We start from the raw sequence: 144,179 nt of genomic DNA on the forward strand, positions 1-144,179 counted from the left end.
ATATTTGTTGTTCCTACTATGTTAACATGAATTTATCCTGTTTGTATATTCACAGTTAACATCGGAATGCTGCTGCTGTCAACAAGTGATGTGTGCATATTGCAAATATACCACAGGTACAGCTTGATGTTACATGCATGCACTATATATAATTATTATACAATTTTCTTAGTGCTAAATTGTATTTTATTGATCTTAAACAAATTGATGAGACTACACACAATTACTGAATGGCAACAAATTACTGTTTGGGTGATGGTCTGACCGCAGGAGCAAGCGCCCTCTGTTTACTACATTGTAGGGATAACAAACATCACAAGGACAACTTTGCTTTGACAATTCAAACCTTTGGTAAATACTTTAATTGGTAGAGATTTTTAGCGTTAAACTCTACCAATTAAAGTATTTACCGAAGACAAATATATAGCGACAAGAGGTTTGAACTGTCAAAGCAAAGTTCTCCTTGTGATGTTTGTTGTCCCTACTATGTTAACATGAATATATCTTGCTTGTATATTTACAGTTTACATCGGAATGTTGCTACTGTCAACAAGTGATGTGTGCATATTGCAAATATACTACAGGTACAGCTTACCAATTAAACTATTTACCAAAGACAAAAATAGAGTGACAAGAGGTTTGAATTGTCAAAGCAAAGTGGTCCTTGTGATGTTTGTTGTCCCTACTATGTTAACATGAATATATCTTGCTTGTATATTTACAGTTTACATCGGAATGTTGCTACTGTCAACAAGTGATGTGTGCATATTGCAAATATACTACAGGTACAGCTTACCAATTAAACTATTTACCAAAGACAAATATATAGTGACAAGAGGTTTGAACTGTCAAAGCAAAGTTGTTCTTGTGATGTTTGTTGTCCCTACTATGTTAACATAAATTTATCCTGTTTGTATAGTTACAGTTAACATCGTTAATGTTGCTACTGTCAACAAGTGATGTGTGCATATTACAAATATACTACAGGTACAGCTTACCAATTAAACTATTTACCAAAGACAAATATAGAGTGACAAGAGGTTTGAATTGTCAAAGCAAAGTTGTTCTTGTGATGTCTGTTGTCTCTACTATGTTAACATGAATTTATCCTGCTTGTATATTTACAGTTTACATCTGAATGTTGCTACTGCCAACAAGTGATGTGTGCATATTACAAATATACTACAGGTACAGCTTGATATAATGTGTATGCACTTTATATTATTAATATACCTTTTTCTTGTTGCTAAATTGTATTTTTTTTATCTTAAAACAGATTTATGAGACTACACACAAACTCTGCCTGGCAACAAATGCAATATGGTGAGTATTCTTTAAAATCTTGCATGTTCCTTTATGTTTTAACAAATTCCAGTGATTTTACGATTATTTTTCCTTTACACATTTTACTTTGTTAGTAGTAAATTTTGGTCAATGTATTTTTTGCTTTTTTTTATAAAAAAATATCAAATATTTTTCCAAAATGTTAAAAAAAATTTGCATTTTTTTTACTTAATATTCGAGATAGTCATATCAGACTAAGGTCATAACATTTCTAATACGTCTGTCTTGCATCAACACCATTTTTCAAATATTTTTTGGATTTTCTAGGCTGTTAGAAGGTTTCAAAATTTTGCAGCAATATTTAGGGATTTTTTTTTTATGGAAATGAGCCCCTTCACCCCCGAGCCTGGTTTTCACCTTCCTGACCTGACCATTTTTTTTGTCATTGCATGCTGACTGACAACTGATAACTTGTGTAGTCCTGTACATACGGTATGACAGGATATTTTGTCAACATAATTGTCACAGATGTGTCATGAGTGACAGACGGTCATGTGGTTTCTGGCAATAGAAGGTCACATTGTTTGGCTGCATAATTGTCATGGGTGTGTCATGAGTCACAGACGGTCATTTTGTTTCTGGCAATAGAAGGTCATAGTGTTTGGCTGCATAATTATCATGGGTGTGTCATGAGTGACAGACAGTCATGTGGTTTCTGGCAATAGAAGGTCACAGCGTTTGGCTGAGCAAAATGCTTCCTGACTTTCCATTGTTCCTGCTGTCAGTATTCATTGGTATAGGTAGCTTTCTTGTTGGATTCATCTCTCCCCTTTTGGACCCAGCAGCAGCACCTTCCACCCAGCTGCTGATCATCGGCATTCTCTTGGTGTTTAAATACCTCTTCCTTCCTGAAACTGATGCTGGTTATATTCTTCAGTTCATTCAAGACCTGAGTGCAAGCAGGTTGCATGTACTCCTCTGTGGTTTTGTTGCTGAAAACTTTGCTGAGCGTCTTCCGGTGTCATCTGTGGATAAGTAGTTAATGCATTTTCCCCTTGTGTGTCCTCCTTGAGTCCTCTTTAGTATGTAGTGAGGTTCATGAAGAGCTTATCCTATCTGTTGCCTATTTAGGGCCTAGCACTAAGGATACCTAGGGTCAGGTATCCGGCTCGGCGTATAGGTGTGGTACCTATCTAGGGTGATGAGGGAAGCAGGGCCCAACACTAGAGATACCTAGGGTAAGGTATCCGACTTGGCGCATAGGTGAGGAACCTATCTAGGGTGGTGAGAGACCCCAAGGACCAACAGTGGGATGACCATCTTCCCCTTCCATAGACAAAGGGTTTCCTTTCCTTTTCCATGTGTCACTCGCTTGGTACTTCCTCAAACCTAGCATGACATTAATATGTCAGATGTCTCCAGACAATAATGGGGAGTACCGGAACTAGGGCCTTTGAATAGCTCTGTCAAACCTCAGCACTTCTCCCGTGAATGGATTCTGTAAAATAGGTTGGAAGACAAATTATTGCAAATAGGGTCTTATCCAAGTGGGAGAAAGAAGTGAAAGTGCTGAGTAAGTCTTCCTTGACGGGTTGTGACAGTCGCCATAAAATTTTCTTGGCGTTAACTCTCATTGACGGCAGCGCATCATTAACCCTTCCACCATCATCCTGTGCCAATGTATTCTGACAACCTGTGCAGTCCTGTACATACTGTATGCCAGGACAGTATATAATGTTCATCTATATGTATCATTCAATGTGCAACTTGTGTTGAATTTTAAAATATCTAATCATTAAATTACATGTTGATATTTTTCAAATAAATCAGATCGCACTTCTTTATCTACATCTGATGGACGAGGCTGAGTTTGGTGAATGAAAGGGAAGGAATATTATCCGCCTGACTGCATTGTGGCTGCTGTACAGTTTGGTGGGGGAGGGATAATGCTATGGGCTGTTATATGGAGTCGGCCTCAGCCCCTTAGTCCCAGGGAGGGGAAATCTTAAAGAGGTTTTCCACTTCTACTGTGATTCCCTTTCCTTTATCCTAACTCTTCCTAACTAACACTTTCCTAATATTCTTCTGCTACCTACTATGCTCCTGTAAGCTTATCTCTAAGAGGCTAGTAAATATCTTTATTGTTGTTGTAGATTGGATCCTTGTGGCTGTAGACTACAATTGGAGCAACTGAGCAGGACAAAATAACTGGTAGAGGCTGAGAGGAGAGTGTGCCCAGACTGCTGTCACTCATAGGGAGGCAGTCTCACTTCCACCAGTGAAGCCCCCTGCTCAGTTGGTCCGATTCCGGTCTACAGTCGAAAGGATCAAAGCTCCAATAACAATAAAGTATTTACAAGCCTCTTAGTGAAAAGCTTACAGGAGCAAAGTAGATAGCAGAAGTATATTAAAGTATATTAGGGAAGTGTTAGTTAGGAAGAGTTAGGATAAAAGAAAGGGGATCATAATAGTAGTGGAAAACCTCTTTAATCCTTAAACACAGATTTTTGGGAGCAGCTTACGAAGACTCTTTCTATTCTCAATGTTTGTGCCCAGTGTACAAGGTCCACATGGACATGGAGGGGTGACTTTGGTTAAGAACATGAGCCTACAGACCCACAGAAATGGACCCCTGCCCTATCCAGGAACATTGAAATAAACTAGGAAGGAGAGTGTGAGCCCCACCTACCCAACATCAGAGTCAAAACTCCTAAATGTTCTTTTGAATGAAAGGACAAAAATTCACACAGACACATTCAAAATCTTGTAGAAAATAAAGTGGGGGCTGCTGATAAAGTCTTTGGCTTTGTAATCTTTTTTGTTTCTATGGTAACGAATGTTACATCACATGACAGCCTTATGTTTCTAATATATTTTTTTCAAAATTTTGTGTTTGTTGCTTATGGCAACACAGTTCTACGCACGCGGGAAAACAAAATGTCAGAGTTTAATGCAATATTCACAGCAACTGAGAGAAGAGGAGGGATAACATTCTTGTTTCTGCCAGGAAAGTCCGCAAAGGACATTCATGGTGAATTGGGGGATCAATGCCCTTCATATTCCACAGTTAAGAACTAGGTTACCAAATTTAAAACGGGCCACTTCTGCACCAATGATGAGAAACGTCCTGGATGACCGAGACTGGTTGTTGTTCCGGAGATTGTTGATGCTGTGCACAACCTCATACTGGAGAATCTACGAGTTTCAGCTAAAACAATAGCAGACATCATGAGAATTTCCCGTGAACGTGTTTGTGTCATTATTAGTGATGAGCGAGTACTAAAAAGCTCGGGTGCTCGAAGCTCGGGCCGAGCCTCCCAAGATACTCGTGTACTCGGCCCGAGCAACGAGCCCAATGTTATCCTATGGGAGACCCGAGTATTTTTGTGAAATGACCCCCCGGCAGCATGTAGAAACCCTAAAAATGTCACAAAAGTCTCAGAAGAGTGCTCAAATGACATGGCATCAGCATGGGGAAGACCCCTTGAAGCATTTATCACTCAAAAGTCACAGCTGTGAACAATTTTGTCCAAGTTTTACGCCATTTTTACGGACTCACCAGAAAACCTTCCAAAATGACACCAAAATGATTTTTCATGGCGGAAATGTTAAGGGCACATACCCAATAGTGAGATAGAGCTGGTGTATGTTACTTTTTGAGATTAATACATGAAAGATTTTACATGAAAACCTTGTGTGGCACTCCGATGTCCAAAACGCATGTTTTGTGCTTTTTACTAGCGATGTCGGTCATTTTTTTTTTTTTATTCTATCTCCCTCAGTCCGTCGGTCTGTCTCTCTCTGTCTTGTCTGTCCCCCTCTCACAGTCTGTCGGTCAGTTCCCCCCCCTCTCTCTTACTTACCGTTCCCCGATCACTGCCGCGGCGCTGCACAGCTGTTCAAACTCCGGTGGCTTTTCCTCTTTTGAAAAAGCCGGCCGCTCATTAATCAATCTCCTATTCCCTGCTTTCCTGCTTTTCGGCGCCTATGATTGGTTGCAGTGAGACACGCTCCCACACTGAGTGACAGCTGTCTCACTGCACCCAATCACAGCAGCCGGTGTGTGTATACTGTGCAGTGAAATAAATAATTAAATAATTAAAAAAAACGGCGTGCGGTCCCCTTAATTTTAATACCAGCCAGATAAAGCCATACGGCTGAAGGCTGGTATTCTCAGGATGGGGAGCTCCACGTTATGGGGAGCCCCCCACCCTAACAATATCAGTCAGCAGCCGCCCAGAATTGCCGCATACATTAGATGCAACAGTTCTGGGGCTGTACCCGGCTCTTCCCGATTTACCCTGGTGCGTTGGCAAATCGGGGTAATAAGGAGTTAATGGCAGCCCATAGCTGCCACTAAATCCTAGATTAATCATGTCAGGTGTCTCCCCGAGATTCCTTCCATGATTAATCTGTAAATTACAGTTAAAAAACACACACCCGAAAAATCCTTTATTAGAAATAAAAAACACTAACAAAGTCCCTCATTACCAATTTATTAACCCCGATAAACCCTCCATGTCCGGCGTACTCCACAGTCCTCCGGCGTCGCGTCCAGCTCTGCTGCATGGAAGTGACAGGAGCTGCAGAATACACCGCCACTCCGGTCACCTCCACGCAGCTAATGAGATGAGTATAGCGATCAGCTGAGCTGTCACTGAGGTTACCTGGATCCAGCGGTGGATGCAGCGGTGGCCGCGGGTAACCTCCGTGACAGCTCAGCTGATCGCGCTACTCACCGCCGCTCCAGTCAGCTCCATGCACCAACTGAGGTGAGTATAGCGATCAGCTGCTGTCACTGAGGTTAATCGCGGCCACCGCTGGATCCAGCGGTGGCCGGGAGTTACCTGACTGACAGCAGCTGATCGCGCTATTCCCTTCATTAGCTGCGTGGAGGTGACCGGAGCGGCGGTGTCTTCTGCAGCTCCTGTCACTTCCATGCAGCAGAGCTGGACGCGACGCCGGAGTCCGTGGAGTACGCCGGACATGGAGGGTTTGTCGGGGTTAATAAATTGGTAATGAGGGACTTTGTTAGTGTTTTTTATTTCTAATAAAGGATTTTTCGGGTGTGTGTGTTTTTTAACTGTAATTTACAGATTAATCATGGAAGGAATCTCGGGGAGACGCCTGACATGATTAATCTAGGATTTAGTGGCAGCTATGGGCTGCCATTAACTCCTTATTACCCCGATTTGCCAACGCACTAGGGTAAATCGGGAAGAGCCGGGTACAGCCCCAGAACTGTCGCATATAATGTATGCGGCAATTCTGGGAGGCTGCTGACTGATATTGTTAGGGTGGGGGGCTCCCCATAACGTGGAGCTCCCCATCCTGAGAATACCAGCCTTCAGCTGTATGGCTTTATCTGGCTGGTATTAAAATTGGGGGGACCGCACGCCGTTTTTTTTAATTATTTATTTATTTATTTTACTGCACAGTATAGACCCGCCCACCGGCTGCTGTGATTGGGTGCAGTGTGACACCTGTCACTCAGCGTGGGGGCGTGTCTCACTGCAACCAATCATAGGCGCCTGTGGGCGTGGAAAGCAGGGAATATGAGATGGCTGTGTACAGAGCACAGCGCGCCGGCCGGTATAAAGGCTCGGTCACGCTGTGCAGGCCGGCCAATCACTGCAATTCCACAACTAACAGGGCTGTGGCATTGCAGTGGTCTGCCAGCCAATCCCTGCATGAGGGCTGGCTCTCAAAAGAGCGCCAACATGCAGGGATGAAGACCACGAGTAAAGCACGAGTATTGCAAAATTACTCGGTACCCGCCGAGTAGCCCGAGTACAGTGATACTCGTGCGAGTACCGAGTAGTAACAAGCATACTCGCTCATCACTAGTCATTATCCATGAACATTTGGACATGAGGAAGCGATCTGCAAAGTGAATCCCCAAATGTCTGACAACAGATCAGAGAAGCAGCGAGTGAAAACTGCCTGGATTGACTGGTCACTATGGATGAGACCTGGATTTATTTGTATGACCCTGAAAACAAGGAGCAGTCAAAAGAGTGGAGACACAGTGGTTCTTCTCGTCCAAAGAAGTTCAGGGTGCAAAAATCAGCCACTAAGGTGATGGCGTCTGTGTTCTGGGATAAGGAGGGTGTGCTGCTAGTGGACTACCTTCAAAAGGGTTCCACCATCATTGCAAGGTAGTAGAGTGAATTTTGGGATCAAATGAAGACAGCTCTGAAGGCCAAAAGGCGCAGCAAGCTGTCCAAAGGAATTTTGTTCCTGCAAGACAATGCCTCCGCTGACACTGCACAAACGACCATGGCAAAACTGGCAGAGCTGGGCTTCCAGCTGGTTGATTACCCACATTATTCACCAGATCTAGCTCCCTCTGGCTATCATCTGTTTCCATACCTGAAGAAATACCTCAAGGGTACCAAATTTCACACCATTTCTGATGTCATGGCTGCTACAGATGCCTGGTTTCAGGCCCAATCGAAATCCTTCTTTTTGCTAGGCTTACAGAACTTGGAGTACTGATGTAAGAAGTGTGTTGTTGTCATCAGTGGAGAGTATGTGGAAGAAATGGAAAGATTTATCATCCTATATCGTTTCTTTCTGGATAAAGCCAAAGACTTGTCACCAGCCCCTCGTAACTTGAGATGAGTGAACCCATTGAAGTTCGGTTTGGCTGGTTCAGCCAGACTTTAGGTAAAGTTTGGTTTGAGACGAGGACTTGGCCTGAACCCCAATGGAAGTCACTAATTGGGCAGTTGGGGTCTGTGCCCACATGCAACTAGCCAAAAACAGAACTCTCGTGGGAGTAGGTGGATGTGGTTTTTCCATTTTTTTTGTTTTGGTGCACCCTACATCCGATCATGCTGCTGTTATGAGCAAGCGGCTCGCACTGAGGTGCACAGCAATGCTCACACAAGAGATCTGCATACGTAAATCCTCTGAACTTCGAACCCCAACTCTGTTTTTTTTAATACAGTCTGTGTTTGGTAAGAACACCGATCACCGAACCTCGGGTTCGCTCGTCTCTACTTATAGCTGCAGAGAATCCATCTCCATAACAATGTGTATGGATATAAGTTGGGAGGAACGCTCCTGCAGGGGGACATGGAGGGAGCACATACTCATCCTCACAGGGTTATATATTTATTTATCTTTTTTTCTGTTTTTTAAAATGATAAAAAGTTTCTTCTAGTTTAATTTTTCATGTTATTGTGTCTATGGTAATTAGCGGCTTCAGATTCGAAGCCTGATGTCCTTACTTTCAGGAATTCAGAGCTTGCTCATTAGTGAAAACCTCGGTAATGTGTGTTCTTTCTTTTTTAATGTTTCCTGTTTCTTCCTAATGATTTCTAGATCTTTAACCACTTATATTGTAGAGGAGACTTCACCAAGAGAAATGCCAGGTGCTACTGTGAGTCGGATAAGGACATGTCAAGGATGAGGCACTAAGAAAACCATCAATGACATAACTAGATCTCGTCACACATGCGCTAAATACACAACATGCACAGGTACATTATACACTGTACACACATCATAAACTATAAACCCAACATAAATATATACACTGTACACACAACATACGACGTATATACAACATACACATATCTGCTATACACACAACATACAATATATATATACAACATACACATATATGCTATACACACAATATATACAACATTCACTATATACACAACATAAACTGTATAACCAACATACACAGCAGCGCGCACCTCCATGCCGGCACTGTCACTATCAAAGTACTGGCAGGGTTCAGGACACGGTCCCGCACTTTAGGCAAGAGTGCTTCAGGTCACCAGAGGTCATACCGTGGGAACCCGGGTATGACCGCTGATGAACTGAGTGATGTCACTGCTGCCAGCCGGGTCCTTCTTGTGTGTCCCGGAGCCTGAAGAGATCGGACATGTTTGCGGTCTCTCCAGGCTTGGATGTAGCAGAGCCACGACCATCGTGGAACCTCGTGTGGATTACGTCGGACCTGGAGGGCTGTATGGGGGGTTAATAAAGTGGTGAAAGAGGGTGCTTTTTTGTATTTTATTAGAAAAAAAGGATTTTTCGGTGTCTGTGCTTATTTACTTTCACTTACAGATTAATGATGTGAGGTGTCTCATAAATGCCTACCATGATTAATCTAGGACTTAGTGGCAGCTATGGGCTGCCATTAACTCCTTACTACCCCAATTGCCACCGCACCAGGGAATTTGGGATGAGCAAAATAAAGTTCCGGGATTGTCGAATCTAATGGATGCGGCAATTCTGAGTGGCTGCTGGCTGATAATTTTAGGCTTGTGGGCTCCCAAAAATGCGGGTCTCCCCAGCCTGAGAATACCAGCCCTCAGCTATTTGGCTTAATCTTGACAGGGTATCAAAATTAGGGAAACCGCACGTTGGATTTTTAACTTATTTATTTATTTATTTATTTATTTTACTGTACATTATAGACCCGCCCACAGTCAGCTGTGATTGTTTGCAGTCAGACAGCTGTCACTCAGCTTGGGGCGTGTCTGACTGCAACCAATCACAGGTAGAAACAGTGAATATGTGATGAGGCTAATGAGCGGATGAGAAAGAAGAATGAGAGGCATTAGAGCAGTGTGACAGCTGCGTCGCACTGTAATCGGTGAGTAGGAAATGCTTGGAGAGAGAATCAGTGGCGTAATACTGTGACATCCTCATTCCCAGAAGCCATATGTGAGTCAGAAATGCATGCAGGCATATCCTCCAGGCTCTCCCCATTCACTTTCATCACTTTCCCATCCATTTCAGACCTCTCTATTGGGTCCAGGTCTCATTACCCGCATTTCCCATTGACTTGCATTGTACTCGCTAATCGGAATGAATACACGAGTATTACATAGTATTTGTTACAAGTATAGCGAATACGAATATTACGGTACTCGCTCATCTCTAGTGAATTATCATATTATGGGTGTCAGTTTCGAGCATTCCTACATGAACAGTTTCCTGGAAAGTGGATTGGTCATCGTGGACTAGTTGAATGGCCACCAAGGTCTCCCGATCTGACCCCCTTAGACCTTTATCTTTGCGGTCATCTGAAGCCAATCATCTATGCTGAGAAGATACAAAATGTGCAGAATCTGAAACAACGAATTCTGGAAGCCTATGGTACATTTCTTCTGCGGTGTTGCTATCAGTGTGTCAAGAGTAGAGTTGAATGCAGTTCACGGTTCGAGGTTCTCCAGTTCTAGGCTCGAGTGATTTTGGGGCCTGTTCTAGATCGAACTAGAACTCGAGCTTTTTGCAAAAGCTCGATAGTTCTAGATACGTTCGAGAACGGTTCTAGCAGCAAAAAAACAGCTAATTCCTAGCTGGCTTTCCGCTGTAATAGTGTAAGTCACTCTGTGACTCACACTATTATGACATTTCAGTGTATAGTGTGCGTGAACAGCGCCTTCAGATCACTGCTGTTTGTATAATGGCGATTGCCATTTTTTTTTTTTTTCCTTGTCTTCCTTCCCTAAACGCGCGCGTGTAGTGGGGAGGGCCAGCATGTCAGCCAATCCCAGACACACACACAGCTAAGTGGACTTTTAGCCAGAGAAGCAACGGCATGTGTGATAGGATGTCCATGTCACATGTCACTGCATTATAAAAACGAGTATCTGCCCGTCCGGACGCCATTATCTCTTCTGCGTCTTTGGTGTCAGACATCACTGGCGCAGCTCCGTCCTTTGTCCTATCGCCGATACTGCTGTATGCGCTCCATACACAGCGCTGGACAGCTTAGGGATAGCACTTTCTATCAGTCCTTTTAAGGGCTCAAACCGGCAGGGTCAGAGCCATAGGTGACAGGTCCTGAAAACAGAGACAGCGTCTGTGTAGCTAAGGTCAGGGATTTCCTCGCTGCATTTCCCCATTAGGAGGGAATAGAAAGGCAGGCTTCCATTCCTCTACCCAGAGCCCCACAATCCTGGCACTGTACCCTCCTGTCCTCTGCACACTCCAACTCATTATAACTAAGCCATTATACTAGCAAACACTCAGTGTACCTAGTGGCATCCTAAACGTGGCTGTTGGACTTTTGTCTAGTCCCACTAGTGCAAAGATATTTGCAGCACGTCTGCCTGCATTGCACACTCCAACTCATTATAACTAAGCCATTATACTAGCAAACACTGAGTGTACCTAGTGGCATCCTAAACGTGGCTATTGGACATCTGTATAGTCCCAGTAGTGCACAGATATTTGCAGCACCTCTGCCTGCATTGCACACTCAAACTGATAGTTACTAAGCCATTATACTAGCAATTTATGCTGCCAGTTTAAGGGCCGTAGTTGTCGCAATCAACATGAGTGGCAAAATGACAGATACTGGTGGAAAGGGGAAGAGGTGTGGTGGAAAAGGAAAAAAAGGGTTTGTCCGTGGGGAAGGTGGCAAAGCTCCATTATCATCTGCTGAAGATAGACCATCTACCAGCAAAAGTAAGATGTCTACTACTTACCGTGGACAATCCGATGTGCTCCCTTTTTTACGGACACGAACAACAGGAACAAAGGTAGATGATGGCCAAAAAAGGAAAATGCTTGAATGGATCTCAAGTGGTCCAACAAGTGCCCTCTCAGCCACTTCAAGTACCGCATCCAAAAAACAGCAGTCCTCTGAGTTGTCATCCCAATCAAACTTGCTTTCTCCCAGCTCTGAAGTCTCCATCAGCCCTGTACAGTATGGTGGAACTGAGATGGCTGAGTCTGCAGAGCTGTTCAGTCACACTATAGCCTGGGAATCAGAGGTCTGCTCCCAAGCTACAGTGAGTACAGACCAGGAAATGGTCTGCAGTGATGCCCAGAACCTTTGTGACTCTGATTCAGGCCGTGAGGACCAAGTTTCTGAGCATAATGTTGACCCTTTGTCACAAACTGTAACACCTGTGGTTATAGACAATGAGGAACATACTGATGAAGATGAGATGCAGATACCCGATTGGGATGACAACTTAAATATTCGGTCAGGGCAAGAAGAGGCTCGGTCTGAGGGGGAGGGGAGTGCAAACACAACAATTGATGATGAAGTTCTAGATCCCACCTACTGTCAACCCACAGTCAGGCACTCGAGGAGGTCAACAGAGGTGGTGGAGGAGGATGCAACTGATGACGAAGTTACCTTACGTCTTCCTAGACAGAGTCGGAGTACTGGTAGCATGTCCACAACTGCATCCTCAGCCACCACTCTACCTCTGAGCACTAGTCGGGGTGGATCAACAGGTCGCATGCCCTCTAAGCCTTGCCTAGCCTGGTCCTTTTTTGACATAGCAAAAGATCGCCCAAATTATGTGATCTGTAAAATTTGTCATGGTTCTATTAGTAGAGGTCAAAACCTCAGCAGTTTGACAACGTCTTCCATGAATCGTCACATGAATAAATATCATATGTCCCGGTGGGAAGCTCAGCGTGCTGCAATGCTGCCTAGCGGAGCGAACCGTCCACCGCCTGCCCCTTCCAGTGCCTCCGCACGCTCTTCATCTTCTAGGACTGTGGGGACAGCTGTCACACCTGTTTTTCCACGCACAACTTCCACCACTGTAACCGCAACAAGCAGTTTGCTTGGTAGGTCGTCAGTTGGTTTGGAAGGGGAAACAAGTGAGTGTGTACAGCTCTCTCAGACATCGATAGCACCAACGTTGGATGAAGGCAACATCATGTCTCCGCCTGCACTTTCCTGACAAACCTGCATTTTTCCAGGGACACCCTACTCAACACCGTCTACACACAGCAGCCAGATCTCTGTCCCTCAGATGTGGTCAAATAAAAGGCCACTTCCTGCGACCCATGACAAAGCTAAGAGGTTGACTCTATCCCTCTGTAAGCTCTTGGCTACTGAAATGCTGCCTTTCCGCCTAGTGGACACACAGGATTTTTGAGACCTTATGTCTGTTGCTGTGCCCCAGTACCAGATGCCTAGTCGCCACTACTTCTCTAAGAAAGGTGTGCCCGCGCTAGACCAGCATGTCGCACACAACATCACCGCTTCCTTGAGAAACTCTGTGTGTGAACGGGTGCATTTCACCACCGATACTTGGACCAGTAAGCATGGACAGGGACGTTACATGTCGCTGACTCGGCACTGGGTAACTATGGTGATAGATGGTGAAGGGTCTGCTGCACAAGTCTTGCCGTCCCCACGACTTGAGTGTCAATCCTCTGTCTGTCCAAGTTCCGCCACTGCTTCTGCCTCCTCCACCTCATCTGGGTCCTCCACCTCCGCCCCAAGCCTGCCTGGTCAGGCCACCAGAGTTCTCACTGCGCAGAAGGAATCACGCACCCCTCATTACTATGCTGGCAGCAGAGCGCAACGGCATCAGGCGGTCTTTAGCTTGACATGTCTTGGGAATAAGAGTCACACAGCTGAGGAGTTTGGTCAGCTCTGCGATCCGAGTTTAATAAATGGTTGTCTCCACTCAACCTGCAGCCTGGTAAGGCCGTGTGCGACAATGCTGCAAACCTGGGTGCGGCCCTTCGCCTGGGCAAGGTGACACACGTACCTTGTATGGCTCACGTGTTGAACCTTGTCGTCCAGCAATTTTTAACACACTATCCCGGCCCAGATGGCCTTCTGAACAGGGCACGAAAACTGTCTGCTCACTTCCGCCGTTCAAGCGCCGCAGCTGAGCGACTTGCATCGCTCCAGAAGTCTTTCGGCCTGCCGGTTCATCACCTGAAATGCGATGTGGCGACACGCTGGAATTCAACTCTCCACATGTTACAGCGACTGTGGCAGCACCGCCGAGCCCTGGTGCAATACGTCATGATGTATAGCCTGGGCCAACGAGATGCAGAGGTGGGGCAGATCACCCTGATGGAGTGGTCTCAGATCAAGGATCTATGCACCCTTCTGCACAGTTTCGACATGGCGACGAATATGTTTAGCGCTGAGAATGCCATTATCAGCATGACGATTCCAGTCATTTACATGCTGGAGCACACGCTAAACACTGTTCGGAGTCAGGGGGTGGGACAACAGGAAGGGGATGAACTACAGGAGGATTCATATGCGCAAGACACAACAACATCACCAAGGTCCAGACGTTCATCATCACCAACGTGGCAGGCATGGGACCATGGGGGACAGGGATCAACAAGGGCGCATGGTAGCAGGCGAGATGTTGAGGAAGGTGCAGGAGAACATGAAGAAATGGAGGACGAACTGTCCATGGACATGGAAGACTCAGCAGATGAGGGAGACCGTGGTCAAATTTCAGTTGAAAGAGGTTGGGGGGAGATGTCAGAGGAAGAAAGAACGGTTAGCACCTCTATGCCACAAACACAGTGTGGACTTGGTCCGCATGGCTGCGCAAGACACATGAGTGCCTTCTTGTTGCACTACCTCCAACATGACCCTCGTATTGTCAAAATTAGAAGTGATGATGACTACTGGATTGCCACACTATTAGATCCCCGGTACAAGTCCAAATTTTGTGACATAATTCCAGCCATAGAAAGGGACACACGTATGCAGGAGTATCAGCAGAAGCTGTTACTCGATCTTAGCTCGGCTTTTCCACCAAACAACCGTGCAGGTGCAGGGAGTGATTCTCCCAGTTGTAACTTGACAAACATGGGACGGTCTCGTCATCTTCAACAGTCTACCCGTACCAGTAGGACTGTATCTGGTGCTGGTAACAACAATTTTATGGAATCTTTTCATAATTTTTTTAGACCCTCTTTTGCAAGGCCACCAGAGACAACAAGTCTGACACATAGTCAACAGCTGGAGAGGATGATACAGGAGTATCTCCAAATGAACATCGATGCCATGACTTTGCAAATGGAGCCTTGCTCCTTTTGGGCTTCAAATCTAGAAAAATGGCCAGAGCTCTCCACTTACGCCTTGGAGATTTTGTCGTGTCCAGCTGCCAGCGTTGTCTCTGAACGTGTCTTCAGTGCTGCTGGGTGTGTGCTGACAGATAAGCGCACGCGTCTGTCCAGTGACAATGTGGACAGACTAACGTTCATCAGAATGAACAAGTCATGGATCCACAAGGAATTTACTACCCCTGTGTCATCCTGGGGAGAGTAAATGCTTGTGGATTTGGAATGTGCTTGATGCAAATCAAAACATCCTGTTTGCAACTAGGGCACAACTGCTGCCACTGAAGGGGTGGGTGTCTGTGTGGCCCAATTTTTGGAAAAAAGGGAGACTCCGCTTGGAGTAACCCTTGCTTGCTGTGTTTTTTAAAAGAATCCAAGATGAACAAGTCATGGTTCAGCAAAGACTTTGCTACCTACCCCGGTGTCATCCTGGGGACGGTTAAGAATAGCGTATTTTTGAATGTGCTTGATGCAAATGTAGCTGTGAATTGTACAACTGGGGCACAACTGCTGCCACTGAAGGGGTGGGTGTGTGTGGGGCCCAATTTTTGGAAAAAAGGGAGACTCCGCTTGGAGTAACCCTTGCTGTGTTTTTTATAAATGATCCAAGATGAACAGAGCTGGGATCAGGAAAGACTTTGCTACCTACCCCGGAGTCATCCTGGGGACAGTTAATTATGGCGTATTTTTGAATGTGCTTCATGCAAATCTAGCTGTGAAGTGTATAACTGGGGCACAAGTGCTGCCACTGAATGGGTGGGTGTGTGTGGGCCCCAATTTTTGGAAAAAAGGGAGACTCCGCTTGGAGTCACCTTGCGGTGTTTTACATGATTTTAGAAGGGCGTGCCATGCCTATATCTGTGTCTCGTCCTCTTTTTCCTCGTAACGCTGTTTTGTTTTCGCATGAGTATATGTCCTTGTCACTTTCCCATGTGTTTGTGTTGTGTTGTGAGTTGTTTGTCACCTTTTGGACACCTTTGAGGGTGTTTTCTAGGTGTTTTTATGTGTTTGTGAATGCCTGCTATTGTTTCCTATGCAGTTCGAGTTCGGTTCGTCGAACGTTCGACGAACCGAATTCGAACGGGACCTCCGTTTGGCGAACCGATCTCGAGCCGAACCGGGACTGGTTCGCTCATCTCTAGTCAAAAGTGGGAGAAGAGGATTGCATCCACAATCCACAGTGGGCAGCACTTTGAACACATTTTATAAGTGGTCATAAAATTGTAAATAACTAATGAACAAATAAAGTTATGTTAAAACCAAGCACACCATTGTTTTTCTTGTGAAATTCTCAATCAGTTTGATGTTTAACATGACCCTCTTCCCATTGGAAAAAAGAAAGTTGGATCAAAAATAGCCAACTTCAAAATGGCCGCCATTTTCACCACCCATCTTGAAAAGTTTCCCCCATATACTAATTTGCCACAAACAGGAAGTTGATATCACCAACCATTCCCATTTTAATTACGTGTTTCCATATAAATGGTCCACCCTGTGTATATATATATATATATATATATATATATATATATATATATATACACATACACACACATAAGTATGTAAATGCATATGAACAGATTAAACCCCGAGCACATACATGCACACGCATAAGAGTGTAAATGCATATAAGCAGATTAAAAACTGAGCACATACATGCACACACAACTGATTGTTGGGAGTTATAGAGGTTAACCCCTGAGTCTTTGTGATAAGACCCTCTAACTCACCTAACTTGAGTTCTTCGATCACCGAGATGCAATCATCAGTGGCGGATGAACATTTCTGTGCAGTTCCATTACAGGACTTTTCACTTTCTCCCACACATGTTACACACGAGATTGGCACATCTGAAACAGATGAAAGAGTCACATATTTAGGACAACTCAATGTAAAGAAAGTTTGTGAAGAAGGTGACTGCAAAAATTGGAAATTGACGAAGGCCTTTTTTGGCCTTCATGTGCGCCCTTCCATGTATTGCTACTGGAATGCATGTTTTTCCTGGGTTCGCTAAAATGAAATGTAAACAAATTATATGTTATGTTTGTGTCCAAAGTGTAAGTTAAACCAAAATGTAAAGCAGAATGTGTCATGGAATGTATTACAGATTCAATATCAATCACAAGAAGATGATGTAACCTCTGACAGTGACACTATCAGCATAAGCCAGTTCTGCTCAATCCACCTTTTCTGACACCATAACACATAGTATTGCACAATTAATTTACATTTTGTCAATGACATCTGTTTCTATTCTGTTCCATAGTCCTGTAGCCCACAGAATCCTAGCATTAGAGTGTTGGCCTTGGTGTTCAACAGCATAGGTGACATGAAGCTTAACAATCCTCTCTGGCAATATGAGCTTATTCAGCTGTCATCTCTGGAAAAGGTGATGGAGCATGTGCTTCTGGTGGAAAATGCTGAGCAGTAAAGATGAGCGAATCTGAGGTTCGGCTTTTGAACCAAACATCAAATTTAAAACTCAAAGATCGGGTTTGGAGTTCGGATACTTTACGTGCAACTCTGTGCTCAGGTACACTTGGTGCTCAGCCCACTTGCAGTGTTTGAACAGTTTGCAATAGGGGGAACAACAGCGTCCTCGGATGTAGTGTGCCACAAAAAAAGTTTGAAAATGTTCGCCCACCCCCCTGGAAATTATCTATGGCTGGTTGAGTGTGGGCGAAGACTCAAAGTTCCAATCAGAGGTTTCCAAACCTCATTGTACAAGGTTTGGACACGTAGAGGTTTGGTTCGCTTGTGGCCAGCGAACCAAACCTACAAAGGTTTGTTCATCTCTACTCAACAGAGCATGAAAGTCTGCGGAGTACTGGTCAGTTGTACGTGTAGGCATCTTGTCGGTATGATTTCTTTTACACATTGCTGCCAAATCATTTTTTGGCTTTGCAAGATGAAAATAATTTATGGACTACCAACTACCTGGTCATTTTGGCAAATAAAGCCCGGCACTAAACAGAGCAAGTCTCCGATTGTCCTCCCAATTCTTGACGCACTCATCTTTCTGTCAACCAGGCCGCACCCTCATTACCAACATCATTGCCATCCACTACGACTGCTTGACATACTCCGAGTACACCTTCTTCTCATTCCCACTGGCAAATATCCATCAATGATCATGTGTTAAGGAAACTAGTTTGAAAGATGGTTTCTTACCTAGTTAAGCAGCAGAAGGTATCATCAGGCCATAGAAACACATTACTTTCTGTAGTTCCCTCCATCCCTGCTCCTTTCTCTGATATTTTAAGGTTTCTATTTGATTGCTCCTCTCGCTGATCTTGTTTCATGTCTCCAGTCTACTACTGTATTGGAAACGTCTACCATTCTCTTGGTATTTGAGGTACAACTCTTGGCATTGACTCTGGCTACCGCTATGTTCTTGCCTTACAAAAAAATGCCACCATTTCTTTAAAATGATGGGGGGGGGGTGTTGCTGTCTGCAGCTTGATATATATGCTTTGTTCGTGGTATCCATCATTTGGAGGAGCATAGGTTGTGACTGCAGACTATACCAGTAGTAATAGAAAATCTGTGGGTGAACCAAATGTTGCGAGACAGTGGCTATAGCCTGGTACGGGGGCAATGGAACTACTGGTCCCGGTTTGGGATGTCTTGTTCTTTGGAAACTAAACCTGATATCTGTGTTGATGTTTCTGGTCCTACTTGGTTCTGACTTTGTTAATGACTAATGCCTAGACTCATTACATTCTTTCTGCTTTCCTGGTAATGGCCATTACTTTGCTCTGGCAGGGTTGCCAATTCAAGACTACTTTAAAGACTGTGATTACTTACAGCAAAGAGAGGGCAGCAGTTTTAACCTGCCCAGGCCAAGAAACTAATGCACTAGCAGGATGCAGCAAGACCCCCAATAAAGTGGAGGCATCACAGGTGCAAAAGAGGCAAATCACTCAAACACTTCCAATCATGGAGGGGATAATTGAATGTATGAAGTAATTGCACACAAATGGCTTGTATAGGGTGCTGTTCCCACATATAGGTGCACAGTAACTTTCTTGCACCTATTAGTCACGCCCATACTATTCGACCAGTACTATCCAAGTTCACAATACAGGGACGGGGATTCGAGTATGCAAGGCCTAATTTTAAGGGGCCTGGTTGTATACTGTGTCAAATGTTATGTGCAAAAACATATATAAAATATACAGTATATGAGGTATTGGTTGGTACTATGGCCAGAATACCATTACCATACGTGCCATTCCTTGACCTCTGTCCTTCCCGTATTGTCTGTACTCCCTGTCTCCCTGACCTGTTTTGTGACCCCGGCCCCACTCTCTAGTCTATACCTATGTGTCCTCTCGGCTTTGGACCCCAGTTTGTCCCCTGACCATGGCTATGCTCCCCTTCTTTACCTGAAGCTACTTCCTGGCTTACTGACCACCGGCTTGCACGTGATCTCGGCTTCTCTTGCTCCTCTGTACTGACGTGACCTCTTGGCTTCTGACACTCGGCTTGATCGACCACTCTGCAGACCGTCCCTGCCTTGGTACTGGTGACCCCCAGCGGGCAAGTGCCTCACTACACCTAGAATCTCTACAGCATTCCAGTGTACCTGCGCCCCCTGGTGGGGAGCGTTAAACCAAGCAGACAAGGGAGGAATATATACATAAGACCCGACTCACATAGTACTGCTCCGATACTCAATCCACTGCTAGTTGGCTCCCTGTAACATTTCACGTAAAATGTCCTCAGGCAGCGCAGGATAAAAATATCTTTGAACATAAAATTAAGTCCAATTTTAACATTGTATCCAAGTTAGATACCATTTAATTTTGAGAATTGCAAACATTTTTATACAGGTATTCTCATAATAACATGCCATAAATGTGTATTAGATGTAAGTTCTATCAATGTGACCTGCACCTATCCTGAGAATTTAGTTTCACCATCATCATTTTTGGGGGAAATTCTAAACGAGTTTTATTAGCTTGAAATCATTGCTAATCAGTGTTTTGAGTAAAGAGATATGTAAAAGAATCCAATGTTATATCTAATATATAAAGCTGAGTGTATGTGTGTATGTATGTATGTATGTATGTATGTGTGTATACGTCCGCTAAAGGAATCCGCACCGTTGCATTTACAATCACAAAATCACCAACGTTTGCACAGACGCCTCATGTGACTCAGGGAATGTCATAGACTATGTTTGGATGGGAAAATTTAACCCCACGCTTTACAGTTACTCTCCAAAAATCCTGCCTCCATTAAAGTGAATGGAGCTGAGAGCTATTAGTTCATTAATAGCAGCTGTTGCTATAGGAACAAAATAAATTATTAGTAAAAGAAGCTTATGTGTGTGGTAATTAGATGTCGGTGGGGAGACGGATAGAGACAGAGAGAGACAGACAAAGAGACAGACAGTCAAAGAGACAGACAGAGGAAGATAGACACAGACAGACAGGAAAAGACACAGGCAGACAGGGAAAGAGACAGACAGAGAGACAGACAGAGACAGACAGGGAAAGAGACAGAGACAAGGAAAGAGACAGGGAAAGAGAAATAGGCAAGGAAAGAGACAGAGACAAGGAAATAGACAACAAAAGAGACAGAGGGGGACAGAGACAGACAGGGAAAGAGACAGAGGGGGAAAGAGACAGACGGGGAAAGAGACAGACGGGGAAAGAGACAGACGGGGAAAGAGACAGACGGGGAAAGAGACAGACGGGGAAAGAGACAGACGGGGAAAGAGACAGACGGGGAACGAGACAGACGGGGAACGAGACAGACGGGGAACGAGACAGACGGGGAACGAGACAGACGGGGAACGAGACAGACGGGGAACGAGACAGACGGGGAACGAGACAGACGGGGAACGAGACAGACGGGGAATGAGACAGACGGGGAACGAGACAGACGGGGAACGAGACAGACTTGGAACGAGACAGACTTGGAACGAGGCAGACTTGGAACGAGGCAGACGGGGAAAGAGACAGATGGGAAAAGAGACAGACAGACTTGGAAAGAGACAGACTTGGAAAGAGACAGATCTGGATTGAGATACATGGGGAATGGAACAGATGGGGAACGAGACAGACAATGAACGAGACAGATGGGGAAAGAGACAAGCCTGGAAAGAGACCTGGAACAAGCAGAAAGGGAAAGAGAATGACAGACAGTGAGAGAGACAGACAGACAGACACAGAGATAGAGAGAGACAGACAGAGAGACTGATACAGACAGACAGAGACAGACAGAAACTCAAAGAGAGACAGACAGAGAGACAGTTACTATCCTGGGCAACGACGGATGCCACAGCTAGCAATATATAAAGGTCATAATATAAACTAATATAAAAAAGAATGTTAATCAGTTAAAACTTAAAATTAAATGTTTAATTTTAGAAACGTAACCATTTTTAATGTGTACTAAAACAGATAAAAATATAAAAATAACATTCATATGAAAATTACAATTGTTTGTACTATTATCATAACAATTTTACCAAAAGATTATTGAAGATTTTTACTATATTTACAAAACGAAAACAAATGATTCATCATAGCATTTTGCATTTTATCCACTAAGGTCACTTGGCTCCACCATCCCCCTGTCTAGGTACCGGTACCCACCTGTAGCTGAGATGCTCCATAAGATGCAGATGAGCAGGAGACATGAGCTTTTCATGACTCTGGAGTTCCCGGAGGAAGCTGCAAACAAGTAGTTTACTGTGAGGTCTGTGCTGGGCTTTACATTATACCGGGGTGTTGGCTTCTTAAGTTCATGCATTAAAATTGCTAAAGGGAGGGGACGAATAAAATGGAGACGGCGAAGAGCAGGACAGTAAAAGCCTCTGTATTACATCAGACGTGATTAATCTATCAGGAAATGGCGGTCAGGAGCTACATCCATATATTACATTATTTATCTTGTACTGATTGAAAGCTAGACCGTGTATTATACTCAACAGCTCCACTTAATATGCTGCTGGTGCAGTCACTGTGTACATATATTACATTACTGATCCTGAGTTACCTCCTGTATTATACTCCAGAGCTGCACTCACTATTCTGCTGGTGCAGTCACTGTGTACATATATTACATTACTGATCCTGAGTTACCTCCTGTATTATACTCCAGAGCTGCACTCACTATTCTGCTGGTACAGTCACTGTGTGCATATTTTACATTACTGATCCTGAGTTACCTCCTGTATTATAATTCAGAGCTGCACTCACTATTCTGCTGGTACAATCACTGTGTACATATTTTACATTACTGATCCTGAGTTACCTCCTGTATTATACTCCAGAGCTACACTCACTATTCTGCTGGTGCAGTCACTGTGTACATACATTACATTACTGATCCTGAGTTACCTCCTGTATTATAATTCAGAGCTGCACTCACTATTCTGCTGGTACAATCACTGTGTACATATTTTACATTACTGATCCTGAGTTACCTCCTGTATTATACTCCAGAGCTGCACTCACTATTCTGCTGGTGCAGTCACTGTGTACATATATTACATTACTGATCCTGAGTTACCTCCTGTATTATACTCCAGAGCTGCACTCACTATTCTGCTGGTGCAGTCACTGTGTACATATATTACATTACTGATCCTGAGTTACCTCCTGTATTATACTCCAGAGCTGCACTCACTATTCTGCTGGTGCAGTCACTGTGTACATATATTACATTACTGATCCTGAGTTACCTCCTGTATTATACTTCAGAGCTGCACTCACTATTCTGCTGGTGCAGTCACTGTGTATATACATTACATTACTGATCCTGAGTTACCTCATGTATTATACTTCAGAGCTGCACTCACTATTCTGCTGGTGCAGTCACTGTACATATATTACATTACTGATCCTGAGTTACCTCCTGTATTATACTCCAGAGCTGCACTCACTATTCTGCTGGTGCAGTCACTGTGTACATACATTACTGATCCTGAGTTACCTCCTGTATTATACTTCAGAGCTGCACTCACTATTCTGCTGGTGCAGTCACTGTGTACATACATTACATTACTAATCTTGTACTGATCCTGAGTTACAATTGCCAGACATAGCCAGTATCAGAGAGCAGCTAGTAAGGCATCTCTAAAAAGTAGCAGCTGTAGTGTGTGACCCACCTGTAGCGGCCGGCCGGAGACACCGCTTCACCCTCAGGGACACCACAGGGTCTCCATTTTGGGAATCTTCTCTGGCAACAGGTATGTCAGTTCTTTTACTTCTGGGTCGTGATGTCACTCTTGGTTTGCGGTCAGGGTGATAGGGACCGCCACTGCTGTTTAACGAGCGTCTGGGGCGGATGGTACTTGCAGTTAGATGGTGTGGCCTCCTGAGAGTGAGGCTGGCCCCAGGGGCTCTGGTGTAGGGGTGTGTAACCACAGGTTGCAGAATAACTCAGTCACAGTCAGCAGTGTCTTTCAAGATGTTTACTCACTTTCACTGGAGCAGTGGGGCAACCCGGGCGATACTGAGATAGACCAGGTGGAACCAGGTATCCTTCAGGCTGATATACGGATGACTGCTGACTCGCCTTCCTAGCACTTCTTGTTTCGGATAACCCCCGACTTCAAGTATATGGGATTCATCCAGGTAAGTCGCAACTGCCTTTTCTCCCCATTCTGGCCTGTTTGCTGGCAGCGTGTACCAAGTAAAGATGGCTTCTCGCCCTATCTCACTTATGGGCCCCCTCGTTGCTGCTGATGCTGTGGACTCTGTGTTGGTTGGTGAGACACCTGGAGTGCCCTCACTGGCAAGTTTTAGCAGACCACTAAATGGATGTCTGGCTCTAGGAACCTGTTTCCCGTGCGTGCCTGGCTTACCAGGAATCCCCGCACTCAATCACCCCGCTTCTTCCTGAGGTGTCTTTCAGGCTGACTGTGTGGTAGCTGAACTCCCCCGTGTTGTGAATATCAGTTATGCTTTTGCTGCTGTGAGGCTCCCTCTTGTGGCCAGGAATCGTTTGGACAGAGACCAGGTGTTCTGGAGCAATGGGTGTTTCCATTGCTAGCTCTCTACCTATTTAAATCTTGGTCTGCTAGCAGTCTGAGCCGGTTGTTATTTGTTCTTTGTTTACCAACCTTCTCATCTGGCTCCAGACCACACCTACCCCAGATAAGTGCTTGGTTCTTTCTTATGTTGTTTTGTTCTTTTTGCTCTTATCTGGGTTTGTCATTTACTGTGGTTATTGTCAGTTTATTTGCATGCAGGAATCTTCCCTCTCAGTTGCTTAGCTGGGAAGCTCCCTGCAGCTATGTTTGGAGTATTGCTCCTATAAATCCATGTGTTTGTTGCTTCTTGAATTTGTAATGGTTCCTGCTTTCTGTTCTTTGGTATGACAAGAGTGCCTGATATAGGATAGAGTGCAGATTGTGCGATCTGAGTGCTTTTTGTACTATCAGGCATTTGGATTTGTGTAGGGTTTTTCTCTGGCCACCATCAGCCTCTTTCCTATTCTTTCCTATTTTAGTCAATGGGGCCTCACCTTTGCTAATCCTATCATCTATCTATGTATTGTGTTTTCCTATATCACTGCAGTCTTTGAATGTGGGGGGCTTGCTATACCTTTGTGGTCTATTTCTGAGGCAGAGAGTTATTCATCTTTCCTTTCCTTAGGATAGCTAGTTCTCCGGCTGGGTCAGAGGAGTGCAGTTGACATCTAGATTTTGAAGGATTTTTTGTTCCAAATTGGGTGTTCAGCTGTCTTTCTCCTCGGCGTTTCATCCTCAGACCAACAGTCAGACTAAAAGGGCTAATCAGACCCCGGAGACCTATTTACGGTGTTTTATTTCTGCGGATCAGGATGATTGGGTTTCGTTTTTGCCTTTGGCTGAATTTGCCCTTAACAATAGGGCTAGCGCTACCACATTGGTGTCCCCATTTGCCTGCAATTTTGGGTATCACCCCAGGTTCCTCTCGGGGAGGCTTGAGGCGTCTGACTGTCCGGAGGTGGATTCTGTGGTAAACAGAATGCAGCAGATTTGGGGGCAGGAAGTGGATAAATTGTTTCAATCCCAAGAAACTGCCCAAAAGTTTGCCAACCGGCGTCAAATTGTTGGTCCCCAGTTTAAAGTGGGGGACATGGTGTGGTTGTCCTCTAAAAATATTCCTATGAGAGTTCCATCTCTTAAATTTAAACCCAGATTTATTGGACCTTATAAGATTTTGGAGATTATAAACCCTGTATCTTTCCGTTTAGCTCTGTCTGCGTCATTTAAGATTCACAATGTCTTCCATAAGTCCTTGTTGAAGAGACATGTGGAGCCAGCAGTTCCTGCAGCAGCGCCTCCTGACCCTATTTTGGTACAAGGGGATCTGGAGTATGAGGTTGAAAAAATTCTGGATTCCCGTCGCTGTAGGCAGAAGCTTCAGTACCTTGTGAAATGGAAGGGTTATGGGCAGGAGGATAACTCTTGTGTTGTGATTTTTGACATTCATGCGGACAGGTTGGTTCGCACCTTCCATCATGCTCATCTTGAGCGACCCGGTGGCATTTTTGAGGGTTCGGTGACCCCTCCTTAAGGAAGGGGGGTACTGTTGTAAATGTCAGTTATGCTTTTGCTGCTGTGAGGCTCCCTCTTGTGGCCAGGAATCGTTTGGACAGAGACCAGGTGTGCTGGAGCAATGGGCGTTTCCATTGCTAGCTCTCTGCCTATTTAAACCTTGGTCTGCTAGCAGTCTGAGCCGGATGTCATTTGTTCTTTAGTTTTCCAGCCTTCTCATCTTGCTCCAGACCACATCTACCCCAGATAAGTGCTTGGTTCTTTCTTATGTTGTTTTGTTCTTTTTGCTCTTATCTGGGTTTGTCATTTACTGTGGTTATTGTCAGTTTATTTGCATGCAGGAATCTTCCCTCTCAGTTGCTTAGCTGGGAAGCTCCCTGCAGCTATGTTTGGAGTATTGCTCCTATAAGTCCATGTGTTTGTTGCTTCTTGAATTTGTATGGTTCCTGCTTTCTGTTCATTGGTATGACAAGAGCGCCTGGTATAGGATGGAGTTCAGATCTAGCGATCTGAGGTCTTTTTGTACTATCTGGTATTTGGATTTTTGTAGGGTTTTTATCTGGCCACCATCAGCCCCTTTCCTATCCTTTCCTATTTTAGTCAATGGGCCCTCACCTTTGCTAATCCTATCATCTATCTGTGTATTGTGTTTTCCTATATCACCGCAATGTTTGAATGTGGGGGGCTTGCTACACCTTTGTGGTCTATTTCTGAGGCAGAAAGTTATTCATCTTTCCTTCCTTTAGGATAGCTAGTTCTCCGGCTGGGTTTGCGGTGTGTGACGCCCTGGACTAGCCACAGACATAACACCATACACACCCCCTCCCCTGGATAGTCACACCAGTCAAACAAAAACCCTTGTTGCCTCCCTCCAGGGTCTAATGTCCACACCAGGTGGGGTGGAGCCAGGCGGTTGGCCCCACCCACCGAGGAGTTCACAGGTCTGGAGACGGGAAAAGCAGTGAGTGTAGTTCAGTTAGGGGTCAGTTAAATTTGGACTTGAGAGCTGACAGCAGAAAAACTGCAAGTGTCTGGGTCGGAGCCCAGGCACTGACAGCAAGGTTGGCAGATGGTGGTGGCTGTCTGCAGGAATTAGTGGATCTCTGCGGAACCGTAGGACCGGGGTCGGGCGGTGGCCCGCCGGTACCGAACCGGGGAGTGGAGTGAAGCTAAGCACAAAGGCAGGGCCATCAGACCCCGACTAGGCTTGGAGCCGCCGACAACAGTCAAGTCCGAGTGTGACCGGAACCTCAGGGGTTTCCTAACAACCAAGACCCGACAGAAGGCAACAGTTCACACCATGAGGATACACAGCCACCTCCATAAACTAGAGATCCAAGGGCCAGAGCATGCGGGAAAAACGGGCTTCTCCGATACCTATATGCCGGGGAGCGGACTACCGGTGGGCAACCACAGGAATCAAAACATCCTAACGAGGTGCAGGGAAAGACAGCCACCATCACCCTGTCCGGGGAGAGCACAAACACTGCAGCCAGCTGCGGGACCTGTCCATCCAGCCGTTTGATTTACCAGAGACTCTGTCATTGACTACCTGAGTGAGTACACCAGTGCCATCCGGCACCGCGCTGCACTGCCCCTGCAACCCTGCACCCCAGCCATCCAGCCTCCCCATTACACCACCGGGCCCCGGGATCACCAACCCCTACCCACGGAGGGGACAACATCCTTGCTGCTCCCCACCATCGCTCCCGGGATCCTCGTCACCAGAAGTGGTGGTGCCCTTTATCACCACGACCCGTGGGTGGCGTCACGAACTATCTCCCAAAACAAATGATCCCCTTTTCACTCGTGGACGAGGAGCGCTGCTCGAATCCCTGGGTCCGGCCCACCGCTCGAGCCACTGAGCAGCAGCAGAAGCCCCGGACCCGAGCGTGGCGAGCGCGTCCCCTCCGCCCGCGACAGGTGCACAGGATATTAGTTCACCCCTTGGTTAGTAAGGGGATGGCGGCCAGATTAGTTGCCAATGATCTTGTCACCTTTTTTTGGCAATGATTTATGGTGATCTTCCATGGTTCCGGATCATAACACCCCGCAAACAGCCACTATACTTGCAGGGCCTGACTAGCGTGTCTGCGTGCCCGCTCTCCGCTTCAGACTGGCTTCCTCCAGCTCCTCTCTCTGACTCTCTGCCACTGCAACTCACTCCTTCTCGCTTCACCACAGCACCACTAGCTGAGATGTGGAGGCTACGCCCCCTCCTGGATATGCCCAGGGGTCCCCTCTTATGTGTGTGTGTCCTAGTTAAAGTGTGTCTGTGCATACACACCCTACTCAGCCTTTAGGATTACCTGTTTGTACTGACTCAGCATGGGTGCAGTACTCAGTGGTGCCTGACTAGGTCAGGGGCGCCACAGTAGCATCCAGTGTCATGTATTCCAAAATGTTTGTGTCAGAAGAGTTATATACAAAATGACAAAGAATATTCTTGGATTCGTTAGATGGTATCAACAGTGGAAATCCATGTCACATTGCTACATGAAGTGGATATTTTATTTATAAATTGGTACAAGACAAAAGAGAGTATGAAAAAAGTAAAGTGCCATTAGGAGGTTACCAGATGGCACTTAGTTAATGTGATGCATCACTTATATATATATATATATATATATATATATATATCCTTGGCTTTGTTTAGGAATATTTAGTTTGTGTAATTCTCAGCGATGTTGAGCTGAGCAAAAGTAGGATTGGGCTCCGTGGACCACAGGGGGAACCGGGGCTTACTCTGACATGGGAGGGGCTTGACTAAGCAACTGTGGTGCCTCTGAGGTTTCAGGTGGCACAGGGTACTGCACTCACCCAAGGTGCGGTGCTCATCTCGGATATAGAGGAGGTCGTCACCGGTAACCACCATCAAAATACTCATCCAACACATAACACAGGAGCTTTTCCACTGGGACGGGGATAGGTGCTGGGGTTGCATCATGAGGAATGGGACCTCTTGCCCACTAGTTCAGGAATCCGGGAGGCGAGGCTTCCACAGGGGCGTTAGGAGCCAACTCACACATACAAGTCAGTCCGAAGTGAGCTCCGGGTGCAGCAGCGTCTGGACGAACTCGGGAACTAGCAAGAAAGGACACGGATAGTTTGGGGCCCGTGGTCTGGAGCTGGGAGCTTGACCTGGGTTCTTAAGAAGGAAGAGTTCGCGGGGAGTGCATAACGCACCCATGTCCCGTTCCACGGCCCAGGAGCTGGGGTGGAGGGACACCATTAAAAGGAGACACGCAGAAGGAAACACCGGCCTCGACCTCCAAAGTATCTGGGATCGGCTGAGGCCCATCACAGCGGGACGTGGCACACCAAAGGCAGAGGGACTTCAGTGAGTAAAGAGAACTTCAACTGCACCCCCTGTGTTGTCCCGTAATTGCCGGTGCCCTCACCATCACGCCACTGTGCCATAGGCGAGTACTACTACCGACATCATCCTCCCTGAGGCCTAGCTCTATCTGTGGGGCGCTGAAACACCCAAGCTGTGTCACCATCCGCCCCAAAAGTGAGGAGCACCCGCAGCGGTGGCTCCTATTGGTCGAACACCACAGGTGGCATCACAAACAACTTTCCCCATCATCCCCTTTCACAAAAGCCTTTTATTGACACCGCATGGGGTCATGGAACCAAGTGAGGCCACTGCGGCGACCCAGGAGAAGAACTACAGCCCGGTGACGGGTAACTTCTGACTCCGTGGGCACGTCACAGCCAACGGGGTAGATGCCAGATGCCACTCCAAGGGTAGCGTCCGGGAATGTGGCAGCTGATTCCCAGGATAGGAAATGCAGGGACAGACACAGGTGCAGCGGGTACAGTCTCTAATGCAGGCGGGTGGGTGCACCTGGGATGGCAGAGGCAGACAGGTACAGTTGGCATAACAGGGTCATACAGGTATAGGAAGACAGACACAAGTATTGGTAACAGGACAGGAGTTCCAGACCTGAACAACTAGCTAGCAGATGGGTAATCTGACTAACTAAATGCATTGCACAGGCACCTTCCCTAGTGGGAGTAGGCCGTAAGTACCTAGTTCCTCTCAGCCAGCCCTTTAAAGCAGAATAAGCATGTGCACATGCCCTAAGCACATTCCCAGGAGACTTGTACACAAGCCCCAGGAGAAGGAGCCAGCAGAGGAGCACATGGATAACCTAGGGAGTGTGGAGGAGGACGCAGACCAACTGCAGTGGTGAGTGAGTCAGCATCCCTGTTGGGGAGAGGCAAGGGAGTGCAGGGATGCAGGTCCTACAGTTCGTAATGGGAGTGTGTCATCAGGCTCATGCTTTCCAATATGAAAGCTGCATAAATTAGGGGAAGAGACCCTGATTCTAATGTTGATTCACTTACTGGGCTTCTTCCTGAAGTTTTGATATAATCACTATTGTCTGCTACGTCTCTGCTTGTCCTTTCAATGATGAGCCCAGTCGGTGTCCTTGTTAATAAAGCATTTATGCAGTGGATCCTGGGTTCTTACTGAATCTCTTTAAAATGGAAATCAGATGAAGCCCCTGTGGTGCCCCTGACAGGTCAGGTGCCACAAGGTATTGCATCTAGTCACAGATGCGATGCTAATCTTGGGTTCCTGGAAGACCAATGTCGGTAAAGACCAAAACAAACACACACAGTCATGTCCTTTTCCTTCCAAACTGGGTGACAGGCTAGAGACAGACCTGATGGATAGCCACATATGTCAGAGACTGATCCAAACCCGCTAGTCAGAAACCAGGAAAGGAGGAGGGGCTATACAGAGTGCAGTAGGCAGTTGATGGTAGTCAAACATGGAGTGAGGAGGTCTGAAGTTGACATGCATACAGACGACAAGTGTGGAGTGACTGACAAAATGAAAAGGAGTACAGTCACTGGGAGAGTACGGGGAGAGTACTCACAGAACTGGGCACTGGCGGGGTGCAGAACCTTAGGTCAGACAGACGCTCCAAGCTCATCTGATAACTCTGCTCGGTGAGGGGATCTTCATGGTTCCTCACCAACTTGAGCACAGCAGCAGCAGAGGTCCAACCCAGACAAGGTTCGAGCTGCTTGCATACGGACCATGCCTCAAAGACCAGTAAGGGACCCTAAAATGCTTCAGGCTACAGAACCCATCAACCAGAGATGGGTGCAAGGAAGAAAAGCTCATCAAGTCACAGAACTGGCACTGGGACAAAGGGAACCCCGAGGCCCCATTTGGGACAGACCAGTACCAGTCGAACTGCTGCTCACCAAACCTGTGAGTAAAAGACAAGTTAAACCGAAGCCTGGTGTCCTCTGAGTTCTTCTCGCACCTGTTACACCTGTTATCAGGCTTACTTGCAGAGGGCCAGAACACCTATGCTGCCAAATACCACCAGCCCCAGTAGTGAGAGAATCTGCAACGCTGGCTTCCCTCACCTAGCCGCAACCTGCAAGTGGCATCACGAAAAACACTTTATTTTTATTTTTTCCCTTGAACAAAACCCCTTTTAAGTGATCACCAGTGTCACGGAACCGGGCATCGGCCAGTAACCATGACATCTCCCCTGAAACTCTGGGCCCCATAGCCCTGGGGTGGGACACCCCCATAGAACATAAACAGCAATGGACATCCAATGTGCCCTGTTTGTGTTTTTTTCATTGAGCCATGTCTACGGCTCCATTGGTGGTTCTGTTCTATATTCCATTTTTAGGACGTTTTGGTGGAACTCCTCGGATGCACTGCATAAAAACAGTGTGACCAGGCCTTAACCCTACATTCACAACTAATTCACAGCTCTCTGCTGGCACTGTAGATTGGTGTAAGGCTAAACCTTCAATGTCAGGGCAGTAAGCTATAGGAGCGAAACCTTTGGGAACTTCTGTGCTCTTTGCCTATTCCGCGGGTTTCGGCTGTTTTTGGAACTCCTCCCTCGCCTATGATTTAGTATTGGCAGGTTAGTGACGGGGATCAGTTTTCATGAAGCTCATAAATGCCATTAATAGATATATTACGAGAAAGTAGCAGAAAGCTCTGGCCAGATGGTTAATAATTACAATGAATTATTCAGGTCATTTGGAAATGCGGGCCAAATCCATCATCATCAATTAAATATACGCGATAACGATCATACAATGCACACAAGTAAATCAACTGGAGATGAAATCACAACTTTTTACTTAAGTGACGACTTTAGGCCAAAAAAACTCACCCCATTAACATACATTAAATGCAGATATATGGAACATTATCACATGTGGATGGAAAACTGCAATGTTCTCAGGTGCAACTAATAGTCCTTACATTGAATGAGAATCCTCAGACACATGGGGGGGGAGTTATTGCTACTTTTTCTCCAATTATTAGAAAAAAAAGTTACTTCTGCTCCTGCTTTTTATGGTAAATATCAAAATTAATAAATAATCTCAAAAGAATTTGGAATGTTTTCCTCCATATCCGACAGTTTTCCATTTTATTGGTAAAATTGGGCGTGGTTCTGGGTGTTTTTAGACAGATTTACAAATCACAAAAAAAAATGCCAAAGTTACTCCAGTAATAGAAAGTCCGGTAAAATGCAAAATAACAGTTGGACACAGAAATGTTTTGTTTAGTGAAAAACATTTAATATAGTCGAAAACCCCATAACTTTCAATTTAAAGTTTAATCCCCAAAAAAAGCTATCATTGACTTTCTTTTCTCTCATTTTATAACTAGATATAGTGATATTGTCATGGTTCTCATCCATGGTGCTCTGCTCCCCAGCAAAGCCCGTGTTCTGTTCTGTATTTTACGCCGATTGACGGGTGGTTCCTATCCTTGGTTCCTATCCTTGGTTCCTGTGCTGGTGTTGAAAGTGGCCTCTCTCCAGGCACCTCGTTCCGGGTTATTGCTCTGCATCATTAGGGAGCAACCTCATCTGGAATGCCTCCAGTCGAAGTTCCTGCCTGCAGTAAGTGCTCTGAATCCCGTTTGTGCTTTGAACTTGCCCTCCTACCCTGGACCTGTTATTACTTCTTTCCTCCCATGTCCTTGACTCTGACGTTGTTCCCTGGCTACTAACCTCTGGCTTGTACCCTGACTTCGGCTTTGCTTTTCCCCACTGTACCTTACATGACTTCCTGGTTTCTGACCTCCAGCTTGTACCCTGACCTCAGATCCGCTTCCCTCCAGTGTACCTTACGTGACTTCCTGGCTTCTGACCTCCGGCTTGTACCCTGACCTTGGCTTTGTTTCCCCCCTAGTGACTTCCTGGCTTCTGAACTCGGCATGTGCTCTCACCTCAACTTTGCTTCATCCCTGTGTTCCATATGTGATCTCCTGGCTCCTGATCTCTGGTTTGTTTGACTTCCCCATCACTAGTTGCTTCTGGTGACATCTAATAGTAGTTCGTCACAGACACTAGATGGATAGTAGCATGCTCGTTTTGGGAATATATTTGACTCAGATCTTTTCTTTACTCCCTACTTCCAATTATTCACTTGCTCATGTCACCTACACATCACAGAGTTCTCAAAAATGTGATGTTCTTCTCTTACTTTGGAAACTGAAAAACCTCTCACTGTTGCTCTTATTCAGTCTTGCTTGGATTACTACAAGTCTCTACTCATCGGACTCCCTCTTACTAAACTCTCCCTTCTCCATTCTATCCCAATTGTAGCATCTAGGGTTATATTTCTGTCCAGCTGCTACATAATTGCCTTTAGGCTGCGCCAGTCATTGCACTGGTTGCCCTCCAACTGCAGAGTACAATAAAAACGTATAACTCTTGCCCACTAATCCCCAGTTCTGCAAGGAAGGAAACACAAACCAGGAAAACAGCAACAAAAAAGGATTAAACCTGAATTCAGGTCAACTCCTCAGCAGATCCTTCCACCAAGGTAGCCAGAGAACAATGAGTTTGTATCTTCAGCAAGGATTACTGGGAAAAAAAACTACTTAAACCTGAAGGTGCGTGGCTACAAAGCAGCTGCATCTCAAATACTCAGCCGGGAACTGCTGGGCTACAAAACTGACATTAACTCATGACCTGTTGGACCTTATCGTCACACAAAGACATATATATATATATATATATATATATATATATATATATATGTACTAGCTGTACTACCCGGCTTCGCCCGGGTTAATAACTGTTGTTAACAAAATACAATGTATTAACATTCCCGGGATAGAATGTATAAATAGAATGTATTAACGCCCGGGATAGTAACTGTCTCTCTGTTTCTCTCCCATTCTCTGTCTGTCTCCCCCTCTGTATATATCTCTCTGTCTCTCTCTCTATCTCTTTGTCTGTCTGTCTCTTTCCCTGTCTGTCTCTGACTGTCTCTGTCTCTTTCTCCATCTGTCTCAATCTCTTTCCGTCTGTCTTTCTATCTCTTTCCCTGTATGTCTATCTATCTCTGTCACTTTCCTTGTCTGTCTTTTTCCCTGTCTGTCTCTTTCCGTCTCTTTCCCTCTTTCCCTCTGTCTCTTTCCCTTTCTTTCCCTGTCTGACTGTTTCCCTGTGTCTGTCTCTGTCTCTTTGTCTGTGTCTGTCTCTTTCCCTGTCAGTCTGTCTCTTTATCTGTGTCTGTCTCTTTGTGTCTGTCTCTTACCCTGTCTATGTCTGTTTCTTACCCTGTCTGTGTCTGCCTCTTTCCCTGTCTGTGTCTCTTTCCCTGGCTGCATTGTGACATGCCAACATTCCATATAAGGGCGTAGCTGCGCATTCTTCTGAAGTTCTGGCTGCATTGTGGCTCCCAGCTCCATTCGCTTTAATGGAGGCAGGTTTTTTGGCGAATAACTGTAAAGTGCGGGGTTAAAATTTCCCCTCAAAACATAGCCTATGACGCTCTTGGGGTCCAGACGTGTGAGTGTGCAAAATTTTGTGGCTGTAGCTGCGACAGTGCAGATGCCAATCCCGGACATACACACATACACACACACACACACATTCAGCTTTTTATACAGTTAGGTCCAGAAATATTTGGACAGTGACACAATTTTGGCGAGTTGGGCTCTGCATGCCACCACATTGGATTTGAAATGAAACCTCTACAACAGAATTCAAGTTCAGATTGTAACGTTTAATTTGAAGGTTTGAACAAAAATATCTGATAGAAATTGTAGGAATTGTCACATTTCTTTACAAACACTCCACATTTTAGGAGGTCAAAAGTAATTGGACAAATAAACCAAACCCAAACAAAATATTTTTATTTTCAATATTTTGTTGCAAATTCTTTGGAGGAAATCACTGCCTTAAGTCTGGAACCCATGGACATCACCAAACGCTGGGTTTCCTCCTTCTTAATGCTTTGCCAGGCCTTTACAGCCGCAGCCTTCAGGTCTTGCTTGTTTGTGGGTCTTTCCGTCTTAAGTCTGGATTTGAGCAAGTGAAATGCATGCTCAATTGGGTTAAGATCTGGTGATTGACTTGGCCATTGCAGAATGTTCCACTTTTTTGCACTCATGAACTCCTGGGTAGCTTTGGCTGTATGCTTGGGGTCATTGTCCATCTGTACTATGAAGCGCCGTCCGATCAACTTTGCGGCATTTGGCTGAATCTGGGCTGAAAGTATATCCCGGTACACTTCAGAATTCATCCGGCTACTCTTGTCTGCTGTTATGTCATCAATAAACACAAGTGACCCAGTGCCATTGAAAGCCATGCATGCCCATGCCGTCACGTTGCCTCCACCATGTTTTACAGAGGATGTGGTGTGCCTTGGATCATGTGCCGTTCCCTTTCTTCTCCAAACTTTTTTCTTCCCATCATTCTGGTACAGGTTGATCTTGTCTCATCTGTCCATAGAATACTTTTCCAGAACTGAGCTGGCTTCATGAGGTGTTTTTCAGCAAATTTAACTCTGGCCTGTCTATTTTTGGAATTGATGAATGGTTTGCATCTAGATGTGAACCCTTTGTATTTACTTTCATGGAGTCTTCTCTTTACTGTTGACTTAGAGACAGATACACCTACTTCACTGAGAGTGTTCTGGACTTCAGTTGATGTTGTGAATGGGTTCTTCTTCACCAAAGAAAGTATGCGGCGATCATCCACCACTGTTGTCATCCGTGGACGCCCAGGCCTTTTTGAGTTCCCAAGCTCACCAGTCAATTCCTTTTTTCTCAGAAATGTACCCGACTGTTGATTTTGCTACTCCAAGCATGTCTGCTATCGCTCTGATGGATTTTTTCTTTTTTTTCAGCCTAAGTATGTTCTGCTTCACCTCAATTGGGAGTTCCTTAGACCGCATGTTGTCTGGTCACAGCAACAGCTTCCAAATGCAAAACCACACACCTGTAATCAACCCCAGACCTTTTATCTACTTCATTGATTACATGTTAACGATGGAGACGCCTTCAGAGTTAATTGCAGCCCTTAGAGTCCCTTGTCCAATTACTTTTGGTCCCTTGAAAAAGAGGAGGCTATGCATTACAGAGCTATGATTCTTAAACCCTTTCTCCGATTTGGATGTGAAAACTCTCATATTACAGCTGGGAGTGTGCACTTTCAGCCCATATTATATATATAATTGTATTTCTGAACATGTTTTTGTAAACAGCTAAAATAACAAAACTTGTGTCACTGTCCAAATATTTCTGGACCTATATATATATGTATATATATATATATATATATATATTTATTTATATGGACCATTGTTGAATAAATAACAGAAAGTCACAAGGTTAATGTTTATTTGATATAGTTTTAGTTTAGTTGTTATACACAACAAATTAAGTCACTGTAGTTTATAGAAATAAGTGTTCGAACTTTTTGAAAAGAAGATCGAGTCTCCTCCTCTCCATAGAGCTCAAGAAGCAGCTGTAATCTAATCTCTCATCAGAAGAACTGGCTCATAAGTGGGGAAAGAAGCTTTTTTTGTATTTTTGTAATAAAATCCACAGTCTTTTTTACAAGCTTTGGATGGGAGTGGAGAAAAAAGCATTATTTTTGGGTATTATTCATAAATACTTTTGCAGTAATACTGGTCTTAATACTTTTAGGCGTCTGTAGTTTTGCACTGCTTTTCTTGATATAGGGATCTGCTATGGAAAAAGACATCAGTTGACTGTCGGAAGCTTGGAGAGCAGGGCAGCAGCAAGGACAGGCAACCATAAACTGCTGTGGATGCTATCACTTTCATCCGAGCATGAAAAATTGGATTCTATTGTGTTGTTACCTATACTGATCGATGCTGTGCTGTTTGTGACGTCACACATCTTGCTTGTGGTGCAGCCACGTATGGCACCTAAATGGTCATGAGGCTCTGTGGAGAAAGAATGGAAAAAATAACATTATATGCCCTTCTATGTCTCAAAATATTCACCTTACAACATTAAATGAAGGAAAACCTAATCTTAAAGGGGTTGTCCTGCTAGGACAACCCCTTCTGATTCCACATTTCCGCCAGGTAAAATGATAAGCCTATACTCACCTCCTGTACTGGCACCCTACCAGCCAATGACATCATGCGAACCCTGCATCCAAACAGTGCCAGCCTCTGTCTCCCTGCCTTCGGACCAAATATGAAATCAACAGGAAGTGACCGAAGCTTCGGTGCCCACTTCCTGTTGATTAACTCATTTGGTCCGAAGGCAGGGAGACAGAGGTTGGCACTAATTGGATGTGGGGCTCACATGATGTCACAAAATGTCACGGAGTTGGACATGTCCATATAGAATGCGTGACAAACGTGATCAGGCCAATGGGCATCTGATGCACTACAAAAAATACACAACAAAAAAGGGAGAAACACCGGGGTCACTATACATTGGAGGTTCTGCCGCTAGGGAGAGGGGTGAGGGGGCACCTCCTGTACTCACCGCACACTGACACCTGAGCTTCCTAGTATCTATATACAGGTTCTTTGGTTCTTTCAATCTGTCGGCGAGGAGTATACCTGCATCCCTCAGCTGGCCCTAAACTCACCCTGCTTAGTGAGTAGTCTGGTGAGTACACTAGACTCGCCACTAAACTAATAAACACAGAGGGAAAAGAAAGACAGTCAGGGGGAAAAGCAGAAGCATACAAAACATCAAACTTCACAGTAGAAGACGGACTCTAAAGTTGCAGACGGATGGACACAGGAGAAAACCTCAGCAGCTCCTTCCACCAGGCTTGCCAGAGTAGAAATAATTCTAACATCAGCAAGGACTACTGGGAAAGCTCCAGTATTTAACTTAAATGGGCGTGGACTCAAAGCAGCAACAGCTGATCTGCCCTACTCAAAGCTGCTGGCAACAAAGCCTGAAATTAACCCATGAGGCGCCAAAAGGAAGGAAACCTTGTTTAAATTAGGAGTCAAGATGGAGATGGAAGGCTCCAGTCCTAAGGCTGTCACTAGTCTCAAAACCGCAGGGAGACAACCATCACACTATTTCATGTGAGTGCCGTCATCAGGAGCCTAGAAGGGCACCGATACAGGAGGTGATTATAGGCTTTATTAGTTTACCTGTGCGAAACATGTAGAATCAGAAGAGGTTATCCGAGTTGTGGACAACCCCTTTAATAACCTATAAAAAAAAATCCTAATTCCCCATAATGGAGGATTTGCCTTGATTTGGTGACGAGCTGCAACGGAAGAACATTTTGGCAAAGTATCAAGGTTACATGTGGTAGAAAATATTATACATTTCTGTAGAACTTACCTGTAGCAGATATATACCGTGAAATACATGAGTCCTCCCCCTCGATGCATTCCATATAGATTTTACAATCACATTTTCGAACTTTGTAAGTATAACACGAATTACATATTTTCCCAGTTTTCTTGACATTTTTATATTTGATAGGTTCATCTCGTGGAACTTGTGGTGAAAGAAAAAAAAATCATGAAAAATAGGGGTTAAATGTTATCATTAGAGTTTTGCAATTTGCAGGTTGACCACTAGATGTCAGCATAGTTCATATTCCAAAGAGGAGTTTTGCTTTACAGCCTACAGTAAAACTTATTCTTATTGTCTCCTTATCACTAATTAGATAGATTAATGATTTCATTATATGACTCATACTACTACGTGCATGCTGGATTGCAGTAAGACACAAATATAGTACAGGTAGGTGGCGCCGTAGAGTCCCATCTGAATTGTATTCATTCTATAATTAATGTCACATTTTCTGGGTGTAGGAAGCATGGCGAGGTGCATTCAGACCTACATGTGTTTGATGCACAACAAAAAACACAAGAAAAGGGGGGCACTGGGGACACAAAAACAACAAGAGGCCCTGGAACCAATGATAGTTGTTGGCGGGCACCCCCTAATCTCACCTGCAGCTGTCCCTCCTCTCCTCACCAGTCTCCACAACTGTCGTTGAACAGTAACCTGAGACCCTCGGAAAATCCTATAGTAGTCTTGACTAGTGAGTGGCAGGTGGGGTTCACTAGACCTCACCACTTCACTAACAACACACCAGGGAAGTGACGACAAACAGCTGGAAAAAACAATCAAAAGGATAATGCCAGAGCACAGGGAACTACAACAGCAGAACCTTCCTCCAAGGCGGCCAGGACACAATGGACTTTGTATTTTCAGCAGGGATTGCTGGGATACACCACTATTTAACCCTTAAGGGCGGGACTACAAAGTAAGTGCAGATGAAAACACTCAGCAAGGAACTGCTTGGAAAAGCTGCAAGAGAAAAACTGACACTTAACCACTTCAGTGCCAAAAGAAACTAAATCCAGTTAAATGTACAGTGTTATGATTCAGTGAACGAGGAGGATCAGAAAAGGGACAACAAAACTAGGAAACCCATAATGTTACCAGAGTGTTTGGAATCTTAGCGATCTGCAGACCTAACACAAACACCCAACTAGAAGTAGAAGTGGGACGTGCCTACGATGACCTGGTCACTTCGACACAGCTGGAGAACTAATTATTCCTACAGAAAGAAATACTGGACAGGCTAATCTGCCTCGGAGCAGTCCCCCAAAGATATAGATAGCCCCCCCACATATAAAGATCACGGTGATGTAGGAAAACATAACATGCAGGTAGAGAACAGATGCAGCAAAGATGAGGCTCAAACTAGCTATATAAGAAAGGACAGAAAAGAGCACTGTCTGCAGCCATGAAAAAACCTAGAAAATACCAACACGCCTGATATGGAAAAATACTGAGTCCACACAGACTCTGCCCCCACTATATCAGTACTCTGGTGTTACTGGGATCCAAGCAAAACAGTAATATAGATGAGCGACAGAAATTAGTACCAAAATATTCAGAAGAACCCCGGCACACAGAATGGGAAAAGAGATATCCAGTCAATGGTTCTTTTTAATATGCTCGTGTTTTTTATTCAAGAAAATATTCATAACAGTCAGTGTGTAGCCAAAAGGACAGATATAGTCCGACGTTTCAGCTCATACAAGAGCTTTCACCAGGGACATGAAATACCGTAATGTATAGAGGAAGAGTCCTGTACACACAAGGAGAGCTGAAGATAGGGCAAAGATATAGGAGAATTATAAGGCTCCTGATAAAGACCGTAGTTCCGGATGAACAAGGGGGTAGAGAACAGTATAATAGCTGTGCTTATCTGATGTACTGGATAAAAAATTAAACAAGGGAGCGCATGTGAAGGTTCTGGGAGATAGCGGTGAGGAGGAGAAAAAGAAACTGCTCACCTGATGTGGTTGTGCAGCCCTCGCACAACCACGGTATAAGGCGGGAGTGCGGTGTCAGAGCTCTTCTAACCTGTTAGCCCACCATGTCCATCCAGGGAAACAATTTCCTGAAGAGCTGGTCACATGACAGATCACTGGGCGTCTCTGGTAATCTGACCTCCGTATCAAGCAGCTCTTGCCGTGAACCCACAGGGGGGAAGATCAGCAGTAAAGTGTAGAAGCACGGTCTGATGGAGCGCTAAGGAAGCCACAGTATTAAATTAATTTTTTTTAGAATTTATTGTTTTCTATCAGCCACAACGCGTTTCGATATACACAATATCTTCATCAGGTGGATATAAAAAACGGAATGTGGAGAGTACTATTTAATGGGACAGGTGCGATTCCATTGGTCAGCACCAAATTAATTGAAATGTTAACCCTTAATGTATCACAACCAACCCTTCAACAATAATATAAAAGCTAATAAAAGATATTTAAAAAGGATTTTTCAAAAAGACTCTTTGCCATAAAAACATTATTTAAAAACACATGTGATAATCTAATCATATAAATCATATATTAACTCCTAAAACTTAATACATAAAATCATGAGAACTTTTAAAAAAAATGATCTGAGTATGCCTGCACTACTAACATGTAATAATATTGTTATAGTGTATGTCAGTGTGGGTAGATCAAGAATTTAATTTTATAAATTAGGGAATGGATATTCTTATTTTTAAAATTGCGTTAAATGTCTATTTAATCTCAACCACTGGGTGCATATGCCAGCACAATAGGTGCTGTGAATCACTTTTCCAGCACAATAGGTGCTGTGAACTGCTTTTCCAGCACAATAGGTGCTGTGAACTGATTTTCCAGAACTGACAGAAATAGCTCTTGAATCTCAAACACTGGGTGCATATCCAGCACAATAGGTGCTGTGAATCATTTTTCCAGAATCCGAGCAGTAGAATCATGCATGTGCCAGCACAATGAAGGTTCCGATTGCATTGTTAAATGTCTATTGAATCTCAACCACTGGGTGCATATGCCAGCACAATAGGTGCTGTGAATCACTTTTCCAGCACAATAGGTGCTGTGAACAGCTTTTCCAGAACTGATAGGAAATGTCTATTTAATCTCAACCACTGGGTGCATATGCCAGCACAATAGGTGCTGTGAATCACTTTTCCAGCACAATAGGTGCTGTGAACTGCTTTTCCAGCACAATAGGTGCTGTGAACTGCTTTTCCAGAACTGACAGAAATAGCTATTGAATCTCAAACACTGGGTGCATATCCAGCACAATAGGTGCTGTGAATCATTTTTCCAGAATCCGAGCAGTAGAATCATGCATGTGCCAGCACAATGAAGGTTCCGATTGCATTGTTAAATGTCTATTGAATCTCAACCACTGGGTGCATATGCCAGCACAATAGGTGCTGTGAATCCCTTTTCCAGCACAATAGGTGCTGTGAACGGCTTTTCCAGAACTGACAGGAAATGTCTATTAAATCTCAACCACTGGGTGCATATGCCAGCACAATAGGTGCTGTGAATAATTTTTCCAGCACAATAGATGATGTGAATCACTTTTCCAGAATCCGAGCACTAGAATCATGCATATGCCAGCACAATAAAAGTTCCGATTCAATTGTTAAATGCTTATTGAGTCTCAACCCCTGGGTGCATATGCCAGCACAATGGGTGCTGTGAATCACTTTTCCAGCACAGTAGGTGCGATGAACCACTTTTCCAGAACTGACAGAAATATCTATTGAATCTCAACCACTGGGTGCATATGCCAGCACAATAGGTGCTGTGAATCATTTTTCCAGCACAATAGGTGCTGTGAATCCCTTTTTTCCAAACCCGAGCAACATAATTCATTAAATCAATTCAATGTTTGGCTACATTTTCAATAGTCATATTAAGACCCTCAGGGTGTAAGGTACCCAATCTGAATATCCAGTAACTCTCTCTTTTAATAAGTCTCTCGACCCGATCGGATCCGGAGTTATCTATGTGATCAATAATTAATAATCTCAATTGTTTGGGATCCTTCTGATGTGCAATTTGAAAATGTCGAGATAGACTGTGTTGTTGGAAGCCGTTTTTGATATTGGACCTATGTTTATTCAACCTGGCGTGCATCGTTTGTACTGTACGGCCCACATACTGTAGACCGCACGTGCACTCAAGCAGGTAAATAACATAGGTGCTCTGACAGTTTAGGTGAAATTGAATGGGGAAAAGAGCATTTGTGGTCCGGGATATGAAGCAAGTGATCTTATCACCAATAACCTCACAGCATTTAGACCTGGAGGTGTTGCAGCGATAGTTTCCGTTGTTACTGGAAACAATGGTGGTTTTAGAAGAATCTTTAAGATTAGGATTACTTGGCGCTACTAGATTCTTCAAGTTTATATTCCTCCGGTAGATGATGGAGGGCTTAGGGGGATCTGATCTCGAAGTAGCGGGTCACCCTGTAATATAAACCAGTATTTCTCTAGAAGTTTGTGAATTTGGATCCTGGATTTGCAAAAAGTGGTTACTAAACTCCATTTTCGTGGATTCAAATTATCTTCACTCTTTGTAATACTATGCTGTTTCTCTTGGATCTTTCGGATACAAAGGTCCTGAGTGAGTTGCTTGGTCTTACTAAAGGCATCCTCCAGAAGTTTGGATGGATAGCCTTTTTGTCTGAACCTTTTTCTCAGGAGATTGGATTCCTGCAGGAAATCACCATCACCGGTGCAGTTTTTTCTGACTCGCCAGTATTGCCCGTATGGAATATTGGTTATCCAACTAGGGAGGTGTCCACTGTCGAACCTCAAGTAGCTGTTGACATCTACTTGTTTGAAATGTGTCGAGGTGGACACCCCCCCATTTTCATCTAACCTCACCATCAGGTCCAAGAACTGGAGGGCACTGGAAGAAACCGCAGCGGTAAAGGTGAGACCCCAGGAATTGACATTGAGTTGAGAAATGAAGTGATTGGCTTGTAATAGAGATCCCCTCCAAACGAGGAGCAGGTCATCTATGAAGCACCGGTAATAAACCAAACGACCCGCTGTCAGAGTCCCGTGCGATGTGTGACGATTCAAACACCCCCACGAACAGATTAGCGTAACTAGGGGCGAATCTCGTCCCCATCGCACAGCCCCTCCTCTGCCTGTAGATATTGGTCTCAAAGGTGAAAATATTATTAGATAAATTGAAATCAATTGCCGTTACTTTTGAAAAGTTCTCATGATTTTATGTATTAAGTTTTAGGAGTTAATATATGATTTATATGATTATATTATCACATGTGTTTTTAAATAATGTTTTTATGTCAGAGTCTTTTTGAAAAATCCTTTTTAAATATCTTTTATTAGCTTTTATATTATTGTTAAAGGGTTGGTTGTGATACATTAAGGGTTAACATTTCAATTAATTTGGTGCTGACCAATGGAATGGCACCTGTCCCTTTAAATAGTACTCTCCACATTCCGTTTTTTATATCCACCTGATGAAGATATTGTGTATATCGAAACGCGTTGTGGCTGATAGAAAACAATAAAAAATTAAAAAATTAAATTAGATTAATTAGATTAGATTAAAAAAATTAATCTAATACTGTGGCCTCCTTAGCGCTCTATCAGACCGTGCTTCTATACTTTATCTGATGTACTGGGGCTCACATGTGGGAAATACAGATAATGCTGAGCTCAATATATGATGATACAATATATCATGTAAAGGAATCACATCAAAAAGGAGTCCGGGGATTACAATCTGTATACACAGACATTCCCAGCAGGGAATGATCCAACTCCACCCAGAACTCCAAACAGGGAAAATCAGGAAATAGGCCTTAACACATAAACAGAAAAAAAAGCAAAATAGTGGAAACCACAAGCAGGGGTACAAAGACCAAACTTATCTGAAAGGAGTTCTGGTAGACACAGAAGGAAGGGCTGGCTTCAGAATATCCGTCGCACACAGGAGACAACATTGAGTTCCGGCAAGGAATAAAGGAACACTACTCAGTTATATAGGCCCAATCAGAACCCCCTGATTGCCGATCATCCCCAGCTGTCTGGTCTCCATTCAACAAGCCAACTCGACTACCAGCACTGACCACAAGAGGGAGCCCCAAACTGGAATCCAAACCAAATGTATTCACAACAGTAGAGAACCAGATGAGAAGCTCCAGTCCAAAAGCTGCCACTGGTCTCTACATGCAGGGAGACGAACGTGATACTTAATTCATGCAAATCATGCAACCAACATAATAATATTCCATTTATCACTTACCGGTAGGGACAGAAGGATTGCAGTTGCTCGTATTGCAGCAGGTTGCATTGATCTTCAGGATGCCATTGTGAAACCGCACAAACCCCGTCTTTTGTTGCGAGCAGTCACCGCAAAATCTCATAAACAGAGAAGAAGTTTTCATATCTGTGCAAATTATTAAAGTAATTTGTGAAGTCAATGAAAGCAAGAGATTTAAGGAAATTGTCATGCATTACATGATATAGGACTTTTTGGCATGATTAGAGAGTAGCCGTGATTGCTCAGTGCCCTACGACAAGGGCGCTATTTTTTTCCTTATCCCTTGATCTGAAATCTACAACAGAAAAGCACATATTTTTTTCAATGAAGCCAACATTAAATTAAACAGAAATCCCCTCTATACATTGTTAATGTGATACATGACTATTCTCCAAACGTCTGGTTTTGAATGTAATATCTACATAGGTGTATAGAGGCCCATTTCCAACAACTACCACTCCAGCGGTCTAATGCTATACTGTGTTTGCTGTGTTAGAAGGCTAATGGATGTTTAAAAATCCCTTGAAAACCCTTGTGAAACTGTTAGCACAGCTGAAAACAGTTTTGCTGATTAGAGAAGCTATAAAACTGACCTTCCTTTGAGTTAGTTGAGAATCTGGTTCACTTGGTATATAATATCCAGTCCCTCACCCCCAATGAGGCCTTACTGCCCCTAGTGTATAACTTCTGGACCTTCGCCACACTTCCTTTCATAATGTGTGACGTAATAGCCAGTGGTGCAAAGCTCACTGATAGCAGCACATCCTGTAAAAGGAGCCACCCATGTAATAAATCCATTCATGACATTTCTTTCTCCTAAATATTTCCCCATCACCTGTGAGGGATAATATTGAGAAGTGAAAAGAAGTGCAGCAAGTTAGCCATGAATTGGAGACCCCATAATTTTAGAGAATAGAGGGCTGAGTGCTGAGGAGCAGAAGGCAGAAAAATCCCTACTGCTCTGCAGACCCCATAGCTTCAGAAATCAGACCTCCTCAGGTGACATCACCACAAACACTATGACTGGCGATGGTTTCACGACGGGGAACTGCAGCTGTACATCACCAAGCACAAGGCTGAGCCGTACATCACCAAGAACAATGCTGAGCCATACATCACCAAGCACAATGCTGAGCCGTACATCACCAAGCACAATGCCGAGCCATACATCACCAAGAACAATTCTGAGCCATACATCACCAAGCACAATGCCGAGCCGTACATCACCAAGCACAATGCCGAGCCGTACATCACCAAGCACAATGCGGAGCCATACATCACCAAGCACAATGCCGAGCCGTACATCACCAAGCACAATGCCGAGCCGTACATCACCAAGCACAATGCCGAGCCGTACATCACCAAGCACAATGCTGAGCCGTGCATCACCAAGCACAATGCCAAGCCATACATCACCAAGCACAATGCTGAGCCGTACATCACCAAGCACAATGCTGAGCCGTACATCACCAAGAACAATGCTGAGCCATACATCACCAAGCACAATGCCAAGCCATACATCACCAAGCACAATGCCGAGCCATACATCACAAAGCAAAATGCCGAGCCGTACATCACCAAGCACAATGCCAAGCCGTACATCACCAAGCACAATGCTGAGCCGTACATCACCAAGCACAATGCTGAGTCGTACATCACCAAGCACAATGCCTAGCCATACATCACCAAGCACAATGCTGAGCCCTACATCACCAAGCACAATGCCGTGCCGTACATCACCAAGCATAATACTGAGCCATACACATCACCAAGCACAATACCGAGCCATACATCACCAAGCACAATGCCGAGCCGTACATCACCAAGCACAATGCTGAGCCGTACATCACCAAGCACAATGCTGAGTCGTACATCACCAAGCACAATGCCGAGCCGTACATCACCAAGCACAATGCCGAGCCATACATCACAAAGCACAAGGCCGAGCCATATATCACCAAGCACAATGCTGAGCCATACATCACCAAGCACAATGCTGAGCCCTACATCACCAAGGACAATGCCATGCCATACATCACCAAGCACAATGCTGAGCCATACATCACCAAGCACAATGCCGAGCCATACATCCCCAAGCACAATGCTGAGCCGTACATCCCCAAGCACAATGCTGAGCCATACATCACCAAGCACAATGAAGAGCCGTACATCACCAAGCATAATGCCAAGCCATAAATCACCAAGCACAATGCTGAGCCATACATCACCAAGCACAATGCTGAGCCATACATCACCAAACACAATGCTGAGCCGTACATCACCAAGCACAATGCTGAGCCATATATCACCAAGCACAATACTGAGCCATACATCACCAAGCACAATGCCGAGCCGTACATCACCAAGCACAATGCTGAGCCGTACATCACCAAGCACAATGCCGAGTCATACATCACCAAGCACAATGCCGAGCCATACATCCCCAAGCACAATGCCGAGTCATACATCATCAAGCACAATGCTGAGCCACATATCACCAAGCACAATACTGAGCCATACATCACCAAGCAAAATACTGAGCCATACATCACCAAGCACAGTGCTGAGCTGTACATCACCAAGCACAGTGCTGAGCCGTACATCACCAAGCACAATGCCGAGCCATACATCACCAAGCACAATGCCGAGCCGTACATCACCAAGCACAATGCTGAGACATATATCATCAAGCACAATACTGAGCCATACATCACCAAGCACAATGCCGAGCCGTACATCACCAAGCACAATGCCGAGTCATACATCACCAAGCACAATGCCGAGCCATACATCCCCAAGCACAATGCCGAGTCATACATCATCAAGCACAATGCTGAGCCATACATCACCAAGCACAATGCTGAGCTGTACATCACCAAGCACAATAGTGAGTGTCTGATGGAGCGGTGTAAAGCCACCACCACTGGACCCTGGAGGAGACATGTTCTGTGCAATGACAGATTATGTGCCGCCCCGGTGCCAGCAGCCGACGCTGCTTGAGTCCGGACCTTCAGGGATGGTGGCTCGAGGGTCTCCAAACCCGGGGGTCTCGCGGACACAACGAATAAAAGGGGGACGTATATGTACGGGCTGGGCCGTATTAAGTTTGTGACGCCACCCACGGTGCGTGGTGAGTTGGGACTCCACCGCTGCAGCTATGGGGCACCCGAGGGAGATGTTGTGCAGTAAGTTGTTAATCCCTTCGTGGGCAGGGATGGTGGCCCCGGGACTCGGTGGCTCGATGCAGGGGATAGCGACCACAGGGGGTGCTGGTGTACTCACTCTTAGTAAAACACACAAGTCTCTGGTAAACCAAGGTGATGGTGGCTGGTGCCGCGGCCGGTTGCATTCAAGGTCCCCCACCCGGCTGGTTGTCTCTATTTCTATCCTATGCACTGTTTTAAGTAGAAAGGACTTCCCAGTTTGAAACGTAGGAGTCCACTCCTGGCAGGATGTGGTCTAAGGAGCCGTGCCCGCAGACGCTGGCCCGTGGGATGTATGGGCCCTGGCAGTGACCTCTTATCCCTAATCGGTGGGCTGTTGTCTTCTATGAGGGACTTTGGGTGGCACAGGACCTCTAGTCCTGGCCTCAATCGGTTAATTAACCAGTCCGCTTGGTTCCGGTTTCTGGCTTCAGGGTCCGAGTACCCCCCTTGTGCTACGGTTTCCGGGTCGGTTCCCCGTGTCAGCACCGGGGGGCTACAACCCTGTCCCGGTCCACCTCGGTTCCACTGAGCCGTCTTCTCGTCTCCTGCTGATGGAGACCACTGTCTGATACCTAGCCAGAGGCACCAGGGCTCCTACCCTGGTACCGTTCAATTTGGGTCTCTCCTACTGGAGCTACCCTAGCTCCAGCCCACACTTCTCTCCAACTTGAACTTCAGAGCTTAACTTAACTGGTTTTCCCGCCCCGGGTTGTCTAGACCCCTGGGTGAGCGTGCACCAACCGCCTGGTCACGCCCCTTTGTGTGTCTATCTTTCCCTAAGGGGGGGTGACTAGGGTTTCAGGTCGGCTGTATGTTGCCTAATGAGGGAAGGTGTTATGCAGGGGCCTAACTGTGAATACCTGGATTCTCCAGGATGTCACAATTACACTGCTCTATCTTATGGAGGAGTCTGGATTTGGTGCATCCCAAAACAACGTTATCCCCTGACTGCATTGTGCCAGCTGTACTGATGGTGGAGGAGGATAATACTCTGGGCTGTTATCAGGGGTCGACTTGGCTTCTTATTCCCTGTGAAGGAAAATCTTAATCTTCAGCACAAGACCATGTGGACAACTGTACCTTTCATTTGTGTTGGAATAGTTCTGGAAAGGCCCTATTCTGTTCCCATGACTATTCCTAGTGCACAAGTTCTATACAGACATGGAGGGAGAAGTTTGCTGGAAAAACATGACCGGCCACAAAGAGCTCCGACCTCAGCCCTATCCTAAAAAGAAGAATGTGAACCTGGCCTCTCCCCAACATCACGGTCTGACCTCACAAATTCTCTTCTGGATGAAGAAGCAAAAATTCCATCAGACGCCTCTAAAATCTTGGAGAAAGTTTTTTCAGAATAGGGGAGATGTTATATTTGTGGAGGAGAGGAAAAGTCCTGGAGGTGGCACAAGACTCTTTTCTTCACATTTTCTATATTATATGATTCATTTTCCATTTTTTTGTTTTCTTAAATTGAGATAAAAGTTCCTTTCTTTGTTTTCCATGTTATTGTGTCTGTTGTAATTAGCGACCTCAGATCCGCAGCCTGATGGTCTTACCTTCAGGAATTCAGAGCTTACTCATTAGTGAAAACCTCGGTAATGTGTGTTCTTTCTATTTTTTAATCTTTCCTGTTTCTTCTTAATAATTTAACCACTTAAATTGTAGAAGAGACTTTACCAAGGGAAATGAGAGAAATTCCAGGTGCATGTAAGATAATGAAGGACCCTAGGCCATCCTTGACTTCCAGAGTACCCCTGAAGGTGGAGACACCGGAGTCCTGTACCTGTCTATTCTCCTGACCAGATCTAATCTGTTATCTCCAGGGAAGGAAGCGACAGGAGTGGGATAAAACACAGATTAAGACAGAGAGGGGAAAACTAAAACACATATATATTGAAAATTCAGAGGAATAAATGGTGAGACAGGAGAAAAGCAAGAGCAGAAGGCAGCAACAAAAAAACTACAAGGGTTAACACCTCATCTGCTAACATACCTACACTATGTACATTTCACGATGTAGCTGCAGGATAAGCAGAGACAAGGGGCTCCTATACTGTCCCTCACACTAGGGAACTCTAGCCAATTCGTCACCTCCAGATTACCCTTGAAGGTGGAGACACCGGAGTCCTGTGCCTGGCTATTCTCTTGACCAGACCAGGAAAGGAAAGGGCAGGAGTGTCATGGAAATACAGATTAAGACAGGTGAAAATAAAAGCACATACACACTGAAAATTCAGAGGAATAAACGGTAAAAGACAAAGGAAAAAAGCAAGAACAGGAAGGCAGCAACAAAACGACTACAACATTTAACACAACAACTGCTAACAGCAATGATACACAACAACCACCCGTAAGTCTGGATCACAACACCTCACCAGACCAGTATAGAGAAGCTATAGCTGGCATTAATGAAATAGTTCAGCCAACATATATAGGAGGGGAGTGAATGTGACTGGTTCCCCAACAACATGTGACCAAAGAGAATAACAAGCAGCTCAGCAGAGATTAACTCTTGCTAGCCTGCCTAAGTCTGTGGGTCGACGCAGAGTACCAGAATCTGTAGTCTCCACAGATCCTGATGCCACCATGACAGTTGGCGATGCCTTGCAAAAATCTCCTTGTGGCAATACCCCAAATAATATTTGTGTGTGTGTATATACAGTATTTTTCTATGTGTTTTTGTACGTCAATATATTTTAGGTATTATGTGTTTATAAGTATGTGTATAAACAGGTTCAGACTGGACCACAGAGAAACAGGAGAATCCCCGGGTGGGCCTCTCACCCACTATATGAGCTGTATTTTGCACAATACACTTGATTTATTTTTTGTACAAATAAGTATCTTAGCATTTATTTAACAAACTACCCAGCTTATAGATATAGTGGTGTAAAAAAGTTTTTGCCCCTTCCTTATTTCTTATTTTTTTCACAAATGTTTCAAGTCACCAAACAAATTTAAATACTAGACAAAGATAACACAAGCAAACATAATTGCAGTTTATAAATAAAGGTCTTTATTATTAAGGGAAAAAGAAATACAAGCCTACAGGACCCTGTGTGAAAACGTGATTGCCCCACCCTGCCCCACCTTTAAATTTAAATTACCTGTGCTGTATCACATCTTTCCGAATCTATGTTCGTTTTCCCTAGCCACACCCAGGCCTGATTACTGTCACTCTTGTTGTCAATCAAAAAATCACTTAAATAGGACCTTCCTGACAAAGGGAATTAGACCAAAAGATCATCAAAAGCTAGATATCATGCAGCGATCCAAAACAATTCAGGAACATTTGAGAAACAATGTAATTGAGATCTATTAGTTTGGTAAAGGTTGAGAAGCCATCTCTAAACCTCTGAGACTTCAGTGAACCACAGTGAGAGCCATTATCCACAAATCGCGAAAATATAGAACAAAGGTGAACCTTCCCAGGAGTGGGCGGCCGACCAAATTTACCCCAAAAGCACAATGACACTCATCAAAAAGGTCACCACAGACCCCACAACAACCATCCAAAGAACTGAAGGTCTCACTTGCCTTAGTTAAGGTTAGTGTTCATGACTCCACCATAAGATAGAGACTGGGCAAAAATGGCATGACCGAGCTCTAAGATGAAAACAACTGCTGAGCAAAAAGAACATAAAGCTTATTTTCAGTTTTGCCAGAAAACATGTTGATTATCTCCAAGACCTTTGGGAGAATACTATGTGAACTGACGAGACAAAAGTTGAACTTTTTGGAAGGTGTATGTCTCATTACATCTGACGTAGAAGTAACACAGCATTTCAGAAAAGGTACATCGTACCAAAAGTAAAACATGGTGGTGGTAATGTGTGGTCTGGGGCTATTTTGCTCCCTCAGGATCTCGAAGACTTGTGGTAAATAGAACCATGAATTCTGCGGTCTACAAAAAAATTCAGAAGGAGAATGTCCGGACATCTGTTCTTGACCTCAAGTTGAAGCGCACCTGGGTTAGGCAGCAAAACAAGATCCAACACAGATCAGCAAGTCCACCTCCAAGTGGCCTAGTCATAGTCCTGATCTTAATCTGATTGAGATGCTATATCTTGACCTTAAAAAGTCAGTTCATCCTTGGAAACCCTCCAATGTGGCTGAATTAGAACAATTCTGCAAAGATGAGTGGCCAAAATTCCTCAAGAGCTTTGAAAAAGTGTCATTGCCAGTTATCGCAAGTACTTGATTGCAGTTGTTGCTGCTAAGGGTGGCCCAGCCAGTTATTAGGTTTAGAGGGCAATCACTTTTTCACACAGAGCCTGAAGGTTTGGATTTCTTTTTCCCTTAATAATAAAGACCTTCATTTATAAACTACATTTTTGGTTTACTTGTGTTATCTTTGTTCTCATTAGTAATCAGGCTTGCAGGGGTAGCCTGCTGGTTACCTCTTGGATCATATGTTGTTGAAGACCTATCACAGTCACTCGCCATTTTTATTAAGATGGTGGAGACGGTCTTTCCATGCCGACTATAGCTTTTGCTAAACCGCTCTGTGTGCTGTTGTATCCAAGCCCTGCTGGTGATTATATTATTTTGTTCATGAATTTGTTGTGGAATTCTCCCGTCTTGTTGCTTCCTCCCTGCTCTTATTTTCCTCCTAAGCTCTTTTTGTCTTATACCTCTGCATGGGTGTGCCGTGAAATCGAAATTTGTTTTCCCCTGTTGGCTTTATCACTCCTGCACTGGCCCTCCCCAGGGGTTGGGGAGGGTGTTATAAGACCAGGGCTGGTCAGGAGCAGGGCAAGGAAGGCGGCCCAGATATCCTAACCATCAGAGATAACTCTGGGATTAGGGATAGGTAGGGTCCCCTAGCCTGAGGGCAAGTCTAGGAGACCCTGTCCCCTGCTCTCCACCCACATTGTGACACATTTGCACTTAACTTACCTACTTTGGCTTCCTCAAACACTGAGATACACTGATCAGTCACTGATGAACATTCCTTTAGGTCTCCATGACAGGACTTTTCAGTTTCTCCCACACAGTGTACACATGAGATATTCACATCTAAAACAGATAGAAGATTCATGCAGATGAAACAACCCAATGTGGAGAAGGTCCATGCACAGTGTCAATCGGGTGACTGCGAAAATGTCAAACTAATTGAGAAACCATTCCATTTTGTATACAGATTCTTTTATCCATAGAGAAGGGCATTACAATAATGAGTAGAGATAACTGATCCAAAGTAGGGTGGACTTTAGTCCATATCTGAAGACTCAGAGAGGGGGGATTAATGATATAAGGTGTGGACCGCCGTCAATGCCTTGCAGCTGTCACATAACATGATCTACCCAAGCCAAACCTAGGGCTATCACAGCCAGTAGAAAAGATTGACTCCGGCCAAGGATTGCCATTTTAGACTTTTCCAGCATAGAGATGAAGGTCAAAGGGTGCAGCTCATTTTACATAAGCATAAAAAAGGCTAAACCTGATTGTTTAATGCTGAATCACATTGGAAATTGGAGTGGTAGTCTTAGGGGTACTTTGCACGTTGCGACATTGCACCTGCGATATCGTCGAGGTCACATCGAAAGTGACGCACATCCGGCACCGGTAACGATGTCGCAACATGTAAAGCCTAGGAGAGAAGATGAACGAGCGTGAAACAGTCCAAAATCGGTGATCTGTGTCACGTCGTTCATTTTCATAATGTCGGTGCGTCTGCAGGTACAATGTTGTTTGTCGTTCCTGCAGCTCCACACATCGCTGTGTGTGAATCCGCAGGAGCGACAAACATCTCCTACCTGCGTCCACCGGCAATGCGGAAGGGAGAAGGTGGGCGGGATGTTTACATCCCGCTCATCTCCGCCCCTCCGCTGCTATTGGCCGGCCGCTTAGTGACGTCGTTGTGACGCCGAACGCACCTCCCCCTTGAAGGAGGGATTGTTCGGCAGTCACAGCGACGTCACCGACCAGGTAAGTGCGTGTGAAGCTGCCATAGCGATAGTGTTCGCAACGGCAGCTCGCACTACATATCGCATGTGCGACGAGGGCTATTGCGCTCGGCATCGCTAGCATCGGCTAGCAATGTCGCAGAGTGCAAAGTACCCCTTAGTCCCTGAATAAATAATTCAAAAATGTTAATAGGAAGGTGCAGGACCTCCATAGTAAGTGTGTCAAAGAATTGATTGATAGACTTTTCCAGCATAGAGATAAAGGTCAGAGGGCACAGCTCATGTAACTGAGGCATATAAAAAGGCCAAATCAGATTGTGGTGTAGTGCTGAATCCCATTGGAAATGGGACTGGTAGTCTTAGGGGCCATTTACACGTTGCGACATCGCTAACGATATATCGTCGGGGTCATGGTGTTTGTGACGTACATCCGGCGTCATTAGCGACATCGCAGTGTGTGACAGGCTGAAGCGACCTTAAACGATTGCAAAAGAGGCAAAAATCGTTCGCCTCGGAGAGGTCGTTTATTTACCAAAAATTGTTATCTGGTCAGTAGTGATGTTGTTCGTCGTTCCTGCAGCACCACACATCGTTGTGTGTGACACCGCAGGACCGACGAACATCTCCTTACCTCTGTCCACCGGCAATATGGAAGGAAGGAGGTGGGCGGCATGTTCCAGCCGCTCATCTCCGCCCCTCCGCTTCTATTGGACGGCTGCCGTGTGACGCCGCACAAACCGCCCCCTTAGAAAGGAGGCGGTTCGCCAGCAACAGCGACGTCGCAGGGAAGGTAAGTCCGTGTGACGGGTGTTAGCGATGTTGTGCGCCGTGGGCAGCGATTTGCCCGTGATGCACAACCGACGGGGGCGGGTACGCTCGCTAGTGATATCGGTACCAATATCGCAGCGTGTAAAGTACCCTTTAGTCCCTGAATAAATCATCCAAAAATGTAAATAGTAGGAAGGTTCAGGACCTGCATAGTAAGTGTGATTGATCTGTGAAATTTTGCAGTAACAACACTTTAATAAAGAGAATTTAGTACTTTACACAATGCAAACGAGTAGATTTTAAAACCCCCTTGTCTAATTTTGATACTGAAAAAATACTGAGGAACAATCCCAAAACCGAGGATGAAAAATCCTGAAAGTGTTCTCCCTGGATCATGAGATGGACAAGTATATACCGTATATGACCTGTCTATCTCATGATCCAGGAAGAACACTTTCAGGATTCTTCAGCTTCGGTTTCAGGATTGTTCTTCAGTATTTCTTCAGTATCAAAATTAGACTAGAGGGGTTTTAAATCCTCTCCTTGTTTGCATTATGTAAAGTATTAAATATTCTATTTATTAAAATGTTGCTACTGCAGATTTTCACAGATCAATCACACTGACTATGCAGGTCCTGCACTTTCCTATTGCACGAACAGTTGTCTCCTTCTCACCCAGTGTCTTTGCACGCTGCGACATCTGTAACAATGTGTTACCGACGCTGCAGCGATAGTCCCTGCCCCCGTCGCAAGTGCGATATCTTGTGATTGCTGGCGTAGCGAATATTATTGCTACGCCAGCTTCACATGCACTCACCTGCCCTGCGGCGTTGCTCTGGCCGGCGACCCGCCTCCTTCCTAAGGGGGCGGGTCATGCGGCGTCAGAGCAATGTCACACGGCAAGTGGCCAATAGAAGCGGAGGGGCGGAGATGAGCAGGGCGTAAACATCTCACCCATCTCCTTCCTTCCGCATTGCAGCCGGGATGCAGGTAGTAGATGTTCCTCGCTCATGCGGCTTCACACACAACTATGTGTGCTGCCGCAGGAACGAGGAACAACATCGTACCTGTCGCTGCAGCGAATTTATGAAAATGACCGATGCTACACCGATCACCCGATTGTGATGTTTTTGCGATCGGTGTATCTAAGCTTTACACGCTGCAACATCGTTACCGGCGCCGGATGTGCATCACTTTCAATTTGACCCCAACGAGATCGCAGGTGCGATGTCGCAGCGTGCAAAGTGCCCCTAAGTTATGATTTTGCTGCCCATTCCAGCCTTGTGCAGGTCTATGATCTTGTCCCTGACATCCTTAGGGCGGCTTTGCACGTTGCAACATCGCACGTGCGATGTCGGTGGTGTCAAATCAAAAGTGACGCACATCCGGCGTCACTTTCGACATTGTAGTGTGTAAATCCTAGATGATACGATTAACGAGCGCAAAAGCGTCCTTTATCGTGTCATCGGTGTAAGCTCCGACTTTTTCATAATTACGCTGCCGCGACAGGTACGATGTTTTTTTTCATTCCTGCGGTACCACACATCGCTGTGTGAGATGCTGCAGGAGCGAGGAACATCACCTTACCTGCCGCCGGCGGCTATATGGAAAGAAGAAGGTGGGCGGGATGTTTACTGCTCATCTCCGCCCCTCCGCTTTCATTGGCCGCCTGCCGTGTGACGTCGCTGTGACGTTATACGACCCACCCCCTTAGAAAGGAGGCGGGACGTCGGCCACCGCGACGTTGCAGGATGGGTGAGTGCATGTGAAGCTGGCGTAGCGATAATGTTCGCTACGCCAGGAAACACAACATCTCGCTGCTGCGACGGGGGCGGGGACTATCGCGTGCGACATCGCAGCATCGGCTTGCGATGTTGCATCGTGCAAAGCCCGTCTAAGAAAGCTCTCCTCCATGTTGTAGAGGTCAGAGTCTGACTGATTAATAGAGTCTGTGGACAGGAGGCTTTTATACAGGGGACAATGTAAGAGCCATCTGTAATGCAGGTAATGAGGTTATTAGGAGCGTCAAAGGCGGGCTTTACACGTTGCGACATTTGTAGCGATATATCGTCAGGGTCACGTCGTTAGTGACGCACATCCGGCGCCATTACCGAAATCGCAGCGTGTAAACCCTTGGAGCGTCGATCACCGATCGCAAAATATCAAAAGCCGGTGATCGGTGACACGTCGCTTCATTCCATAATGTCGTTACTGCTGCCTGTACAATGTTGTTTGTCATTCCTGCAGCAGCACTCATCGCTGTGTGTGACACCGCAGGAACGACAAACATCTCCTTACCTGCATCCCGTCGCCAATGCGGAAGGAAGGAGGTGGGCGGGATGTTATGTCCCGCTCATCTCCGCCCCTCCGCTTCTATTGGCCGGCCGCTTAGTGACGTCGCAGTGATGTTCGGCAGTCACCGCGACGTCGCCGACAAGGTATGTGCGTGTGAAGCTGCTGTAGCGATAATGTTCACTACGGCAGCTATCAGCATATATCACATGTGCGATGGGGGCGGGTGCTATCGCACTCGAAATCGCTAGCCAATGCTAGTGATGGTGCAACGTGTAAAGCCCGCCTTATGCGGGCTTTACACGAGTTGACCAATTGTGCGATTTCACGAGCGATCGTACCCGCTCCCGTCATTTGTGCGTCACGGGCAAATCGCTGCCCGTGTCGCACAAAGTCATGAAACCCCCGTCACACTTACTTACCTGCTGAGCGACCTCGCTGTGGGCGGCGAACATCCTCTTCCTGAAGAGGGAGGGACGTTCGGCGTCACAGCGACGTCACACAGCCGCCAGCCAATAGAAGCGGAGGGGCGGAGATGAGCGGGACGTAAACATCCCGCCCACCTCCTTCCTTCCACATAGCCGGCGGGAGCTGCAGGACGCAGGTAAGCTGCTGTTCATCGTTCCCGGGGTGTCACACGGAGCGGCATGTGCTACCCCCGGGTACGATGAACAACCGGCGCCATTCTAATTAAACAATTTTTTAAAACTGAGCGACGAGTACACGACTCACGATTTGTGAGCGTTTCTGCATCGCTTTGAGGTGTCACACGAGATAACATCATGAACGACGATAACTCGTCTCGTGTAAAGCCCGCATAAGTGTCTGTAGGAATCAGAACGCTTAATGGCTGGTAGAGGATCAAATACTTATTTCTCTCTGCAAAAAGTAAATAAATTTATATAATTTATACAATGTGATTTTCTGGATTTTATTTTGGATATTCTCTCACTGTTAAAATTAACCGACCCTTAAAATTATAGACTGCTCAGGTCTTTGTCAGTCGGCAAACTTACAAAACAAGCAAAGGATCAAAAAATTATTTTCCCCACTATATATATAGAATTTTTAAAAACCCATAGTGCCCTTATCCACAGCAACTGTGGGAACTAGGGAAAACACTATCCTGTAACAATTTCACCCAGTTGATTTATTGTTCCAGATGAACAGTCGGCCTTTGTATTTGCATGATATGGGGCCGGTGGAGATGAATGCCGAGGAAGTGATGCCATTAGAGAAGGAGCATGTTGGCCTTAGTGAGACACAGTGACATGTGGCCAAAAGATCCTCTGGGTGAATATTTGCTTGTTCAGCAGTCAGCTCTGGTGTAGGTGATGCCACATGTGCTGCTAATGGAAGAAGCGCAACAGCACCTGAAAGGTCTGACAAGTGTGCAGGCCTCAGTGAGACACAGTGACATGTGACCAAAAGATCCTCTGGGTGAATATTTGCTTATTCAGCAGTCAGCTCTGGTACATATGATGCCACATGTGCTGCTAATGGAAGAAGGACAACAGCACCTGAAAGGTCTGACAAGTGTGCAGGCCTCAGTGAGACACAGTGACATGTGGCCAAAAGATCCTCTTGGTGAATATTTGCTTGTTGAGCAGTCAGCTCTGGTAATGGAAGAAGCACCACATCACCTGAAAGGTCCGACAAGCGAGCAGGCATATTTTGCACATTGCGTCCAGATGATTCTTTGGCATCATAAGAAGAAATTGAGTTGTGAACAACCTGGAACTTATCGACTAATAACCACAAATCTCCATCAGCACATGAAGCAACATCTTCCGCTTCTTTATTATAATATATAAAAGTACAACTCAATATATTCTATAAATGTATTGGCGTGTCACAATGCAGCCAGGGAAAAAGACAGTCAGAGACAGACAAAGAGACAGGGAAAGAGACAGAAAGACAGGGAAAGACACAGGGAAAGAGAAAGTCAGACAGAGACAGACAACGAGACAGGGAAACAGACAGAAAGACAGGGAAAGAGACAGGGAAAGAGACAGACAGGGTAAGAGACAGACAGGGTAAGAGACAGACAGGGTAAGAGACAGACACAAAGAGACAGACAGGGAAAGAGACAGACACAAAGAGACAGACACAGACAAAGAGACAGGGAAGGAGACAGACAGGGAAAGAGAGAGACAGACAGAGACAGACAGGGAAAGAGATGGAGAGACAGACAGGGAAATAGAGAGACAGACAGAGACAGACAGGGAAAGAGACAGACATGGAAAGAGATAGAGAGAGACAGAGAGAGGGGGAGACAAACAGAGACTGGGAGAGAGACAGTTACTATCCCGGGCAACGCCGGGTGCTACAGCTAGTATAATATAAAAGTAATAATAAAATCTAACATATGAAAAATTGCAAATTAAATAAATTAAAAAATAGTCACTATTAACTGTACGGTATTGGAAATGTAATCAATGTTTTATTTTTATTTACACTGTTTCATTATATTTAATAAATATAATTATTGGTAATATTAGGATTTTATATAAACGATTTGAACATTTTTTTGCTGGATTTACAATATAAATGCAAATAATGTAATAATGCAAAATATCTCTGGACCATTAATGTCCCTTCACTCCATCATACCCCTGTCTAGGTACCGGTACCCACCTGTAGCTGAGATGCTCCATAAGATGCAGATGAGCAGGAGACATGAGCTTTTCATGACTCTGGAGTTCCCGGAGGAAGCTGCAAACAAGTAGTTACTGTGAGGTCTGTGTCCGGTGTTGGCTTCATAAGTTCATGCATTAAGAGCACAGATAGGAGGGGATAAGTAAAATGGAGATGGCAAATAGCTGGACAGTAAAAGCCTCAGTATTACATCAGGCGTGGATGTGCTGTCTTATTGTAATGAATGCAAGCAGGAGAAATACCCTGCAAGAAGTTTTTATTTTAAATAAAACGCTATGTACTAAGTACCCTATATTATGTCCATGTACTATTACTACTTACTGCAAGGCATACCCTCATTTTATTTTTTCATAGGTTTTGTCTATTAATTGGCCACAGTGTGAACATACAGTATACCAAGCTATGCTCTGGTTGAATTCTTTTGTTTTGTCGCAGTTTCTTGTATTTTATACAGTCACATGGTCTTTTTTGACCTAAGCATTCCATCTACGGAGCTTCCCTTGGGCAGTTGTCGGGATTAGTCCATTCCCATCCTGGACTGCCCCCTTTATTTTGAGGTCAACTGCTACAAATTGAGATTTTAATACTAGATTGGGTACACCATGTCATCGTGTGATGTGTTTTACGCTGTCAAAACAGCATTAAGTACCCTACGTTATTTACTATTACTGTTTATTTAGTTACTTACTATAGAGTAATTTTATGCCTAAAGGTCCAGTCACACTAAACAACTTACCAGTGATCCCAACAACGATAGGGATCGCTGGTAAGTTGCTAGGAGGTTGCTGGTGAGATGTCACACTGCGACGCTACAGCAATCCCACTAGCAACCTGACCTGGCAGGGATCGCTGGAGCGTGGCTACACGAGTTGCTGGTGAGCTCACCAGCAACCAGTGAGCAGCCCCCAGCGCTGCGTAGAAGATGCTGCGCTTGGTAACTAAGGTAAATATCGGGTAACCAACCCGATATTTACCTTGGTTACCAGCGCACGCAGCTACACGTGCAGAGAGCAGGGAGCAGCGCACACTGAGCGCTGGCTCCCTGCTCTCCTAGTTACAGCACACATCGGGTTAATTACCCGATGTGTGCTGCAGCTAAATGTGCACAGAGCAGGGAGCAGCGCACACCGGGTGCAGCTGCACAGGGTACATATATAGGGTATAGAGTACAGGGTGCAGCTGCACAGAGCAGGGAGCAGCGCACACCGCTTAGCGCTGGCTCCTTGCTCTCCTAGTTACAACACACATCGGGTTAATTACCCGATGTGTACTGCAGCTAAATGTGCACAGAGCAGGGAGCCGCGCACAATGCTTAGCGCTGGCTCCTTGCTCTCCTAGCTACAGCACTCATCGGGTTAATTACCCCGATGTGTCCTGCAGCTATATGTGCACAGAGCAGGAGCCGGCACTGACAGTGAGAGCGGCGGAGGCTGGTAACAAAGGTAAATATCGGGTAACCAAGGACAGGGCTTCTTGGTTACCCGATGTTTACATTGGTTACCAGCCTCCGCAGAAGCCGGCTCCTGCTGCCTGCACATTTAGTTGTTGCTGTCTCGCTGTCACACACAGCGATCTGTGCTTCACAGCGGGACAGCAACAACTAAAAAATGGCCCAGGACATTCAGCAACAACCAACGACCTCACAGCAGGGGCCAGGTTGTTGCTGGATGTCACACACAGCGACATCACTAGCAACATCGCTGCTACGTCACAAAAGTTGTTCGTTAGCAGCGATGTTGCTAGCGATGTTGCTTAGTGTGACGGGGCCTTAAGATTTGATCCAGCAGCCTCCTGTGCTGTGGTCCATTTCTCTCTCCACTAAGCTACAATCAGGTTTTGTTGCTATCTTGGTTCTGAACACTTTGTTTGTGTGTTCATTGCCTTTCTGCCAACAAGTGTTTCCACTGCTTTAAAATAGTCTGCCCTATCACCCAGCAGGTTTAAAGGTACCGTCACACATAACGAGATCGCTAGCGAGATCGCAGCTGAGTCACGGTTTCTGTGACGCAGTAGCGATCCCGTTAGTGATCTCATTATGTGTGACACCTACCAGCGATCAGGCCCCTGCTGTGAGATCTCTAGTCGTTGCAGAATGGTCCAGGCCATTTTCTTCAAAGGAGATGTCCTGCTGGGCAGGAAACATCGCTGTGTTTGACACTGTGTGACAGGGTCACAGTGACTGCTGAGATCGTTATACAGGTCGCTACTGCGACCTGTATTGCTCCTGCATCACTGGTAAGATCTGACTGTGTGACATCTCACCTGCGACCTCCCAGCGACTTACCTGCGATCCCTATCAGGTCGCATCGTTTTCGGGATCGCTGGTAAGTCGTTCTTTGTGACTGGGCCTTAACTATTTCCCTCTCCGCTGAGCCACAGTAAGGTTTGATTGTTGTCCTGGTTCTGAACACTTTTTTTATGTGTTCATTGCCTTTCTGCCAACAAGTGTTTTCAATGCTTTAATTTAGTCTGCCCGATCACTCAGCAGGATTACCTACTTCCCTCTCCCCACTGAGCCAGTCAGGTTCATTGGTCTCCTAGTTCTGAATACTTTGTGTGTTCATTGCTTTTCTGCCAACAAGTGTTTCCAATGCTTTAATTTAGTCTGCCCTATTATCTGGCAGGTTTAAATATTTCCCTCTCCACTGAGCCACAGTCAGGTTCGATTCCTGTCCTGGTTCTGAACATTTTATTTGTGTGTTCATTGCCTTTCTGCCAACAAGTGTTTCCAATGATTTCATTTAGTCTCCCCTATCACCCAGCAGGATTACCTATTTCCCTCTCCACTGAGCCACAGTCAGATTCATTGGTGTCCTGGTTCTGAACACTTTGTTTATTTGTTCATTGCCTAGATGCTAAAAAGTATTTTGAATGCTTTAACCCTGGAACGCATACCTGGGGCCTCGCAGGCCTGCTAGGTCATTTGTTATGCTTGCGCGTTCTAGGGTTAATTTGGTATGCCCTATCACCCAGCAGATTTAACTATTTCCCTCTCCGCTGAGCCATAGTCAGGTTTGATTGCTGTCCTGGTTCTGAACACTTTGGTTATGTGTTTATTGCCTTTCTGCCAATAAGTGTTTCCAATGCTTTCTTTTAGTCTCCCCTATCACCTAGCAGGATTACCTACTTCCCTCTCCACTGAGCCACAGTTAGGTTCAGTTGGTCTCCTTGTTCTGAACACTTTGTTGATGTGTTCATTGTCTTTCTGCCAACAAGTGTTCCAATACTGTATTTCAGTCTGCCCTATTATCCAGTAGGTTTAACTATTTAAAGCCTCCCAGGGCTTCTATTTCCTGCTGGTGATATTTCTGAAGTGGACTCTGCTTGGAACTACAGCATGTCTGCCTAGTGTTCCTCCTGGCAGATTATAATTTTTGGTTTACCTTATTTTTACTCTGCAAGATACCCTGTGTTCTTAAGGAGGTACATGGAACCCTTGATGGACACTTTGGAAGTGAAGGTCCGAGGGATCATCTTAGTCATCCAGTTAGGGTTGTTTCAGTCTGCACAGGGGCCTTAAGGAACTATGCAGTTTAGACCTCTCATCTGTACAAAATCCGGGCAGGTCCTGTGTAGCAGTTTTAAGTTAGACCTTATTTAATATTATTTTCCACTTGTGTGTGTCAGTGCGCATAACAGGTATGTGCCCATCTTATTTATTCTAACTTTTTTTCTGTTAAATAGCCACAGTATGAATATGTTATAACACAGTGCATGTATACCAACTTATGCTCCGGCTCATTGCTTTGGTTTTGTAGGAGTTACATACTCACTCAGTGACCCAACGACAAAGAAAATCCTTTTACTTTTGGATGGTATCAACAATGAAAATCAATCAGTTACAGTGCAATATAAAGGTGAAATCTTGCTACTTTTTAATAAGTGCAAGATAAAAGACAACTAAAACAGTGTTAAAATATAATGTACCCATAGGACATCACCAGATGGCGCTTTGTTACTGTGATGCATCACCATCTAGAAACACTATAGATTACTGCCTTCTTATTGGCATATTTAGCTGGTAAACTTAATATGTAACGAGGCTTGTGCTTCCTAATTTGAGAGTTGTATAAATTAGGGCCACAATCTCTAATCCGGTGCTTGCTGAAGTTTTGATATAATTACTGTTATCTGCTATGGTCATGTTTGTCCTTTCAGTGATTAGCCCAATTTAAGCAGTGTGGCCTAGAAATGGAATTCAGATTAAATCCCTAATAGAACTGTCACTGTTTTGCCTCCCTATCCACATGGCTAGGGGGCTGAGCCTTCTCCCGGGCCTCACTTCCGGAGCTTGGATGCTTTAAATACTGTCATTTGGTTCACCACCGGCTATAAACTTAGCACTGCTTTGCCTGTGATTGCTGGTCCCTGTAAGTGTGATCCTGAAACATCCCCTCTTTGTGTCCTCAGTCTCTGTCTGTGTTCCTTCCCCTAGTTGTTCTGCCATTCCTCTGTCCCACCTCCTTCCTTCCCACAATAGGTGTTCCCACCTCTCTTGCCTCCTCACTCGGTTGCTTCCTCTGGTACTCACCTCGGCCTGACCTCCACCCCGCCTCTGCTCGTTCCTCCAGTCTTCCTTCTTCCCGTACTGTGTATGACCCGGCCTGCCCGACCATCCCCCGCTTCTGCTTTCCGGCTGATGTTGCGAGACTCTGCACCAGCACACACTGTGAGTTCCCCTCCTTGCTTATTCAGCTCTGTGTAGTGTCTTTCCCTGCAGGACTCTAGCTCCCCCTAGTGGCAGCCTGACAAGAACTACAGACAACAAGGCTACAAGTGGAGGTCAAATGTGCCCTGTTTGTGCTCTTTTTTCTACCATTGCTATCAATGACTTCATTGAAGGTTATCTTTGATATTTCTTTTTTAGGAGATTCAGGTGGAAACCATTGGATGCACAGCATAAAAGAAGTGTGATCGGGCTTAGCCTACATTCACAACTGATTCAAAGCATTCTACCGGCACTGTACATAGGTGTTAGGCCAAAGCTTCTTTTCGAGAGAGTGAGTTAGAGTCCATTTGCCAGATAACCATATAGCAGTGGAGGAGGGCTACAACAGAGGCCAGTTGACTTAAAGTCATCTAACTTCATGCCAATTAGATAATTCAATGTCAGGGCAATAAAGTAAAGTAACTAACTAAACCTCCGGGAACCTTTGTGCTCTTTGTCTTTTCTTAAGGTTTGGATGCTTTATTTTGGACTCCGATAATTTGGTATTGGGTGTATAGTGTTGGGAGCCAGATTTCTGAAGATCATACGAGAAAGTAAGAGAAAGCTCCAGCCAGATGGATAATTACACGCAATTAATTATTCAGGTCATTATGGACCGCGGGCCAAATCCATCTCCATCAATTAAATATTAGCAACAGCTATCATACAATGCAGACAAAGCAATCAGCCGGTAATAAATTCACAACTTCATAGTAAAAAGTAAAATGATCACTCAGCCTCATAACATAGAGTAACACCTTTATCGCATGTGGATGGAAAACTGCATAAATATAATAGTTTTCCAAAGAAACTCGACGATTAATAGTTCTTCCAGTGAATTAGAATTTGTAGACAAATGGGGAAGAGATTGAGGTATTTTTTTCTTTTTCTCCTATTTTCTAGTAATAAAATGTTTCTTAACTAATCAAACTAACTCTTACTATAGTCTCTCCTCTTGGGTCTAACCTGAATGCACTCACATTTTTGTCCAGCTATTACACCACTGCCTCCACTCTGTGCCAGTCATTGCACTGGTTACCTATCCACTACAGAGTACACCAGAGGGGGACATTTCATTAGTGCAACCTAGGCCCATGTCATGTGCTGTCCAGATCTGCACATGCAAATTACTTCTATGGCGTCTAACTCTGTTTACATTGCAATGTCCAACAGGCTATCTGGTCTCTCTTAAGTGCGCAACTCGACTGGGCTTCGGCTGAGTTGTTTCACGGCTTCCAGACGTGCAGGAGCAGTGTGCACTACTCTTAAGGCCACTTTAAACACAGAGATAAATCTGCGGCAGATCTGTGGTTTCAGTGAAATTGTGGACAATCAGTGCCAGGTTTGTGGCTTTGTACAAATGGAACAATATGTCCATGATTTCACTGCAACCACAGATCTGCCACAGATTTATCTCTGCGTGTAAAGTGGCATTGAGACCCAGATTGCCGATACCCTTCCTCAGCTCGTCTCCTCGTATTTAAGGCTAGGGAGTGTAGTAGGAGACCGCTGAAGATAGTTTCTGCTTGCAGTTACAATATCCCGGTGTCCGTGGTGATTCTCCATTTGGTGACCAGCGATTTGTTGTCAGTGCTGTATGATAGATCCCTGGTGGGACTTACTCCTTTTCCTTTGGTTTATTCCCTCCGGTGTCTTCTTGTCTCTCCTCTGTGGATATTTGTGGTGTGACTGAGTATCAGTTTTACCCCTTTGTCTTTGTCTTGTGGGATGTGTACTACTTCATGTCCTGCCCAGGCCTGGGTTGGGAGTGCATGGAATATTAGGTCAGGGCCCGACAGGAGACAGGACCATGCTGGAGGCTCGACCCTGACTACCTTCTAGTCTACCATCGAGATAAGGGACAGCACAGGGTCCCCAGTTTTAGGGACAGCCTAGGAGCCCCTTTAGTATCTGTACTTCCCCATGATAGCTCAAGAGTTAAGGGGGCCCTTTTCTGTCTATGTCCTTCTTTGGAGTACACCATAACCTTATCATTCTCACCCACAGTTATGCACTGCCCTACATGTCCTCCTCATCTGTGTCTACCAAACAACCCGTCCTCTCCACTGTTCTGCTCCTCCTTACACCCATCTCCTCCTTCATCTCTGTCTACTACTCTACCTGTACTCTCAATTCCACCAATGACCTATGACTAATATTCTCTATAATCTGAACCTCAAATTCCTGTCTTTCAGACTTTTCTTGTGCTGCAGTACTAGCCCACATTCACAGTAGCCATAGTTTTAAGCAGTCTCTAACAACACAAAGGGAGCTGCAAATGAAGCAAACTGGTAGGAATTGTCTTGCAAACAAATATGGATAGGAAATAAATATAAAAAAATTACTATTTTTAATAACTAGTCCAGATAAAGCGCACAATTTTGGGCAGGAACCCTCAGCTGCCAGCTTTACCTTGGTTGTTTTTCAAAAATAGAGGGGGTCCCAAGACGTTGTTTAATTATTTAAACAAATAATTTAAAAAAAAACGACATGGTTTCCATCATATTTTGGATAACCAGCCAAGATAAGCAGACAGCTGGGAGATAGTATTATTAAAGCTTTATGGAACACTGGCGCTCTAGATCGTATTATCAGGCTGGGAAGGTACATGGTAATTGGGATCTACCCAGCCTAAAAATAGCAGCCCGCAGCCACACCAGAAATGGTGCATCTGTGGTGCCCCTGACCTGGTCAGGCACCACTGAGTACTGCACCCATGCTGGGACAGTGCTTCCAGGTAACCCTAAAGGCCAGAATGAGGTGTGTACGCACAGTCACATAGCAACCAGGTCTCCCACACATTTAGATGGTACCCTTGGGCAGTCCTTGGAGGGGTCTGGCCTTCAATTCTTGTCAAGGGGTGTAATGGAGGGGCTGGGAGCAAAAGTGCAGAGGTTGTCAGGAAAGGAGTGGAGCAAGCCAGTCTGGTAGTGGTGAGCAGCGGTTGCTAGGAGACGCAGATGCACGCTCATACTAGTTAGACCCTGCACGTGGAGTAGCTGTTAGTGAGGGAGAACGGTTACCAGTTAGTCAGTCAGAAAGACAGAGAGATAGTCAGTCAAGTACGGGGACTGCCGGTGACTAGGCATGTACGGGGAACAGGTCCCTAGAGTAGACTCAAGTTTAACTATCTGCTAAACCTGCCGGTGAGGGGAACTACAAGTACCTCACCAACCATACAGAGTCCAAGCCTCAGCAGCAATGCAGGGACCCATAAGGAGACAGAGCCAGAAGCCATCTCACCTGGTCCACGCTGCCGGCAAACGATCCAAAAACGGAGAAAAGGCAGTAGCGACTCCCTGGATAGACCCCACGGTACTTCAGGTCAGGGGGTTATCTGAACACAGAAGTGCTAGGAAGGTGAGTTAATGATTACCCTCAGACTGGCTTGAAGGATACCTGGTTTCACCTGGTTTATTGAAGCATCGCCCGGGTCAGGTCACAGAAACATCAAAAAGTGAGTAAAAAGCAGTTGCAAGACTTTCTGGACTAAGCCTAAGTTATTTCTGGACCTGTTATCCTACTCACCTGAGCCCCTGGGGCCTGCCTCACTCACAGGAGGCCACACCATCTGACTGCAGACTCCATCAGCCCCAGACGCTCATAAAATCTGCAGTGGCGGTCATCCATATCCCTGACCACAAACCCACACATATATACAAAACCGACATACCTGTTGCCATATACAGAAGAAGACCCTGTAGCGTCCCTGAAGCTGGATCGATATCCCTTGGGCGACTCACATCCAATAGATGCTCCAATTATGGCAATTTACCCACCTCTTCCCGATTGCCCTTGTGCAGTGGCAATCAGCGTAATACTTTTGAGGTTGATGTCAGCTGTGAATTCACAGCTGGCATCAGGCCGAGGGATTAGAAGTGCAGAGAAGTCTGTCAGACACCCCCAGTGCTAACGTTGTAAGTATAGAGTTAAAAAACACACTCAAAGGAAAAAAAAGGTTTATTTGAATAAAAATTGCATAGCTTGCTTCTTCCCATGCCACCACTGGGTAAGATGTGATCCGTCTATTGCCGTATATGTGTGGAGCCAACTCTTGATCTCTTATTCAACAACCAAAATACAGGTTGTCACTTTCCTTATCATGGTTGTCAAGTTTTGCCTTTGTGACTTAATACTAGAAGTCCCAGAGAGGGGTCATTTAACATTTCTACCATTGGAACCCTACGGAGCTCGAAATTCCTGGGACTTCTAGTGTTAAAAGTGACTTCTCCACCCCACAGATTTAGCCAAAGCTATCTGATTTGCTACTGCAAGAACCTGGCACATCTGAAAAAACATAAAGAAACATGTCAATATGTTAAGTAACTACACTAAGAAATGCTAAAACGTTAAATCTTAGAGAGCATTTATAAATATAGGTGATGGGACAGTAATTAGGATGACGGCATCGGAGCTGAGTTGGCGTTCTTTGATTGGTCGCCCTAAGATGATAAAATACTGAAGGCTCAATAGACTAAATAGATGGTGCAATAGACTAGATACTAACAAACCAATAATGAGGATGAACTAATAAAGACGAAAATTTTCTATAAGCTTCCAAGAAAGATGTCATAAGTAGTTACACCCTTCTATCGATCTTGAAAGTTGGAGCCAATCAGCAAAATTAGGCATCATGCTTGTTTTTAGGGCCACAAAATTAGTTGAGTTCAATTGTTTTCGGTTCTGAACCAATTTGGCTGTAGAACAGTGATATCTGTGTCCGCACCCTCTGTGCATTCAGAAACACTTTGTATCTTGACATATACAGATACTGGCTGATGACGGCTCATGCAGCAATGTTTGTATTCCCCCATTTATTATATTGATGGTACACCATGCTTTGTTTGTAAATATACCCTCTGAATTATAAAGATATATGTGCGGTATAGAAATAAAATTATTTGTGTTATACAAACAAAAGAATACAGCAGCTTCTGTAACCGCTAAGGTATCTGCAAACATTTAATATATGATCTTTCTTTCTTTCTTTCTTTCTTTCTTTCTTTCTTTCTTTCTCTTTCCCTTCTTTCCTTTCCTTCCTACCTTCCTTTCCTTCCTACCTTCCTTTCCCTCTTTCCTGCCTTTCCTTTTTTCCTTACATTCATTCCTTTCTTTCCTTCTTTCCTTCCATTCCTTCCTTCTTTCCTTCCTTTCCTTCCTACCTTTCTTTACTTTTTTCCTTCCTTCATTTCCTTCTTTCCTTCCTTTCCTTCCTACGTTCCTAACATTCCTACTTTCCTTTCCTTCTTTCCTTACATTCCTTCCTTCCTTTTCTTCTTTTCTTACATTCCTTCCTTCCTTTCCTTCCTTCCTTTCGCCCCTACCTTCCTTTCCTTATTTCCTTACAATCCTTTCTTTCCTTCCTTTCGTCCCTACCTTCCTTTCCTTTTTTCCTTACATTCCTTCCTTCATTTCCTTCTTTCCTTACATTCCTTACATCCTTCCCTTCCTACCTTCCTTTCCTTCCTACGTTCCTTCCATTCCCTCCTTCCCTTCCTTCTTTCCTTCCTTTCCTTCCTACGTTCCTTCCATTCCTTCCTTTCCTTCCATTCCTTCCTTCCTTTCCTTACTACGTTCCTTACATTCCTTCCTTTTTTTTCATCTTTCCTTCCTTTCTTTCTTTCCTTCCATTCCTTCCTTTCTTTCTTTCTTTCCTTCCATTCCTTCTTTCATTTCCTTCTTTCCTTACATTCCTTCCTTTCCTTCTTTCCTTCCTTTCCTTCTTTCCTTACATTCCTTCCTTTCTTTCCTTCTTTCCTTCCAATCCTTCTTTAATTTCCTTCTTTCCTTACATTCCTTCCTTCCACTCCTTCCTTTCGTCCATACCTTCCTTTCCTTCTTTCCTTACATTCCTTCCTTCATTTCCTTCTTTCCTTACATTGCTTCTTTCCTTTCCTTCCTTCCTTTCATCCCCACCTTCCTTTCCTTCTTTCCTTACATTCCTTCATTTCCTTCTTTCCTTACATTCCTTCCTTTCCTTCCTTCCTTCCTTTCGTCCGTACCTTCCTTTCCTTCCATTCCTCCTTCCTTTCCTTCTTTCCTTACATTCCGTCCTTCATTTCCTTCTTTCCTTACATTCCTTCCATCCTTCCCTTCTTACCTTCCTTTCCTTCCTACGTTCTTTGCATTCCTTCCTTCCCTTCCTTCTTTCCTTCCTTTCCTTCCTACGTTCCTCACATTCCTTCCTTCCTACCTTCATTTCCTTCTTTCCTTACATTCCTTACTTCCTTTCCTTTTTTCCTTACATTCCTTACTTCCTTTTCTTCTTTCCTTACATTCCTTCCTTCATTGCCTTCTTTCCTTACATTCCTTCCATCCTTGCCACCTTCCTTTCTTTCCTTTCCTTCCTATAGTCCTTATATTCCTTCCTTCTTTCCTTCCTTTCCTATCTACGTTCCTTACATTCCTTCCTTCCTTTCCTTCTTTCATGAAATTACTACCTTCCTTTCCTTCTTTCCTTACATTCCTTCCTTCTTTTCCTTCCTTACATTCCTCCCTTCCTTTCCTTCCTACCTACCTTTCCTTCTTTCCTTACATTCCTTCCTTCCTTTCCTTCTTTCCTTACATTCCTTCCTTCCTTTCCTTCTTTCCTTACATTCCTTCCTTCCTTTCCTTCTTTCCTTACATTCCTTCCTTTCCTTCTTTCCTTACATTCCTTCCTTCCTTACATTCCTTCATTTCCTTCTTTCCTTACATTCCTTCCTTCCTTTCCTTCTTTCCTTACATTCCTTCCTTCCTTTCCTTCTTTCCTTACATTCCTTCATTTCCTTCTTTCCTTACATTCCTTCCTTCCTTTCCTTCCTTCCTTCCTTACATTCCTTCCTTCCTTTCCTTCTTTCCTTACATTCCTTCATTTCCTTCTTTCCTTACATTCCTTCATTTCCTTCTTTCCTTCCATTCCTTCCTTCCTTTCCTTCCTTCCTTACATTCCTTCTTTCCTTTCCTTCCTTACATTCCTTCCTTCCTTTCCTTCTTTCCTTCCCTTTCCTTTCTATCCATCCCTTATCTATCTATCCATCTATCTCTCTGTGGTGCCTGCAGTGCATCACATTTACGCTGCATCTTCTCTTCAGCTCTTGATGTTAGCTGTCACTCAAAATCTGAAGAAAAAAACATCTGAATAGTGTTCTCCCTTTCAGATCTGCATGAATCAAATGACATCTAGTGGTAAAATATGGGTACTACAATCACATTTTACTCTACCTCTTACTGTATCCTGTAGGTGGCGCTAAAGAAACCATTCTTTTACTTCTGAACCTCAATTTTTCTGAGAGAACTGCCTACTTTTGGAAAGTTACAGGCATATGCAAAAATAATGACACCCTGTAGAAAGTTTAATATTTCTTAACATAAGTGGACATGTTAACATTTAATCTTAATTCAACTATTATACAAAAACTATCATATCATTATACAATGTCTTTGAATTAATTTATTAAATAATGACAGGGATGTCATTTTTTTAAGTAAGTGCACCCTTGGCACTCATACACCCTATTCCCAGCAGGGTCAAACTTAGATGACCCCCTGTAGACTACACAGAACAAAGCAACATTCTAATTATATTTTATACTGGCAATATCTGTACTGAATTAACAAACTAATTTAATGGATGTTCATGCAAAAAAAAACAACAAAAAAACCCAAAAAACATTGCATTCTATAAATTACCAGCCAGGGGCACCGAGCTAACAGTCCTGCAGAAAATACCCTTTTAATGAACACTGTAAAAAGCTATGTTGACATAAGTAAGGGGTTAAAAAAAATCTGTCACTTGCTCAAAAATTTGAGATATACACCTTGCAAAACTCCCTCAGCTCTCCTGATTCTGACACTTTTTTCCGTTTTGTGCTGCGTCGCTCAATTCCAGAGATATTCGCATTTGTTTCTTCTGGAGCGCGGAATGGGAAATCTCTGCTTGTAGACCAACTGGGAGTTTCTGCAGAGTCTTCTCTCGAGTTGCGCACTTTCACCCCTCCCTTCCAGAAGCTTCCAATTACAGCTCAGCAGTTTGGTCATCAATGATGATGCTGAACTGTGATTGGCAGATGAAAACTCTGCAGAAACATACAGATTGACTAAAAGAAGAGATTTCACATATTGCGCTTCAAAAGGAACAAATGTGAATATCTCTGTAATGGAACGACGTAGAACAAAACGGAAAAGAGCGGCAGACTCAGGAGAACTTGAGGATTTTTACAAGGCATTTAACTCAATTTTTAGAGCAAGTGACTGGTCTTGTTAAAGAAGGGATGTCCTGCTGCTAATAAAAAATAGTATCATGGTTATAATACATGAAATGGTAAGAAAGTGTGGTGTGGATGTGGCTATGCAAATAAACAGTGTGGGTATGTAAATATTGACTATGATAAAACAGAAATACAAAGTTATAAAAATTAAGTTGTTGGATACAAACTGTTTAAAGAAGATTATAAAAAAACTTCAGTAAAAAAACTATAAAAAGTAATTTATGTTCCATCGGCTCCGAGCTTCAATTATTGCTGCCAATAGTAGTAGATTTTCTGGGAAACTTTTGCCAAAAGGGGGTTGAGTTTATGTAAACTCCACCCAAAAGTAGTTTTTTGGTGGTCAGTCATTCTTAGGAGGGCCAGAGGAGGATTGGGGCAGGGCTTTCATGCTCTTAGGGAAGTATAAGGGTATGAATACTTATAAGAGTACAAGGTATATATCTAGTAATAAATATTGCTGCCTGATAGAGAAGAGCGGATCAGTTGAAGGTCAGGTTCCCAGAATTTAGATGGAGATTAGTTCGGGACCAGGACTTGATCCCAGAGCCTGACTTCCATTGGAAGTCACTAATTGGGCAGTTTTTCTCTCTGCCCACATATCACCAACCATACATTAAGCATATTTGTGGGGGAAGAGGCAATCGAGCATGGTAGTGCCCACTCATCACTAGTTACGAGTACAGAGCCCCCGAGCATGGTAGTGCTCGCTCATTACTAGTTACGAGTACAGAGCCCCCGAGCATGGTAGTGCCCGCTCATCACTAGTTACCAGTACTGAGCCCCCGAGCATGGTAGTGCTCGCTCATCACTAGTTACCAGTACCCAGCACCCGAGCATGATAGTGCTCGCTCATCAATAGTTACAAGTACTGAGCACCTGAGCATGGTAGTGCCCGCTCATCACTAGTTACCAGTACTGAGCACCCGAGCATGGTAGTGTCCGCTCATCACTAGTTACCAGTACTGAGCACCCGAGCATGGTAGTGCCCGCTCATCACTAGTCACCAGTACTGAGCACCTGAGCATGGTAGTGCCCGCTCATCACTAGTTACCAGTACTGAGCACCTGAGCATGGTAGTGCCCGCTCATCACTAGTTACGAGTACTGAGCACCCGAGCATGGTAGTGACCGCTCATCACTAGTTACCAGTACTGAGCACCCGAGCATGGTAGTGCCCGCTCATCACTAGTTACCAGTACTGAGCACCCGAGCATGGTAGTGCCCGCTCATCACTAGTTACCAGTACTGAGCACCCGAGCATGGTAGTGCTCGCTCATCACTAGTTACCAGTACTGAGCACCCGAGCATGGTAGTGCCCGCTCATCACTAGTTACCAGTACTGAGCACCCGAGCATGGTAGTGCCCGCTCATCACTAGTCACCAGTACTGAGCACCTGAGCATGGTAGTGCACGCTCATCACTAGTTACCAGTACTGAGCACCCGAGCATGGTAGTGCACGCTCATCACTAGTTACTAGTACTGAGCACCCGAGCATGGTAGTGCCCACTCATCACTAGTTACTGGTACAGAGCACCCGAGCATGGTAGTGCCCGCTCATCACTAGTTACCAGTACTGAGCACTCGAGCATGGTAGTGCCCACTCATCACTAGTTACCAGTACTGAGCACCCGAGCATGGTAGTGCCCACTCATCACTAGTTACCAGTACTGAGCACCAGAGCATGGTAGTGCTCGCTTATCACTAGTTACCAGTACTGAGCACTCAAGCATGGTAGTGCCCGCTCATCCCTAGTTACCAGTACTGAGCACCCGAGCATGGTAGTGCCCGGTCATTACTAGTTACCAGTACTGAACACCCGAGCATGGTAGTGCCCGCTCATCACTAGTTACCAGTACTGAGCACCTGAGCATGGTAGTGCCCGCTCATCACTAGTTACCAGTACTGAGCACCCGAGCATGGTAGTGCTCGCTTATCACTAGTTACGAGTACTGAGCACTTGAGCATGGTAGTGCCCGCTCATCACTAGTTACCAGTATTGAGCACCTGAGCATGGTAGTGCCCGCTCATCACTAGTTACCAGTACAGAGCACCCGAGCATGGTAGTGCCCGCTCATCACTAGTTTCCAGTACAGAGCACCTGAGCATGGTAGTGCCCGCTCATCACTAGTTACCAGTACTGAGCGCTTGAGCATGGTAGTGCTCACTCATCACTAGTTACCAGTACTGAGCACCCGAGCACGGTAGTGCCCGCTCATCACTAGTTACGAGTACAGAGCACCCGAGCATGGTAGTGCTCACTCATCACTAGTTACCAGTACTGAGCACCTGAGCATGGTAGTGCTCGCTCATCACTAGTTACCAGTACCGAGCACCTGAGCATGGTAGTGCCCGCTCATCACTAGTTACGAGTATTGAGCACCCGAGCATGGTAGTGCCCGCTCATCACTAGTCACAAGTACTGAGCCCCCGAGCATGGTAGTGCCCACTCATCACTAGATACGAGTACTGAGCCCCCGAGCATGGTAGAGTCCGCTCATCACTAGTTACGAGTACAGAGCACCCGAGCATGGTAGTGCCCGCTCATCACTAGATACCAGTACTGAGTACCCGAGCATGGTAGTGCCCGCTCATCACTAGTTACGAGTACAGAGTACCCGAGCATGGTAGTGCCCGCTCATCACTAGTTACGAGTACAGAGTACCCGAGCATGGTAGTGCCCGCTCATCACTAGTTACCAGTACTGAGCACCCGAGCATGGTAGTGCCCGCTCATCACTAGTTACCAGTACTGAGCACCTGAGCATGGTAGTGCCCGCTCATCACTAGTTACGAGTACTGAGCACCTGAGCATGGTAGTGCCCGCTCATCACTAGTTACCAGTACTGAGCACCCGAGCATGGTAGTGCTCGCTTATCACTAGTTACGAGTACTGAGCACTTGAGCATGGTAGTGCCCGCTCATCACTAGTTACCAGTACTGAGCACCTGAGCATGGTAGTGCCCGCTCATCACTAGTTACCAGTACAGAGCACCCGAGCATGGTAGTGCCCGCTCATCACTAGTTTCCAGTACAGAGCACCTGAGCATGGTAGTGCCCGCTCATCACTAGTTACCAGTACTGAGCGCTTGAGCATGGTAGTGCTCACTCATCACTAGTTACCAGTACTGAGCACCCGAGCATGGTAGTGCCCGCTCATCACTAGTTACCAGTACTGAGCACCCGAGCATGGTAGTGCCCGCTCATCACTAGTTACCAGTACTGAGCACCCGAGCATGGTAGTGCCTGCTCATCACTAGTTACGAGTACTGAGCACCCGAGCACGGTAGTGCCCGCTCATCACTAGTTATGAGTACAGAGCACCCGAGCATGGTAGTGCTCACTCATCACTAGTTACCAGTACTGAGCACCTGAGCATGGTAGTGCTCGCTCATCACTAGTTACCAGTACCGAGCACCTGAGCATGGTAGTGCCCGCTCATCACTAGTTACGAGTATTGAGCACCCGAGCATGGTAGTGCCCGCTCATCACTAGTCACAAGTACTGAGCCCCCGAGCATGGTAGTGCCCACTCATCACTAGATACGAGTACTGAGCCCCCGAGCATGGTAGTGTCCGCTCATCACTAGTTACGAGTACAGAGCACCCGAGCATGGTAGTGCCCGCTCATCACTAGATACCAGTACTGAGTACCCGAGCATGGTAGTGCCCGCTCATCACTAGTTACGAGTACAGAGTACCCGAGCATGGTAGTGCCCGCTCATCACTAGTTACGAGTACAGAGTACCCGAGCATGGTAGTGCCCGCTCATCACTAGTTACCAGTACTGAGCACCCGAGCATGGTAGTGCCCGCTCATCACTAGTTACCAGTACTGAGCACCTGAGCATGGTAGTGCCCGCTCATCACTAGTTACCAGTACTGAGCACCTGAGCATGGTAGTGCCCGCTCATCACTAGTTACGAGTACTGAGCACCTGAGCATGGTAAAGCATATAAAACTTTCTTATATTTTTAACGTTAAAGGGAAATAGGGGCTGCACGTTTCTGCTTTGTACCGAGGCCTTCCCCAGGCAAACATATGTCATAAAAGCCATACAAAGGTGGACATAAGGCTATGTGCACACGCTGAGCATTTGTCTGAGAATCTTCACATTAACAATGAGTAGACAATGCAACAAATCCGGATAATCAAGGGGAAATCCTTTTATCCTACACGACTTTATGTAAATTATGTATTTTGACCATTTTATAAGGTAATGTCTGAGCATATAATATAATACTGTTACTCCCATCATTACACTTTGACCTTAAATTAACTTTTTTTTTATTGTCCCATTATTCTTTAGTGACAACAACAGTGTGATCACGACTAGAGATGAGCGGAAGATCGGGTTTGCTTGTCTCGGCCAGACTTTAAATAAAAGCTTGGTGTGGGACCTACACTTGATCCAAATTTGACCCCAGACCTCAAACCCCATATATGTCAATGGGGACCTTATCTTCTGTGCAGTAAAATGGTCATAGTTAGGGCTAGATTGCTGCAAAAGGAACCAAAATGGGGGCAATTGTTGTGCAAACAAATATGGTTGTGGAATAGATAAACAAAAAATGTTGACTCCCACCTTTTTTTGAGAACCAGTGAAGGTAAAGTAGACAACTGTGCGCTGCAGCCATCAACTGTCTGCTTTCCCTTAGCTGGTTATCAAAAACAGAGGGGATCCAAAGGTGTTTTTTTTTAATTATTTAAATAAATAATTTTTAAAAAGGCATTGGCTCTGCCCTAGTTTTCATAACCAGCCAAAGCAACACAGACAACTGAAGACTGGTATTTTAAGGGAGTGAAGATCCATGGTAACTTGGCCCTTCCCAGCCTAAACATTGCAGCACTCAACCACCCCAGAAGTAGCACATCCATTATCTTCATTGTACTTGGCTCTTCCTGATTGTACGGGTGAGTTAACAATTGGGGTAATATATTTTGTGTAATGTCAGCTGGCATGAAGCCGAGAGGTTAGTAATAGAAAGCAGTCTATCATACACCTCCATTACTAACCAGTAAGTATAAGTTTAAAAAAACATGCACACAAAGGAAAAAAAAAGTTTATTTGAATAAACACTCCCCAATACTCTCTCGTTCATCGATTTATTAATTAAAATTAAATCCTGGAAGTTTCGACATAATCTAAAGCAGTAATATCCCACAATTCCCATTGAATTCTATGGAACAATCAGGAAGAGCCAGACAAAACTCCAGAATTAGAGCATCCAATGGATGCACCACTTCTGGGGTGGCTGCGGGCTGCTATTTTTAGGCTGGAAAGGGCCAAATAACCATGGAATGTCTCAGCCTGATAATACCAGCCCCCAATTGCCTACTTTACCTTGGCTTGTTGTCAAAGATAAGGGGGAGCCACGCCAATTTTTAAAGCTTATTTAAATTAATAATTTAAAAAACGGTATTGGATCCCCCTTTATTTTTTATAACTAGCCAAGGTAAGCAGACAGCTGGGGGTTGCAGCCTGTAGCTGCAGATTTACCTATGCTGGTTATCAAACAAATGTTCTAGCCCACGTAATTTTTATTTTATTTTTTTATATCTTCATCCCCATGCAATAAAGCTTGTTGATTGGCTGCCCTGTAGCCTTTCAACAAATTTTATTAACATACAACTCAAACACAGACTTTTACTAAAAGTCTGTGTTTGATTCCGAGACCTGGACATCTGGTGTCCGGTACAAGCCACAAACTTTACCGTTCGGGTTCCTTCATCCATAATCGCACCCACATAGTGACACAATAAAGTATTAGCACCCCATCGGTAACATAAACAGAATGATAGAGCCCCTTTATGATACTGTAACTCTGCTTCCTTGTTGAAATAACTCTTTTCATGGATAAAAGTCATTTCAGGGTTATTGCACCTGTAAAAAGAGAAGAAGAAACCTGATATGAGCCGATGAGATTTGGCGCCATCGATACTTACCGTATGGTGTTCTAGATAATGATTTACACAAGGATGTCTATATAAAAGCTTCATCATTGTATGGAACCACCACGACGCCATGTACCCACTGATCCTCACTATGTGTGTCCTCCTCATACCACCAGGTAAGACGGGAGATCTGCAGAAACTTACAATATACATAATATCTATGACTGGACCGGCAGGGTCTGTTGTATTGTCTTATATCAGAGTAGAGATTGGATCTGATGACCACCGTAGATTTTCTGTATTTGGGTTCCAGTGTTCAGCTTCGCTCCTCGGAGGGGTGGACGGACCGGACAATATTATGAATCTGCACAAAGTGGCGTGTCCTGCGTGGGGGATGAAACTTGCTGCAAAGTGGAAACGAGACATCTGTCCGGTGAGCTCTGGGGTCTCCGCGCCATGGAATAGTCTTACGTAGGAAGAAAATGCAAACTCAAAGGTCTAGATCTGGAGTGGAATCTTTTCTACAGAAAATCCACAATGTGTAATAGATAGATCATAGGTGGATATATAGAAGGATAGATAGATGTATGAATGGGCGGATGATACGTAGATAGATAGATAGCTAAATATTGTCATGCAGTGTTCAGGTCTAGACTCATTAGGTGTCATGGTAGTGTCAGGCTCTGTTCACACTGCAGAGCCTGACAGGCAACATGATGCCTCCTAGCTGTTCAGCTAGAGCTGGACGTCGGCTGTTTCATGTGCTCTGTTCCTCAATCCTGCAGGTGTTAATTCCTGCTGACCTGGGAAACTCTGCTAGGAGCTCCCATTGCTACTGATCAATAACATCCGTTTCCTTCCTATATAAGATTCTGGTTCTTACTTCTCAGCGCCGGTTATAGCTTCAGCATAGGCTCCAGTGATTCTGGTCTTTGTAGTTGTGATGGTGTGATATGGTGGGTTATGTACCATTTTGTGTGGGTTCATGTTTTGGGTGTGAAGGTCTGTCTATTCGATGTATTGTTTATCCTTTGTGTAGGGTTATAACTCCTTGCAGTGCTTCTCTCCCTAAGTGTGGGGGAGGGGGCCTGGAGTCCACCCAAACTCTCTGTTTACCTGGGAGATTAGTCATTTTGGGTGAGACTTACAAGACAGAAGAATTGAACCTCAGAGGGAGAAGCTGACACCCCAGAGAGACTGTGAGAAACCCCTAATACCCTGAAGAAGGACTTCTGGAGGATTGTGACTAACCTCCCAGGACATTTATGCCATTACTGGACTAGTTTACCCTCTGTGTGGTGGACTATATTATGGATCTTCTGACTTGCTTGGAATAAATGTTTTTGGATTCTTCACCCATTTCTCTCTCTGTTGATCGTGTGATATCGGAGAAGGACCCTGTGACAGTGGTGATCCAGTTCATGGTGATCTGTAGTTGCGATTTTGAGAGGTGTGGAAGCTCCCCAGTTGAGTGTTAACTTCCTTCCTTTTTGTCTTTATTCCCCTGTACACGTATAGTCTCTGCTTTGTGTTTGAATGTAGTGTGTACGAGTTTTCATTCTCCCTTGTCCGTGTTGTTTCTGTGGAGTTTTCTTGATGTGTTTCCACCCCACCTCAAGGGTGGGGGAGAGGGAGAGGTAAATCAGGGCTTGGACAGGAGTCAGGATCAAGCTGGGGGCTCAGACCTGGCTACCATCAAGCGTACCTCTGAGATAAAAGACAATGCAGGTTCTCAAGTCTGAAGGCCAGCCTAGGAGCCCCTGTCATTTCATACCCCGTGACAGATATTGACTTGTGTCCATTACTTTTTTTCAGGGTCACGTGATTCTCTCTCCAGGACTCATTCCTGTGTTTACGCCATTTGAAAGAAATATCTGAATCCGAAGGAAAAACCAAAGTATAAAATGGAGGCTTTTTGTGGGAGTGGAATCAGTCGGACACTGGACCCCTCTGTCCTGAATGTGATGGTATTTGCTGTGTTTTTCCCCCATGTATTGGAACACTTTCTGTAGACTGTGCCTGGGACCCTACATTGACAAGGACTAAAGCACATTGCTTTAGCAGAGCACTGCCATCCAGAGGTACCAGGAAATCGAGAGTTGATGTAGAGGCTTCCATGATGATATCGGTTGAGTATATAGATGACATCAATTGTGTAATTTCCAATGCACCTCCAAACTTTGAGTCGAGTGTATAATACCTCCTCACTCTTGCTGTGGGATTGATGGATGCTCATGCCAGGTGATGAATGTGTCAGTCATGTTCATATTGGTTGGGTGAAGTTTGGAGGTCCTCATTTTCCCACCATTGCTCATGGTTTCCAAACCATTGCTGAAAAATTGTCAGGTGCTCTTTCTTCCATGTTGCAAAAACTTATTGATTTGGTACTTTTGTGAGAACTTTAGGGTAAAGAGATTGTATAGATTGGGTCTACCAGGCTCTATGGATGGCTCGTAGAGATGGTGATGAGTTCGGTACCCCCCATATGATATCCATATGACCTATATACCTCCATATGTTCTATATACCCTCTTGTATCCTATACATGTGTCCTATATTCTCTCTATATGTGGAGATGGTGATGAGTGCGATACCTTCCTATATGATATCCATATGTCCTAAATACTCCTATATGTCCTATATACCCTCCTGTATGATATCCATATGTCCTATATACCCCTATATGTTCTATATACCCTCTTGTATCTTATACATGTGTCCTATATTCTCTCTATATGTGGAGATGGTGATGACTGCAGTACACTCCTATATGATATTCATATGTACTATATACTCCTATATGGCCAATATACCCTCCTGTATGTTATCCATATCCATATATCCTATATACCCCTATATGTTCTATATACCCTCTTGTATGCTATACATGTGTCCTATATTCTCTCTATACATGGAGATGGTGATGAGTGTTGTACCCTCGTATATGACATCCATATGTCCTATATACCCCCAGATGTCTTATATTCTCCCTGACGAAGAAACTTCCGAAACGCGTGTCGGGGTGTGGACGATGTGCTCCATATCAAGGTAACTGTTGATATTGATGTGTATCTCTCCACAGCCATGTACTTACATTTATAGTCTTTATATATGCAGCTCCACTCCCGGTTTAATAACTAGGCTATAAGTGACTGTTATATGATCCATACAGTTCTGCTTATTAGCCATTGGTGTATCAGACAACATTGATCCTGCTTAGCTTTTGGACTCCATAGACAAAGGTGCAGCTGGAATGCAATTAGCACATACTCACTTTATTTGTATGGATATCATTTATTCATTGTCTTTCTATATTGGTTTATTGCACTTGCCCCTTACTTTTTAATATTGGACAATTAATATTTTTGGGGGCTATCACATATATTATCTTTATTCATTGATTACCCTTATAAATTGTTTCATTTTTTTTTTCTATGAATTTTTTCATTCCTGCACTTTATATTTATATCTAATCATTCCTCATCTGGATACTATACTAATTTCTATGTGACTATGATTTTTGTTACTATAATCGTTTGTATTTTTTATTTTTTGCAGTATATTAATGATTTATAACTTATATTGAGCACATTGCCTCCCGTTTTCATTATACATTTTCATCAATGGAGATTACATTATTTCTGAAAAAAGCAAGTGATCGTACAATGATCCTGGGGGACCTTAGTTTCCAACACGAAGAACCAAAAGGACTCTCGATTCAGGATCTTATGTCTCATATCACCTCCCCTGTTGTTTTTAAAAACTTTTTCAATCCCCAAAAAACTAAAACCAGACAGATCCTGTCAATGTTTATGGAGGAAATGTTTTGAAGCGGCAGACAATCCCACTGTATTATGTTTGTTGCTATTTGCTAAAGGGCGCCTTATCCTTTTCTTTAGAGTGCCATATTTACTCCAAGTATATTACATTGGCAGTGTAGCAATTAGCCCCTTCATAATTTAGGACATACCGGTATGTCCTAAATTTTGAAGTGGTGATCAACACCGGCTGCTGCAGTGAGCCAGCGGTGATTTCCACACATGTCTGCTGGTTTGAACAGCAGACATGTGTGCCTCGCAGGTGCAGGTGGATCCGCGATTCCCCCATGCCTGTAACTCCTTAAATCGCACTGTCTAAATGTGACAGCACAATTTGAAGCACCAAAGCGGAGAATGTGACTTTTCCATGCCGCCAACGGAGGCCCCTTGACTCGATCATGGGGAGCTGATTGTTGCTATGGCAGCACAGGGTCATGGGATGAGTCCTGTCGCTATCATGATGTAGTTCCCGTTACAGCCAGCAGAGCAGCTGCTGTAACAAGAATGCAGCATTTCAGCTGATTACAACTGTGCAGCTCTGATCAGGATAAATGAATCAGCTGATAAGGATAAGGATCGCTGATTCATTTCTCCAGATCAGAGCTGCACTGTTGTAATTAGCTGAAATGCTGCGTTCTTGTTACAGCTCTCGGAAGAAGGAGAGCGGAAAAAAAAATGGAACATTGCCTGGGAGTGAAAGGGGTTAATAAAAGAATTAATCTTAAGCCTATATAGTTGTAAATGTTATAAGATGTGACCATTGCTATTCCTTCCCCTAGCTCTTCTTTTTGGATCCTTTCTCGGAACATTCCGTACAATATTATCCGCACGCTCTAGGACCCCAGTTGAATGGCCCCTCTGTTTGAGTCTATTTTTTACTTGTTCTGATTCCATATCGGAATCATCTGGAACAATTTATTTTTCTACGTATAAGGTCTCCCATTGGTGGATTTTTTATAATGTGGGGCGGATGCCAAGAATGAGCGGACAACACAGAATACATTTTTTGATGACAATCGCCAAACAGCCAGATGTCCAAAAAGTTAATTTTCACTGGGTCAAACACTTTATATTGTAGAAGCTAGAATTGACATATTCCAAAAGCAAACCCCTCAACTTCATTGGAAGCCCCCTCCAAACCAACAATAAGTCGGGTCCTCAATGAAAGGTCCTCATGGTTTCCAAATCATTACTGAAAAATTGTCAGGTGCTCTTTCTTCGATGTTGCAAAAACACATTGATGTGGTACATTTGTGAGAAATTTTTTAGGGTAAAGGCATATTTGACGCCCCTGGACTAGTCAAAGCTTAGAGATCGGGGAAACTAGCACAATGGGGAGGATATCGCTTTCCAAGCAAAGCAGCCCACTGAAATCCCAAGCATAAGCTCCTGAGAGCAAGCTCCTCTTGCTACCCCCGGAAAGCTCCAAGCTGACAGGCCACCAAAGACACTCTAAAATACAGGGCCAGGAAGCAGGCCATGGACCACCAGGTAGTGCTGCAGGGAACGGGACCCGGACGAGCTCCCCAGGACAGCAGCAGCATTCAGAGACTTGGTTTACTACGTTGTCAGTGTCTGCTTTCTTCTGAGTGAGTACCTGATTAACCCCTGCAACAAGCGAGCCCGCGCTCCCCCTGCACCCCAAACCACCATCCAGAGACCTTTCCCTACCCATGGAGGGTAACATCATCTGGCTGACCCACTCCATCACCCCGGGTACTCCCAACGGCAGCGGCGGTACTCCCCATTACCGCACACCACAGGTGGCGTCACAAACTACCTAAATCCCCTGTAAATAACCCCCCGTCACGTACCGGCTTGGCCCCGAGCCCCCGGGTCCGGAGACCCTCAAGCCACACAAGCAACAACGTCCAGATCCGAGCGGTCCGACCGCTTCTGGGGCGGGACGCGTCCAGGACACATAGATTGGGTCTACCAGAACAACTCTATGGATGGCTCTTGGCTCCAGCTCAAAGAGATGGTTATATGTCCTATATAGCCCCAAAATATCCTATATAGTCCCTATATGTCCTATATACCCTTCTGTATGCTATGCATGTGTCCTGTATACCTCCTACAGTTAGGTCCAGAAATATTTGGACAGTGACACAAGTTTTGTTATTTTAGCTGTTTACAAAAACATGTTCAGAAATACAATTCTATATATAATATGGGCTGAAAGTGCACACTCCCAGCTGCAATATGAGAGTTTTCACATCCAAATCGGAGAAAGGGTTTAGGAACCATAGCTCTGTAATGCATAGCCTCCTCTTTTTCAAGGGACCAAAAGTAATTGGACAAGGGACTCTAAGGGCTGCAATTAACTCTGAAGGTGTCTCCCTCGTTAACCTGTAATCAATGAAGTAGTTAAAAGGTCTGGGGTTGATTACAGGTGTGTGGTTTTGCTTGCATTTGGAAGTTGTTGCTGTGACCAGACAACATGCGGTCTAAGGAACTCTCAATTGAGGTGAAGCAGAACATCCTGAGGCTGAAAAAAAAGAAAAAATCCATCAGAGAGATAGCAGACATGCTTGGAGTAGCAAAATCAACAGTCGGGTACATTCTGAGAAAAAAGGAATTGACTGGTGAGCTTGGGAACTCAAAAAGGCCTGGGCGTCCACGGATGACAACAGTGGTGGATGATCGCCGCATACTTTCTTTGGTGAAGAAGAACCCGTTCACAACATCAACTGAAGTCCAGAACACTCTCAGTGAAGTAGGTGTATCTGTCTCTAAGTCAACAGTAAAGAGAAGACTCCATGAAAGTAAATACAAAGGGTTCACATCTAGATGCAAACCATTCATCAATTCCAAAAATAGACAGGCCAGAGTTACATTTGCTGAAAAACACCTCATGAAGCCAGCTCAGTTCTGGAAAAGTATTCTATGGACAGATGAGACCAAGATCAACCTGTACCAGAATGATGGGAAGAAAAAAGTTTGGAGAAGAAAGGGAACGGCACATGATCCAAGGCACACCACATCCTCTGTAAAACATGGTGGAGGCAACGTGATGGCATGGGCATGCATGGCTTTCAATGGCACTGGGTCACTTGTGTTTATTGATGACATAACAGCAGACAAGAGTAGCCGGATGAATTCTGAAGTGTACCGGGATATACTTTCAGCCCAGATTCAGCCAAATGCCGCAAAGTTGATTGGACGGCGCTTCATAGTACAGATGGACAATGACCCCAAGCATACAACCAAAGCTACCCAGGAGTTCATGAGTGCAAAAAAGTGGAACATTCTGCAATGGCCAAGTCAATCACCAGATCTTAACCCAATTGAGCATGCATTTCACTTGCTCAAATCCAGACTTAAGACGGAAAGACCCACAAACAAGCAAGACCTGAAGGCTGCGGCTGTAAAGGCCTGGCAAAGCATTAAGGAGGAAACCCAGCGTTTGGTGATGTCCATGGGTTCCAGACTTAAGGCAGTGATTGCCTCCAAAGGATTCGCAACAAAATATTGAAAATAAAAATATTTAGTTTGGGTTTGGTTTATTTGTCCAATTACTTTTGACCTCCTAAAATGTGGAGTGTTTGTAAAGAAATGTGACAATTCCTACAATTTCTATCAGATATTTTTGTTCAAACCTTCAAATTAAACGTTACAATCTGCACTTGAATTCTGTTGTAGAGGTTTCATTTTAAATCCAATGTGGTGGCATGCAGAGCCCAACTCGCGAAAATTGTGTCACTGTCCAAATATTTCTGGACCTAACTGTATATGTTCTATATACCCTCTTGTATGCTTTACATGTGTCCTATATACCCCCTATATATTCAATATACCCCCTATTTATCCTATATACCATCATATATGATATCCATGCGTCCTATATACTGCCTATATGTCCTATATACCCTCCTGCATGATGTCCATATGTCCTATATACCCTTTATATATCCTATATATCCTACCCCCTATATGTCTTATAGACCCTCCTGTATGCTATACATGTGTCATATATACCCATGTATATATATATATATATATATATATATATATATATATATATATATATGTATATATACATATATACAGTGTTCAAATATTACTACATAGTGATAAAAAATACTACTACTATACAGTGCTCAATTACTACTGCAATATAGTGCTTAATTACTACTACAATACAGTGCACAAACACTACTACTATACAGTGCACAATTACTACTACTATACAGTGCACAAATACTACTACTATACAGTGCACAAATACTACTACTATACAGTGCACAAACACTACTACTGTACAGTGCACAAATACTACTACTATACAGTGCACAATTACTACTACTATACAGTGCACAAATACTACTACTATACAGTGCCCAAATACTACTACTATACAGTGCACAAATACTACTACTATACAGTGCACAATTACTACTACAATACAGTGCACAAACACTACTACTATACAGTGCACAAACACTACTACTATACAGTGCACAATTACTACTACTATACAGTGCACAAATACTACTACTATACAGTGCACCAATACTACTACTGTACAGTGCACAAATACTACTACTATAGAGTGCACAAATACTACTACAATACAGTGCAGAAATACTACTACTATACAGTGCACAAACACTACTACTATACTGTGCACAAATACTACTACTGTACAGTGCACAAATACTACTACAATACAGTGCACAAATACTACTACTATACAGTGCACAAACACTACTACTATACAGTGCACAAATACTACTACTATACAGTGCACAAATACTACTACTATACAGTGCACAAATACTACTACTATACAGTGCACAAATACTACTACTATAGAGTGCACAAATACTACTACTATAGAGTGCACAAATACTACTACTATACAGTGCACAATTACTACTACAATACAGTGCACAAACACTACTACTATACAGTGCACAAATACTACTACTATACAGTGCACAAATACTACTACTATACAGTGCACAAACACTACTACTATACAGTGCACAAACACTACTACTATACAGTGCACAAACACTACTACTATACAGTGCACAATTACTACTACTATACAGTGCACAAACACTACTACTATACAGTGCACAAATACTACTACTATACAGTGCACAAACACTACTACTATACAGTGCACAAACACTACTACTATACAGTGCACAAATACTACTACTATACAGTGCACAAATACTACTACTATACAGTGCACAAATACTACTACTATACAGTGCACAATTACTACTACTATAGAGTGCACAAATACTACTACTATACAGTGCACAATTACTACTACAATACAGTGCACAAACACTACTACTATACAGTGCACAAACACTACTACTATACAGTGCACAAATACTACTACTATACAGTGCAGAAACACTACTACTATACAGTGCACAAAATCCAAAAGTTTGGACACACCTGTTTGTGTTCTCCTCTGAAGGGAGTAGTACACACCGTTGTAGGAAATCTTCAGTTTCTTGGCAATTTCTCGCATGTAATATTCTTCATTTCTACCTCTTGAAGCTCATCATGAGAATGCCAAGAGTGTGCAAAGCAATAATCAAAGCAAAAGGCGGCTACTCTGAAGAACCCAGAATATAAGACATATTTTCAGCTGTTTCACACTTTTTTGTTAAGTATTTCATTCCACATGTGATAATTCATACTTTTGATGCCTTCAAGGTGAATCTACAATCTTCAGAGCCTTGAAAATAAAGAAAACTCTTTGAATTAGAAGGTGTGTCCAAACTTTTGGTCTGTATTGTACGTATCAGGCATCGGCATGAGCATCTGTCCAAATAAAAAAACATTTATCTCGTAGGATGAATTCCAAATCTGAGAAAACAAATAATTGTAATAAATAAATAAATAAAATAAAAATGAATCAGAAAGTCGTACAGACCATGAAGAACTAATGATAAAAACTGCAGCTCGTTCCACAAATAAAACAAGCCCTAATACGGCTATATTGACTGAACAAAGTGTATGAATCGTAAAATATAGAAATTCCGCACAATCCATTGTTATGAGGACTCTGCACTCTGGGGACAGATTCGTATGTAGGACAAATTATTTTAATTACGGTAATTATTTTATTTTTTTGGAATATCTTCTTGCTTTCTCTTCTTTATTTTTGGGGTTGTGTATTAGATGCCATCTCTGTATTAAGGCATCTTGCGGGTACTAAAATTTAAAGGGTTAATTGCACTGTTCTAGCCTGAAATTGGATCTGTCACCAAGCTTTTTTTACCTAATCTGAGAGCAAAAAACAAAAAAACTGCATCTCCAAATAAAACAGGAAATGTCAACAGGTACAAGCTGCTGAAACATAAAGAAAAGAATACAGCAGCACTCTGTACAAAAGGATACAGCAGTACTCTGTACAAAAGAATACAGCAGCACTCTGTACAAAAGGATACAGCAGTACTCTGTACAAAAGAATACAGCAGCACTCTGTACAAAATAATACAGCAGTACTCTGTACAAAAGAATACAGCAGCACTCTGCACAAAAGAATACAGCAGTACTCTGTACAAAAGAATACAGCAGTACTCTGTACAAAAGAATACAGCAGTACTCTGTACAAAAGAACACAGCAGTACTTTGTACAAAAGAATACAGCAGTACTCTGTACAAGAGAAGACAGCAGTACTCTGTACAAAAGAATACAGCAGCACTCTGTACAAAACGATACAGCAGCACTCTGTACAAAAGAATACAGCAGCACTCTGTACAGAAGAATACAGCATTACTCTGTACAAAAGGATACAGCAGCACTCTGTACAAAAGAATACAACAGTACTCTGTACAAAAGAATACAGCAGTACTCTGTACAAAATAATTCAGCAGTACTCTGTACAAAAGAATACAGCAGCACTCTGTACAAAAGAATACAGCAGTACTCTGTACAAAAGAATACAGCAGTACTCTGTACAAAAGAACACAGCAGTACTTTGTACAAAAGAATACAGCAGTACTCTGTACAAAAGAATACAGCAGTACTCTGTACAAAAGAATTCAGCAGTACTCTGTACAAAAGAATACAGCAGCACTCTGTACAAAAGAATACAGCAGTACTCTGTACAAAAGAATACAGCAGTACTCTGTACAAAAGAACACAGCAGTACTTTGTACAAAAGAATACAGCAGTACTCTGTACAAAAGTAGACAGCAGTACTCTGTACAAAAGAATACAGCAGCACTCTGTACAGAAGAATACAGCAGCACTCTGTACAGACGAATACAGCATTACTCTGTACAAAAGGATAGAGCAGTACTCTGTACAAAAGAATACAGCAGTACTCTGTACAAAAGAATACAACAGTACTCTGTACAAAAGAATACAACAGTACTCTGTACAAAAGAATACAACAGTACTCTGTACAAAAGAATACAGCAGTACTCTGTACAAAAGAATACAGCAGCACTCTGTACTAAAGAATACAGCAGTACTCTGTGCAAAAGAATACAGCAGCACTCTGTACTAAAGAATACAGCAGTACTCTGTGCAAAAGAATACAGCAGCACTCTGTACAAAAGAATACAGCAACACTCTGTGCAAAAGGATACAGCAGTACTCTGTACAAAATGATACAGCAGTACTCTGTACAAAAGAATACAGCAGTACTCTGTACAAAAGAGCACAGCAGCACTCTGTACAAAAGGATACAGCAGTACTCTGTACAAATGAATACAGCAGTACTCTGTACAAAAGGATATAGAAGCACTTTGTACAAAATGATACAGCAGTACTATGTACAAAAGAATACAGCAGTTCTCTGTACAAAAGAATACAGCAGTACTCTGTACAAAAGAATACAGCAGTACTCTGTACAAAAGAATACAGCAACACTCTGTACAAAAGGATACAGCAGTACTCTGTACATAAGGATACAGCAGTACTGGAACGCTCTACCTCAGCACATCAGACTCTCCCCTACCGTGGAAAGCTTCAAGAGGAACCTCAAGACCCACCTCTTCCAACAAGCCTACAACCTACAATAGCCCTCAGCCCAGTAGACCACTGCGCAACCAGCTCTGTCCTCACCTATTGTACCATCACCCATTCCCTGTAGACTGTGAACCCTCGCGGGCAGGGTCCTCTCTCCTCCTATACCAGTCTGTCTTGTACTGTTAATGATTGTTGTACGTATACCCTCTTTCACTTGTAAAGCGCCATGGAATAAATGGCGCTATAATAATAAATAATAATAATAATAATACTGTATACAAAAGAATACAGCAGCACTCTGTAGAAAATAATTGAGCAACACTCTGTAAGTGCCAAGACATATGGAGACATTAAATATATGACATTTAAATGCCTTAATGCTATATAGAATATACATAGAAAAATTAAGTGTTTTAGCGCAAAAATTGGCCAATTTTTGTTTACCCATCAACCACGACAAGAACCTTAATTTTTCTAAGTTTATTCTAAAGAGTTTAAATTCCATTTATTCTATGTTTGCATATGTCTTACATGTGCTTACAGAGTGTGGCTATATCCTTATTTTTGTGTTTCTTGTTATAGCAGCTGCCACCTGATCACACGTGCAGTATTTGGAGATGCAGTTTTTTGTATTTTTGCAGTATATATTGGAGGTGCAGACAGCCTCCTATTCTGACTCTGCTCTCTGCCAATCAACCCCAGTGTGGTTGATACTAGGATAGAATCCCTTCAAAGAAAGGTCACCTTGCCGTGGTTGATGGGCACAGATGAATTACCCAATTTTAGCACTAAGAATTGCTAATTTTCTAAGTATATTCTATGTATAGCATTAGGCAGTTTAAATTTCATATATTGTTTCCAAATGTCTTGGCACTTACAGAGTGCTGCTCTACCCTTTTGTTTGTGTTCGTGTAGTTATAGCAGCTGGCACTGTAAGATCACTGGAGCGTCCAATAATGTCTTTCTTCTTAATAGTCCGAAGGAGGCAGTGCAGTCAATTCTTCAAAGTAGGAGTTGGTATTTATTCAAGAATAAGAGCATAAACTCTGCGGCCCACTTAATCCACCTCTCACCTTGCTATTCCCCAGCCTTGCCACTCTGTCATTCCTTTACTGGCTTCCCATTGCCCAAAGACTCCAGTTCAAAACACTAACCATAACATTCAAAGCCATCCACAACCTGTCTCCTCCATACATCTGTGACCTAGTCTCCTGGTACCTACCTGCACGCAATCTCAGATCCTCACAAGATCTCCTTCTCTTCTCTCCCCTCTTATCTCTTCTTACCACAATCGCATACAAGATTTCTCTCGTGCCTCCCCCATATTCTGGAACGCTCTACCCCAGCATATCATACTCTCTCTTACTGTGGAAAGCTTCAAGAGGAACCTGAAGACCCACCTCTTCTGACAAGCCTATAACCTACAAAAACCCTCAGACCCTCGCGGGCAGGATCCTCTCTCCTCCTGTAGACTGTGAGCCCTTGAGGGCAGGGTCCTCTCTCCTTTTTTAGACTGTGATCCCTCACGGGCAAGGCCCTCTCTCCTCCTGTAGACTGTGATCCCTCGTGGGCAGGGTCCTCTCTCATCCTGTAGACTGTGAGCCCACGTGGGAAGGGTCATTTCTCCTCCTGTAGACTGTGATCCCTCACGGACAGGGTCCTATCTCTTCCTGTTGACTGTAATCCCTCGCGGGCAGGGTCCTCTCTTCTCCTGTAGACTGTGAGCCCTCATGGGCAGGGTCTTCTCTCTTTCTGTAGACTGTGATCCCTCGTGGACAGGGTCCTCTCTCCTCATGTAGACTGTGAGCCCTCATGGGTAGGGTCCTCTCTCCTCCTGTAGACTGTGAGCCCTTGCTGGCAGGGTACTCTCTCCTCCTGTAGACTGTGAGCCCTCGTGGACAGGGTCCTCTTTCATCCTGTAGACTGTGAGCACTCATGGGAAGGCTCCCCTCTCCTCCTGTAGACTGTGATCCCTCACGGACAGGGTCCTATCTCCTCCTGTAGACTGTAAGCCCTCGGGGGCAGGGTCCTCTCTCCTCCTGTAGACTGTGAGCCCTTGCGGGCAGGGTCCTCTCTCCTCCTGTAGACTGTGATCCCTCGCGGACAGGGTCCTCTTTCATCCTGTAGACTGTGAGCACTCGTGGGAAGGCTCCCCTCTCCTCCTGTAGACTGTGATCCCTCACGGACAGGGTCCTATCTCCTCCTGTAGACTGTAAGCCCTCGGGGGCAGGGTCCTCTCTCCTCCTGTAGACTGTGAGCCCTTGCGGGCAGGGTCTTCTCTCCTCCTGTAGACTGTGATCCCTCGCGGACAGGGTCCTATCTTCTCCAGTAGACTGTGAGCCCTCGCGGGCAGGGTCCTCTCTCATCCTGCAGACTGTGAGCCCTCGTGGGCAGGGTCCTCTCTCATCCTGTAGACTGTGAGCCCCCGTGGGAAGGGTCCTCTCTCCTCCTGTAGACTGTAAGCCCTCACGGGCAGGGTCTTCTCTCCTCCTGCTGTAGACTGTGAGCACTCGCGGGCAGGGTCCTCTCTCCTCCTGCTGTAGACTGTGAGCCCTCGCGGGCAGGGTCCTCTCTCCTCCTGCTGTAGACTGTGAGCAATCGCAGGCAGGGTCCTCTCTCCTCCTGCTGTAGACTGTGAGCCCTCGCGGGCAGGGTTCTCTCTCCTCCTGTACCAGTCTGTTTTGTATTGTTAATGATTGTTGTACTTGTTTTCATGTATACCCTTTTCACTTGTAAAGCGCCATGGAATAAATGGTGCTATAAAAATAAAGAAGAATAATAATAATAATACAGCAGAGCAGAGTTGAGAAGCAAACTCTAAGGCAGGCCGACACGCGTAGATGTCGAGATTGGGTAATTTGTGTTGGTATATGCAACAGATGAGGACTTCTTTGTATATACTTTGTTCTACACCTGGGAAGCTAGAAGCTGTGCAACAGTTTGACTATCTGGCCACAAACTATGGCGCTGAAGCCTTTTTATACCTGGTTTAGACAAGGGTCACATGTTGCAGAAAAAGGCGTAGATAAGTTACATCATACTGTGATAGAAGGCGGTTATAATATAACACAAAGAAGGCAATAGTTCAATATGTCAGTATATATACACATCAACACCTAATTTCATAAAAACCCATAAGTTTCCCTGTTCTTATCAACTCATGTCCCTAATCACATCACAGCTTTTAGTGTGCTCCCATTACCCTTCCATATTGACAGGCCTATGCTTCTGTTTTTTGTGTTCACTCACTATATTCCCTATTTTCTACCATATAATACCACATATTTAGTCTCAAGCCCTGAGGCTGTTTCAATTATAGCTTTTCTCTCTTTTTGCTAAATGACACTCAGGTCACTTTATCGTTCCATTCTGGAGAGAACTTTCATCAATGCATTTCATTCACTGCAAATCTAGTCTGCCTAGATTATACGAGGGTCTGCAGATAACATGACTCCTAGTGTTTGCTGAGCACAAGATGGCTGCTCGATGCAACAAGACTGACCATTTTCTCACAGCACCTGTTCACACTTGCTATATTTCGAGATGCAGTTATTGCTGCTTATATTAGAAGTGTAGACAGCATCCTATCTGACTGTGCTCTCAGCAAATCAGCTCCAAGGCGGTTGACAGTAGGATAGGGTCCGTTGAAAGAAAGGTCACCTTGACGTGGTTGATGGGCACTCATCAATTCTCCAATTTTTTGCACTGAGAACCTTAATTTTTCTAAGTATTTTCTATATACTATTAAGCTGTTTAATTTCCATATATTCTATGTTTGCATATGTCTTGGCACTTCCAGAGTGCTGCTGCATCCTTTTGTTTGTGTTTCTTGTTATACTAGCTGGCACCTGTTCACACTTCATATATTTGGGGATGCAGTTTTATGCAGTATATATTGGAGGGGTAGACAGCCTCCTATTGTGACTGTGCTCTCTGCAAATCAGCCCCAGAGTGGTTGACACTAGGATAGGATCCCATCAAAGAAAGGTCACCTTGTCACGGTAGATGGGCACTCATCAATTGGCCAATTTTTGTGCTAAGAACCTTAATTTTTCTAAGTATTTGCCATATAGTATTAAGCAGTTAAATTCCATATATTCTATGTTTGCATATGTTTTAGTGCTTTCAGAGTACTGACGTATCCTTATTTTTGTGTTTAATGTTATTGCAGCTGGCACCTGTTCACACTTGATATATTTTAAGATGCAGTTTTTTTGCAGTATATATTGGAGGTGTAGACAGCCTCCTATTCTGACTGTGCTCTCCACCAATCAACCCCAGCAAGGTTGACACTAGCATAGGATCCCATCAAAGATAGGTCACCTTGCCGCGGTAGTTGGGCTCACACGAATTGGCCAATTTTAGCGCTATGAATCTTTATTTTTCTAAGTATATTCTATATAGCATTAAACAGATAAATTCCATATATTCTATGTTTGCAGCTGGCACCTGTTCACACTTGATATATTTTGAGATGCAGTTTTAATGGAGGAGTAGACAGACTCCAATTCTGACTGTGCTCTCCAAACATCAGCCGCAAGGTGGTTGACGCTAGGATAGGGTCCCATCAAAAAAAGGTCACCTTGATGTGGTAAATGGGCTCACATGTCTTGGTACTTACAGAGTGCTGCTGTACCCTTTTGTTTGTGTTTGTGTACTTTTAGCAGCTGGCACCTGTTCATATTTGCTATATTTGGAGAAGCAGTTCCTTGCAGTATATATTGGAGGTGTAGACAGCCTCCTATTCTGACTGTGCTCTGCACCCACCAATCAGCCCCAGGGTGGTTTACACTAGCATAGAAAAGTCACCTTGACGCGGTTGATGGGCTCACATGAATTGGCCAATTTTTGCACTAAGAACCTTTATTTTCTTAGTATAGCATAAAGCTATTTAAATGCCATATATTTTATATTTGCATGTATCTTGATGCTTACAGAGTGCTGCTTTATCCTAATCTGAGAACAGCATGATGTAAGGGCAGAGACCCTGATTGCAGCGATGTGTCACTTACTGGGCTGCTTACTGTTTTATCACCAGGAGATTATCACTAGCAGTTGCCAGATACTCCAACCCCACCTTCACCATTGATTGGCAGCTTTTTGCCTATGCACAGTGTACATAGAAAGCTGCAAATCAGTTGTGTGATTGGGGTAATACAGAGCTCAGCAGTCGCAGAACTGCTGGATCTGCAGCAGATAAAACAATATTTAATCAAAACTGCAGCAACCAGTAACGTAAGTGACACATCACTGGAATCAGGGTATCTGCCTCTACATTATGCTGTTCTCAGATGGGGTAGAAAAAAACTTGTGACAGATTCCCTTGAAATCTCATAACTTTGGAAAGCCACAGGTTGCAGGCAGAGAATACTAAGAGCAATACCCTCCCCACATTAAAATCCTCCGCTTGTTCCTGGAGCAGCTGCACTGTCCTCTGCCCGGCTGTCAGTTTGCACACAGACCTCGTCACATGATACAATGCATGGGGTTTATTTTAGGAAATGACCATAGTTCTCAGGGGACTGCACCCGATCTGTGCCCACTGCCATCTTCCTGATAATTCACACGCATTGTGTATATATACAGTATATAAATATTATTATAACACCCCCCCCCCCCCCATGCCAGTGTAATCGTATCTCCCTGCTGAGCCCCTGACCATTATGGGACATTTCTGGGCTCTGGATCCTCTCTGAGCTCTCGTCTTCTCCATTGGTGAGTGTTATGTGTTGATTGTAAATTTTCCATAAATACTGAATATTCTGAATCTATTGTAACATTGTAATAGAAGGTTTAGAGTTCTCAGAGTTTAGTTTGCATTCTGCTGTCATTTTCTTCTATAGATACATTAAAATCATCAGCAACATAAATCTGGCGAAAGAGCTGTGCACCATCCACAGCGGCAATCAGCTGGATCAAAGAGCTGACACTCTACTGCAGTGGCCACAATTTGAGATGACTCCCTTCCTATCCAATCCTTTACATGTTGGTAGTCAGTAGTATGTGCAGTTTCTACGCAATTGGCCAATGGTGATACTAGAGTCCCACGGCCCCGATGCACAATTTGGACCAGGCCCACCCTCTCCCTGCATGTTGGGTCAGATGTATGAGCTAAATCCAAAAATGACATATGAGGTGCCAACCTTCTCTCTTCATTATGTAGTAGTATCCCTCATCATGGGCATCATCCTGGTAAATATATCCCCCATCCTTGTTATATGTCCCCATGCTGGTATATATGTCACCATCCTTGTATACATGTTCCTATCCTGGTATATATGTCCTCATCCTGGGCTTATCCTTGTATATATGTCCCCGTTCTGGTAAATATGTTCCCCATCTTGGTATATATGGTCCCCATCTTGATATATATGGTCCCCATCCTGGTACATATGTCCCCATTCTGGTAGAAATGATCAACATCCTGGTGTATATGTCCCTCATTCTGGTATATATGTCCCTCATCCTGGGCAAATCCTGGTATATTTGTCTCCCACCCTGATATATATGTCCCTCATTCTGGTATATATGTTCCCCATCCTGGTATATATGGTCCCCATTCTGGTATATATGGTCCCCATCCTGGTATATATGATCCCGATGCTGATATATATGTCCCCATTCTGGTTGAAATGATCCCCATTCTGGTATATATGTCCCTTATCCTGGACAAATCCTGGTATATTTGTCTCCAACCCTGGTATATATGACCCTCATTCTGGTATATATGTTCCCCATCCTGATATATATGGTCCCCATCCTGGTATATATGGTCCCCATCCTGGTATAAGTGTCCCCTATTCTGGTATATATGTCCTCATCCTGGGCTTATCCTGGTGTATATGTCCCCATTCTGGTAAATATGTTCCCCATCTTGGTATATATGTCCCCATTCTGGTACAAATGATTAACATCCTGGTATATATGTCCCTCATTCTGGTATATATGTCCCTCATCCTGGGCAAATCCTGGTATATTTGTCTCCCATCCTGGTATATATGTTCCTCATTCTGGTATATATGTTCCCTATCTTGGTATATATGGTTCCCATCCTGGTATATATGGTCCCCATCCTGGTATATATGTCACCATTCTGGTAGAAAGGATCCCCATCCTGATATATATGTCCCCCATTCTGTTATATATTTCCCTCATGCTGGACAAATCCTGGTATATTTGTCTCCCATCCTGGTATATATGTTCCTCATTCTGGTCTATATGTTCCCCATCCTGCTATATATGTCCCCCTTCCCAGTGTATATATCCCCCATCCTGGTATATATGTTCCCCAACCTGGTATATGTCCCCATCCTTGTATATATATCCCCATCCTGGTATATATGTCCTCATCCTGGGCCAAACCTGTTATATATGTCTCCATCCTAGTATACAGTATATGTCACCCATCCTGGTATATATTTCTTCCTTCCTGGTAAATACATCCCCATCATGGTATATATAGTCCCTGTTCTAGCTCATAAAAAACATTCTTCTCACCTTCTTCATTGAGCGGCACCCTCTCCTTTAGCCAGCAGAAGATGTCAGCCGATGTCAGCGGCCGGCCTCTGTTTGGCCTGTGGCGTGTATTGCAGTGGTGGACCTGATGGGTCTCTGTGCGGCAATGCCTTCCTTGGACACACATACAGCTGAATCATGCGCTGGAGTTGGCAGGTCCTTGTACCCCCAGACCTGGTTGTAGTCGCAACCTCTGCGACCACGATCGCTATAACCCAGAAATGAGGGTCATTCCGTCACCCCTTGTGCATCTAAAGAAAGTTCTAAGGTCTGTCACAAAATAGACAAAAAGGAGAATGAATTAGGCACAGAGTGAGAAAGAAAGACGCAGAGATACACGTAGACCATGCTGCTGCTTTCTACTGTTTATATGACCCCAGTGCTGGATTCACAGTCACACTGCTCAGTACTGTTCTATAATGTGCTGAATGTTGCTGCTTTCTAATAAATGTTGTTTATTTTCATCACAGAGCTGTATTCACAGCTACACTGCTCAATATTTCTGTGTAATGTCTTTCATACTGCTGTGGCTCCTGAACATGTCCTACATAGAGACAGTAGAACACGAATCCTTCATGCCCTAGTGTGCTGTGTATGGGAGACATCAAAGCAGTTAATATCTACCCAATAGCTCAGAGACAATGGATAAATTCATGTTCCAGATACTTTGGTCATGTGATGATGAGAACCCAAGTGTAATAAGACACCAAACCACTAGGTGGCGGGTTAATGCACTAGGTATCACTAGGCACACCTAGTGAGGGGAAGTCTAACCAGCCAGGGGTCAAAAAGCCAGAGAACATAAATGATAAAAGGAATGAGCAGAGACAGAGTCAGGGGACGAGTCGGGGTCGGTAAACAGAGAGGTCACATAAGTACAAGGGAGTGAGCAGAGCCGGAGTCAGGGAACAAGCCGAGGTCAGGGAGTCAGGGAATCAAGTCAGTAGGAAAGGAGGAGAACAGCGGAACTAAGTAGCGGGACAAGATCAGGTCAGAAACTTATTGGAATCAGAGACGAGCACTGCAAAACAGGAACTATCACTGGCGCGTTCTGGGAGAAACAGCTTCCTGTTAAAGTGGAGCTGTCACCCGGAACGAGGCTTCAAAGAACAAATTCCTCTTACACCCCACAGGACTTGACCAGAAAATAGGGAAAAATATGAGGCCCAGCATATAATCTGCAGGAGACCAGAGCACTGCTGCAGAATCATGACAGGTCATTTATTGAGCACTAGAGCGAGTTTTGAGCCAAACCTTCTCTAGTATCCATCAAGCCTTTTCTAGAAACTATTTAAAAAAATATTAATGTCACATAGTGACCACCCGGGTTTTGACAGATACAAAGGAACGCCCCAGTGTTCGACGCAAAACACAGAGTACACCTGGGACACGATGCAATGTTGGGCCCTGGCGATACCAAGAGAGGAGTGAGGTCATTGAGGCTGATTCTTGCACTCCCTAACACCCCTATATGGGTCCATTCCCCCGTCGTCGATCACGTGCCAAGGCCCTTGCTTGCAATGAACTCACCCTGGCTAGTATGAGTCCCAGGAGATCAGAAGACAACAGCACAATCCATTCGATATCCAAAACATGGCTAGTGAGAAGGCAGATGAGAGCACTAGTCTCACCACTATAATAATACAACAAAAGGGAAGGGACACAGACAGGGAAAATATAGACACAATAAGGAAAACACTTCAAACTCCTGCAGTGCAGGGAAGCCCCAGCTTCTTCCAAAGTAGACAGCTTAGAAAGTATTCTATCACCATAATAAGATGGTAAGGCAACAGACTATTTATATCGAAGGAAAGTGTGCACCTGAGATCAAGGCTTCAAAGGATAGCCAGATAGGAAAGAGTCCTTAATCCTTACAGCACCAAAAGAAAGCAATAACATTGCAGCAGACATGGTGCATAATAAGGCATTGTAACGTCCTGGCCCCAGACTCGCCAGAGGCTTTTTTCAGCAGGGGCAGCGAAGCTGGTTAAAGGTGATGTGAAGATGGATGGAGCTAAATACAGCGCAATCCTTGAGGAAAACCTGTTAGCAGTTGCAGAAAACTTGAGACCGGGGAGTAGGTTAACTCGCCAGCAGAAGAACGACCCTACACATCCTGCCAGAGCTACAATGGAGGATTCAGATCAGAATGTATTCCTGTGTGTGAGCAGCTGAGTTACAGTCCAGACCCCAATCCCATTTTGAAAATTGCTCTTTACAGAAGATCTGTATCCAATCTTACTGAGAAAAAGCAAGTATGCAAAGAAGAAGCCAAAATATCACCTCTAGATGTGCAAAGCTGGAGAGACAGAACCAAAAACAGAGAATGTGGTGATTGATATATATATATAGTACAGACCAAAAGTTTGGACACACCTTCTTTTCTTATTCAAAGACTTTTCTTTATTTTCATGACTGAAAATTGTAGATTCACATTGAAGGCATCAAAACTGTGAATTAACACATGTGACACATGTGGAATGAAATACTTAACAAAAAAGTGTGAAACAACTTAAAATATGTCTTATTTTCTAGGTTCTTCAAAGTAGCCACCTTTTGCTTTGATTACTGCTTTGCACACTCTTGGCATTCTCTTGCTGAGCTTCAAGAGGTAGTCACCGGAAATGGTCTTCACTGCACAGGTGTGCCCGGTCAGTTTAATAAGTGGGATTTCTTGCTTTATAAATGGGGTTGGGACCATCAGTTGTGTTGTGCAGACGTCTGGTGGATACACACCTGATAGTCCTGCTAAATAGACTGTTGGAATTTGTATTATGGCAAGAAAAAAGCAGCTAAGTAAAGAAAAACGAGTGGCCATCATTACTTCAAGAAATGAAGGTCAGTCAGTCCGAAAAATTGGGAAAACTTTGAAAGTGCCCCCAAGTGCAGTGGCAAAAAAATCAAACGCTACAAAGAAACTGGCACACATGAGGACCGCCACAGGCAAGGAAGACTAAGAGTCACCTCTGCTGCAGAGGATAAGTTTATCCGAGTCACCAGCCTCAGAAATCGCAGGTTAACAGCAGCTCAGATTAGAGACCAGGTCAATGCCACACAGAGTTCTAGCAGCAGACACATTTCTAGAACAACTGTTAAGAGGAGACTTTGTGCAGCAGCCTTCATGGTAAAATAGCTGCCAGGAAACCACTGCTAAGGACAGAGAACAAGCAGAAGAGACTTGTTTGGGCTAACGAACATAAGGAATGGACATTAGACCAGTGGAAATCTGTGCTTTGGTCTGATGAGTCCAAATGTGAGATCTTTGGATCCAACCACAGTGTCTTTGTAGAAAAAGTGAACAGATGGACTCTACATGGCTGGTTCCCACCATGAAGCATGGAGGAGGAGGTGTGATGGTGTGGGGGTGCTTTGCTGGTGACACTGTTGGGGATTTATTCAAAATTCAAGGCATACAGAACCAGCATGGCTACCACAGCATCTTGCAGCAGCGTGCTATTCCATCCGGTTTGTGTTTAGTTGGACCATCATTTATTTTTCAACAGGACAATGACCTCAAACACACCTCCAGGCTGTGTAAGAGCTATTTGATCAAGAAGGAGAGTGATGGGGTGCTACGCCAGATGACCTGGCCTCCACAGTCACCAGACCTGAACCCAATCGAGATGGTTTGGGGTGAGCTGGACCGCAGAGTGAAGGCAAAAGGGCCAACAAGTGCTAAGCATCTCTGGGAACTCCTTCAAGAGTGTTGGAAAACCATTTCTGGTGACTGTCTCTTGAAGCTCATCAAGAGAATGCCAAGAGTGTGCAAAGCAGTAATCAAAGCAAAAGGTGACTACTTTGAAGAACCTAGAATATAAGACATATTTTCAGTTGTTTCACACTTTTTTGTTAAGTATTTCATTCCCCATGTGTCAATTCATAGTTTTGATGCCTTCAATGTGAATCTACAATTTTCAGAGTCATGAAAATAAAGAAAACTCTTTGAATGAGAAGGTGTGTCCAAACGTTTGGCCTGTACTGTGTATGTATATATATATATATATATATATATATATATATATATATATGAGCCAAAAAAGACCAGCCGCACACTGTGAAAAAAACAAAATAAATTCTACCTTATAACATAAATGGAGGTGTTTAGAATATTATAATGGCCATTTCAATACCAGCCCAGCGCCCCTTCACAGCGCCCTCCTTTGTGGGTCCTACACTACACTGCATCTTTTCTGGGTTTTAAAAACCTGCAAGATCAGCTGGTGAACAAAATGGAGGTTAATGAAGTAGCCAGGGGCTGGGGTGCAAATCCAGCAAACAGAGCACCACTCCCTGTTATATGCATTATACAATAGAAAAAAACAGAATGAAACAGGGGTTCCCTTGCTGGTTTCCCACGCTGGTACTAGCCTGAGTTCAAACCGTACTGGCAGCACCTTTACAATGTGGACAGGTGCGTATCTGGATGGTATTACAATGTCCATTATAATATTCCAAATACCTTCATTTATGTTATAAGGTAGAATTTATTTTGGTTTTTTTCCCAGTGTGCGACTGGTCTGTTTTGTCTCATATTAATATTAATAGCGCTATATAAATGAATAAATATTATTATTATTATTATATTTATACACCATCCAGATACGCACCTGTCCACATTGTAAAGGTGCTGCCAGCACGGTTTGAAGTCTGGTTAATACCAGCATGGGAACCCCTGTGTCATTCAGTATTTTTTATATATATATATATATATATATATATATATATATGCGTGTGTGTATAAATATATATACTCGTGTATATATATATATATATATATATATGTGTGTATAAATATATTCGTATATATATACACATATATATATATATATATATATATATATATATATATATGCGTGTGTATAAATATATTCGTATATATATATATATATATATATATATATATATACAGTCAGGGCCAGAAATATTTGGACAGTGACACAAGTTTTGTTATTTTAGCTGTTTACAAAAAACATGTTCAGAAATACAATTCTATATATAATATGGGCTGAAAGTGCACACTCCCAGCTGCAATATGAGAGTTTTCACATCCAAATCGGAGAAAGGGTTTAGGAATCATAGCTCTGTAATGCATAGCCTCCTCTTTTTCAAGGGACCAAAAGTAATTGGACAAGGGACTCTAAGGGCTGCAATTAACTCTGAAGGCGTCTCCCTCGTTAACCTGTAATCAATAAAGTAGTTAAAAGGTCTGGGGTTGATTACAGGTGCGTGGTTTTGCATTTGGAAGCTGTAGCTGTGACCAGACAACATGCGGTCTAAGGAACTCTCAATTGAGGTGAAGCAGAACATCCTGAGGCTGAAAAAAAAGAGAAAATCCATCAGAGAGATAGCAGACATGCTTGGAGTTGCAAAATCAACAGTCGGGTACATTCTGAGAAAAAAGGAATTGACTGGTGAGCTTGGGAACTCAAAAAGGCCTGGGCGTCCACGGATGACAACAGTGGTGGATGATCGCCGCATACTTTCTTTGGTGAAGAAGAACCCGTTCACAACATCAACTGAAGTCCAGAACACTCTCAGTGAAGTAGGTGTATCTGTCTCTAAGTCACCAGTAAAGAGAAGACTCCATGAAAGTAAATACAAAGGGTTCACATCTAGATGCAAACCATTCATCAATTCCAAAAATAGACAGGCCAGAGTTACATTTGCTGAAAAACACCTCATGAAGCCAGCTCAGTTCTGGAAAAGTATTCTATGGACAGATGAGACAAAGATCAACCTGTACCAGAATGATGGGAAGAAAAAAGTTTGGAGAAGAAAGGGAACGGCACATGATCCAAGGCACACCACATACTCTGTAAAACATGGTGGAGGCAACGTGATGGCATGGGCATGCATGGCTTTCAATGGCACTGGGTCACTTGTGTTTATTGATGACATAACACAAGAGTAGCCGGATGAATTCTGAAGTGTACCGGGATATACTTTCAGCCCAGATTCAGCCAAATGCCGCAAAGTTGATCGGACGGCGCTTCATAGTACAGATGGACAATGACCCCAAGCATACAGCCAAAGCTACCCAGGAGTTCATGAGGGCAAAAAAGTGGAACATTCTGCAATGGCCAAGTCAATCACCAGATCTTAACCCAATTGAGCATGCATTTCACTTGCTCAAATCCAGACTTAAGACGGAAAGACCCACAAACAAGCAAGACCTGAAGGCTGCGGCTGTAAAGGCCTGGCAAAGCATTAAGAAGGAGGGAACCCAGCGTTTGGTGATGTCCATGGGTTCCAGACTTAAGGCAGTGATTGCCTCCAAAGGATTCGCAACAAAATATTGAAAATAAAAATATTTTGTTTGGGTTTGGTTTATTTGTCCAATTACTTTTGACCTCCTAAAATGTGGAGTGTTTGTAAAGAAATGTGACAATTCCTACAATTTCTATCAGATATTTTTGTTCAAACCTTCAAATTAAACGTTACAATCTGCACTTGAATTCTGTTGTAGAGGTTTCATTTCAAATCCAATGTGGTGGCATGCAGAGCCCAACTCGCCAAAATTGTGTCACTGTCCAAATATTTCTGGACCTAACTGTATATATATATATATATATTTACGTATATATATATTCGTGTATATATATACATATCTACATATATATATATATATATATATATATATATATATATATATATATATATATGCGGGTGTGTGTGTATATGTATATATATACATATATATATATATATATATATATATATATATATATATATATATATAGTAATATACAGTTTTCTATGGCTAACATACTGTATGTTCTTAGCTAGGCAGAATTCACTGTGTATATGTCATTCAGATTCCTGGAAATGCTGGATGATACTTGCTGTAGGTGTGGCTGTAGCAGCCATATTGATTGTCACCCAGCTTTTCCAGAAACAGAAATAACTAAGAATCAGCAGTTTTATTTGACAATAAATGAAAATTATAAGAATTAATCCACATTTTTTTTTCTGGAGTGGCTTTTTACATTTTGAACATTCTATCCTAGGGTCCCTTTAAGTGAATGGATTGCTTCCTTGGGTTGGGCATGTTTTGGCTTCATGGTCTTTAAACTGCTTGCATCTTTATGCATCGGATTGTTCTAGGGTCCTCCCTCCCCTCAGACATCAGTCAGCCCTCCTCCTCCTTCTTCTGCCCCACAGGCTGCACAGCACCGCAGTCTGCAAAGCCCCAAGATGGGATCCCTGATCTTAACGACCTGCATCCTCTCCAGCCTGGTGTCTATGGGTAAGATTTTTAGCTTAATAGCTTAATATAATATAATGTATAATATATATAATAGCTTAATATAATGTCTATTTTTATATATATATATATATATATATATATATATATATATATATATATATATATATATATATATATATATATCTAAGTCCTTTTATTATCACCACTGATATCATCATCATCACCACGATCTCATTGTGATTGATGTTTTGTAAATATTTACACTTGTTTATCCAACATTCCATCGCTCTGACCATCGGTTACATATCTGTGTATTGTCTCTTCACACCCCTCATGTGGATTTTTTCCTCTCCTTTGTATGGATTGCTCCTATTTCCCTGATTATATAGTATCTCCCATAATCTGCTATATTTTTAGCTTTTGCTGTGTGCTCGGATTTGCTGCTGTCCTCCTGCAGATGCTCAGTGGTAGGGAGCAGCCAGCCCAGATCTGCAGCATCCTGCAAAGCACAGACTGCACCATGCAGAACTTGCAGGGGTGTGAGCGGATTATGCCATTTTTATTGCCTGTGATGAGTTAATTTCACTAATTTGTCTGGGATTTAATATTGCACCGACAATTGTAATCTGCTGTAGAGGAGCAAACTGCTGATGTAGCAGAACTGGATACAATGTAGTAGAGGATACACTGTATATGGGGTTGTGTCTGATACTGCAGATACACAGTGGAAGTGTAAACAACAGCCTCAGCTCTGCTACATCTGAGGGATTAAAGGTATAAAGGGATACTTATAATGTTGTATGGTTAACCTCTTATTGAAAATTAGAAATAAATCAATGATTTTCTGATATTCAGCTCTCTATGACTTAGCCTGGCCGCACCTTTTATATAATTTATGACCTGCATCATTGTAGCGAACACTGCTATCAATTATTATTATTTATTATTATAGCGCCATCAATTCCATGGCGCTTTACATGTGAAAGGGGTATACATAATAGGGACAAGTACAATAATGATAAACAATGCAAGGCACAGACTGGCACAGAAGGATAGAGGTCCCTGCCCGCGAGGGCTCACAGTCTACAGGAGGATAGAGGTCCGTGCCCGCGATGGTTCACAGTCTACAAGGGATAGGTGAGGATACAGTAGGTGAGGGTAGAGCTGGTATCAGACTGAGGGTTGCGTTAGGTTGTAGGCTTGTCGGAAGAGGTGGGTCTTCAGGTTCCTTTTGAAGCTTGTCAAGGTAGGCGAGAGTCTGATATGTTGTGGTAGAGCATTCCAGAGTATGGGGGAGGCACAGGAGAAATCTTGGATGTGATGGTGGGAAGAGGAGATGACAGGGGAGTAGAGAAGGAGATCTTGGGAGGATCGAAGGTTACGTGTAGGTAAGTACCGGGAGACTAGGTCAGAGATGTATGGAGGAGACAGGTTGTGGATGGCTTTGTAGGCCATGGTTAGGGTTTTGAACTGGAGTCGTTGGGCAATGGGAAGCCAGTGAGGGGATTGGCAGAGTGGAGAGGTCGGGGAGTAGCGGGGGCACAGGTGGATTAGCCAGGAAGCATAGTTTAGAATAGATTGTAGGGGTGCAAGACTGATAGAAGGGAGGCCACAGAGCAGGAGGTTGCAATAATCCAGGCGGTAGATAATAAGGGCATGTACTAGGGTTTTTGCAGCTTCTTGGGAAAGGAATGTACGGATCCGGGAAATATTTTTGAGTTGGAGGCGGCAGGAGGTGAAGAGGGCTTGGATGTGTGGCTTAAAAGAGAGATCAGAGTCTAGATGTACTCCCAGGCAGCGAGCGCGTGGCACTGGGGAAAGTGAGCAGCCATTGACATTGATGGATATGTCAGGTGGGGGGGTTGAGTGATGAGGAGGAAAGACAATGAATTCTGTTTTGTCCATGTTCAGTTTTAAGAATCGAGCCATGAAAAAGGATGAAATAGCGGACAGACATTGTGGGATTCTGATTAGTAGGGAGATAATGTCAGGTCCAGAGAGGTAGATCTACTGTAAGTATCATCAGCATAGAGATGATATTGAAAGCTGTGGGACTCTATGAGCTATGTCAGGCCGAACGTGTAAATGGAGAACAGCAGGGGTCCAAGAACTGAACCTTGGGGGACCCCGACAGATAGGGGGCGTGATGAGGAAGTGGTGTGAGAGTGGGAGACGCTGAAAGTTCGGTCGGTTAAAGGTCCAGTCACACTAAGCAACTTACCAGCGATCCCAACAACGATAGGGATCGCTGGTAAGTTGCTAGGAGGTTGCTGGTGAGATGTCACACTGCGACGCTCCAGCGATCCCACCAGCAACCTGACCTGGCAGGGATCGCTGGAGCGTGGCTACACGAGTTGCTGATGAGCTCACCAGCAACCAGTGACCAGCCCCCAGCGCCGCATGGAAGATGCTGCGCTTGGTAACTAAGGTAAATATCGGGTAACCAACCCGATATTTACCTTGGTTACCACTGCACGGAGCTACACGTGCAGAGAGCAGGGAGCAGCGCACACTGAGCGCTGGCTCCCTGCTCTCCTAGTTACAGCACACATCGGGTTAATTACCCGATGTGTGCTGCAGCTACATGTGCACAGAGCAGGGAGCAGCGCACACTGCTTAGCGCTGGCTCCCTGCTCTCCTAGCTACAGCACACATCGGGTTAATTAACCCGATGTGTCCTGCAGCTGCATGTGCACAGAGCAGGAGCCGGCACTGACAGTGAGAGCGGCGGAGGCTGGTATCGAAGGTAAATATCGGGTAACCAAGGACAGGGCTTCTTGGTTACCCGATGTTTACTGTGGATACCAGCCTCCGCAGAAGCCGGCTCCTGCTGCCTGCACATTTAGTTGTTGCTGTCTCGCTGTCACACACAGCGATCTATGCTTCACAGCGGGAGAGCAACAACTAAAAAATGGCCCATGACATTCAGCAACAACCAACGACCTCACAGCAGGGGCCAGGTTGTTGCTGGATGTCACACACAGCAACATCGCTAGCAACGTCACAAAAGTTGTTCGTTACCAGCGATGTTGCTAGCGATGTTGCTTAGTGTGACGGGGCCTTAAGTATAAGGAGATCCAAGATAGCACCAAGTCTGTAATGCCCAGAGATGAGAAAATTTGTAGTAGAATGGAATAGTCTACTGTGTCGAAGGCAGAGGACAGGTCTAGGAGGAGGACGATAGAGTAGTGTCGCTTGGCTTTGGCGGTTAGTAGATCATTGGTGACTTTGGTTAGGGTAGTTTCAGTAGAGTGATGTGGTCGGAAGCCAGATTGTAACTGGTCAAAGAAGGAGCAGGAGGAAAGGTATGAGGATAGTTCAAGATGGACATGCTGTTCCAGTAGTTTTCAGGCATAGGGGAGAAGAGATATGGGCTGATAGTTTGACACAGAGGTTGGGTCAAGGGAGGGCTTTTTGAGGATGGGTGTAATGGAGGCATGTTTAAAGCATGAATGGAATACACCAGTTGTTAATGAGAGGTTGAAGAGATGGGTAAGAGTCGGGAGGAAGACTGTGGTGAGATTGGGGATGAGGTGTGATGGGAGTGGATCAAGCAGGCAGGTTGTGAGTTGTGATTTTGAGAGTACAGTGGAGAGATGATCTTCTGTCATGGTGGAGAAGCTGGATTTGGAGGAAGAAGGCTGAGTAGTTGTGAGGAGTGGCTGTGGGGATTGTGGGCTAAAGCTTGCTCTAATGTTGTCAATCTTCTGCTTGAAGAAAGAGGCAAAGTCTTCAGCTGAGATGAGAGGAGAGGGAGGTGGTGCCGGGGGTTGGAGGAGAGAGTTTTTAAAGTGTTGAATAGCTGTTTAGGGTTGTGGGATAGAGAGGATATGAGGGATGAGAAGTAGGTTTGTTTTGCAGCAGTGAGTGCAGACTTGAAAGTGGTGAGAGCTTGTTTGTATGTAACGAAGTGCTCAGTGGAGTGAGACCTCTTCCATCTGCGCTCAGCAATTCTGGAAGCCCGTCTCAATTCTTTAGTCTGACTCGTGTGCCAGGGTTGCCTGTTGATTGTGTGGGTTATGGTGTGTGTGAGGGGGGCAGCTGATTCGAGAGCTGCAGAGATTGTAGTGTTGTATAAAATGGCAGCAGCATCTGCATCGCGTGAAGAAGCAATGTCTACAAGAGGGAAAAGAGACTGAGAAAGTGAGTGTAAGTGCAAGGTGATTGAGATTTCTGTAAGGGTGTGAAAGTTTGTGGAGGGGGGGTTGTGTACTTAGAGAAGAGAGGGAAGAGAATGTGAGTAGGTTGTGGTCAGACGGGGGAGAGGCGAGTTAGAGAGCCTAGATAGGGAACAGAGGCGAGACAAGATGAGGTCCAGTTTGTGGCAATCTTTGTGAGTAGCTGCAGAAGACCAGGGTGAGGCCGAAAGAGGAAGTGAGGGTTAGAAGTTTGGAGACAGATGAGTGGGAAGTGTCAATGGGGATATTGAAATCACCCATGATGATGGTGGGGATGTCGGTGGAAAGGAAGTGTAGTAGCCAGGTGGTGAAGTGGTCAAAAAAGGCAGTGGCTGGCCCTGGAGGGCGGTAAATGACAGCCAGTTGAAGGTTGGAGGGGGCGTAGATGCATACGGAGTGCACCTCAAAAGATGGGTGAGTAACCGAGGGTGGTAGTGGAATTGGCGTAAAGGAGCATTGGTCGGACAGGAGCAAACCAACTTCTCCACCATGCTTGTTGCTGGGGCGGGGGGTGTGAGAGAGTTGGAGACCGCCATAAGAAAGTGCAGCAGGAGAGGCAGTGTCAGAGGGGGTGAGCCGGGAGAGGCAGTGTCAGAGGGGGTGAGCCAGGAGAGGCAGTGTCAGAGGGGGTGAGGCAGGAGAGGTAGTGTCAGAGGGGGTGAGCCAGGAGAGGCAGCGTCAGAGGGGGTGAGCCGGGAGAGGCAGTGTCAGAGGGGGTGAGCCAGGAGAGGCAGTGTCAGAGGGGGTGAGCCAGGAGAGGCAGTGTCAGAGGGGGAGAGCCAGGAGAGGTAGTGTCAGAGGGGGTGAGCCAGGAGAGGCAGCGTCAGAGGGGGTGAGCCGGGAGAGGCAGTGTCAGAGGGGGTGAGCCAGGAGAGGCAGTGTCAGAGGGGGTGAGCCAGGAGAGGCAGTGTCAGAGGGGGAGAGCCAGGAGAGGTAGTGTCAGAGGGGGTGAGCCAGGAGAGGCAGTGTCAGAGGGGGTGAGCCAGGAGAGGCAGTGTCAGAGGGGGTGAGCCAGGAGAGGCAGTGTCAGAGGGGGTGAGCCAGGAGAGGCAGCGTCAGAGGGGGTGAGCCGGGAGAGGCAGTGTCAGAGGGGGTGAGCCAGGAGAGGCAGTGTCAGAGGGGGTGAGCCAGGAGAGGCAGTGTCAGAGGGGGAGAGCCAGGAGAGGTAGTGTCAGAGGGGGTGAGCCAGGAGAGGCAGTGTCAGAGGGGGTGAGCCAGGAGAGGCAGTGTCAGAGGGGGTGAGCCAGGAGAGGCAGTGTCAGAGGGGGTGAGCCAGGTTTCTGTGATGGCAAGAATGGAAAGTTTATTAGTGATGAAAAGATCATGGATGTAGGGAAGTTTATTGCAGACAGAGCGAGCGTTCCATAGAGCTCCTGTTATTGGGACTGGGGGAGCGGGGGCCAGGTGGTTGGGTATAAGGTTAGAGAGGTTGCGGATATTTGTGTTAGGTTGTGGATGGCAGTTAGATGTGACAATAGGGATGTGGTGAGGAGGGCCAGGATTAGGAGAGATATCCCCAGCAGTGAGGAGAAGATGAGAGAGTGTTAGTAGGTGGGAGCAGGAGAGGCCATGAGGTGGCCGTGTGTGTCTGGAGACACTGGGTGAAATGTGGAGGAACAAATCTGAGGAGAAGGTGAGATGGGTGGGGAGGATGGAGGGAGAGATGAATAGTTCATTACTGGGTGTAGGGATCAGAGGGGGCAGTAGAAAGTGAAGTATTATAGGGGTGAAAGTAAAAAGACATACTAACTTTGTTTACTTTGACTATGTATCCAGTTACCTTCCGGTCACTTCCGGGAAAATTCAGGCTAATTCATTTTCTGCACACTTATAGATCCACACTTAAGGTCCAGTCACACTAAGCAACTTACCAGCGATCCCAACAACGATAGGGATCGCTGGTAAGTTGCTAAAAGGTTGCTGGTGAGATGTCACACTGCGACGCTCCAGCGATCCCACCAGCAACCTGACCTGGCAGGGATCGCTGGAGCGTCGCTACACAAGTTGCTGGTGAGCTCACCAGCAACCAGTGACAAGCCCCCAGCGCAGCGTGGAAGATGCTGCGCTTGGTAACTAAGGTAAATATCGGGTAACCAACCCGACATTTACCTTGGTTACCACCGCACGCAGCTACACGTGCAGAGAACAGGGAGCCGCGCACACTGAGCGCTGGCTCCCTGCTCTCCTAGTTACAGCACACATCGGGTTAATTAACCCGATGTGTGCTGCAGCTAAATGTGCACAGAGCAGCGAGCAGCGCACACTGCTTAGCGCTGGCTCCTTGCTCTCCTAGTTACAGCACACATCGGGTTAATTAACCCGATGTGTGCTGCAGCTAAATGTGCACAGAGCAGGGAGCAGCGCACAATGCTTAGCGCTGGCTCCCTGCTCTCCTAGTTACAGCACACATCGGGTTAATTAGCCCGATGTGTGCTGCAGCTACATGTGCACAGAGCAGGAGTCGGCACTGACAGTGAGAGCGGAGGAGGCTGGTATCAAAGGTAAATATCGGGTAACCAAGGACAGGGCTTCTTGGTTACCCGATGTTTACATTGGTTACCAGCCTCCGCAGAAGCCGGCTCCTGCTGCCTGCACATTTAGTTGTTGCTGTCTCGCTGTCACACACAGCAATCTGTGCTTCACAGCAGGACAGCAACAACTAAAAAATGGCCCAGGACATTCAGCAACAACCAAAGACCTCACAGCAGGGGCCAGGTTGTTGCTGGATGTCACACACAGCAACATCGCTAGCAACATCACAAAAGTTGTTCGTTAGCAGCGATGTTGCTAGCGATGTTGCTTAGTGTGACGGGGCCTTTAAAGGATCCACATGCCGACAATGTCTAAGCCGACAGTGTGAACCAGCACTCAGGTGGATCACAGAAGAGAGGGGCAGGTACTCATCCTGATTACTTAAATCACAGCTGACAGGAGAACATAGGCACATATAACAGGGAGGTCATAAAGAAAGGGGAGAATGGGGGGTTCATGGAGTGGTCAATTAGACACATACCAGATGCAGAGAAGGCAGGATGATACACAAAGAAAGGCAGGTCATAGGAAAGATGGGTGGTTGTCAATTATATACAATATATATACACGAGGGGCTGCTGATAAGTCTTTGGCTTTACCGAGAAAGAAACGCGATAGGATGATGAAACTTTCCATTTATTCCACATACTCTCCACTGATGACATCACACTGCTTACATCGGTATTCCAAGTTCTGGAACCCCAGCAAAAAGAAGGGATTCCGTTGTGCCTCAAACCAGGCATCCGTAGCAGCTATGGCATCTGAAATGGTGTGAAATTTGGGGCCCTTGAGGTGTTTATTCAGGTTTGGAAACAGATGATAGTCGGAGGGAGCTAGATCTGGTGAATATGGTGGGTGGTCACCAGCTGAAAGCCCAGTTTTGCCGTGGTTGCTTGTGCAATGTGAGCGGAGGCGTTGTCTTGCAGGAACAAGACTCCTTTGGACAGCTTGCCGCATCTTTTGGCCTTCAGAGCTGCCTTCAATTGATCCAAAAGTTCAATGTAATACCTGCATTGATGGTGGAACCCTTTTGAAGGTAGTCCACTAGCAGCATGCCCTTCTTATCACAGAACACAGATGCCATCATCTTAGTGGCTTATTTTTGCACCCTGAACTTCTTTGGACGAGAAGAACCACTGTGCCTCAACTCTTCTGACTACTTCTTGTTTTCAGGGTCATACAAATAAATCCAGGTCTCCTCCATAGTGACCGGTCGCTCCAGGAAGTTCTTATCAGTCCGGAAACGCTGACAAATGGACCGGGAAGTTTTCACTCGCTGCTTCTCTGATCTGTGGTCAAACATTTGGGGACCCACTTTGCAAATTGCTTCTTCGTGTCCAAATGTTCATGGATAATGACACAAACACGTTCACAGGAAATCCCCATAATGTCTGCTATTGCTTTAGATGAAATTCGTGGATTCTGCAGTATGAGGTTGTGCACAGCATCTACGATCTCCAGGAACAACCACCACTTCCGGAGGATCCAACAGCAACAGTCAATGATTTACTGATTTCAATGAACACTAATGTGTAACGCTTCACCTGTCCTGTGGTGGCGCTGTAGGCAAATTGAGCATCGGCTAAAATAAACACTGACATCACCTGATTTTAAAGGACTCTTCTATTTTTCACGGTGGGGAAACTCTTTAATTATCAGTATGGATACATTGTATGTCTGTATGCAGGTATTACAAATATGATGTTTCATGTGATTTGTGTATACTATAGAGGAGCAGAGAGATTCAAAATTAATATTTGCTTCAAATTTTCACCCTCCCAAATTTTTTTAATTAATTTTTTAATCAGAATTTTTTTTTTTAAATTTCCTTTTTAGACCTCTGCTTTTAATTGGTTCTGTTTAGAGCCAGGAAGGGGTTAAAAATTGATAAATATATAAATAATAATGTATAGTATTATCATAAATATAATCACCCTCCCTGGCGTTGCAGCTCTTTGACTGATCTTTAGCTGCTTAGTTTCCTCCCACCTGGCTTTAGTCTTCTCTGTTTTCAACCTTTGGCGCCTCCGAGGAAGAAATGAGCCAACGGAGGATCGGTCAGTGAGCTAAGTTGCCACATCATACGAGTGATGACATGACTTGTCCAGACTGGTGAAGAGCAAACTACATCTGGAAGGATGAAATAAGCCAATGGAGGATTGGTCAGCAAGCTACACTACCATTTCAGATGAGTGATGACATGACTTGTCCACACTGGTAAAGAGCAAACTACATCTGGAAGGATGAAATAAGCCAATGGAGGATCGGTCAGCAAGCTACTTCGCCACATCAGATGAGTGATCACAAGACTTGTCTGCCCCGGTAAGGATCAATCTGCAACTGGAAGGATGAAATGAGACAACAGAGGATCGGTCAGCAAGCTACACTACCATTTCAGATGAGCGATGGCATGACTAGTCCACACTGGTAAAGAGCAAACTGTAGCTGGAAGGATGAAATGAGCCAATGGAGGATCAGTCAGTGAGCTACATTGCCATATCAGACAAGTGATGACATGACTACTCCAAACCGGTAAAAAGCAAACTGCAAATAGAAGGATGAAATGAGCCAACGGAGGATCAGTCAGCGAGCTACATTGCCATATCAGACAAGTGATGACATGACTAGTCCACATCAGAAAAAAGCAAACTGCATCTAGAAGGATAAAATGAGCCAACTTTGGATCGGTCAGCGAGCTGCGTCACCACATCAGACAAGTGATGACATGACTAGTCTGCCCAGTATGCAGCAAACTGCAACTGGAAAGATGGAATGAGCTAACGAAGGATTGGTCAGCGAGCTACGTCGCCACATCAGACGAGAGATGACATGACTAGTCTGCGCCGGTAAGGAGCAAACTGCAGCTGGAAGGATGAAATAAGCCAACAGAGGATCGGTCAGCGAGCTCTATTGCCATATCAGACGAGTGATGACATGACTAGTCCACACTGGTAAAGAGCAAACTGCAGCTGTAGGGATGAAGTGAGCCAACGGGGGATCGGTCAGCGACGTTGCCATATAAGACGAGTGATGACATGACTAGTCCACACCGGTAAAGAGTAGAGATGAGCGAACCGGTCCCGGTTCGGCTCGAGGTCGGTTCGCCGAACGGAGGTCCCGTTCGAGTTCGGCTCGTCGAACGTTCGACGAACCGAACTCGAACTGCATAGGAAACAATGGCAGGCAATCACAAACACAGAAAAACACCTAGAAAACACCCTCAAAGGTGTCCAAAAGGTGACAAACAACTCACAACACAACACAACCACATGGGAAAGTGACAAGGACATATACTCATGCGAAAACAAAACAGCTGGACAAGGAAAAAGAGGAGAACACACAGATATAGGCATGGCACGCCCTTCTAAAATCATGTAAAACACCGCAAGGTGACTCCAAGCGGAGTCTCCCTTTTTTCCAAAAATTGGTCCCCACACACACCCACCCCTTCAGTGGCAGCAGTTGTGCCCCAGTTGTACACTTCACAGCTAGATTTGCATCAAGCACATTCAAAAATACGCCATTCTTATCCGTCCCCAGGATGACACCGGGGTAGGTAGATAAAGTCTTTCCTGATCCCAGCTCTGTTCATCTTGGCTTCTTTTAAAAACACAGCAAGCAAGGGTTACTCCAAGCGGAGTCTCCCTTTTTTCCAAAAATTGGGCCCCACACACACCCACCCCTTCAGTGGCAGCACTTGGGCCCTAGTTGCAAACAGGATGTTTTGATTTGCATCAAGCACATTCCAAATCCACAAGCATTTACTCTCCCCAGGATGACACAGGGGTAGTAAATTCCTTGTGGATCCATGACTTGTCTATTTTGATGAACGTTAGTCTGTCCACATTGTCACTGGACAGACGCGTGCGCTTATCTGTCAGCACACACCCAGCAGCACTGAAGACACGTTCAGAGACAACGCTGGCAGCTGGACACGACAAAATCTCCAAGGCGTAACTGGAGAGCTCTGGCCATTTTTCTAGGTTTGAAGCCCAAAAGGAGCAAGGCTCCAGTTGCACAGTCATGGCATCGATGTTCATTTGGAGATACTCCTGTATCATCCTCTCCAGCCGTTGACTATGTGTCAGACTTGTTGTCTCTGGCGGCCTTGCAAAAGAGGGTCTAAAAAAATTATGAAAAGATTCCATAAAATTGCTGTTACCGGCACCAGATACGGTGCTACTGGTACGGGTAGACTGTTGAAGATGACGAGACCGTCCCATGTTTGTCAAGTTACAACTGGGAGATTCACTCCGTGCACCTGCACGGTTGTTTGGTGGAAAAGCCGAGCTAAGATCTAGTAACAGCTTCTGCTGATACTCCTGCATACGTGCGTCCCTTTCTATGGCTGGAATTATGTCACAAAATTTGGACTTGTACCGGGGATCTAATAGTGTGGCAAGCCAGTAGTCATCATCACTTCTAATTTTGACAATACGACTGTCATGTTGGAGGTAGTGCAACAAAAAGGCACTCATGTGTCTTGCGCAGCCATGCGGACCAAGTCCACGCTGAGTTTGTGGCATAGAGGTGCTACCCGTTCTTTCTTCCTCTGACATCTCCCCCCAACCTCTTTCAACTGAAATTTGACCAAGGTCTCCCTCATCCGCTGAGTCTTCCATGTCCATGGACAGTTCGTCCTCCATTTCTTCATGTTCTCCTGCACCTTGCTCAACATTTCGCCTGCTACTATGCGCCCTTGTTGATCCCTGTCCCCCATGGTCCCATGCCTGCTGCGTTGGTGATGATGAACGTCTGGACCTTGGTGATGTTGTTGTCTCTTGCGCATATGAATCCTCCTGTAGTTCCTCCCCTTCCTGTTGTCCCACCCCCTGACTCCGAATAGTGTTTAGCGTGTGCTCCAGCATGTAAATGACTGGAATCGTCATGCTGATAATGGCATTGTCAGCGCTAAACATATTCGTCGCCATGTCAAAACTGTGCAGAAGGGTGCATAGGTCCTTGATCTGAGACCACTCCATCAGGGTGATCTGCCCCACCTCTGCATCTCGTTGGCCCAGGCTATACGTCATGACGTATTGCACTAGGGCACGGCGGTGCTGCCACAGTCGCTGTAACATGTGGAGAGTTGAATTCCAGCGTGTCGCCACATCGCATTTCAGGCGATGAACCGGCAGGCCGAAAGACTTCTGGAGCGATGCAAGTCGCTCTGCTGCGGCGCTTGAACGGCGGAAGTGAGCAGACAGTTTTCGTGCCCTGTTCAGAAGGCCATCTAGGCCGGGATAGTGTGTTAAAAATTGCTGGGCGACAAGGTTTAACACGTGAGCCATACAAGGTACGTGTGTCACCTTGCCCAGGCGAAGGGCCGCACCCAGGTTTGCAGCATTGTCGCACACGGCCTTACCAGGCTGCAGGTTGAGTGGAGACAACCATTTATTAAACTCGGACCGCAGAGCTGACCACAACTCCTCAGCTGTGTGACTCTTATTCCCAAGACATGTCAAGCTAAAGACCGCCTGATGCCGTTGCGCTCTGCTGCCAGCATAGTAATGAGGGGTGCGTGATTCCTTCTGCGCAGTGAGAACGCTGGTGGCCTGACCAGGCAGGCTTGGGGTGGAGGTGGAGGACCCAGATGAGTTGGAGGAGGCAGAAGCAGTGGCGGAACTTGGACAGACAGAGGATTGACACACAAGTCGTGGGGACGGCAAGACTTGTGCAGCAGACCCTTCACCATCTATCACCATAGTTACCCAGTGCCCAGTCAGCGACATGTAACGTCCCTGTCCATGCTTACTGGTCCAATTATCGGTGGTGAAATGCACCCGTTCACACACAGAGTTTCTCAAGGAAGCGGTGATGTTATGTGCGACATGCTGGTGTAGCGCGGGCACACCTTTCTTAGAGAAGTAGTGGCGACTAGGCATCTGGTACTGGGGCACAGCGACAGACATAAGGTCTCTAAAATCCTGTGTGTCCACTAGGCGGAAAGGCAGCATTTCGGTAGCCAACAGCTTACAGAGGGATAGAGTCAACCTCTTAGCTTTGTCATGGGTCGGAGGAAGTGGCCTTTTATTTGACCACATCTGAGGGACAGAGATCTGGCTGCTGTGTGTAGACGGTGTTGAGTAGGGTGTCCCTGGAAAAATGCAGGTTTGTGAGGAAAGTGCAGGCGGAGACATGATGTTGCCTTCATCCAACGTTGGTGCTATCGATGTCTGAGAGAGCTGTACACACTCACTTGTTTCCCCTTCCAAACCAACTGACGACCTACCAAGCAAACTGCCTGTTGCGGTTACAGTGGTGGAAGTTTTGCGTGGAAAAACAGGTGTGACAGCTGTCCCCACAGTCCTAGAAGATGAAGAGAGCGCGGATGCACTGGAAGGGGCAGGCGGTGGATGGTTCGCTCCGCTAGGCCGCATTGCAGCACAGTGAGCTTCCCACCGGGACCTATGATATTTATTCATGTGACGATTCATGGAAGAAGTTGTCATACTGCTGAGGTTTTGACCTCTACTAAGAGAATCATGACAAAGTTTACAGATCACATAATTTGGGCGATCTTTTGCTATGTCAAAAAAGGACCAGGCTAGGCAAGGCTTAGAGGCCATGCGACCTGTTGATCCACCCCGAATAATGCTCATAGGCAGAGTGGTGGCTGAGGATGCAGTTGTAGACGTGCTACCAGTGCTCCGACTCTGTCCAGGAAGGCGCAAGGTAACTTCGTCGTCGGTTGCATCCTCCTCCACCGCCTCTGTTGACCTCCTCGAGTGCCTGACTGGGGGTTGACAGTAGGTGGGATCTAGAACTTCATCATCAATTGTTGTGTTTGCACTCCCCTCCCCCTCAGACCGAGCCTCTTCTTGCCCTGACCGAATATTTAAGTTGTCATCCCAATCGGGTATCTGCGTCTCATCTTCATCAGTATGTTCCTCATTGTCTATAACCACAGGTGTTACAGTTTGTGACAAAGGGTCAACATTATGCTCAGAAACTTGGTCCTCACGGCCTGAATCAGAGTCACAAAGGTTCTGGGCATCACTGCAGACCATTTCCTGTTCTGTACTCACTGTAGCTTGGGAGCAGACCTCTGATTCCCAGGCTATAGTGTGACTGAACAGCTCTGCAGACTCAGCCATCTCAGTTCCACCATACTGTGCAGGGCTGACAGGCAGGACTTCAGAGCTGGGAGAAATCAAGTGTGATTGGGATGACAACTCAGAGGACTGGTGTTTTTTGGATGCGGTACTTGAAGTGGCTGAGAGGGCACTAGTTGGACCACTTGAGATCCATTCAAGCATTTTCCTTTTTTGCCCATCATCTACCTTTCTTCCTGTTGTTCGTGTCCGTAAAAAAGGGAGCACATCGGATTGTCCACGGTAAGTAGTAGACATCTTACTTTTGCTGGTAGATGGTCTATCTTCAGCAGATGATAATGGAGCTTTGCCACCTTCCCCACAGACAAAACCTTTTTTGCCTTTTCCACCACGCCTCTTCCCCTTTCCACCAGCAGCTGTCATTTTGCCACTCATGTTGATTGCGACAAGATTGTGGACTGAAAATGTGGTAGTAAAAATTGAGAGGTGGTGAAGATTGCAGTGGTGGTCTAGCTTTATTAACAGCAGAATAATAAAGAATAAATATCCCTGACAATGCAACTACGGCCCTTAAACTGGCAGCAAAAATTGCTAGTATAATAGCTTAGTTATAATGAGTTGGAGTGTGCAACGCAGGCAGACGTGCTGCAAATGTCTTTGCACTAGTGGGACTATAGCAAAGTCCAATAGCCACGTATAGGATGCCACTAGGTACACTGAGTGTTTGCTAGTATAATGGCTTCGTTATAATTAGTTGGAGTGTGCAACGCAGGCAGATGCGCTCTGCAAATGTCTTTGCACTAGTGGGACTATAGCAAAGTCCAATAGCCACAGATAGGATGCCACTAGGTACACTGAGTGTTTGCTAGTATAATGGCTTAGTTATCAGTTGGAGTGTGCAGAGGACAGGAGGGTACAGTGGCAGGATTGTGGTGCTCTGGGTAGAGGAATGGAAGCCTGCCTTTCTATTCCCTCCTAATGGTGAAATGCAGCAACGAAATCCCTGACCTTAGCTACACAGACGCTGGCGCTGTTTTCAGGACCTGTCACCTTAACTCTGACCCTGCCGGTTTGAGCCCTTAAAAGGACTTATAGAAAGTGCTCTCCCTAAGCTGTCCAGTGCTGTGTATGGAGCGCATACAGCAGTATCGGTGATAGGACAAAGGACGGAGCTGCGACAGTGATGTCTGACACCAAGGACGCAGAAGAGATAATGGCGTCCTGGAGGAAAATGTCCGTTTTTATAATGCAGGGACATGTGACATGGACATCCTATCACACATGCCGTTGCTTCTCTGGCTAAAAGTCCACTTAGGTGTGTGTGTGTCTGTGATTGGCTGACATGCTGGCCCGCCCCACAAGACGCGCGCGCTTAAGGAAGGAAGACAAGGAAAAAAAAAAAAAAATGGCGATCGCCATTATAGAAACAGGAGTGATCTGAATGCGCTGTTCCCGCACACTATGCACTGAAATGTCATAATAGTGTGATTCACAGAGTGACTTACACTATTACAGCGGAAAGCCAGCTAGGATTTAGCTGGTTTTTTGCTGCTAGAACCGTTCTCGAACGTTTCTAGAACTATCGAGCTTTTGCAAAAAGCTCGAGTTCTAGTTCGATCTAGAACAGGCCCCAAAATCACTCGAGCCTAGAACTGGAGAACCACGAACCACGAACCGCGCTCAACTCTAGTAAAGAGCAAACTGCAGCTGTAGGGATGAAGTGAGCCAACGGGGGATCGGTCAGCGACGTTGCCATATAAGACGAGTGATGACATGACTAGTCCACACCGGTAAGGAGCAGACTGCAGCTGTAGGGATGAAATGAGCAAACGGAGGATAGGTCAGCGAGCTACGTTGTCACATCAGACGAGTGATGACATGACTAGTCCACACCGGTAAAGAGCAAACTGCAGCTGTAAGGATGAAATGAGCCAACGGAGGATTGGTCAGCGAGCTGCGTTGCCAGGTCATGCGAATGATGACATGAGCATAATAGTATTTTTTTATTTTGATCTCATTATTATTATTATTATTATTATTATTATTATTATTATTATCTTATTTTTGGGGTCTGAATTGACACTAAGAGAATAAATAACTTTCACCAGTAAAGGAATATGGCGTAAATTGAATTTTCTGGCCAAATCTTGTGAATCATACTAGCTCAGATTGGCTGATATACAGTATATAGCAGTCAGTATTACGGTATTATATATTTTCCATGTCCCATGTGACGGTAGATCTTCAGTTAGGGGCACAATGGATTCTCGCCATCTGCATAATAATCCCCCCCATTGTCTTCCCAAGACACTGCCCTCTTCTTCTTCCCTCTTCTGATATGACATCTGATTTAATTTTGCGGGAATTAATTAATTGCACACTATTGTTCTAATCTCCGCTCCGCAGATGTACAGCCAGGCTAATGAATATACAAACCGCACCATGCTAATGTACGCAGATGGAGCAGAGCTTATTGCATCATTTAACTCATTGGGATTCTGCACGTTTTGAGCATTGAGGAGTCTCAGGCCACATTAGACACTTTCTGTTCGGGTAGATCTTCTTTATGGAGGTCCGCAGGTCCGGACTGGCAAATACCTGGTGCGCTGCAGCTGCTATTTATACCATGGACCGGCCGAAAAGAAGTACAAATGTATCAAAAAACATGTCACAATGTCTTATAACGTGCCATCTTGTCTTTTCCTGTAGGTTATTCCATCACTTGCTTTGTCTGTAGAGCGGAAGGAGAATTTTCGTGCACTGGAGAAGAAAGGAGTTGTCCTAAGGAATATGTGTGTGCCGCCACCAGCACCATCACTATTATGGGTACGGTAGTGCGGATTTAATAGCTTCGTATTCATTCTCTTAATAGCTGAATATTATTATTATTATATTATTAAGTATTTATAATATAGTATAATATATATAATTATCTATTATTATTATTATTATTATTATTATTATTATTTATAGAGGACCATTGATTCCATGGTGCTGTACATGAGAAGGGGGTTACATACAGAATACATATACAAGTTACAGTAGACAGACTGGTACAGAGGGAAGAGGATCCTGCCCTTGCGGGCTTACATTCTATAGGATTATGGGGAGGAGACAGTAGGTGGGTGTAGATTGGGCGGCAGCTCCGCACGGTGGTGGGGTGGCAGCTCTGCATGGTGGTGGGGCGGCAGCTCTGCACGGTGGTGGGGCGGCAGCTCTGCACGGTGGTCGGACGGCAGTGAGTTCATTGTAGATTATAGGCATTTCTGAACAGATGGGTTTTCAGGTTCCGTTTGAAGTTTGCAAGGGTAGGAGATAGTCTGACGTGTTGAGGCAGCGAGTTCCAGAAGACTGGGGATGCTCGGGAGAAGTCTTGGAGTCGGTTGCGTGAGGAGCGAATGAGAGAGGAGGAGAGGAGGAGATCTTGGGAGGACCGGAGGTGACGTGTTGGAGTGTAGTGGGAGATTAGTTCGGAGATATACGGAGGAGACAGATTATGGATAGCTTTGTAGGTCAGTGTTAGTAATTTGAATTGGATACGGTGGAAGATTGGGAGCCAATGGAGGGACTTGCAGAGAGGAAAAGCGGGGTGGTATTGAGGAGAGAGGTGGATCATTTGGGCAGCAGAATTAAGGATGGACTGGAGAGAGGTGAGGGTGTTAGCAGGGAGACCACAGAGGAGGATGTTGCAGTAGTCGAGGCGGGAGATTATGAGGGCATGCACTAGCATTTTTGCAGATTGCAAATTGAGGAAAGGACGGATTCTGGAAATATTTTTGAGTTGAAGACGACAGGAGGTGGTGAGGGATTGGATGTATGGTATGAAGGACAAGGCAGAGTCAAAGGTCACTCCGAGGCAGCAAACTTTGGGTACTGGCGAGACCATGGTGTTGTTTATTGTAATAGATCAGGGGTGGGGAACCTCCGGCCCGCGGGCCGCATGCGGCCCGCCATGACTTTTTATGTGGCCCCCGGGCACATTCCCAGGGGAGGCAGTGCTCGTGCTGTCACCGCGGTCTTGCTGCCGCCGGCCCTTTAAAGCCACACATTGCTGTTTGTGCTGCAATGTGTTCTCCCGTCGGCCAGTGCCAATTGTGGGCGGGTCCACAGCAGCCTCACAGCTTCCAGCATTGTGTGTCCGCCCCCTGGTCTCCAGAGATCAGTGCCCGCCTTCTCCTTCTGATGCAGTGTGTCCGGCTCCTGCTGCACTCCGGTGATGTGAATGCAATGCTGCTGTGAGTCCAGCGCCGACCCTCTGCTGCTATGTGCCTTGCCCAATGCTTTGTGCCTCCCCACCCCAGTTCTTTAAACCTTCTCCCCTAGAGTTGCATGAAACTCTCAGCGCAGTGTGCCCCCCAATGTCCTGTGTGCACCCCTCCCCCATTCCTGTGTGCAGCCCCCCAATGTCCTGTGTGCACCCCCACACAATCCTATGTGCAGCTCCCCCAGTCCTATGTGCAGCCCATCACCCAGTCCTGTGTGCACCCCCCCAATCCTGTGTGCACCCCTCCCCCAGTCCTGTGTGCACCCCTCCCACAGTCCTGTGTGCAGCCCATCCCCCAGTCCTGTGTGCAGCCCATCCCCCAGTCCTGTGTGCAGCCCATCCCCCAGTCCTGTGTGCAGCCCATCCCCCAGTCCTGTGTGCAGCCCATCCCCCAGTCCTGTGTGCAGCCCATTCCCCAGTACTGTGTGCAGCCCATCCCCCAGTACTGTGTGCAGCCCATCCCCCAGTACTGTGTGCAGCCCATCCCCCAGTCCTGTGTGCAGCCCATCCCCCAGTTCTGTGAGCATCCTCCCCGTGATGTCTGTGCCTCCCCCCAGTGATGTCTGTGCCTCCCCCCCAGTGATGTCTGTGCTCCCTCCAGTGGTGTCTGTGCCCCCAGCCCCTCGTGTGGTGTCTGTGCCCCCAGCCCGTGTGGTGTCTGTGCCCCCAGCCCCTCGTGTGGTGTCTGTGCCCCCAGCCCCTCGTGTGGTGTCTGTGCCCCCAGCCCCTCGTGTGGTGTCTGTGCCCCCAGCCCCGCTTGTGGTGTCTGTGCCCCCAGAACCGCTTGTGGTGTCTGTGGCCCCAGAACCGCTTGTGGTGTCTGTACCCCCAGAACCGCTTGTGGTGTCTGTGCCCCCAAAACCGCTTATGGCGTCTGTGCCCCCAGCCCCATGCCCCCAGTTAATTAATTGCTTCACCCAATATAGCAGGGTCATTTAAACATTGATAATTTTGTGCGGCCCCCGAAGGTTGGTAGAAATTTCCAAATGGCCCCCGACAGAAAAAAGGTTCCCCACCCCTGTAATAGATAGATCAGGTGGAGAGTGTAGGTGAGACGGAGGACAGATGATTAGTTCAGTTTTGGCCACATTGAGCTTTAGGAAGTGAGAGGAGAAGGAGGATATGGCAGATAGACACTCCGGGATTCTGGAGAGCGGAGAAGTGACATCTGGGCCAGAGAGGTAGATCTGAGTGTCATCGGCATATAGGTGGTACTGGAAGCCATGGGACTTTATGAGTTGTCCCAGGCCAAATATGTAGATCGAAAAAAGTAAGGGTCCCAGGACAGAGCCTTGAGGGACGCCAACAATAGCTGATGTGAGTGTGGCATTGTAAAAACTGGTAGCACTGTTTGTGTCGTGAAGGGACGATATGAAGGACAGTGGAAGGATAGAGTGAGGCGTGCAAGGTTTCTGCGGGGATGTGCTAGGTGCTGGACAGGGGGGGCAGGTGAGGAGGACAGGGCTAAAAAGTTGAGAAGATGGTGGTTAGATAGGGGGAGGGGGGAAGTTGTGAGGTCGGAAAGGGAACAGAGGCGGGTGAAGATAAGGTCTAGTGTGTGTCCATCTTTATGGGTGGCAGAGGTGGACCACTGAGTTAGACCAAAAGACGAAGCGAGGGAGAGGAGTTTGGAGGCTGCTGACTGGCGGGTGTCGGTGGGGATGTTGAAGTCACCCATGATGATAGTGGGAATGTCAGCAGAGAGAAAGTGGAGAAGCCAGGCAGAGAAGTGGTCGAGGAAGGCAATGGTAGCGCCCGGGGGTCTGTATATGACGGCCACTTGGAGGTTGGAGGGAGAATAGATGCGGACAGAGTGCACTTCAAAGGAAGGCAGGACAAGGGAGGGTAGAGGTGGGATTGGGTTAAAGCTGCAGTTGTTAGAAAGAAGGAGGCCCACTCCTCCACCCTGTCTATTGCCAGGGCGAGGAGTGTGGGAGAAGTGAAGGCCACTGTAGCATAGTGCAGCAGGGGAGGCAGTGTTGGAGGGTGTCAGCCATGTTTCGGTGAGGCCCAGAAAGGATAGATTGCTGGAGGTAAAGAGATTATGAATGATGTGCAGTTTATTACAGAGAGAACCTGTCATTCCAGAGCACTCCAGAGAAGGGGAGCGGTGCAGTGGGTGAGAGGGGAATGGATTTTATATTGGAGAGATTGCGTTAGTTACTAGTATGTGGGGAGTGATAAATTGGTGATAAAGAGGGGTGTACCATCTGTGGGGGGCCAGGGTTGGGGGATATGTCACCAGCAGTGAGAAGAGTAGAGAAAGAAAGACCAGGTGGGAAAAGGAGAGTGGGCGGCATGGTCTGCGTGTTATTAGGAGCGAATTGAGGTTTAGGAGTAGGTCAGCAGATGAGGACATGTGAGGAGGTAAGACGGAAGGGGAGAAGAATATTTGTTTAGAGAGTGCAGGGGTGTGGGGATACCGAAAGAGAGTAAGTGTACAGCCCTAAGAGGGGCTCGGCCGCTCCCTTTCGCCGGGCAGAGCCGCTCGAGGTCCGGGCTTGGGTTGTCGGTGGCTCGAGCGCCTCCGGACCGGGGTCCACGTAGCTCTGTTAAGGGGAGGCAGTGGGGTGGTGGTGTGGGATGAGGTGCGCAGTTGGGGGCCGCATTGTCGTCGGACGGGTTGTGACGCCACCCACGGGTCGTGGTGACGGGATGCACCGCCGCAGTGGCTGGAGTGAAGGGGGCTCCCGGGAGCGGTGTTGTGGCCGCAGCCTAGATGTTAGCCCCTCCGTGGGTAGGGGCGGTGTGTCCCGGGGCCCAGTGGGGACTGGCGACGGTGTTGTTGTCGGGGTGCAGGGTGCCGTGCTGCAGTGCAGTGTCGTGCCCAGATGGCATTGGTGTACTCACGATTAATTGACACTCAGAGTCACTGGTAAACCAAAGTTCGGGTATGGTCGGGTCCCGCAGCCGGCTGCTTGTGTCCCTTGTGAGGTTGATGGTGGCCCCTTTCCCTTGCACCTCTGTTGTGGTTTTCCGCTCCCCTGCCTGGACAGTGGTAGCCCGCTCCCCGGCATTTAGCTGCCGGAGGAGCCCTCGGTTGCCCGCAGGCGCTGGCCCGTCGGATGTTTGGCCCTTGGCAGTGGCTCTCACCCAGTATCGGTGGGCTTTTGCCTTATTTCGGGACTTTGGATGAGGATGAACCCGTGAGGTCCAGACTGCAATCAGTTAATTTGCCTAAACTCAGTGGCTTCTAAGCTAGGACGGGGTCTGAGTACCCAGTTTCTGGTGCTCTGGTAAACGGTTGGCTCCCCGGTTCAGGGCCGGCGGGCTCCAACCCTCGCCCGGTCCCTACGGTTCCATCGGTTGCTGTACTGGTACTCCTGCAGGCGGCCACCACCGTCTGCCTGCCTGACTTTTTCGGGAATCCCAGGCTCCAACCCGGGTCCCCGACAGCTCTACTCCTCTACACCTCCTGTCAACTCTCCGACTAAAACTTAACTGTTTGTATTTCCTGCCTCAGGACAGTAGTCTCCTCGGTGGGCGTGCCTTTCTGCCTGACTCCGCCCACCTGGTGTGCCCTACTGGCCCTGAGGGAGGCATCAGGTCTCCCTTTCGGGTAACAGGTATGTCCTCACAAGGGATGGGGGTGTGTGTGTGTGACGCCCTGGACCCCAGGGGTCACAGGTAATAACACCTCCCATATACACACATACCCCCCACCCCCTGTGAGGTCACACACACGTCACCCGAGAGGGAGACCTGATGCCTCCCTCAGGGCCAGTAGGGCACACCAGGTGGGCGGAGTCAGGTGGAAAGGCACGCCCACCGAGGAGACTACTGGCCTGAGGCAGGAAATACAAAGAGACAAGGGAAGTTAAGTGGTAGAGGGAGAGTGAAGTGGTAGAGGAGCAGAGCTGTTAGGGACCCGGGTAGGAGCCTGGGCCCCTTGAAACGTCAGGCAGCTTAGAAGCCACTGAATGTAGGCAAATTGACTGATTGCTGGCTGGACCTCACGGGTTCATCCACACCCAAAGTCCCGAAAGAAGGCAAAATCCCACCGAGACCGGGTGAGCGCCACCGCCAAGGGCCAAACACCCGATGGGCCAGCGCCTGCGGGCAACCGAGGGTTCCTCCGGCAGCTCAACGCCGGGGAGCGGGCTACCACTGCTCAGGCAGGGGAGCCGAAACACAACAACCAGAGGTGCACGGGAAAGAGGCCACCATCAACCCCACAGGGGACATCAGCAGCCGGCCGCGGGAACCGACCATATCCGAACTTTGGTTTACCAGTGACTCTGAGTGTGAATTAATCGTGAGTACACCAGTGCCATCTGGGCACGACACTACACCGCGGCACAGCACCCTGCACCCCAACAACATCATCAGCGCTTACAGATCCCCAAATCGGGCCCCGGGACGCACCTCCCCTACCCACGGAGGGGCTAACATCTCGGCTGCGGCTGCAACACCGATCCCGGACGAGCCCGCCATCACTTCAGCCGCAGCGGTGGTGCATCCCGTCACCACGACCCGTGGGTGGCGTCACGACCCGTGAGACAACAGCGCGGCCCTCCCCGGCTGCGCGCCTCGTCCCATCACCACCACCACCCCACCGCCTCTCCCCTTAACAGAGCGACGTGGCCCCCGGTCCGGAGGCACTCGCGTCACCGACAACCCGAGCCCGGACCTCGAGTGGCTCGGCCCGAGGAAGCGGAAGAAGCAGCCGGGCTCTTCTCAGGGCGGTACATGTGTGTGTGGTAGGTGTTGTTACCTGTGACCCCTGGGGTCCAGGGCGTCACACAGTCACTGTGTACATACATTACATTACTGATCCTGAGTTACCTCCTGTATTATACTCCAGAGCTGCACTCACTATTCTGCTGGTGCAGTCACTGTGTACATACATTACACAGCTCCTCTTGTTATTTATTGTCTATGACTTCTTTGTTTTGCAGATGGGATGCAAGCAAAAATATTCACCCGATCCTGTGAAAGAAGGAATGCGTGCGGAGTGTCGGGGACTATTGGGTACCAGAGAGGACAAGTGAAGACCGCGACCTCCTGCTGCTACACTGACTCCTGCTATCCCTCCACCCCGGCGTGTAAGATGGGTTCTATCACTGAATACATTGTATCATGTCTGTTCTGTTTCCAGATCTGTAGAGTATTAATTGATTGATTCATTCCAAGGGTTTAGTGCTGATCCCCCCCCCATTTGTTCTGCAGGGGCATGAGAACTTGTGCAAGGCCCAAATCTTTCTATCCAGAAACATAGCAGGGGCCCCTTTTGGTAGTTGGTTTTGACCCTTCTTCTCATCTCTGAATGCCACTGTTACATACAGCAAATACCAGTCCCTAAGGAGAAACCTAATATTACTGCGCCCCATGTGGTCATTCCCTAAAAAGTCAGTACTTTGCAGGACCCCCTGTCTCTGTCTTTTGGGGTCTCTCCTGCTTTGCACATCTAGAGGTGACATTCTCCTCTTCTTCTCCTTCTCTCGCTCAGAGAGATTGGATGGAGGCGTCTGTGGTTGAGCCATGAGTTCACCCCCTCCCCCTTCATTGCCTAGTACTGACCCCTATCCTGTGCTAATGTCCCCCATCCTGGGCCACATCCTGGAAAATATGTCCCCCATCCTCGTGTATGACCTTACCATGTCTATATTCTGGAATATATGGCCCCATCCTGGTATATATGCCCCCATCATGGCCCATCCTTCTATATATGGCCTCATCCTGGTATATGTGTCTCCATCTGGGCCACATCCTGGTAAATATGTCCCCCATCCTGGTGTATGACCTCAATATGGCTATATTCTGTAATATATGGCCCCATCCTGGTATATATGTCCCCATCATGGCACCTCCTTTTATATATGACCTCATCCTCATATATGTGCCTATCATGGCCCTATCCTGGTATATGTCCCCATCATGACCACATCCTGGTGCATGAGCACATCATGGCTATATCCTGGTATATGTTCACATCCTGGCCCCATTCTGGTATATGCCCACATCCTTTCTCCATCCTGGTATATATGTCCCCATCCTGGTATATATGTCCCCTAGTTGGCCCCATCCTTGTATATATGTCCCCATCATGGGTCATCCTTTTATATAGGGCCTCATCCTGGTATATGTGTCTCCATCATGGCCCCATCCTGGTATATGTCCCTATCATGACCACATCCTGGTGCATGACCACATCGTGGATATATCCTGGTTTGTATGTCCTCATCATGGCCTATCCTGATATATGTTCACATCCTGGCCCCATCCTGTTATACAGTATATCCACATCTATCTCCATCCTGGTATATATGTCCCCATCAGCGCCCTCATCCTGGTTTAGATGTCCCCATAATGGCCCCATCCTGGTATACATGTTCCCATAATGGCCCCATCCTTGTATACATGTCCTCATAATGGCCCCAGCCGGTTTTATGTCCCCATCTTGGCCGCATCCTGGTAAATATTACACCCCCGGGCATCGCACACAGTTAACAAAATAAATGCTTATACTCACCTTCTCCCAACTCCACCAGTGTCCTCGTCCGATGATGGCATATCGCAACATCACTGTCATGCATGGCGTGCCCACTTACAGCACAGTCAGCTGCCAGGTGCAGGCATATTTCCTGCTCCCCGTGCCCTTATGGGCATGGGGATCAGTAAATATTCATAGCCTTAATCAGTGGCTGGCACATCACAGTGCAGGGACCTGATGGATCTCCGTGCTGTGATGTATTTCAGCTGGATGCACACCCTTGGATGCACATCATGCTGAAATAAGCGTTGCGGCTGGTAGCCCCCTGTGCCTCCATTGTAGCTTTCGTAGGATGTTGACGGTCGTTGTCCTGCTGGAAGTTGAACCTATGCCCCGGTTTCAAGTCTTTTGCAGCCTCCAACAGGTTTATCTCCAGGATTTCCTTGTATTTAGCTTCATCTTTCTTCCCATTAACTCTGAAAAGCTTCCCTGCCCCTGCTGAAGAAAAGTCTCCTCACAGCATAATGCTGCCACCACCATGTGTGACAGTGGGGAGGGTGTTTTCAGGGGGATGTGCATTGTTAGTATTCAGCACAAAAAGGTTTACTTTGGCTTTATCTGATCAGAGTTCCTTCTTCTACATGCGATGTAATGGACCCAGCGAGCAGGTGGAAGAAGGTGGTGGATTTTCTTCAGAACCATGAATTTGCGCCTCACTGACATAGCTGTGTGCCTTTTCCAGTGCCTCCTGATGAAGGTCGTCGGAACGGACTGACTTGTTCTAGCTGCACGGCCCACGATTCGGACTGGTGTCTCACCAAAGAAAAAATTGATTGCACCGGACAAGAAAACAAGTGTATCTTCATGAGTCACGTATATACAGGTACTTTATGAGCAAAAGTCATGGGCTTTTATCTGTTCGGTCATCCATAGACCAAAAAGTTGTACATTTTATGTCCATTTTAAGCCTTAAGACACGATTATACGACTCCGCCTACAAACTGATAGAACGTTTAATTTAGAAAACTCCCATAAAGCTCATATTACAGGGTACTCGAATCCTCAACGGGGCATTTCAGGGCCTCTAAAATAGACAGGTCCATTGATCCTCTATGTGACTGCTGAACTCTGCACTTAGCTTTTTCAATTGTTGATAATTTTCATGTTTTTCAGGAGCCAAATACAGCAAAAATGCTTTCCGTGGATGTGGAACTAAAGCAATATGCGATCTTGGAAGCCAAAGCCATAACTATGGGGGGGTCAAACTCCAAACAGAAATCAGATGCTCAAACCTTGGCTCCACCATTCATTCCGGTGTCTTCATTATGCTGGTAGCTGTTGCAATCTCAAAAGTTCTATTCTAGCTGGCTCCTCGTGGGCGGGGCTCTACACTTCTACAATGTGCCGCTGTGTTAACTGAGCGCATTCAAATTTTACCAGGTTTGAACAGCGGGCGCACAACATTTCCTGGAATTATTATTTATGTCTTTATCAGTTTATTTTTTAATCTTAAGCACTTTATTGTGTGCATTGATATGAATATGCTGTGCATGAGACAAGACTTCACTGCAGGATACCATATACATGTCTGCTATGGCGCCAGCCTCCAGTTAGTGTTAATACCATGACTGAAGAAAAAAAATATTGGCCTATGAGCATGCAATTTAAAGATACCGCACACTAACACTGCAACGTAATCACAATATTTACAAAAACTATTAACATTTTCTGTTACCAATAATCCTATACCCAAATCTTTGCACTGAAAAGGATGCCGCAGCTACTCTTAAAGGGCATAGAGTTAGGGTTACTCTTAAACCCAACCCTAAAAATGAGAGATGAGCGAATCATTTTGTTACAAATCAAAACTTCCAAAAAATCCAAATGATTTTACAATTTGATTTATGCAAAAATTTTGCTACATCTTGGTCTTGGGTACCAGGGAGGGTTTACAAAAAAAGTCTTATACACACCTCTATTTGGCCCTCCTCATACTTGTCTTGCTACTGCCATTCTTCCATTCTTTTTTCTTCTATTTCGAGGTATATGCCACTGCCGTTCTTCTCTAGCCCCACACTGTCACGTGGGTTGCAACTCACGTTAAGCACAAGCATTGAGCCATTCTTGGTCATATAGAATGTAATGCACATTGTTGATGCTAAAGACGTGTTTTACGCCCTGTTTCTAGTGACAAGCAGCAGCGCAGTAGGCCTGAAACAGAAGAGAATAGGAAATATAAGAGAAAAGAAAAGGCCTATGGTACTGTCGTTCTTCTCTAGCCCCACACCGTCACGTGGGTTGCAACTTGTGTTAAGGACAAGCATTGAGCCATTCTTGGTCATATAGAATGTAATGCACATTGTTGATGCTAAAGACGTGTTTTACGCCCTGTTTCTAGTGACAAGCAGCAGTGCAGTAGGCCTGAAACAGAAGAGAATAGGAAATTTAAGAGAAAAGAAAAGGCCTATGGTACTGTCATTCTTCTCTAGCCCCACACCATCATGTGGGTTGCAACTCATGTTAAGGACAAGCTTTGAGCCATTCTTGGTCATACAGAATGCAATGTACAATATTGACACCAAAGACGTTCTTCATGCCCTTTAGTGAAAAATGTCAGCGTCAGAAGCCCGAAACAGAAGAGAGTAGAATATATAAGAGAAAGCAAAAGACCTATGGTACTGTCGTTCTTCTCTAGCCCCACACCGTCACATGGGTTGCAACTTGTGTTAAGGAAAAGCATTGAGCCATTCTTGGTCATACAGAATGCAATGCACAATATTAACGCCAAAGACGTGCTTCATGCCCTTTGCTTAGTGAAAAATGTCAGCGTCAGAAGCCCGAAACAGAAGAGAATAGAATATATAAGAGAAAGCAAAAGACCTATGGTACTGTCATTCTTCTCTAGCCCCACACCATCACATGGGTTGAAACTCATGTTAAGGACAAGCATTGAGCCGTTTTTTGGTCATAGAGAATGCGATGCACAATATTGACGACAAAAACATGCTTCACACCTGCACCTAGTGAAAAATGATAGCACCAGAGGCCCAAAATTGAAATGGGTCAAACACATAAGAGGGAAGTAAAGGCCTATAGTACTGCTGTTCTTCTCTAGCCCCACACCGTCACGTGGGTTGCAACTTGTGTAGAAGAGAGAATAAAAATAAGCTGATTGTTGGAGCGGCAGTGGTAGGAAAGGGAAGAATGGGAACACCAAGGAAAGGGGACCCTTTTCCAGCAGATTTGCAACAAATTAGTTTGATGCCAGTCAAATTTTCTGGCCAAATTCGAACACATTTGTCGAATTTGAACTTTGGCAAATTCGCTCATCTCTAAACCTGACTGTAAATCTTGTATTATCAAGCTACAATTAACCCTCAACCAGATGACCTTAATCTTAATCCCGAAATGTTTGCCCAATGCGACAAAAGAAATCTATTGATTGGTTAATTTAATGTCTAAGGGTCACCCCTAAATCTAAACCCTTCATTGAAAGTTTACAGAGGTTGTACCACTTAAGAAAAATATACTTATTTTCTGCTAGAAACAGCGCCATCCATGTCCACAGGCCCTGTCCGGTATTACATCTCAATACTGTGCACAACCTATGAACAGTTTAGACAAAAGGCGGCCATATTTTTCTAATAATGGGGAACCCATTTTTTCAGTAGACCCACAGTAGGTTGCATTTGCTTCTTGCAAACCATTTCACGTGGATCGTATTCCCATTTTGAAATGCCTTGTGCCTTTTCATGTTTTCAGCATTCATTATTGATTGACTGATGTGACGTGAGCCGATGTGAACCTTTATTATGTGTTATGGGAAGGCTTTTATATTTTAAGGGAAGTTTTCATCTTTAGTGATTAGTGAGGGATCGATGAGACAAAAAGGGACAAAAACAAACTTTACAAAAAAAATGCAAAAAAATTCGATTGACACAACTAGGGTATCTCATGCCCGATTTTTTTATGGGATGGCTCCTCCACCTTCTCGAATTTGGGCCACCACAGGACTACAACATCAGGTGACTTATTTGGGTCAACAGGAGGAATCCCGTGCTTCTAATGTGTCGAGTGTCTGTGTCCTTCAGTATTACGCGCTACACTCACGACAAACATCCATCTTTGCTTCTACTAATCCGCCAAAAGATTTCTTTTTCCCACTCGTCAATGTTTTATTGTTTGTTCAACACATACATTCTCTAATTAAAAGTAAAAAAATCCAAAATGTGTAAGTTTTTGTAGAAGGTCTAAGAACCAAAATCCAAAATTGAGCATTTTTGGTTATTTAGCCATGAACTACAGGATTAGATAGGCCCACCAAATCATGAGCGGGTCTACCAATGGGCTTTGTGACCCAATAATAAAGCAAAAGACAACTTATTTGGAGATGACTTTGGTGTCAATCACAAATCCTTAGGTGCTTCCATGTTGAAAAGGAGTTTGTTCCTACATTACTGAGAAATCAGTGTACGAATTGATATGCAAATGGGGCTGAAGAGCTATTCGTAGCTCTGAAGCCTCTGTCACTCCAGCTCTATGCTTTGCGCCGGCTCCTCCTGCTTGTCTGAGGTCTCTTTTGCAGGAAGACACTGTCACAACTACTTCTTGGCTCTGATAGCGTTAAGTCAGGTGGGAGGGGTCTGTTCGGTCGTGCCTCGTTCCGGGACTCTCACTGCTTTATTATGGTGTGGACTCCTCCGGGACGCTACCAGTAATAGTTCCTGCTCTGCAACGTGCACACTGGTATCTGTGAGTTGCTCTGATCTGTCCTGCTACCTAGCTTTCCTCTCCCTGACCACCGTTCCCCTTGAACTTTCTCTCCACCCTGTCTATCTGACTATCTGACCCTAGTCCCATCCCATGTCTCTGCCTCCACCCCTACCTTTGTACTTACGTGTTCTCCTGGCCTCTGACCTCGGTAATGTCCCCTGACTACGGCACTGCTCCTCCTTGGCTCTTTACGTGACTTTCAGCTTCTGAGCCCCTTGCTTCCATTTGACTTCAGCTTGCTCACTCCCCTGTATTGACGTGACATCCCAGTTTGACTTTGGATTATCTGACTACTTTTACCCTTGTGCTATCGACCTCTGGTGGGCTTTGTATTATTGCACTTTGGAGTTCAATCTCCACTAAGTCCCTGCACCCCTAGTGGAAGCTTGACAGTCACACAGCATAAAATCTGTCAGATAAACAGGAAGAGGCGGTGGTGGAAGGGGAATAGAGCTGGAGTGACAGAGGCTTTAGAACTACAGCCTCATTTGCATAGAACTTCAAATGCAGACTTCTCAGTAACAGAGGAATGGACTGAGCATGTAAAAGTATTGCTGGACTTTGTCTTTGAAAGAGCTCCATGCACATATAAATAGTATGAGGGGTGAAATTCATTGTAAAGATTTCCTTTAAACACAGAAAATGCACCCAAAGCAGGCAGGTGAGGCACCCGGGAGAGTGAAAGCAGAGGTACGGGAGACCACAGGCATACAGGAGACAAGGAATATGTAACAGAGCTAATGAAAGGCAGGTAGAGGACTGGTAGTAGTGGTACTGGAAGCTGTAGGCAAACATAAGACTGGTGGCTGAGGTACTGGACGCTGTAGGCAGGCAGGACACCAGGACGTACATAGCAAAGATACTAGAAACCACAGGCATATAGGAGACAATGAAGCATGTAGCAAAGGTACTGAAAGCCACAAGCAGGCAGCAGAACAGTAGCAGTGGTACTGGAAGCTGCAGGCAAACAGAATACTGGTGGCAGAGGTATTGGAAGCCATAGGCAGACAGGAGACCAGGATGTAAGTAACAAAAGTACTGGAAGTTGCAAGCAGGAGACCGGTAGCAGAGGCATTGTAAGCCGCAGGCAGACAGGATTCTGATCGTAAAGGTACTGGAAGCCCGGAAGCAGGTAGCACAGGTACTGAAAGGCACAAACAGAAAGGATTTAGGAAAATAAAAGTCTTAATACTGAGATATGTATGTGTCTTAATGAGTCTTATATAGGCCTAAAGAGATGATCACATAGGAGCATGCTGGACCCCCTGCAAAGCCTGACGTGGAGAACAGCAAAGTCCAACAACAGAGTCCAGTGGACTGAGGTGAGGGGAGAAAAGACTGTATCCTGGACAGGTGTGTAACACCATTGGTGATGACGATCCTGCCTACTCCTAAGACCCATTCAGTTGAGCAATAACCAAGGACACGAAGCCAGAGAGGAGACAGTGACAAGTGTACCATACTATTAAGGGTGACCAAAACTGCTGAAATTTGACTTATAAGTTACGCTCAAATTTGGCCGGGACATTTTCCTACAACAGTATTGCCGATAAAAGCCATTTATTGTTCTCTGTGATCACTCTAGAGCACAGAACAGGATAAATGATGGGGTTAAAAGATAAAACCATACTCTCTTCGACACTCCCCTACCCTGCCTCACCTCCGGTCTTCCACTGGCTTGATTCCCCTCTCCGGCTCTCAAGTTTTCTCTCTTCCGTCTTCCATCCACTTTCTTCTTCCACATCTCCGGCACTGACTTGGCCTTACGAGACGTCATTAAGCTACTCAACAGGGTTAGAGTGAAGACAGAAGAGAAGACCTCAGCCAGTGGAGAAGCGAGAGTGGAGCCATGGCGCCAAGACAGATGAGAAGAGAGGTTCTCAGGACTTTTTTGGATTTGTAACCTTTGCCCTAATCTTAAAAGCTATCAAAAAATTCGAGCAAATCCAAAGTTCTCGCAAATTTTGGTGAAATTCTATATACTACGATTTGGAAATATATCACTAGTCTCTAATTATTATGATGGCTGTGAAGAATTCTCTAAAGATTGATTACAATTTTTCGCTAAGATGCAAATGGTGCCTATAATACTTCGAGTGGAGTGGGACAATGAGAGTCTATTCATTCTTATGTAGAGTTCATTCATTCCTATGAAGAGTCCATTCATTACTCGTCAGATGACCTAATTGATTCCTACACAAAAGAACCTTTCTGAAGACAAAAAATGTTGAGATTTCTTCTTGTAAGTGTTGAGTATGCTGGAAATTGGAATCCCACAAAAAAAGGAGTGTGGAAATTTTGGTAAGGAATTATCAATAATTTAAGATTTTCTTTCAGATATATCTCCTCAGTCTGTGTTTTTCCTTGTTCTCCTGCATCTAAAAATGTCACTCTAGGTACGGAGAAGTACCAAGTGAAAGGGAAGGGATACCCGGTGTCTAGGGAAGGGGGAGATGGTGATTCCTTACCAAGCTTACCGTTGGGCCTTGGGGTCCCTCAACACCCGAGATAAGTTCCTCACCTATGTGCTGAGCAGGATACCTGACCTCTGGCTTCCCTCACCACCCGAGATAAGTTCCTCACCTATGTGCCGAGCAGGATACCTAACCTCTGTCTTCCCTCACCACCCGAGATAAGTTCCTCATCTATGTGCCGAGCAGGATACCTGACCCCTGGCTTCCCTCACCACCCGAGATAAGTTCCTCACCTATATGGAGCAGGATACGTGACCTCTGGCTTCCATCACCACCCGAGATAAGTTTCGCACCTATGCGCCGAGCAGCATACCTGACCCCTGGCGTCCCTCACCACGTGAGATAAGTTCCTCACCTATGCGCCGAGCAGGATACCAGACCTCTGGCTTCCCTCACCACCCAAGATAAGTTCTGCACCTATGCGCCAAGCAGGATACCTGACCCCTGGCTTTCCTCACCACCCAAGATAAGTTCCACACCTATGCGCCGAGAAGGATACCTGGCCCCTGGCTTCCCTCACCACCCAACATAAGTTCCACACCTATGTGCTTAGCTGGATACATGACCCCTGGCTTCCTTCACCACACAAGATAAGTTCCTCACCTATGTGCCGAGCAGGATGCCTGACCCCTGGCTTCCCTCACCACCTGAGATAAGTTCCTCACCTATGCGCCGAGCAGGATACCTGACCTCTGGCTTCCCTCACCACCTGAGATAAGTTCCTCACCTATGTGCCGAGCAGGATACCTGACCTCTGGCTTCCCTCACCACCTGAGATAAGTTCCTCACCTATGCGCCGAGCAGGATACCTGACCTCTGGCTTCCCTCACCACCCGAGAATCTGCAACAAAACAACAACAAAGTTTCTCCAGATGAATACAAGCCGGCTGCTTTCACTGAACACTTGTTCAGGGTATTAGACCCACCATCAGCACTGAGTAAGGGTAAATGAGGATATATAAATACACCAAAGGAAGTGCTGATGAAAAATAGCTGAAGAGGTGAGGAACTCCACAGGGTCCTAAAGGGAAAGGGATCAAAACCAAGCAGAGGAGATTCATAGGATACCAAATACACTAAGCAGGAATAATAGAAGATCAGGGAGTGGTTTGTGAAGCAAAACGCTGGGACATTCTACAGTCGGATACCACAGGACTATAATGTAATTTAAAAAAAATTAAAAATCCAATACAAAGTGTAAAAATGATCTAAAAATGTATTTATTGATAATCTGATTAGTTTTATGTAAATGTAATAAATTATTATTATTATTATTATTATTATTATTATTAATAATAATAAACAAAAAATACCGCTTACTGTAAACTTTAAGATTTATTAAATACAGGATTTAGTTGACAGCATGTGAAGTGAATATGGCCATATAATGGATCCATCATGTATCGATCTGTTATAGGGTGATCATAAGATTATATGCATATATTTTAGGTTTATAATACAGTGACCATGGCATTTCCATTCCTCATCCTAGTAACCTTACACTTATGAAAAAATATATTGTATAATAATATAATAATATATTGTATAATATAATAATATAATAATAATGTATAATAATAATAATAATATATAATAATATAATAATGTATAATAATAATAATATAATAATATAATAATGTATAATAATATAATAATAATAATATAATAATAATGTATAATAATTTATATAATAATAATAATATATAATAATATAATAATGTATAATAATATATAATAATGTATAATAATATAATAATATAATAATATATTGTAATAATGTATTGTATAATAATATAATATATAATATATTTTATATATGTTAGAGTTGACCCAAATTGGAACTTGGAATTGATTGGCAGAGCTAGCATATGCTTCACTATACGACTCCATACGCAATTGGTTTCCTTATAAGTTATGGACCATCTTAAATAATGGCATTTTAATACAATTCTTGTACCGTTTGCAGATTACATGCTCTTTGTTTCCTTCCATGTTGCAAACTGCAGAAAGAGTTTACTGAGAATCTGGCAGTGAGCTCATTCTATCAGGAAAGTTTGCAACTTTTATATGTGTTTTTACAAAACTCTTCTGGGCTAATATATGACTACAGACAACATAAAAGTTGAAAAATTATAATTATTGAATGGTTAGAAAAAGAAAAGCCTAGAGTGAGCTCACTGATTGATTTTCAGTTTGCTCATTCTGTAGCCAACAATATGGATTGAAAATAAAAGCTTGTAAAAGCTAAATGGCTTAGTTTTAATTGAACTTATTTTGCAAAAAACATATTTTTAAACTCAAATACAACCATTTAAAGGGGTGTGATACCCACAAATCAATATAGGTCAACATGATTAATGCTCTGTGTACACAAAACTGAGAACAGTCATTTTAGGAATGACCCTTTAACTCTTTATAGTCTGAGCTCCCACCGTGAATTGATCCTTCAAAAAAGGGAATAAGCAGCAATTTTTATGTAACTTTAGACACAAATAATGAATAAAACCGGAAATGAAAGTTACAAAACATTTAATGCAAATAATAAATATTTATTGATGGAACTTCAGTTGAATTTTTCTAAATGTGAGATGGAAAAAAAGAAAGGTTAAAAAGAAATCCAACCAAAGGGGAAGGAAAAAGAAATCTATAAGAAATTAGCCATGTCACCTTTTCTCTTACTCAGTATAAAATGTGCAACTGCTGCAGCAGGAGCCTCCCCCCTTTTTCTTTTTTACACTAGTGCACAGATTTGGTGAGTAATATACAGGAATACAATAATATATATTATTTTTTTATGCATTCTTTATATCATCTGTGTCAATATTTACACTGAACCAGTGTTCGTTACTTTTTTTTTTTTTTTTAAGAAACATACATATATTTTACAACTGCAAGTGCAACAGTGATACGAGTGATAAGGCCGGTGTGTAGACATGTAACACCGCTAAACACACATGAATACTTGAACTTCATTTTCAAGGTGCCAAATCTTATCCACTGGGTGCCGAGAGAGCAGATGCTTTTTGTGGCGCATCCCCGAATCGCTAATGATCTCCTGATGGGGGCTGCAAAAAATAAATAAATAAATAAATAATAAACGTATTATGTAAATAAATTAATAAATTAAAAAGCAAAAATAACTAATGATCTCCTTATGGGGACTGCAAAAATAAATAAATAAATAAATAATTATTTAATAAATTAAATAAAATTGGAAAAATACCTAGCAATTTTCTTATGGGGCTCCAAAAATAATTAAATAAATAATAAATTATTTCATTAATTCATTAAATTGCAAAAATAACTAATGATCTCCTTATGGGGACTGCAAAAATAATAAATAAATAAATAAATAAATAATTATTTAATAAATTAAATAAAATTGCAAAAATAACTAGCAATTTTCTTATGGGGCTGCAAAAATAATTAAATAAATAATAAATAATTTCATTCATTCATTAATTCATTAAATTGCAAAAGTAACTAATGATCTCCTCATGGGGCTGCAAAAATAAATAAATTATAAACTAATTATTTAATACATACATTATTGAATTAATGAATTAATTAAAATGCAAACATAGCTAACAATTTCTTTATGGGGGCTGCAAAAATAAATAAATAAATGAATGAATGAATAAACAAATAAAAAATAAATAAAATCATAAAAAATGCAAAAAGAAGTAATGATCTCCTTATGGGGACTGCAAAAATAAATAAATAAATAATTATTTAATAAATTAAATAAAATTGCAAAAATAACTAGCAATTTTCTTATGGGGCTGCAAAAATAATTAAATAAATAATACATTATTTCATTAATTCATTAAATTGCAAAAATAACTAATGATCTTATGGGGCTGCAAAAATAAATAAATGAATGAATGAATAAACAAATAAAAAATAAATAAAATCATAAAAAATTCAAAAAGAAGTAATGATCTCCTTATGGGGCTGCAAAAAAAAAGTAATACATTAATTATTTATTAAGTAAATTAATTAATCAATTAAAATGCAAAAATATAACTAATGATTTTCTTATGGGGGCTGCAAAAATCAATAAATTATAAATGAATTATGTATTTTAAAAATATTGAAATTTATTAATTAAAATGCAAAAATAGCTAGTGGTCTCCTTATGAGGGCTGCAAAAATAAATAAATAAAAAATAAACTAGGCAAAAAAAACAAACTAATGATCTCTGTATGGGGGCTGCAAAAATAAATAAATAAACAAATAATTAAGCATTTAATTAATAAATAAATAAATAAATAACTTAAAAAAAATGCAATGCCCCTAAAATTCCACGGGGGAACACTATTCTCCTTAAGGAGATTTTGCAAGCCAGTCTGGCTGCCAGGTAAGGGGACTTATAGCTGCAATGCCCCTCTGGGAAATATTCAAATTGTCTCTCCAGTAAAGGAGACAAACTCTAGCACAGCGCCACCTATTGGAAGTAGCGATCCTAAAAGTCACTACTTCCAATAGGTGGCGCTGTGCTAGAGTTTGTCTCCTTTACTGGAGAGACAATTTGAATATTTCCCAGAGGGGCATTGCAGCTATAAGTCCCCTTACCTGGCAGCCAGACTGGCTTGCAAAATCTCCTTAAGGAGAATAGTGTTCCCCCGTGGAATTTTAGGGGCATTGCAGCTATAAGTCCCCTTACCTGGCAGCCAGACTGGCTTGCAAAGTCTCCTTAAGGAGAATAGTGTTCCCCCGTGGTCCCCACATAGCTTTCTCATGAGCCAGATCAGACACCCCCATACTTTGCACTGACGAGGGGCAAGCACCCCGAAACACCGTGTCTGCAAATTGGGATTCTGATCTGGCTTATATATCCTGAGTCATATTACAAAGGATTGTCGAAAATCCACTTGTGACTTTTAGGATCGCTACTTCCAATAGGTGGCGCTGTGCTAGAGTTTGTCTCCTTTACTGGAGAGACAATTTGAATATTTCCCAGAGGGGCATTGCAGCTATAAGTCCCCTTACCTGGCAGCCAGACTGGCTTGCAAAATCTCCTTAAGGAGAATAGTGTTCCCCCGTGGAATTTTAGGGGCATTGCAGCTATAAGTCCCCTTACCTGGCAGCCAGACTGGCTTGCAAAGTCTCCTTAAGGAGAATAGTGTTCCCCCGTGGTCCCCACATAGCTTTCTCATGAGCCAGATCAGACACCCCCATACTTTGCACTGACGAGGGGCAAGCACCCCGAAACACCGTGTCTGCAAATTGGGATTCTGATCTGGCTTATATATCCTGAGTCATATTACAAAGGATTGTCGAAAATCCACTTGTGACTTTTAGGATCGCTACTTCCAATAGGTGGCGCTGTGCTAGAGTTTGTCTCCTTTACTGGAGAGACAATTTGAATATTTCCCAGAGGGGCATTGCAGCTATAAGTCCCCTTACCTGGCAGCCAGACTGGCTTGCAAAATCTCCTTAAGGAGAATAGTGTTCCCCCGTGGAATTTTAGGGGCATTGCAGCTATAAGTCCCCTTACCTGGCAGCCAGACTGGCTTGCAAAGTCTCCTTAAGGAGAATAGTGTTCCCCCGTGGTCCCCACATAGCTTTCTCATGAGCCAGATCAGACACCCCCATACTTTGCACTGACGAGGGGCAAGCACCCCGAAACACCGTGTCTGCAAATTGGGATTCTGATCTGGCTTATATATCCTGAGTCATATTACAAAGGATTGTCGAAAATCCACTTGTGACTTTTAGGATCGCTACTTCCAATAGGTGGCGCTGTGCTAGAGTTTGTCTCCTTTACTGGAGAGACAATTTGAATATTTCCCAGAGGGGCATTGCAGCTATAAGTCCCCTTACCTGGCAGCCAGACTGGCTTGCAAAATCTCCTTAAGGAGAATAGTGTTCCCCCGTGGAATTTTAGGGGCATTGCAGCTATAAGTCCCCTTACCTGGCAGCCAGACTGGCTTGCAAAGTCTCCTTAAGGAGAATAGTGTTCCCCCGTGGTCCCCACATAGCTTTCTCATGAGCCAGATCAGACACCCCCATACTTTGCACTGACGAGGGGCAAGCACCCCGAAACACCGTGTCTGCAAATTGGGATTCTGATCTGGCTTATATATCCTGAGTCATATTACAAAGGATTGTCGAAAATCCACTTGTGACTTTTAGGATCGCTACTTCCAATAGGTGGCGCTGTGCTAGAGTTTGTCTCCTTTACTGGAGAGACAATTTGAATATTTCCCAGAGGGGCATTGCAGCTATAAGTCCCCTTACCTGGCAGCCAGACTGGCTTGCAAAATCTCCTTAAGGAGAATAGTGTTCCCCCGTGGAATTTTAGGGGCATTGCAGCTATAAGTCCCCTTACCTGGCAGCCAGACTGGCTTGCAAAGTCTCCTTAAGGAGAATAGTGTTCCCCCGTGGTCCCCACATAGCTTTCTCATGAGCCAGATCAGACACCCCCATACTTTGCACTGACGAGGGGCAAGCACCCCGAAACACCGTGTCTGCAAATTGGGATTCTGATCTGGCTTATATATCCTGAGTCATATTACAAAGGATTGTCGAAAATCCACTTGTGACTTTTAGGATCGCTACTTCCAATAGGTGGCGCTGTGCTAGAGTTTGTCTCCTTTACTGGAGAGACAATTTGAATATTTCCCAGAGGGGCATTGCAGCTATAAGTCCCCTTACCTGGCAGCCAGACTGGCTTGCAAAATCTCCTTAAGGAGAATAGTGTTCCCCCGTGGAATTTTAGGGGCATTGCAGCTATAAGTCCCCTTACCTGGCAGCCAGACTGGCTTGCAAAGTCTCCTTAAGGAGAATAGTGTTCCCCCGTGGTCCCCACATAGCTTTCTCATGAGCCAGATCAGACACCCCCATACTTTGCACTGACGAGGGGCAAGCACCCCGAAACACCGTGTCTGCAAATTGGGATTCTGATCTGGCTTATATATCCTGAGTCATATTACAAAGGATTGTCGAAAATCCACTTGTGACTTTTAGGATCGCTACTTCCAATAGGTGGCGCTGTGCTAGAGTTTGTCTCCTTTACTGGAGAGACAATTTGAATATTTCCCAGAGGGGCATTGCAGCTATAAGTCCCCTTACCTGGCAGCCAGACTGGCTTGCAAAATCTCCTTAAGGAGAATAGTGTTCCCCCGTGGAATTTTAGGGGCATTGCAGCTATAAGTCCCCTTACCTGGCAGCCAGACTGGCTTGCAAAGTCTCCTTAAGGAGAATAGTGTTCCCCCGTGGTCCCCACATAGCTTTCTCATGAGCCAGATCAGACACCCCCATACTTTGCACTGACGAGGGGCAAGCACCCCGAAACACCGTGTCTGCAAATTGGGATTCTGATCTGGCTTATATATCCTGAGTCATATTACAAAGGATTGTCGAAAATCCACTTGTGACTTTTAGGATCGCTACTTCCAATAGGTGGCGCTGTGCTAGAGTTTGTCTCCTTTACTGGAGAGACAATTTGAATATTTCCCAGAGGGGCATTGCAGCTATAAGTCCCCTTACCTGGCAGCCAGACTGGCTTGCAAAATCTCCTTAAGGAGAATAGTGTTCCCCCGTGGAATTTTAGGGGCATTGCAGCTATAAGTCCCCTTACCTGGCAGCCAGACTGGCTTGCAAAGTCTCCTTAAGGAGAATAGTGTTCCCCCGTGGTCCCCACATAGCTTTCTCATGAGCCAGATCAGACACCCCCATACTTTGCACTGACGAGGGGCAAGCACCCCGAAACACCGTGTCTGCAAATTGGGATTCTGATCTGGCTTATATATCCTGAGTCATATTACAAAGGATTGTCGAAAATCCACTTGTGACTTTTAGGAT

General features: G+C 44.9%; 4 protein-coding genes and 1 long non-coding RNA gene across 6 annotated transcripts in view; 2 read left to right on the forward strand and 3 right to left on the reverse strand.

Annotated features, from left to right (window-relative positions):
• Nucleotides 1-21,889, reverse strand: part of LOC142257110 (uncharacterized) — a 76,167-nt gene extending 54,278 nt beyond the window's left edge. Inside the window, exons 1-2 of one of the 2 annotated variants that reach the window (XM_075329197.1) lie at nucleotides 21,717-21,889; nucleotides 16,839-16,958 (exon numbers count right to left, since the gene is read on the reverse strand). In XM_075329197.1, coding sequence (XP_075185312.1) covers nucleotides 16,839-16,958; nucleotides 21,717-21,873 — 277 coding nt within the window. In that variant the 5' untranslated portion in view covers nucleotides 21,874-21,889. The remainder of the gene's footprint in view (nucleotides 1-16,838; nucleotides 16,959-21,716) is intronic. The other variant, XM_075329195.1, reaches the window with a different exon arrangement.
• Nucleotides 21,890-36,243: 14,354 nt separating this feature from the next.
• On the reverse strand, nucleotides 36,244-87,557 carry LOC142256153 (uncharacterized). The gene is made up of 6 exons (XM_075327691.1): nucleotides 87,407-87,557; nucleotides 59,301-59,420; nucleotides 52,594-52,713; nucleotides 44,474-44,617; nucleotides 38,208-38,366; nucleotides 36,244-36,826 (listed from the first exon to the last, which is right to left on the reverse strand). Exons 1-6 carry the CDS (start codon nucleotides 87,480-87,482, stop codon nucleotides 36,621-36,623), a joined length of 825 nt encoding a protein of 274 aa, XP_075183806.1. The 5' UTR covers nucleotides 87,483-87,557; the 3' UTR covers nucleotides 36,244-36,620.
• Nucleotides 78,158-80,085, forward strand: LOC142256154 (uncharacterized). The gene is made up of 3 exons (XR_012727492.1): nucleotides 78,158-78,343; nucleotides 78,481-78,600; nucleotides 79,983-80,085. It is a non-coding gene; the product is annotated as an uncharacterized LOC142256154 (long non-coding RNA).
• A 16,991-nt stretch (nucleotides 87,558-104,548) lies between the features above and the next one.
• Nucleotides 104,549-133,351, forward strand: LOC142256401 (phospholipase A2 inhibitor and Ly6/PLAUR domain-containing protein-like). Its single transcript, XM_075328067.1, has 5 exons — nucleotides 104,549-104,700; nucleotides 121,136-121,252; nucleotides 127,589-127,735; nucleotides 129,866-130,006; nucleotides 130,297-133,351. Exons 1-5 carry the CDS (start codon nucleotides 104,649-104,651, stop codon nucleotides 130,485-130,487), a joined length of 648 nt encoding a protein of 215 aa, XP_075184182.1. The 5' UTR covers nucleotides 104,549-104,648; the 3' UTR covers nucleotides 130,488-133,351.
• Nucleotides 133,352-138,131: 4,780 nt separating this feature from the next.
• The window catches only part of LOC142256400 (phospholipase A2 inhibitor and Ly6/PLAUR domain-containing protein-like), a 25,111-nt gene continuing 19,063 nt past the window's right edge, over nucleotides 138,132-144,179 (reverse strand). The window contains exon 5 of the mRNA XM_075328066.1: nucleotides 138,132-139,435. Coding sequence (XP_075184181.1) covers nucleotides 139,233-139,435 — 203 coding nt within the window. The 3' untranslated portion in view covers nucleotides 138,132-139,232. The remainder of the gene's footprint in view (nucleotides 139,436-144,179) is intronic.

Source organism: Anomaloglossus baeobatrachus, chromosome 11 (genome assembly GCF_048569485.1).
Source record: "Anomaloglossus baeobatrachus isolate aAnoBae1 chromosome 11, aAnoBae1.hap1, whole genome shotgun sequence".
Classification (NCBI taxonomy): domain Eukaryota; kingdom Metazoa; phylum Chordata; class Amphibia; order Anura; family Aromobatidae; genus Anomaloglossus; species Anomaloglossus baeobatrachus.

Excerpts from the sequence above, each read along its gene's own strand:
- LOC142256153 (XM_075327691.1), bottom strand. The coding sequence starts at position 87,482 with ATGCGAGAAATTGCCAAGAAACTGAAGATTTCCTACAACGGTGTGTAC. Across the intron at positions 59,421-87,406 it reads TCAGAGGAGAACACAAACAG|CCAACACCGGACACAGACCT; the intron begins GTGTGTCCAAAC and ends GAACTTATGAAG. Across the intron at positions 52,714-59,300 it reads ATGGAGCATCTCAGCTACAG|ATGTGAATATCTCATGTGTA; the intron begins GTGGGTACCGGT and ends TATCTGTTTTAG.
- LOC142256401 (XM_075328067.1), top strand. The coding sequence starts at position 104,649 with ATGGGATCCCTGATCTTAACGACCTGCATCCTCTCCAGCCTGGTGTCT. Across the intron at positions 121,253-127,588 it reads CAGCACCATCACTATTATGG|ATGGGATGCAAGCAAAAATA; the intron begins GTACGGTAGTGC and ends TTTGTTTTGCAG. Across the intron at positions 130,007-130,296 it reads CATGAGTCACGTATATACAG|GAGCCAAATACAGCAAAAAT; the intron begins GTACTTTATGAG and ends CATGTTTTTCAG.